General features: G+C 46.8%; 2 protein-coding genes, 1 long non-coding RNA gene and 1 pseudogene across 9 annotated transcripts; 2 read left to right on the top strand and 2 right to left on the bottom strand.

The window, feature by feature from the left end:
• Positions 1-72,597: 72,597 nt before the first annotated feature.
• On the top strand, positions 72,598-82,906 carry LOC144101847 (uncharacterized). The gene is made up of 3 exons (XR_013308072.1): positions 72,598-72,914; positions 78,107-78,327; positions 81,072-82,906. It is a non-coding gene; the product is annotated as an uncharacterized LOC144101847 (long non-coding RNA).
• An 11,323-nt stretch (positions 82,907-94,229) lies between these two features.
• On the top strand, positions 94,230-129,715 carry LOC144101846 (BTB/POZ domain-containing protein 6-like). 7 transcript variants are annotated; one of them, XM_077635070.1, is made up of 4 exons: positions 94,230-94,468; positions 94,533-94,662; positions 99,151-99,371; positions 128,915-129,715. In XM_077635070.1, the coding sequence occupies exons 2-4, from the start codon at positions 94,660-94,662 to the stop codon at positions 129,525-129,527; spliced, it is 837 nt and encodes a 278-aa protein (XP_077491196.1). In that variant the 5' UTR covers positions 94,230-94,468; positions 94,533-94,659; the 3' UTR covers positions 129,528-129,715. The 7 variants fall into 7 exon arrangements, with proteins under 7 accessions (XP_077491196.1, XP_077491198.1, XP_077491197.1 ...); XM_077635072.1 differs by lacking the exon at positions 128,915-129,715 and adding an exon at positions 103,029-104,040 and having other exon boundaries at positions 94,253-94,468; positions 94,582-94,662; positions 99,232-99,371; XM_077635071.1 differs by lacking the exon at positions 128,915-129,715 and adding an exon at positions 103,029-104,040 and having other exon boundaries at positions 94,253-94,468; positions 99,232-99,371.
• A 3,437-nt stretch (positions 129,716-133,152) lies between these two features.
• On the bottom strand, positions 133,153-133,674 carry LOC144102459 (uncharacterized). The gene has a single exon (XM_077635725.1). It carries the CDS (start codon positions 133,672-133,674, stop codon positions 133,153-133,155), a length of 522 nt encoding a protein of 173 aa, XP_077491851.1.
• Positions 133,675-137,051: 3,377 nt separating this feature from the next.
• Positions 137,052-137,852, bottom strand: LOC144102458 (uncharacterized; annotated as a pseudogene).
• Between the last annotated feature and the right edge of the window lie 6,327 nt (positions 137,853-144,179).

Below are 144,179 nucleotides of genomic sequence, written 5' to 3'. Positions count from 1 at the left end.
AAAGGAATAGTTTAAAACAAATATGCAGCAAAGAGGTAGTGCACAAAGCAAATGCTTGTATGTACCGCAATACGAATATGATGTCAAACTTCAAAACATCTTGATTTGAGGTAAGTAGGAGTTGTGAAATTTACGTTAAAAGGCTGCAAATAAAATTACAAAGAAAATCATCGGACACCCTTCGAACTGCCTCCTGTTCCAAGATCTGCACGGAGTTCACACCCCAGTCTTCTAGTCCGTGCTAAACACACCTCCCACATGAGCTGCCGATACTTCGAGGGTGACGCTATAGTTGGATGCTTCCACCACATGACGAGCGGATCTGTTTGACTGAACCAACTTCATGGCCGGACGCGAAGCATTCGAGGTCGCAGAAGTGTCAACGTCTTCAGTATGTTCGTTGATCTGTGGGGGCCCACCCTTCTCCAAAGACATTATAACGTACATCACGGTAATAATCAGAGAAAATGCCATAGCGGTGAGGTAGACCAACATGCACAGGACCCAGAAATCGGGGTCCCTGTGCTCCGCGCCACTTTCGCCAGTCTCACTTGTAGGCGTCCCGCGAATTTGGACTGCCACCGGAGCCTCTAACACTGGAAGACCTGGGCGTTGTACATCGGCAGCCCGCGAAGCGCTGTAGGGACCGCGGATGGGTAAACGGACGTCATTGGCGACAGCTCGAACCAATGCCTCGCGGGGCGCACGTCGACCTTCCTGACCGGCTAGATTGGGGTAGGCTCGTGCGACGGCAGGCAGCGAGGCACTGCGGGGAGGCTGTGTGGTTGGAGGAGCGTCGTCGGTGACAGCGGTTACAAATGCTTCGCGGGACACTCGCCGTTGTTCCTTGAGGGCAGGGCTCTGGTAGGCTTTTGAGACGACGACTCGGGAGGCTGTGGGAGGGCGCTTGGGGTCAGCAGGAGCGTCGTCGGTGACTGCGGTTACAAATGGATCATGGGACGTCCACCGTAGGTCTTTGCGCGAAGGGCTGTGGTACTCTTTCGTGACGGCGGCCGGAGAGGCTGTGCGTGGACGCTGAGTGGCAGGAGGAGCGTCGGCAATGAACAATGCTTTGCGGGACAACCGTCGTTGTTCTTTACGGGCAGGGCTAGAGTGTGCATCCGGAACGGCGGTGCTGGAAGCGGTGCGGGCACGCTGGGTGACGCTCGCTGCGGTGGCGGTTGTTGAAGGTAGAGCGCTGAGAGGCGCCCCGGCTGGAGAGCTTGGGGGGGTGCTCGCCAAAGACGTAACATAGACGCTGCCTTGCGTGGTAGCCTCCGAACGTCTACGGGCCATCTTCTTCTTCTTCTCCAATTGTGCGTGCCCATACCAAGAGATACCTTTGGATTTCAAAACTAATTATAAAGTACTATAGGCCCTTTCACTACCGTTACACAATGAAAAGGCACCTCTTGTGATGCAATTAAGCTAAAAATGCGCACTCTATTATTAATACGGGCAAAGCGATGTGCGAATTGTGCGAGTACTCATAACGACACCCAAACATGAAGACCACAATGACAAGCACCATTCCAGCTGCCGGATTTGGATGAACCCTTCTTATAGTTTTGTTCCTTCAGGAATTACATTTTGATTAAGGGAACTGCACCGCGAAAGAATATAAACTGAACATAAGACAGTGGTAGATGGCCCATTCCTTATTATAACAGTTTCATAAAGGAAAAAACTAAAGAAAATGAAGTCGCATTACCAGTGATTGTAGTCGCGCGAAGCTACACAGGTAGTTATTTATAAAACATCAAATTAATAATTAGAGTTTAAAGAAAAAGGTACACAAGAATAAGAGCTGCACATCCCACATTCTTCGTCTTGCCTTCTCCAGCTATGCGCCCAATGATGCCAGGTGACTTTTATAGCTTCGCTAGCACAAGGGCACTGTGACAAACGAGGAGTCCTGAGTTGATTTGACGTAGCCGTGGCAAATGAGTAATTACTACCTTATTATAAACTTGAATTAACCTCTTGTCGACGTTGCGCGCGAAAGCCGCGACTTCACAAACATTTGCACAGTGTCACTTTTCACGTTTAAAAAAACAAAGTTAGCATCGTGCAGTATTGTGTTCACTAGAACACCTCTATCTTTCTCTGTAATGTTGACCTCCAGCTGACTTTTGAGCCCAAATTCTGCCAGGTTCAATGAAAAACAGTCACTGCTATCATTTAACAATGTTAGCAAAGCTTCTCTCAGAAATTAATGCCGTAACTCTGGAGTTGCCACACCAAAAACCACGACGATGTCCAGGAGGAAATTTGCAGATTCGGCTGGAGAGGTCACGTAACCGGTGACTACATCACAACGTCCCAGCGGGTTGTAAGGTAAGTAGTTTCTACAGTTGCATACAACTTAAGTTTGCAGTGAAACTCCGCCCACATTTAGGACCACCGCACAGAATTCCTCCGCGACAAAAAAGTAGTCCGTTGTTAAAACTTCTCACGTCATCTAAACAAGACGCTAATCACGAGAAAATAAAATTATAAGGTCTAGAAGTTTGATGTCTCAATTGCTTAATGAAGTCAAACGTAAAAAGTTGATTTCGTTTATCTTTGCGACTGGCTAGAGGACTATTACAGTACGCCGCGGACCGTAGCCCAGTGTTAACAACTGCTGTTTTCTTAAGTTGTATCCTAATATAGACTGCAGCCTAGATAGAGAACCGAGACAAAAAAATAAGAACAAAAATGTGCTTTTATGAATTTGGCGGCACCGTCACAGCACAGCAGATACCTGGTAATGCAGCTAGCAGCCTGAATATGCCGGTTGTTCGACAGCGGTTTAGTCGTTTATACTGCGCATCTCTGGCGGTATGTACAGTCGCCCACACACCTGTACAGAGCACATGAACAGGCCTTCGAGGAGTACACTTTCGTCACTTATGAGTGGCCTAGGACTCGAGGCAAGACTTTAGAGAACATGCACATTCACTTGGATTGTGTTAAATTCTCATGTTTTTAAAAGCTATATGGCGCCGGCAAGGCAGCGGCGACTGTTATAAATGCTCAACAGAGCACGCCTCCCGAGCGCTCCAGAAAGGTATGTGGTCGGCTGTACAATATAAAAACACATAGAGGGGCGCAACCGCCCATCAGCAGGCTCGAACAAATCGCAGCATCAGAGTGGTCGGCCGGAAATCGGAGTACACACAGAAGGTAGGAGAAAGCAAGGGAGGGCAAATAATAGGTGCAGATGCAAGTCTAGGGAGTGTAATAGAGGCGTTTCGCGGACGCATGCGCCTGTGCTACCAAATTGTGCGCTCGAATTAGGCAGCTACCCAGACTGTTGCGCGTATGCTGTGAAAAGGAAAAGCAGGGATCGACCATAACAACCAAGGAGTAAAATCGAAGTATCTCTCTCCTTGTTCCCTACTTTGAAGGTCACGTCACGTGCTAGAAGCTGTAGCAACAGAATATTTCATCCCGACGCTAATGAGTGTATGCCACTCTTTAACGCGGCAGCTTTAAAGGCCCCGTTACGCACAAAATCCACTGTTGTCGTTGTTAGCGAAAAATCACGGGCATCGCTCCGGCAGGTGGTTCCCAGAGAGCAACCTAGGAGGCACCTAGGTCACCTGACCTTGAAGCGCAATCACAACCTGCCCACTGAATAGTCAGAAAAATTCCCACCGTGGCAGGCGGCAGTTAAATTAATGATTGGTCACTCGGGAACAGAAACCTGGGCCGAACAAGGCCCACAGCTGGCAGCACCTTCCGCCGCAGGGCAGTGGCCCACCGTTTAACCGCTGCACCACCCACTACACCAGGAGGGTTATGAGGACTCCCGCGGATCTATGAAGAGAATTAACTTGTGCTTATATCGAAATTAACCCATTACGCTATCGCGTCATACCCTTAATGCAGAGCTTACGTGCCACTTCCAATTTTTATTAGCGTTGTTAAACAGAAAACGGAATGTACCGCCGGTACATTCCTATCATAGCAACAAACACCGAAAACTACGCTACCACAACTGACTAAGCTCGTAGCTCTCGTAGGCCATTTATATAGACTTTGCGGTTCTTGTATGACGAAGGCTACTCGAAACAGGGCTGAAACAAACGGCACTGCTTTTTTCAAACACATGCGCCTGTTGGCCGTATGTGCAAATCGCTAGCTTTGCGCGTGGTAGGCTGGCCCTAATGGATTGCACGCAAAAATAAAGTTCTCGGTGTGCCTAACGGATGCGGAAAGGCGAAGTGCGTGTGAGGACCATCGGAAACTCAAAGACGCCACCTGGGTTTCTTTAAAGGGACTATGCAATGAATAAAAAGTCACTTGTAAATGTTTTCAATGCTTAGAAATGATGCTAAGAAGCATTCACACGAAGTATGAGTTTTCATAACTGAGCCGGCAATTTATTATGAGCTTTTAAAAACCGTGTTTTTTAAAATTCGCGGGCCGATTGGTGTGCTCGTAGTGACCGATTTTGGAACTAAAATCGTGAAACAAAGACGTCACACAACCCATGACGTCAGCAGGCCACCACACGCTCTCATTCGCTGGAGCCACGGCAGCCACGACGTCACGGGCACACTTCCGGTAGCCGTGAAAATCGTCTGCTCGTGCCGCCGCGCGACCCTCTTGGGCAAGCACGAGCCAGGGCATTGCCTTCGCGCATATGGTTTCAATTTTTCTCTGCGCAATATGAGGCAGTCGGTTGGCGTAGACTGCAAACAGGAAGCTTTCATAACTTACACAAAATTCACAAAATGTTTCCGAACCAGTACGCGGACACATGGAAGTGGTGTGGAGCCACACCCACTTTATACCATATTACATGGGAGTGTAAAAACAATTATTCATTCCATAAACTAAAAGAGCCCAATGCGGAACAGTGGGAGAGCCTGCTCACCAGCAGCGTGCTTTCGGTACGAAAAGGACTGGTCCAGCATGCGTATGAGGTAGCAAGACTCAGTGGGGCCCTGGAAAAAGGGCACCACCCCTGGAAGGCTCGGAACTTCAACATGAAGACACCCGGGTCCCGCTGAATCGACCAATTTTTGGCGCCCATAAAGTTTTTCTCTCCCTCTGCCGCCTCCTTCTGTCGGGAGTTCCGGAGCCACTCACACGGCTCTTCGTGCGCACGCATAGGGCTCGATGCCCATCGCGGCCGTAAAAGCGAGCAGTCGCACCTCGAGGTCCGGGTTTATTACTGCTAATTACCACAGATGACAAGCAAAGAAACCCGACGCTCTCAGCAATCCAGGAAGGCGAAGAGACCGGAGAGATGCCGCCACGCCGCCGACGCTGCTGCTGGGGGGCTAGGAGCGATAACCGGAAGTTGCAAAATAAACGTTAGCAGATGACGTATTCATGGGCGGGGCCCTATCCCAGAGCTGTTTTCTTTATTTTTTTTTCTGGTGCTCCCCGTGTACGAGTTGAGGGGGGAGAGGAGGAGCGTAATTTTTAATCGTCTATATCTTCGCTGTTGTTGATGCTAGCTGAAAAATTCTTGCACTGGGGTGACGAGTGATCGAATGCCTATATCTGGTCTGCTTTACGTAATCTCAATTAATTTATTGCATAGTCCCTTTAAGAGAGATAAATAGCCACCAATATCGCGCAAATGAAGCTACGCCTCTTCCAGGCACTCTTAGTTGTTAATACAGATTTGTTAACTCGGCGGCCACCAAGTTTCATCAGAAAGCGAAATTCTGGAAATATATCATGACACGCGCCGCGTTGCGATTTCGCTTCTCTGTCTTTGATTCTGAAAAAAAATCCTTTCTGCGTATTTTCCGATGATCGTGACAAAAGCTGTTGTCAGTAAAGTCTAGCTGCTTTAAATAAGACACAATGTTTCAGAGGTGGTAAGATTTTGCCGAAATGAGGACATTTTAGGATGTAGGAGACCATTGCAGCAATTATAAACCAATAACACGCAAAAGCAACATTAACGGCATACGTGTGAAAACCGTAATGCACTCGATCCCGGATATTACGAACCCCAATATTAAAAGTACTCGTGTATTGAACAGACAGAATCTCCCCATGAAAATTCCTGGTAAATGCATAGGAAATGCGCGCAATATATTACACTCCCGAAGTTCGGCCGTTGTTCGATATATCGAATAGCGCTTCGCCTAACGAAGTCTTTGACGACTTGCGAACGTGGAGACGGTTTGGTTGCCCGTTTTTGGGGACATGCACGCAGAGCCAGCACTGAGAAGCCGCATGATGCGGTTAATCCGAGGGTTGTATTGGGTCTCCGGTACTCATTTTTCACGCCACATCGTTGTCACATGATGAAATCAAACTAAAACCCATAGCGGTGGTTCACGCCTGGCTGCTTCGCTGTCAGCCGAACGTGTTGCGGTAAACAAACTGTACTTGATCCTTATGAGCGATTATTCTGTTTATAGTGTACCTATAGTGTGCTTATGGTTTATAGTGCATATAGTGCATCTGTAGTGTATAGTGTGTTTATACTTGTGTGTTTGTAGTGTTTATAGCGTACCAGAATTAGACAAATTATGATACAGAGTGGCTAGTACGAAAGCGTAGTGCGTTGTATCTTTTGATGGGAAGAAATTTACGCGTAAGAACATCTTGAGAGCAGTTCGCTGCCAACACGCCGGAGGCGGCACGTGGCTACAGGAAACGCTTCACTATTCCGCGAGTGCGTATTCTTGCTTCTAGGCCAAAGAATAATAATAATAATAATTTGTTTCTGGGGAAAGGAAATGGCGCAGTATCTGTCTCATATATCGTTGTACACCTGAACCGCGCCGTAAGGGAAGGGATAAAGGAGGGAGTGAAAGAAGAAAGGAAGAAGAGGTGCCGTAGTGGAGGGCTCCGGAATGATTTCGACCACCTGGGGATCTTTAACGTGCACTGACGTTGCACAGCACACAGGCGCCTTAGCGGTTTTCCTCCATAAAAACGCAGCCGCCGCGGTCGGGTTCGAACCCGGGAACTCCGGATCAGTAGTCGAGCGCCCTAAACACTGAGCCACCGCGGCGGGTCTAGGCCACAGAAAAATTTATATTTTCAGTTTATATATTTCGAATTAAAGATATATCGAACTATCTGGCGTTCCCCTTTGTGTTCGATATATCCGGGCTGGACTGAATTAGCAATAGGCAGGACAAATTTCATATTTACTTTGTTATATCGGAATAGTAGATATTTGTTTAAAGAGAGGAAGAACAAAGAAGCACGTTATATAACAGGAATAACAAAATGTCCACAAATCTATTCACTGCGTCATTCAGAATCAGGCGAATATTCAGCGTCCGTCAACTCAGTTGTCCTCAGAATTTCCCCCGCATATGTCGGAAGAGCTGTAAAACCGGCATTCCTGCTGGCTGACGTCCTTGTTGTAAGTCCGAGAAAGGTAGACTGCACGGATTCTGCGGCTAGCCTCGAACCATTACTCGGCAAAATGGAGATTTCAGCTTCTGGATATCCGACTGTCTCCGTATGGCTCCGGACATTTGCGGACACGACGACGTACAGGATGGCCGATACCAGCGTCAGCACCATAACAGCAAGATAGGCAACTGTGCCGACAACCCACAAGAAAGAGCCGCCCTGCTCGGCGGCGGCGGCAGTTCCAGACGGAAGTACCACTCTGGCAGAGGGTGGTCCAGGTGGTGCTGGAGTTCGCCTACCCGGAGACTGGAAGGGGACGACATAGAAGCCAGATCGGGCAACCTGGCGAGCGGGAGTAGGGGCTTCCGCAGTCAAGAACACCTCCCGGGAAATCTGTCGTTGCTGCTGAAGGGCTGGGCTGGGCTGTGCTGCAGACGTGGATCGACCGAATACAGCTCTGGGAGTAATAGTGGCCGGTATGCGCGGAGGAATGTTTTCCTGGGAAGTGATGTAGACGCTGCCCTGCACCACGGGCTCAGCAGGTCTACCGGCTATCTTCTTCTTTGCCTCTGCACGAGATCCTCTGCTTTCACGAGTACTTCCTGCAGAATATAGCCTCGGTATGCTGTGAAATAATGGAAAAATGTCGGTGGTAGTATTAACTATTTTTTATTTATAAAAACGACATAATGAATAGCGCACGGTTGATTTCAGTCCCATTAGCATTTTCGAAGCCAAATCTCAATTTTGGTCACGCAACTCTGTACGTACTGAAAAGAAAGCGGCTGGACCTAAACAACGGGAAACAGCGTTTAGGAGCGATAGACATGTCTCAATATCGAAATCGCACAGCATATTGTGCCTGCCTGATCACAAAATATCGCTCGCTTCGTGGCCGTTAGCATTGCATTTTTTTATGGCGATGTTTATTCTTTCAGGGTATAAATGGGCGTTATATTCATAAATGAAAGAAAGGGATTTTTTAAGAATCGAAAAAAGGGCGGCCGCTGTGACGAAGTCGAGGATTCACTAGTGAAGCGGTCTCTGCGTTCAAGGAAGACGCGATGAAGTATGCAAGATTCCCACAGGATTCAGTGTAGGGCGAACCCACAGCAGGTCAGCGGGTGTTGGATGCCAGCGTCGAAATTACTACATCGTATCAGCAGAGATGAGACGAAGGTTTCACGGGCAGAGTTCGTTCCCGGAATGATACAATCACTCAACAGGACATGTTCGCTCACAATGTGCCTGACAGTTAAACTCTTCTTTTTAGGAGCTGCAGTTCCGCCGTGCATTTCCTGGCATGTTTTTTTTTTTGTGTGTGGACGTATCGCAATGAAGATTTTTTTCCACCCTTCCCCTGCCCCCCTCCCAAAAGATAACGGCTGACGTAGATAGCAGTCTTGTCCGGTGAAAAGTATGCTCTGCGCTGTTAGCGTCGACAGCCATCCTCACTGTTATCCAACAGCTTGCAGAAAGTAGGCTACTGGTGGTGGAAAATACTGCTACTACTGGAGATCAAGACTGATGTTTTCATGGGATATATACATTATAAAATTTGTTAAAGGAACATGTATTTAATAAGCATCTAAAAAAAGAACCTTATTTAAAACCGTTAGAGCAGGTTATATTCTGCCAGGAAAAAGGTTTTGTGTCCTGGTTAATCCAGTTTCATTGTTTCGAAACATAAATTTTTCAAGTGGAACATTATACACTTAAATACACAAAGACATGTGCCTGCGCACACTTTGGAATCAATGAAAACATGCAGAGTGGCGAGAATATTGCAATCTTTTCACACCTTTTTAACTGGCCGTTTGTGCTTGCTTAATTTCACCACAAGCGGCGGCCTAGTGATTTCAGCATCCGCCTGTGGTCAGAGCTGTGGTGTTCGATATCCACTCACCGATTTAAAATTGGTACACGCTTTATCATGGCCTGGTGGTCTGTTTCCTTCGCGTTAAATTCTAGGAAAATTAATCGTCGACCGCACCTTGTGCGTGCCAAAATACTCTTTTGGGCATAGTCATCTTTATGGCATTAAAATTGATCAGCATCGTTATCACTGCTCAATTCGAGCAGCCGCCGCGGCAGATAGCAGAACTGAGAGGGACTGCGAAATACTTGGCTGGTTAAAATTTCCATGCTCGTCGAAGGACAAAAGGTGAAGTTTTTCTTGACACTATCAAAACGAAGTATTTTTGTTTGCACTGCTTCCACTCCTTCGTGCAAACTATTCATTAGCTATTACATATTGTAGCCGAAGGAACAGGTAGTTTCTACGAAGCTTTCTAGGCCTTGTATGATCACATGCGCAAGAGTAAACCCCGAACCTGGATCGAGAGCTTAACATGTTTAACGGCGGATGGATGCAATTGACGTAGTAAAAGCTCTTGTAAGCCGCCTTTAAGGGTGTAGAAACAACTGCCACAGCCGTCACTACAAAATGGCTGCTTTGTATCAAGAGAACTAGGAGTATATGATCACGGAGCAGACCACTGCAACATTGTAGCGAAGTTCCCCAAGCCGAGCACGTCAAGTGACCTCCGACTTCTTTGTGTGTCCAGGAAATGTGACGCCCCCGTCCTCATCATCATCATCAACCTGTCTACACCCACTGCAGGGCAAAGGCCTCTCCCATGTCTCTCCAATTAACCCTGTCCTTTGCCAGCTGCGGCCACCGTATGCCCGCAAACGTCTTAATCTAAACCGCCCAACTAACGTTCTGCCGCCCACTGCTACGCTTGTCTTCTCTTGGAATCCATTCCGTTACCCTTAAGGACCAGCGGTTATCTTGCATTCGCGTCACTTGCCCTGCCCAAGCCAGCTTCTTCCTATTGATTTTGACTAGGATGTCGTTAACCCGCGTTTGTTCCCTCAACCCACACTGCCCGCTTCCGGTTCCTTAACGTTACACCTTTCACTTTTTTTTTCCATTCCTCGCTGCGTTGTCCTTAACATAAACTGACGCCCCCGTTCCCACAGCCAATTCGCTGCGCTCACTTCATTGTGACTGAAAGAGGGGCGGAGTCGACCAAGGATACCGCCAAGCATCAAGAAAACACCTTGAAATTACTAAATGCCGTGGCAGCGCACGCACCTTCGCAGTAATAGCCGTTGCACTTGAGGTAAAGCCGCCAACGGCGACGTGGAATAGTAGCCGCGTTGCAGGAGAGCCATGCAGACACCCTATGCAGGGGGTCGGGCTGTGAACACTGCTCGTATGCGCGAGGCTGCAGCGACAAACGTGCGGCTGGCATTACAGAGGAGGCATGCGCTCTGTGGACAACTTCCGGAAAAGCGCTGTTCAACCAGATGCTGAAATGCGTCCCAAAGCACTTCTCACGTCATAAAGCACTTGTTGTAACCTTCTTGAACGAGAAACACAATCGCCTCATGCCTAGCCTGTGCTTGGGAGGCTTCTAAAGCATACGCGACAACTGCAAAAGCGACAGGTTGATAGTTGTCGTTTATCCGCATTGCCACGAGAGAAACCGCATTTAAGTTTGGTAACCCCCATTCTGCTGCTTACATGAAATGTATACCGTTTCAATTGGTCAGCCTATAAAAGCGGGAGTTGCCACTTACGACGTATTCAGCAGGCAAGAGAATGGAAAGAGGTGCTAGCAGACGGTAACATGACGGTAGCTAACGGTCATAGAAACCAAGGAACATACGGAATGTCTTCTTTTGTTTTAAATTTGTGGTTTTTTCATAAATGGGAGATTGTGGATTTTAGAAAAAACAACAAAACCACAAAGCGGACACTTAAGCTCCGTATTAAGGGTATGACGCCATAGCGTTAATGGCTTAATTAATGCTCATATAGGCAGAGTTCCTTATTCTCGACTTCACATTCATATATCCCTCGGAGTTAACATACCACTCATGATGAAGTGGTGCAGCTGTTAAGCGATTCGCCGCTGTCATGCGATGGCAGGTGATGTCACCGGCGGGACTTGTGCGCCCCGGTTTGCTCTTGCTGACAGATCAATCATTAATTTAACTGCCACCTGCCACTGTTGGTAGGGTGCTCAGCACCCAGTGGGCAGGTTCTGATGACGATACAAGGTCAAGTTACCTAGGTTGCGCTCACAACGGCGACTAAGCCAGATTTTCCGCAGAACAGGAGGCTTAACGCTATCCCGTTAAAACAATGTTATATCAGTTGCTTTTCTACAAAACTTTTCTATATTAGCTTGTAGTTTATCAGTGAAAAAATAAGCTTAGCCTTAAGTGAAGCCTAAAAATTTTCACGAAATGCACATAAAAGTGACACTTTGTTGACATAGCATTATATTCAAATAACAAATAAAGCAGGAGCATCTATCATGTCATTGTGTTGTCATGCTTCTTGGTCGCACTAAATCGCAAAGAAATTCTCTTAATGGCTTCAAAATTCCAAGAGGATTGCTGCTCGATGATTATCGGGCGAAGCTTCATGTTGTTTCCGTACTAAGTACTTCAACCTGCGCAACAAATTTAGTACAAAAAAACGTCATCAAGCTTCCTAAGCGCAATTACCGGATGACGATTGCTATTTAAGTGTCATTTGGGGAAGAAAAACAGCTTTGAACGAGGAGCATAAAACCAGGATGACGACATAAACGTAGCTCGAGCAAGAAAAACGGACTTGAAAATGCCATTAAAAAAACACCGTATTGCCGCGAATATTTGCAGTGTTATGTTAGTTTTTCAAATATGCCGCCACACCACTTTTTCGCTTTGTTTGCGACGCAAGGCACGACTAGACTTATCTCGATAGATCGCTGCCAGGTAGAGCTGATTCAACGTTGTTCTGGAATGTTCTAGTACGTTTGCACGCTTTATCTCGAAAGTTCGCTATCAGCTTTAAATTGAGCATGGCCGACAACGGCGGGCATTCTGTTCGACGACCTCCGAGCACGCTTGTCGCTTCGCCGCCGCCGAGTGATTCAGTGTATTTTGGGCGCAAGTCAGCCCAATAAACAGTTTTCTTTAAGAAGACCCTTTTGTCCGTCCATAGCTGCTTCGTCTGCCGTCACCACTACGTGACATCTGGTGGAGGTGCGTGGTGGCCTTCCATGTTCCGGGCGCCCCCTTCAATTCGTGAAGCCAGCCCGCAGCGCTTTGCACCCGAGGACGAGCCAACAGCTCAGCGAAGCAGCCGACGTCTCCAGAGAGAGGAGCCTGAGTTCGGGAAACTGTCGGACCGCACCAGACAGCGAAAAGACGCTGCTACGAGCATCGCAATCTCGCCGAAGATGTCGACACCGATCATACTGCAGCAGCCGCGGGTGCCGCCAACTTTCAATGGATCCCTAGGCGAAGACCCTGAAGAATGGTTGGACCAATTTGAGCGCGTGGCGTCATTCAACAAGTGGGATGATGCGGCAAAAATTGGACACGTGTTCTTCTGATTGGATGGCTCCGCACGCACGTGGTACGAAAACTACGAGTCGACCCTTACGACATGGGAGCTATTCAAGAGAGAACTATTGAAGGTATTCACCAGTGTCGTGAGGAAAGAAAGAGCCGAACGACTCCGCGAGTCCAGGGTGCAGCTTCCTAATGAACCCGTCCGCGGTTACGTCGAGGAGATGAAGCGCCTATTTCGCCGTGCCGACCCCGAGATGACCGAGGAAAATAAAGTTCAGGTTTTAATGCCCGGCGTAAAATAACAACTCTTTGGCAGCCTCGTCCGCCAGCCACCAAAAAGAGCAGAGGAATTCATGCAAGAAGCCTGCACGATTGAGAAGACCTTCGAGGTCCGAGCTCGGCAGTACAATCGCCCTTCCTCTACCTGTGCAATCCGTTCGGACAGAACGGCCACCACCAGCGACAGCTTGCGGGAAGTTATCCGCGAAATCGTCCGAGAGGAGCTACGCCGATTACTGCCATCCTCCCCACAGCCACAAGCACGACTATGATGGATGTGGTACGGGAAGAAGTGCAACAGGCACTTGGCACCCCGACGGCCACATAACCTAAGGCCATGACCTACGCCGCTGCAGTAAGGACTGTTCAGCCGCAACGACAACCCGAACGTCCTCCTCCCCGAGATGAGCCACTTGTTCCACAACGCCGCCTCCCTGCCCCCGCCCGCCCAGGCAATGAGCGACGCTCAAGCCCCCAGGGAATGCGACGCCTGGAGGACTTCCGACAACCGGCCTTTGTGCTGCCATTGCGGTGAGGCCAGCCATATTCTTCGTCACTGCCCGTACTGACGTATCGGTATTCGAGGATTTTCCGTTGACGCCTCACGACAAGGCTTCGGCCAACGTCCGAAGGAAATCGATGAGTACCTGCGTCGAGAGGACTACATGCCGAACTGCCTTTCGCGCTCACCATCGCCGTCAACATCGCGCTTTGCTTTGCCACACCGCAGCTACGCAGCCGCTGTACGAGGAAGGTATCCCAGCCACCGTAGAGGCAACTAAAGACAGCAACTTCTGGAGGTGAGGTTGCTCACAAGCGAAGCGCCGAAGATCCTACACTGACCACGCCCCATGAAGACTCTGCACCCGCTACGCCGCATGAAGACGCTACACTTGCTGCACCGACTCCGCACAAAACGACAACCCCGACTACGACGCGAACTGCATTCAAAACGACGCCGTCACACAGAAAAGCTTCGACGACACGCCCCGCCCTCGGTTCGCATACGCGACGAAGGCGTACCCGACGCCGAGGCCGAATTTCAATGCAAGAGCCAGGACATCCGACTTAGAGGTGACTATCGATGGCCGGAAAGTTACCGCTCTAGTCGACACAGGAGCCGATTTCTCGGTGATGAATGGAACATTCGCTGAGCAGCTGAGAAAAGGCGCAACGGCTTAGGACGGCCCTCAAATTCGCACCGCAGGGGGTCACCTCATTACGCCATCAGGACGATGCACAGCGCGAGTGACTGTCAAAGGACATACCTATCCTGCGACCTTTGTTGTGCTACCGCAATGCTCCCGCGCAGTTATCTTGGGTATGGATTCCCTTAATGAGCATCAGGCGATCATCGACCTGCGATCCAAGCTGATCAGGCTTTCGACGGACGAAGCCATCGCTTCAATGAAAACTCAGGAAAATCACATTGCCCTGAGTGTCCTGGAGGAAGAAGTGAGCGTCAAACCCCGATCAAGCGTTATCTTGACCGTAGGCGCAATGAAAGCCTTTAGCGCTGAAGCAATTATCGAGGGGAACATGCTGTTGCTTCTAGACCGAGGAATCAGCATCGCAAGAGGCATCGCACATTCCCGCAATTGCCAGGCCGAAATACTGCTGACTATCTTCAGCGAAGAATACCGGCACATTAACAGAGGAACGACGATTGCTTTCATCGACGAAATATCCGACGTACGAGGCTCCTTCGCCCTCTCCGACCCCTCCGCAGAAGATCCGCCTGACCGAGAGAACTCGCCCACTTTCGACTTCAACCCAGCCCGGCACCGGAGCAGACAAGACCAGATCCGGAATCTGCTTCAAAGATACAGTGAGTGTTTTTCGACATCGCCGAAGGTGCGACAAACGTAAATTGCCAATCATAGCATTATAACGGACCAACACGTCCGACCTCTCCGTCAAAGCCCCTACCGTGTGTCACCGCGAGAACGACAAGCCACCCGAGACCAAGTCGAAGTAATGCTTCGCGACGACGTCGTCCAGCCTTCGAACAGTCCATGGGCGGCACGGGTTGTTCTAGTGAGAGAAAAGGACGGCGCACTTCGATTCTGGGTGGATTACCGCCGCTTGAACAACATAACAAAAAAGGACGTCTACCCCCTCCTCCGCATCGACGACACACTGGACCGCCTCTGCAATGCCAAATATTTCTCATCGATGGTCCTCAAGAGCGGCTACTGGCAAATTGAGGCCGACGAAAGAGATCGCGAGAAGACAGCATTCACCACTCCGGTTGGGCTGTTTGAGTTCAAGGTGATGCCATTTGGTCTCTGTTCCGCACCAGCGACGTTTCAGCGAGTAATGGATACAGTGCTGGCAGGTCTGAAGTGGAAAATTTGCCTTGTATATTTAGATGACGTCGTTGTCTTCGCCTCGAACTTTGAAGAGCACCTCAAAAGACTTCGAACAGTACTTGACGCAATCATGTCGTCTGGCCTAACCTTGAAAGCAGAGAAATGCCACTTTGCCTACGAAGAGCTCCTGTTTCTAGGCCACATCGTTAGCAAGGAGAAAGTACGCCCAGACCCACAGAAAACAGCTGCTATTGAACAGTTTCCACCGCCGGCCGATAAGAAAGCAGTGCGCAGGTTTCTCGGACTGTGCGCATATTAGCGACGATTTGTGAAAAACTTTTCGCGCGTCATCGAGCCCCTGACCCAACTGACGAAGGCAGACGTGCTGTTTAAATGGGAAGCGCCGCAAGCAGAAGCATTCAAGGAACTTCAGCGTCGTTTACAGTCCCCACCGATCCTTGCGCATTTTGATGAAAACGCCGTTACTGAAGTTCATACCGACGCAAGCAGCGTGGGCCTAGGCGCCGTCCTCGTTCAAAAAAGCGACAGGCTGGAGAAAATCATCGCATACGCTAGCCGTTCCCTTTCCAAGGCCGAGGCTAACTACTCGACAACTGAGAAGGAGTGCCTTGCCATCATCTGGGCTACGTCGAAATTCCGCCCCTACCTCTACGGACGACCGTTCAAGGTGGTCAGCGACCACCACGCGCTCTGCTGGCTTGCCAATTTGAAGGACCCCTCTGGCCGACTCGCTCGATGGAGTCTGCGTCTCCAGGAGTTTGACGTCACCGTCGTTTATAAGCCTCGACGCAAGCACTCTGACGCCGATTGCCTCTCACGAGCCCCTGCAGATACACCGCCGCCGGACGACGATGAGAACGCCTTCCTGGGGCCCATCAGCCCCAGGTCTTTTGCTCAGCAGCAACGCTCGGACCCCGACCTAAAAGGCCTCATCGAGTACCTGGATGGCAAGGTTTCTTCACCCCTCGCTTCGTTCAAGCGTGGACTGACTTCCTTCTGTTTGCAGAATGAGGTCCTTGGGAAGAAGAACTTCACAGCGAGCAAAACAGCCTACCTCCTTGTTGTACCTTCTTGTCTCCGCGAAGAAGTTCTACAGGCTTCACACGACGAGCCGAAAGCTGGACATCTCGGGTTTACTCGCACCCTCCGCCGCATTCAAGACAAGTATTACTGGCTCCGACTGTCAGCCGATGTCGCACACTATGTGAAAACCTGCAGCTACGAAAGACCCCTCCCACACGACCAGCAGGATTCTGAACCCCACTGAACTTCCCTCAAGGCCCTTTCAGCAGATCGGCATGAACTTGCTTGGCACTTTTCCAACGTCAGCATCTGGAAATAAGTGGATAATCATAGCGACCGACTATCTGAACAGTTAAGCGTAGACAGCTGGGCTAGTTGGTTCACAGTCGCATTATGAAACATCGTTCTGGCGCACTAAAAACACGGACGAAGGAAGAACAGACACACAATCGCCGGACATCAACTGAAGTTTATTCACAGAAACCAGTCCTATATGTACACATGTGACCACCAGGTAACTGATATCAAAAGCACAAAATCGGGAAAACCAAAAGGCAATCAACCAGAGCCACAGGTTCCATATCGCACACGTGCCTTCATGCAAATCGCCCACAATTTCTGTGCCTAGCTGACACGATCAACACCGTTAGCCTTCAGATAATCTAGTTCCTTTCTTCTAAGCACAATAGAGGGAGTACTGACGCAGTGATCTTTATCATTGGCAATACAGAGGGCTTCAAAAATTTCCCGGCTTTTCTGAGTCCTGAACTTTCTTAACACACTTGTTTCTTCCAAAAACGCCTTGCATGCTGGCTTATACGAACAACGGCGAATGTGGTCAGCTAAATGACCTCCGCCACTAATCGAAGTTACTGCCCTGCGATGCTCTAGCAAGCGTTCGTTGATACAGCGCCCGGTTTGTCCAATGTAGCGTTTCCCACAGGCGAGAGGGATGTTATACACCACGCCAACCTTGCAGTCGACGAGGGCTTTGGTGTGCCTAATTTTGCAGGCAGACCTCTTTTTGGGTTCGTTTACTAGGCGGCACAGGCGTCCCAGCTTCTCCGGAGCTGAAAACACTACACGGACGCCGCACTTGTCCCCGACCTTCTTGAGGCGGTGCGAGACCTTGTGCCAGTAAGGCACAACGACAGGTCGCTGTTGCGGGCGTGTGTTATCCACCTGCCTGTGCCGTCCACCAGATTTTACTTCGCTAATCTGGCTTTCGACCACTGAGGCCACGATTTCTCTCTGGAAACCTGCCTTCTCCAGACGCCTTAGTTGGGCATGGACACTCTCCAGGACTCGATGCTCACACGACTTGGCTAGAGCAGAGCGGATGCAGTTTTTTGCAATAGCTCTCTTCACGAGCTTAGAATGAGCCGATTTATAGTTAATAATTTGTTTTCTCGACCGTGGCTTGTACTGCCAGCACACGCGCGTTTCCTCAAAAATAAAGCACACATCTAGATACTGGATGTGCCCTTCCTGCGGCAGTTCGTGCGTGAACTTCATGCCAAAGGCGTTGCAAACAAAAAAGTCAATAATGTTGTCCACGACAATACCCCTATCCCGAGCCTCAGTCGCGTTCATTACTACAAGGTAGTCGTCTACGTATCTAAAAACTTTCAGCACGCTGGCATTGTAAAGGGACGCCTGAATGCGCTTGTCAAGGGTGGATAAAAATATATCGCTTAAAAGCGGTGCTAGGCAAGAGCCTATGCACACTCCTTCTTTTTGGATGAGGCAACGATCATTGAAGGTGACAATGGTGGATGAAAGATAAAATCTTAAAAGCTCTAGAAAATTGTCGGTAGATAACCCTGTCATATTCTGAAAAGCCACAGGCCCGGCGTCTTCAATGAAAGTTCTGACCGCGCAAAACAGCTCGGGATGAGGTATTGAGTAGAATAAATCTTCAACATCAATTGAAAAGGCAAATCTTTTTGGGCATGAAGCTTCTACGCCAGAAAAATATGCAATGACTTGAGTGGAATTTTTTACCAGAAAAGGGTCGTCTAAAGAAATGGCACTAAGGTGCTTCTGCAGGAACCTTGACAAGGATCCCTGCCAGGATCCCTTTTCCGTAACGATAGCGCGGAAAGGCGCAGATTCTTTGTGGGTTTTTACCGTGAAGAAAACACTAAGGGAGTTTACATCAGAAGCGGAGATACTCTTTCTTAATCTTTCCAAGTTCATTTCTTCACATAAAGCGATGGCCTTTTTCTTCACCTTGGCTAAAGACACCTTCCTATCAGCAAAGTTTTTTGTCAAGGCCTCGTTTGCCTTCTGACGGAAGGGCACATCCAGTATCTAGATGTGTGCTTTATTTTTGAGGAAACGCGCGTGTGCTGGCAGTACAAGCCACGGTCGAGAAACCAAATTATTAACTATAAATCGGCTCATTCTAAGCTCGTGAAGAGAGCTATTGCAAAAAACTGCATCCGCTCTGCTCTAGCCAAGTCGTGTGAGCATCGAGTCCGGGAGAGTGTCCATGCCCAACTAAGGCGTCTGGAGAAGGCAGGTTTCCAGAGAGAAATCGTGGCCTCAGTGGTCGAAAGCCAGATTAGCGAAGTAAAATCTGGTGGACGGCACAGGCAGGTGGATAACACACGCCCGCAACAGCGACCTGTCGTTGTGCCTTACTGGCACAAGGTCTCGCACCGCCTCAAGAAGGTCGGGGACAAGTGCGGCGTCCGTGTAGTGTTTTCAGCTCCGGAGAAGCTGGTACGCCTGTGCCGCCTAGTAAACGAACCCAAAAAGAGGTCTGCCTGCAAAATTAGGCACACCAAAGCCCTCGTCGACTGCAAGGTTGGCGTGGTGTATAACATCCCTCTCGCCTGTGGCAAACGCTACATTGGACAAACCGGGCGCTGTATCAACGAACGCTTGCTAGAGCATCGCAGGGCAGTAACTTCGATTAGTGGCGGAGGTCATTTAGCTGACCACATTCGCCGTTGTTCGTATAAGCCAGCATGCAAGGCGTTTTTGGAAGAAACAAGTGTGTTAAGAAAGTTCAGGACTCAGAAAAGCCGAGAAATTTTTGAAGCCCTCTGTATTGCCAATGATAAAGATCACTGCGTCAGTACTCCCTCTATTGTGCTTAGAAGAAAGGAACTAGATTATCTGAAGGCTAACGGTGTTGATCGTGTCAGCTAGGCACAGAAATTGTGGGCGATTTGCATGAAGGCACGTGTGCGATATGGAACCTGTGGCTCTGATTGATTGCCTTTTGGTTTTCCCGATTTTGTGCTTTTGATATCAGTTACCTGGTGGTCACATGTGTACATATAGGACTGGTTTCTGTGAATAAACTTCAGTTGATGTCCGGCGATTGTGTGTCTGTTGTTCCTTCGTCCGTGTTTTTAGTGCGCCAGAACGATGTTTCATAATCTGAACAGCTACGCCGAGGCGAAAGCCCTACCGAACGGAACAGCAGCAGAGGTCGCGATGTTTTTCGTGGAGTGCATTCTTCTTCGACACGGCGCCCCCGATGTGCTCATCACGGACAAAAAGTATGGTGGGGCAGCCAGAAAAAGAATGCAAACCAATATGCCCCTGCCTGTGCCACTAAGTATAACAGGCTTCACGGACAGACGAACAGCATTCACGGCGGAACTAACGCAAGCCATCCTGCGTTACAGCCAAACCAGCCACTGGAGGACAACTGCATACCATCCGCAGACCAACGGACTGACCGAGCGCCTGAACAAAACCATCGCCGATATGCTCGCCATGTATGTCGATGCCGAACACAAAACCTGGGATTTCCTCCTGCCTTACGTCGTCTTCACCTACAACACCGCAGTGCAGGAGACCCCCCAGATGACGCCTTTTAAACTCGTACATGGCAGGGAGGCCACGACCACGCTAGACGCCATGCTGCCCAACCTTACAGAATAAGAGAACGTCGACGTTGCCGCCTACCTTCAACGCACCGAAGAAGCTCGAAGGCTTTCCCGATTACGGATCAAAGATCAGCAGTGGTCCGACGACAGACGCTACAACATACGAAGACGCAACGCGGAATACAAGCCAGGAGACCAAGTCTGGGTGTGGACGCCCATTCGCCGGCGTGGATTGAGCGAAAAGCTTTTGCGCCGCTATTTCGGCCCGTACAAGGTTCTTCGTCGGCTAGGTGAACTGGATTATGAAGTCATACCTGACGGAATTACTGCATCCCAGCTACGCCGCGTATGACCAGAAGTTGTCCATGCAGTCCGTCTGAAGCCGTATTATGCGCGCTAAAGGCGGCTGCATTTCTATGGTCTATTTTCGCAAGATGCGTTTTTTTTTCTCTTACTTGTCGCATTATTTGTTTTAGCGTCGGATCGATGCTTCTCTGAGAGGGGAGTAATGCCGCGAATATTTGCAGTATTTGTTCGTTTCTAAAATCTGCCGCCACACCACTTTATCTCTTTGTTTGCGACGCAAGACGCGACTAGATTTATCTCGATTGATCGCAGCCAGGCAGAGCTGATTCTACGTTGTTCCGGAATGTTCTAGTAACTTTGCACGCTTTATCTCGAAAGTTCGCTATCAGCTTTAAATTCAGCACATCCGACAACGGCGGGCATTCTGTTCGACGACCGCCGAGCATGCTTGTCGCTTCGCCCCGCAGATTGATTGTGTCCATTTTGGGTGCAAGTCAGGCCAATAAACAGTTTTCTTTTAGAAGACCCTTTTGTCCGTCTTCATCGCTGCTTCGTCTGCCGTCACCACTACGTGACAATATGGACGTCTGCCGTCTTTCTAGAGAGCTGTGGAAGCTTATCCTGGGCTGATGGATGGATGGATGGATGGATACGGCTGAACCCTTTACATCGGGCGGTGGCTCAAGCCACCTAGCCATGTCTTGTGAAATTTTACTCCTGTCTTGCTTTTAGCCACCAATCAGATAACCTTCGCTTGGTTACTTCTAACCTCTTAAAATCCACTTTCCCTTCACTATCCCTAAACCCCAATGCCTTGGGTAAGTCAGCCCCGCTGCCTTCCACTGTAGGGTGAAGCCCTTTACAGAAAAGTATCAAGTGTTCAGCCGTTTCCTCCTCCTCTCCGCACGCAATGCACAAAGTGTCTATCTCCTGGTACCTGACTCTATACTTCTTAGTCCGCAAAACTCCAGTCCTGGCCTCAAACAACAAAGAACTTCCCCTACAATTATCATAGATATTTTCTTTGACAATTTCCTGTTTAAAGGTCCGGTATGTTTCTAGTGCCGATTTCGTCAGCATCCCTGTTTTCCACAAAGCTCTCTCTGTTCCTTTAACCTTTTTCTTAACCGATAATTGCTGATTTGCCCCCTTACTGCTGTCCAGATATTTGCTTGTCAATTTTCTAGTTCGCTTTCTCCATTTCGTGTCAACATTCTTTATATACAGGTAGCTGAAAAAGTACCTTGCGGCGCCGACTATCGTCAGGTTTGGAAGCTGAGCATTTGTTAGATTTTCTTTTGATGTTAGAATGCCGGACTGTTTACTTCTACCTGAACTGCAGTAACCCTAATAATAGGCTTCTGGCTGGACAATGCTACGGTCGAATCGAGGCTTGACCACAAGAAAACACCTTTAACGTGTTCTTTTTTGTCTAGGTGAAGCCCACGCGCAAACAGGCCTAAGCCAGTGCTTTATATACTGGTACAGCGCTCTTACAGGACGCATCCCTATTGAAAGTTTCCGTATGACGAGTTTCGTAATTCCAAGTCACCTTAAATTTTTTTTTGAGTTAATACGAAGAATATGGAGTCAATAGGGGCTCCACGGCAGCACGTATAGAATTTTACAGACCCCATTAGACGTCATGTACACTGTATGGAAATCGTATAAAAATTATTTGCAATCCTTATGGCCTTCGTACAAACAAAATATGGATTTTTATATATGACCCTGTATCATATGGAATCCGTATTCCCATAATTTTTTTACGAGCAGCTCTCATGGAACGTTTAGTAGAGTGAAGAAATAATTGCGCCGACTTTTTCAACTTTGGGCTGTACAGTCTCGCGCTTTAGAAGGCTGGACGTTGACCAGAAGGCGCTTTGTTGGCACGTTTTAATGTCGTGGTCGCAGCGGTGGATGGCAGGTAGTATCGGTGCCATGATTACGGTTGAAGAGCGACATGTCGGAGAATGGCGCGCATGAAAAGGCAAAGAGAACTGAGGAAACGGTCTGATACCCGGTCGCGGTACCTGGCACTGAGATCTTTGTCACTGGCGGGTAGAAAGGACACAACGGCAGTCGGGGCGACACGTGGAGATGAATGGGAGAGCCGAGTGACGGAGGCAGAACATTTATATCGGTATAGAATTTTTTATAGATATTGATACTTATAGGAGTTCAGCAGGGGTTCAACGCATCAAAACCACTGACTACATTGCAATGTCGTCGGACATAAAAGGCGGTTAATTTTTGCAATGTTTGCAAATTTCAGGGTGCAAATTTCGTCGACTAGCTCACATGATGACAGTTTAGTTCCGTCACTAATGGGGCCACTAATGGTGAAGGTGCCGCCGAGGTGGCTGAGTGGTTACGGCGCTCGGCTGCTGGCCCGAAAGACGCGGGTTCGATCCTGGGCGCGGCGGTCGAATTTCGGTGCATGCGAAAGTCTAGAGGCCCGAGTACTGTGCGATCTCAGTGCACGTTAAAGAACCCCAGGTGGTCGAAATTTCCAGAGCTCTTCACTACGGCGTCTCTCATAGCCTGAGTCGCTTTGGGACGTTAAACCCCCATAAATCGAACTAATGGTCAAGGTGCCTTGTGCAATGATATCGATACGACGTATTGCGGGCCGCATTGCCGGACGTAGTGTAGGTAATGGAACAGTTTCTTGAGGGAGAATCGAAACAAACGCGCGGTTGAATTTGCCCGCACACTCAAATTCGCGGCCCTTTCCGCCCCCTGCATTAAAAAGAGCGATAGAGCATCTCGTTTGAGAGTTGACGACTTCACAGAACCTCCGCGGGTTATAGGTTAGGATTCTTGGTAGATCGTTTAGGGAAACCCTGATGTGGCGAAACGAAATGCAGCGCAACACGTATGCCCAGCCGCACAGTACTGATACCAAGGTTCTGTACGTGCTCTATGTTTGGTTGCACTTTGAACAAGCTTTTTCTTTCTTTTTTTCTTTTATGATTCAGGAGGATCCCCAAAAATCATGGCTTTTTTTGTGCTCGGCATGAAGCTGATGCGTGCAATAAGTTACTTTTTAGTTGGATGCCCATATTTTTCGCTGCATAGACTAGTTATTATTAATAGACCGCTGATGAAGCGTAGATTGAAACGACGGCGAAAAAGTTTATAGGACCTTGCTGATTGGCTCATAATTGTCGTGCATAGAGATAGTTTTTAATGTGATGGCATTAGAACTACCGCCAGGGACAAAATCCGCTATCCGATGCCACAAAATTCGCTTATTGGCCGAGAAAACTCACGTGACATTGTAAAGTTATAACATCCTTGCCCACCGGGTTGTGAGCGACGTAATATCTAGCAAGCAACATAGATAGCAATAGAGTACGCACCAGGAGTAATCCAGGACCATCCATCGTGCCGAAATAAGGAGATTGGTCGAGAGAGAATGACGTCACAAGTTCAAGTGACCCCAAGAAGCAAATGAGAGGCAACTACCCAAAGAAACCAATCCAAAAATCGATTGAAAAGAAACGAATCGAAAAAATTGTAGCAAAAAATCGAAATAAGCAAGCAGGTACAAGTGCGATATACGCAAGTGTCGGCACCGTTAAAATATTATGGATAACTGGTGCTGCAGCTAGCAGTCTTTATACGTCGGTTGAGAGACCGAGAGAGGCTTACGCAAACACGTTCAGGAACTGGAACAGAAGCTCCGACAAATGTGAAATTTAATGCTGTCGCTTTCCACTCTTCAGATGACTTAAGGGCTCCAAGAGTTTATTCAACGCTTCTGGTAATGCAGGACAAACGTTGAACGCCGTATGAATAAGCATACGGTCACTGACTTCAACGCAGGTTAGTGACTGATGACAAGCATTCACGATTAGCATTGCATACAGACAGTTTGAAGATCCGCAAGTCACGAGAGTTGGCTCCAGCACTATTTGCGTCAAGTTCAAGTTTCGATGAGACTGCAGCGAATCCTCTTGCTTCTGAATTGCCGGCCGTTAGTGGCCCTGCGCCTTGTGAGTCGACACTCGAAAAGTTGAAATATGCATGAAAAAGAATTTGCCAGTGATGTTTTTCTTAGTAGTCTGCATTAGTTATTTCAGCAGCTGGAGCAAAATGGCCACTTGTCCTGAGAGCCAACCCAAGAGCCAACACTAAAGGTGTTTCGTTCTGGTAACCGGCATATCATGCTGATAGACGCTTTTTCTGTAGTTTCTGTAGTTTCCGTAGTTCTGTAGTTTACGCTTAACGTGGCCTTGTACACAGCGTGCGTTTGCCAAGACCTGGTTGCTACATACTGTCTACCAGTGAAGCCCTGTCTAGGGCTCTTTTCTGGGCAGCTGCACGGTTCGGACGCGAAATTCGGCCGTCATTGCGAAGTGCCAGCTGTTGTATACATTTCTTGACTAAAACCTACGAGCACCAGATAGGAAAAAGGAAACAAGACGTGGCATAAGTTGCTTTTCTATTAATCGTATGTTATTGTTTTCAAATTTAAACAAGCCACCAAAGTCTAGTCCTGCCTAAAGTGAAAGATATCGCAAAACGAATAAAAAAGTATGTTTTCTTTACAGAGGAGGTTCTGAAAAACAAAGGAATAGGTGGTATCATAACAAATCATGAAGTTTCAAGCTTTTGTACTAAGTGTTTTGCCGAGCTGAAAATAATTATCAGCACAAAGGCACTGGTATTTGTTTCTTTTTACTGGCGGGAGCTTCTTGCTGCATCGATTTTTAGCGCCTCACTTCGTGTATGGCAATCAGTAAAAGCAAAACATGTTTAATGAGCCGGAATAAGGAGAACTTCCGCGGCCAGAATGGTATTTAATTAACATTTATAAGGAAAAGGCCAATTTAGGCGGATGTATAAAAGCGATGAAAAAGAGTGCGATGTAGAACTACCAAAGAAGATGTATTTTAAGCTGACACTCTCAAAACCATTCGTCGCATGGACGGCTGCAGGTTTTCTGCTCAGCCAAGGCACCTCACTGTACGCTGCAGAAGTACCTTGCCATGTGGACTGTCCTAGCGTTTGGAACGTAAGCAGATTTGATGGTTTTCGTGTTGATAACTGACTATTTTTCTAACTGAACCTCTGTACATGTCCTCTGGCACTATACCGTTATTGTTGTAGCCAGCTGTGGTCATCGAAAAGCATCTTTTGCCAACTCCGTAAGGCCTCTATGCTGAAACTCATGCTGAAGGGGCGAGACTGCGTGCCTTTACATTTGTAGCCTTGTTTCACCTAGGGAAACTATAATGGCGACCCCTTCTGCACTTTTTCAGCACATTGTCATCATGGTATCTCGGTTGTCGATGCACAGTTTCTTTAAAATGCTCTGTCGATATTCTTTCCTTTGTTGTAACTTACGCACAATGGCCACTTCCGAAATGGAACAACGAGGTCTGTCCGCCGACATACTCATGTGGCCCTCTTTTCTGCATGCGATGGTCCAATATTTAGCAAGGAAGCTTATGACAATACGAATTTTTTTCTAATATTGAAACCATGCTGCAGTACCCCTTTAAAGTTACTGATACCTTTTTCCTTGTCATATCTTGTTCTGTGGTTCACAATTTAGTTCAAGACTTTTAGTTAATCTCCCTGTTTCTACTGAGCCTATACAGATTGGTACAAGGGAGCTGCTCAAAACGACATAATCACTTTTTTAATGTTGAAATCAGTAAGCAGGTCTTTATAGACAAGTGGTTGCCGCTAAATAAGCGGGATCCGCTTTTCAATGCCTGGCTGCCTCCTGAAAAATATTATTTCTACCTGACTTCTGAGCACTAGTCTCCTTCATTATAGTTTTTAGTCCCATGCGCTTGTTTGAGTGATTTGGTCGAAAATGGCGCGCTGCAAATTCTTTTTGAGCTAATTGACATAGCAAGGCTATCAGGAAATAGAAGTTTATTGATATGTTGTTCATTACCTTTTAGCCGCAGTTCCAGTGAGCATAACCCTCTTAATACCTATTTAAAATACGCCGTAAATGCCACTCCAGAGGCTGTGCGAACTCTCGAAATGTTATTCCTAGCTGGAATTTTGTCACTTCTTGTTTGGAGAACTATGGCCTCTGTGCATTGCCTGTAGATATTTTCTATGTTATTAGTCTATGCGCAGGGCCTTGATAAGTGATGGTGTTTTGTCTAATATAATGCTTTTTATGTAATCTAAGCATAGTGTAAAGATTGATGAAAATTAAGGTTTACAGATTTTCTAAAATTAGTCGCTGAGACGCACGTTCAATGGCAATGTACTTCGGCATATAAGTTATACCCGCCGCGGTGGCTCAGTGGTTAGGGCGCTCGACTACTGATCCGGAGTTCCCGGGTTCGAACCCGACCGCGGCGGCTGCGTTTTTATGGAGGAAAAACGCTAAGGCGCCCGTGTGCTGTGCGATGTCAGTGCACGTTAAAGATCCCCAGGTGGTCGAAATTATTCCGGAGCCCTCCACTACGGCACCTCTCTCTTTCTTTCATCTTTCACTTCCTCCTTTATGCCTTCCCTTACGGCGCGGTTCAGGTGTCCAACGATATATGAGACAGATACTGCGCAATTTACTTTCCCTCCAAAACCAATTATTATTATTATTATTATTATTATTATTATTATTATTATTATTATTATTATTATTATTATTTTTATTGTTATAAGTTATACGGCCAGGGGGACATAAATTTTGGTAATAATTGCCACAACCGCACAGGAATAAACTAAAGCCGAATAATTTTAATTTAGTAACTGCAGCAGGCGGGTATGATTACATTGAAAAAGAAAAGGCAGCCGTATTCTTGCAACATATTTAATTTTTAATTTAGACGACATGGTACAGTTCTCTAAGCGGCTGAGAAAAAAGGCACAGAGATGCTTCAGATGTGTCAGCCCTGTCTCCATATTTTGAATAATCCTTCATATATGAACATAGAGCAAAGCATTAACGGAAAAGAAAAACCTAAGTACACAAGCTAATGCATAACCTGATTGCGAAGCGTGAAAAAAAGGATCAAAATTTATACGACCTCAACAGGCGCAAAGGAATCAGCAAGAATGCAGAGATTAAAGAATACAAGCAGAAATAGTTGACTGTATGGCTCCGAGTATATGACTCGGAGCGTCCATAAATGCTCAGAAACATTCCTTCTGAAAGATTGACATAAACACTTTTCTTGAAAATTGCGAATACAACAGGGTGATTAGAAAGTCACATTTAATACGTCAGTTTCTGTGCGCCATAGTCCGTGTGTACCTTATCTCATTTTCAAGTGTTGTACCGCATATGGTAGTGATGTTTCCTGTAGAAGTATTTTCAGAATATGGAGCTAGTCTGTTTTTGATAACAATCGAAACGGCACTCGCTGCTCGTTGAAAATTGGACCAGAGTGGCATAAATAATCTACCTTCTCAATAAATCGCACGGCTTTATTTTGCAGGATGTATATATTTTATATATAAGTTTTTGTCGCTCCCCACCCAAGAAGGGAATAATGGATTTAAGATTAGACCGGTGTATAACTGAGCTGCTTTCCGACCATGTCGGCAAAGGTTTCAATACCTTAGAAATGAGTCATATAGCCCGCGAGATCTCTGATTTAAAACTCACAAAACTCCAAGGAATATTGAGATGCTCGTTACTAAAGTGTGGCTAGTTATAAATAGATTACAATTTTTCTTTTGACACGCTTATTTAGAGGTCGAAAAACAATGTACTCACTTTCCTTCCTATTTAATTGAAGTTCGTATGTCTGAACCCATTGGTAAAGATCTGCTAGCCTCTCCTCCGATGTGACGAGGCGCTTCGTCTGCCAGCGGCGTACAGCGACCGATGAAGCTGATTCCTGTTGCCATTTGAGTTTTGGCTATCGAAGGGAAAGAGAAACCCGACGCAACAGCTGCATCACAGTAGGGAGGAGTTTCGCGTTGACTGCCACTTGCTTGCATGCGCACACGCGAAACCAATGGACACGCGTGCTATAAAGAATTTCTGCAAAATGGAGTATTCTGAAAATGCGACCGCCTCACCTTTTCTAATATAAACGTTTATGTTAGATGCAGTGGGTCGAAAAGCTTATTATTATAGAGTAGCTAATTAGATGCCAGACGCTGACAAATATCATTTCAAATTGTGTCTCTGTATAACTTAAGTGCAAAGGTGGACTTCACGAAATCTTTAAAACTCAATTTCAATGACCCTGTATATGAGGCAAAATTAAGCGCACTTCTGTCTAACCCCATTGATGGTGCGAATATGGTCTGTTATCCAGTACCCTTTGCGAAAACCAGGTAGTTTCCTGGTTATCTGACACCAAAGGTTTGCCCAGATTTATTAGCGTTTACCTTAGGAAACACGTCCCAAAGAAATGACAGTGGCGTTTTCGGGTAATACTTTCTACGATTCCCGCCAACGAACTTGCTGCAAAATGAGAAAATAGACCTGCAAAGTGGCAAGTGTTTGTTGCACAATGCATCCCTAGTCCTTCAATCAAACGGAGTAAGTTGATCCTCATTTTCTATTTGAATTATTTTAAATGCTTTGTTTTTCTTCGGTTACACCTGAAATAGCCGTTTAAATGACAAATCCACCTCTACCGTTACCATCCTGATCATGCCAGCTAGTCTTTAAATTCCTGTTTAATTATTTTATTATTGCGATTCAAGCTGGGAAAGCCACTCCTCTATGTGCCCCTTATTGTATAAATTTGATCTTCGCTCGTGCCGAATTTTCTCTTTGCTGCTTTCAGTGATCGGGCCTACTTAAGAGCCGGTTGAATCTTGTCCATATTAGAGCTCCGTATGAAGGTCACTGATGCATACTTTTTAGTTTTGACAGCTGTGCTAGTTCTGTCTAATGTTCGGCGTTAGAAGCTTTCATGCTTCGCCGTTTATTAATCAGATCTTTCGTGCCCTGGATGAGATTACAAGCAACCTGGCTATCTGCCTTAGCCCCTGCACCTGCTTCTAGTGTGCACTCGGTGCTTTTGTGGGTAACAGTGTTATTTATCTCCAGAAAGCTAAATTTTTCTTTCTGAAATTTAGCACTATAGCTGCTTTAATACATCTTGGACTCAAGTTTCATCCCTCACATCGCCGCCTCAATTCCAGCTTCTTCACTAAATTCTCGCTTTCTGCGCTTCCTTTTCAAATCTATACGTAATTTTAAACCTGAACATCAAATGGATGCCGCCGTTCATATCGCTTACTGGATGCGTCTCCCGAACGTTGCCCGGGTGGGAGCGCAATACTCAGCTCGGTATTCTTATATGTGGTAATTGCTTTGCAACTTTGGTGTTCCAAATTCTGCTCTTTTATTTTCACCCGCTGTTATCGTGTTTGCGTTGGAAGGTACGCGTGATTCCTGGGTCGTTTTTTCCAGAAATAAATTGGACTTTCGCAAAGAGAGTAAATCGCCTCCTCTACTATCTTTAGCAGCGGTTTATTTTGCCAAAATTGTCTAACGAGTATAATGCTCTCTCCTGAAGAGAGCAGAACTCCCTGTGCACTTCTTACTATGGGAAAACAAGTTGCACAAAGGTTTTGTACTTTATTAGCTGAACAACGCTGCGGAGCTGTATGTTGTCTCTGCCTGCGTGTGCCGAAAAATGCGCCTTTCGCTACGTTCTCTGAACGCACATAATTTCTTTTTCGAGTGATAGAATGAAGGTGATATACTTATGCAAAGGCTGTAAACAAGCACCATCAGCGAAGGCCTGCGCCTGTGTACATAAGCTTGAAAACAGATTGCCCCTTGATTGTCGCCGTTCCTACGGAATATTTGCGGCTGGGCCGTTAAGTGGAAGTTTTTTATTCCCTTCGATGATGTCATTCGCATTTTGTACACCTTTTCATAAACTGTAACCTTCTGAAGAAATACGCTTTGCAAAAACGACCTTTGCTTTGGGTGGAGGAAAACATTTTGTCCAAACTGATGTAAATCTTCATGATTTGCGCGCTATACATCCCTGTAAATATTTCATATTTCAGTGCTAATAAGACTGAATGCTCAACGAATGCACAAGTGTAACTATGCTTAATTTTGGTACATTGGAGCATTTAACAGGACGCCAGACGTTTCCATGCACGAACAGCAGACCTTCACCATACTACACACCATCTAACTGCTTCCGAGTGAAGATTTTTCAACAGTCTGCACACATTGTTTCATATCTTAATGAGCGGCGCTAGGTCTAAAGCTGCTGAAGGGAGCTGCGAACTGATGATCAGTTATATCACTGGCTTTCCCAAATTGTTTGCATGAAAAATGCACAAGGCTGAAAGCGCAACAAATGTTTGCATTTAAAAAGGCGTAGCGTTCGTCGCAGCAGCAATAAAGAGGCATCATTTCCGGCTACCTCCTGTTTACTGCGTTGTTGCGTTGTGTCTGCTCCGTTAGCGGACCCAACGGGTAGCGAAGAGCCGATCGTCAGAAGTCGGGCAGCAGGCACTCGGGCATCGCGTTTGACGACGATGCAGAGACGAGTCGAGCAATAGAGAAAACTAACAGAGATTTATTTACATGGTGATCGAAGCGATTTTTCGGTCCACAATGAGCACTACGGCTCGTTTTAAAGGGTCCCGTGTCCCCAGGTCCCTAGTTGGGGAACTTGGTTTAATCAAAAGCGTCCAATCACTACCCTTTTGGGTCACGTGCACTTTCTTCGGGAACCACCCACCGAGACGTCCCCGACACACCCTCGCCAATCCGGCGCCTGGGCGTTCCTGCAGCAGCGATGACAAACACGAAAGGCGACCCAGGTGGAAGGAGCGAAAACAAGGCACAAGTCGAAGCAGCACTTGCGAACAGAGTTCCGCACAATGGAAGAGAAGGCGTCTTCAGAACGGCTGGCACACAGGTGGTGGCGCTCGCTGTAAACAACAGCAGCCGCGCCCGCCGCCGGGCACGGGCCACCCAACAGGACACCCAGACACTCTCGCCGCCTCCGGCAACTGGTTGTAATGGGCTTTGCCACTTAGCGCACGACCCTCTCGGCGCCGCTCTCCCGATGCACACAATTGAAAACATACGCGCGCCGGGAACCCGAGGAAGCAGCTTGAAGCAGTTTGGCCAGACCAGCGGATGTCCGTCCGAAACCCACTGTCCCGAGGCTCGGGATATTTCGAAACGTAACAGCTTCTCCGGCGGCGTCTGAGATCCCGATGGACAAAGGTCAACAATCACTGTTCAGAGGGATAACTGGGGCGGATGGTGTTCACCATGTGCTTCACTGATGCTGGTACTCTGTTTCTTCAGGAAGTCTCTGCAGCTCCCCCCTTTTTTTTTTCTCTCAAAATGACGGCTTCTTGTTCTCTGCAGGCCAGTTTACTTCCTAGGAAGGCAGCATCAGTTGAACAACACAGAAACCACAAATGCAAAGCAAGCAAGTGCCATGACTCTCTCCCTGAAATTTACCAGGCTTCTTTTCAACCAAAACGGTTTTAATCCTTGCACAATTACGCCAGCAATTGAAGCAACCTTAGCATTCTTCAAACATACAAACAGGAGTTCAAGATGCCCGATAAAAAAAAGTGATAGTACGCATAAGTCAGGAAAAAAAATGCACACAAGCCAGAATCTCCGAGACTATCAGTTACACTAAAAGCAGCGACTTAAGCTATCGGCATTGCCGTTCAATTTACCTCTTTTGTACCGAACGTCAAAAGAGTATTGCTGCAGTGCGAGGCTCCAGCGGAGCAGTCGGCCGTTTTTAGGGGACATACTCTGCAACCACGTGATACCTACGATAGAGTACCCCCGACCTTTCTTGAAATAGCACATTTTTCTTTGCAACACCTTCTTCCTCCCGGCACCTAAGACTCTGCAGTGTGGAGTCTGCCCTTTGTTCAGCTATCAAGGACGATCGGTCAACCCCTAGCAATCTTTGCAGGCTATCAGATGCCGGTGTTATCAGAAGCTCACCAGAGGCCTCTTTAAGCTCCATACAATTCTTGCTACTTTCAGGCCTGCCCAGAATGTTTACTTCTTCAGTCGCCGTTGCGGGGACCTCTCCTGACGCGTCAGGAGGCTCACTTTCCATTGTACCAACGCTACTTGACGCTTCCAGCGGCATGGCCTCAGCGGCAATTTTTCGTTCTTTCGAGCGAGTTAGCGCGTAGACAGTCCCCTCCCCGAACACCAGGTCCTTCTGCCGCAGCAGTTGATCTGATCTGTTTGAAAACAGATAGGGGTACTGCATCGGCAGGCTGGCTGACACGGCAGCCTCCGTATGAAGTACTCCAAAGGGGCCTTCAATGCTTATGTTACCAATAGGAAGGCACACGCTATTGGCTTCCACCGCCTGTTTAATCCAGGTACACTCCCCGGTGAATTGCCCTGGCTCTACATACGATGGGTGGACTACGTCCATTGTAGCTGCCGAATCTCGCAGCACGCGACACGGCTTTCCATTCACTACAAGATCTCGGATGTAGGGCTCTAGAAGCTTCAAATTTTCCTCGTTGCTGTCCACTGACAAGCAAACAACTTTTGGGTTTTTGCACACCGTCGCCATATGTCCCGGCTTTTGGCAGTTATAGCACACCGGCGCCCGTCTCTTTTCAAATGCTTTCTTTTGGCGCTCTTCTGCTTCAGGTGCTTCCTCTTTTATCCCCGCGCCCTTTTCTGAAGATTCTACACTCCGTGCCTGCTCCTTCACTTTGAAAAGTTGCCCCCTCTCTCCAGATGCTTTCCTGTTCTGGTATTCTTTCTTAGGGCTTCCCTTTCTGTCGAGTGCACGGCGTGAGACGAACTCTTCTGCCAGGTCAGCTGCCTTCGAGACAGTCGTAACGTCTTGCCTGTCTTGCACCCAGTGCCTTATGTCTTCAGGCAACCGACGGTAGAACTGCTCGAGGCCGAAGCATTGCATCATTTTCTCGCTTTCGTCATATGCCTTAGCTTCTTTTAGCCATTCTCCCAGGTTAGCCATCAGCTTGTACGCGAAGTCTGGGTATGACTCATCCCTCTGCTTCTCGGCGTTGCGAAATTTTTGACGGAATGCCTCAGCTGACATTCTGTACTTTTCAGCAGACTAGACTTCACTTTGTCGTAGTTGTCTGAATCTTCCTTACACAAGCGGGCAATCACATTGGCAGCCTCACCTGACAATAGAGTCAGCAAGCACTGTGGCCACGTTGCCCTGGTAAACCCTGCCTTCTCGCACGTGCGCTCGAAGTTTACCAGAAACAGACCTATGTCCTCTCCTTTCCTATAAGGTTGCATGAGGTCTTTCATTCTGACCGACTTTTGCTCTCCTACGCTTGGTGCTATGCTCTCACCGCTTTCGTTTCGAGCCTTTAGCACCTCCAGTTCAAGACGCTTAAGCTCAAGCGTTTTCTCTAAGCGTTTATCGTTTCTCTGTTCTGCTTCCCGCTCTGATTTCTCTCTTTCCGCAATTAGCTCCAGACATTCTGAGAGCTCATCGTCGTCTGCCTGAAGTGCCTCGATAGCCGCGATGATGGCTGGCTTTCTTGTTTGGTCCCGGACATCCAAACCCAAATTTTTGGCCAACTCCAGCAAAAGCGGCTTTTTTAATGCTTTCAGATCCATGGCTGCCTCTAGAGCTGCAAGATTTTCACTTTACCAGGAAATATTTCAACTTACTTTGAAACAACATGTCAAAGATAGCCACAATATACAAAACCTTTGTAAGCTAACTAAGTACAAAGCCTGGTGAAACCTCAGTGAAGAAAATCCCAGCACTCACCGAACTGTGCAACCATGATCCCAGCGGAGTCGATCCCACCGCTGCCACCAGTTGTTGCGTTGTGTCTGCTCCGTTAGCGGACCCAACGGGTAGCGAAGAGCCGATCGTCAGAAGTCGGGCAGCAGGCACTCGGGCATCGCGTTTGACGACGATGCAGAGACGAGTCGAGCAATAGAGAAAACTAACAGAGATTTATTTACACGGTGATCGAAGCGATTTTTCGGTCCACAATGAGCACTACGGCTCGTTTTAAAGGGTCCCGTGTCCCCAGGTCCCTAGTTGGGGAACTTGGTTTAATCAAAAGCGTCCAATCACTACCCTTTTGGGCCACGTGCACTTTCTTCGGGAACCACCCACCGAGACGTCCCCGACACACCCTCGCCAATTCCGGCGCCTGGCCGTTCCTGCAGCAGCGATGACAAACACGAAAGGCGACCCAGGTGGAAGGAGCGAAAACAAGGCACAAGTCGAAGCAGCACTTGCGAACAGAGTTCCGCACAATGGAAGAGAAGGCGTCTTCAGAACGGCTGGCACACAGGTGGTGGCGCTCGCTGTAAACAACAGCAGCCGCGCCCGCCGCCGGGCACGGGCCACCCAACAGGACACCCAGACTCTCTCGCCGCCTCCGGCAACTGGTTGTAATGGGCTTTGCCACTTAGCGCACGACCCTCTCGGCGCCGCTCTCCCGATGCACACAATTGAAAACATACGCGCGCCGGGAACCCGAGGAAGCCGCTTGGAGCAGTTTGGCCAGACCAGCGGATGTCCGTCCGAAACCCACTGTCCCGAGGCTCGGGATATTTCGAAACGTAACAGCGTCAAGGTTAACAGTGGCACCCGGCGAAAATGGCGGCGTGTTCTGTCTTTAGCCTCGATGAGTGAAGCCTGCACTGTCAAGAAGCACCACGCGCTTAGCTAGCAGGATGCCAACTCTCCCATCGAAACCCGACCCTTAGCACTGCAGCCCTCATCTGTGCTTCGAAACAAGCTAAGAAAAGTAAAGCGCCATTCCTCCCCCACCCCCCTCTTGCACCAAATCTTCGGAAGCACAGCCATGGCCACTATGGCAATGAAATCATGGAGATAAATCGCTGCATACTGCTAAAGCAATGCTCTGGGCGCTGCCTACGTACGGTGGCAGAGGGGAGGAGGGGAGATGATTGGAGGTAAGCTCATTCGTTTGCTCAGATTTGGCTAGTTTCCAGGCACAGAGAGCAGAACACCGCCTCCATCGTACGCCTATCTTTCTCACTGCAAGCTCTGGTGGGAACATAAACCACATATGCAGAACATTTGAACTCTTTGATTACTCATAAGGATAAAAAATTAGGGTGCAGTGGAGTGGACGGTCCCCACGAATAATTACTATAAAGCTGCAAAAAATATGCAAAAAAACACACACACAATGGTCTTGATTCTACAATGCAACTCATATGGTTTAGCAGCCTGCATTAAAACAGCATCAGAGGAAAGGTGATTTCAATACTGTGACGATTATGTAGAAAGCGAATATATCGTTTATTTTTACGGTCGGTCCTTCTTTCCTTAAAACTACACGCCCGCCCAAGGAAAAATCACGCGAGGAAGCACAGAGGTAAACACAAACGTGGTGTACGCTTCCAAGCTTAGTTACTTAAAAAAGAGAACAAACAGGGCTAAAAGATAACTGATCTGCCTGCCACACCTTGCAATGGGCAACTCTCTCGCTTAAAAAAAAACAAGGATACTAAAACAACGTATGGGTGGGAGCTGCAACAAACCCTGAGCAAGACCGGTTAGGCCATAGCTTCATCAATGGTGTGAATGGCATTTTGTTGACAGCAAGAGAGGTGAAGTCGGGAGCTGAAGTCATATGTGGGTCTACAGAAATATTATCAAAAGATTTGAGTCAGCTTTTTCGTAACATCTGTAAATGCAGTGAATGCGAGGGTGCTGCCTCGATTTTTTAAAGCAGTCCTCAGCGTATAGAAGGGAAATGGCCAGTAGGCTTCTGCAAGTCCAGGTTTTAGCAGCGCACAGGCTTATGTTTCCTACAGTAAGTTTGCCGTTGCGGTGATCTCTGTGACTAATTTTTTTTTCAGGTGATCAGCACCCGCGATACTCTCTATCTTTATAATGCGAGCAAAGCACACAAATTATCGCCAGCAATTATCAATATGAGTTCAAGCTACATTTCAGAATATGAACCAATGCACATATGTAAACGAAGCCTTGACTTCAATAACAAAGGACACAGGTAAGACTTAGGAATGCGGCACCTGTGCTGCCGGTGTGCGGCTTTTCTCTGGCAATATTTTTTATCCATCTACATTATAACATATATTTATTGGCGTTTAAAAGATAGCTTTGTATTCTTTTTAACGTGAAAAGTTGACGAAAGAGTAAAAACTTAGTAAATATGTAATGCTGTTTCTTTGCCACTAAATTACGGCATTCATAAGAAGGAATGAATTAGGTAAATGTTATGGCAATTTTTTCTCAATTAGCGGCACGAATAGCGCAATTGCCTTAAGTACCGATCTAAATTCATTAATGCTAGTATGCCTCTCATTTGTCAAGCACTTCGTTCTTCCGAGGAAAGAAATCGCACCAGAAAAAAAAAGAAAACGTTTTTACCCTTGCTAAGTAAGTTCCGTATTTTTCCGAAGTTTCGTTCATAGCCCTCTCATAAGTTTGTGGACTTTCGTTTTGTTCACTGCGCTACTCTTAAAGGATTATATACACCTAATTTTGGTGGCATATTTTCTTCTCTACAATGATGCGGAAGGCACTACTACGCTTTAATCCCCATGGGGTATTTGCTATGGCCGCTAAATATTTTATAATAGAATTGTTTCTGTCGTGCTGTTTCAGTTTCGGTTTCAACAGCCGAGTGATGGCTGTGACGTCATAGTGTGCTTTTGTGCCTGGCCTGCTCTCCTCAAAATTCAGAGGTTCTAGTGTACGCCAAAGGAATATACGGACCTAAGCCAGACATCAACATCATAGTTGAGGGCCGCAAGGTTCCCAGAGTTGAGGAAATCAGAATCCTTGGTTTCTTCATCAGTTCCAAAGGCAAGAACGCTAGCACAATAAAGAAACTAGAACAGTATACAGATAAGATAGCAGGGTTAATTAGAAGAATAGCTACCAAAGGAAGGGGGTTGAAGGAGCGGAACCTGCTCAGGCTCACGCAGGCTTTCATCACAAGCAGGATCTGTTACGCCACCCCCTTCATAGAACTTAACAAAGGGGAGGTAGACAGACTGAATATAATCATTAGGAAAAGTGTAAAAAGAGCCCTAAGTTTACCTGTAAATACATCCACTGAAGAACTAGAAAAAATGGGGGTTCATAACACATGGGCGGAGCTTAAGGAAGCAGAATTTCACAGCTTGAACGACTTAGCAAAACCCGGACAGGCAGGAAAATTATGGAATGGGTGGGGGTACAGCCTGACAGCAAAATAGAAGACAAGGTAGATATACCTCTTGACATCAGGTCCAAAATAAAAATTCCTCCCATACCGAAAAACATGCACCCTCAGTTCAACAAAGATAGACGAAAACATAGGGCCAAGGCTATGGCAAAAAAGTTCAGAGAGCTGCCTGCTGAGGAGGTAGCATACGTAGACGCTGCTGGGGGTCTGGAGGGGGCTGCGGTTTCGGCCGTTGTAGACGGTCAGGGAAAACCCCTGACCACAGCCTCAGTCAGAACCCAGAACACGGAAACTGCTGAAGAAGTGGCGGTGGCGCTCGCCCTGACAGGATCTAATGCAGGGTACATTCTTTGCGACAGTAAATCCACTGTCAGAAATTTTAGTAAGGGCTTGGTCTCTTGGGAAGCCAAACGCATTCTGGAAAGCTTGCCAAAACATAGGTCTGCTGCACTATTCTGGATACCAGCACATGAAGAAATAGCTGGCAACGAGGCCACTCACCTGCTAGCCCGAGTAACCTACATCCGGGCAGCAGCGGAGCAACCGGTCTGCACAAATCTTAAGGATGCCCCAATCACGTACAAGGAAATTACGGATGGTTACAAATTAGGAAGAAGAATATATCCTCCTCCAGACGTATCCCTTACTCACAAAGAGGCGTATATCTGGAGGAGGATCCAAGCAGGGGTATCATATCGCCAGTCAAAATTGCTAAGAACCCAGGTGACGAAAAATGTATCGACTGTGGGGAAAGGGGTACACAAAACCACATTGCTTGTGAATGTCTTAGCTCACCAGGGGCTAAGGAAGAAATAAATAGTTTTGAAGCCTGGGAGGCGCTGCTGCGGAGCGAGGACCCCAACGCGCAGCGCAAAGCAACCCGCATGGCGGCTGCAGTGTGAACCATCAGCTACAGCGTCCTCAGCCGACGGCCTCTTCTCCTAATCGGGCTTAGGCTTCGGCCGAGCCTGAGAGGGGTAGGGAGACCACCATGTGCCGGAAATAAAGTTTTTCTGAACTGAACTGAACTGCCACGTGAGGCACGGAAAAACGTCCATATTATCTCTGCTTTATTCTTTTAATTTACTGCTGTGCTGATGTCATCCTTGCTCAAGAGCCGGAATCACAACGAACGGGGAAGCGGAGATTATTTTGCAGTTTTTTTCATGTTTCACGTGACCTGTAAGCACAAATAGAAGTCACAGTCCTCATTCGGCTGTTGAAACCGAAATCGAAACAGCACGAGAAAAATGCTACTATAAATTATTTAGTGGTCGTAGCAGAACACCAGGTGGTAATCCATGCCTAATAATGCCTTACGCGTCATTACAGCCTAGAAAACAGGCACCCAAAAGTTAGGTGTCCATACTTCTTTAAGGCGCCACAGCCTCGTTGCGCAAACATAGTTTGAGACTTATGTCCTTAGGATGGTTATAAACAGCAGGAGAAAACACGAAGGCACTTTTTTAATTGCCACTATATTACTGCATTCAGAAACGCATTGGTTGTGCTCTCTGTTGATATGATCTGGTTAAAGACTTAGCTGTTTTGAATATGTCTGCCCTGGCGTACGGTTGGAATATAGATCACACCAGCATCTCTTTGCTTTCCTAAGTACATTGACAATAATATGAACTATTTAAGTGCTGCCTCATTTTAATTTCTCTATATCTTGCCGTGAGCTCATGGCCGTGTAATGTGCTTTTATTCTATGTTTTGTTCTTTCCTATCAAAGAAATTGTCTAAGAAGCTTAGGAGAAGATTCTCAAAACTTCAGCATTGAAAAAAAGAAGGAATAGTACACGAAAACCATTTCTCACGATGATTATTCGGCCAGGCGGGCACGAACTTAGCGGATAATTTTTGCTATCGGTCATGTAATTAACTATCGAAATAATCAAGTTCGTGTTCATTATTCTTTACCTGCGTGTTTATATCGCAAACTACAGGCGAATATATTAGTTTTAAAGAATGCATTTTTACCTTGCGTGCCTACATTTGGAAATATTCCTCTTAAAATTTGTTTAAATCTCAGTAACTACGTATGCAAGGCCCCGACTCCAGACATGAAACTTCTTTCCAGTCTGTTGTAGTTGTTGTGCATGGCATTTTGTGTGACAAGAATTGTGTCCCATATCGTTAAATTCACAAGTGCAGCCTTTTACTTTCCCCGGGCTCCAATGCACACCAGGAAGCTTGGGGCTCAGGTTATACTTGCGAAAGAAGTCGGTCAGTAACACTTTTTCAGAAATCGCAGAGATGCAACTGCTCTGTAGCCACTCCATTCTTCCAGCCAATCGCTGTGGTTAGCATAGAGCAATAGGTTTTTTTCGGCGAGTTGGTAACAGTTCATTGTGGAAAACGGCACCGAGCGTAACAAACAAGACAAAAGAGTAGACGGCAGTGCCGGTCATGTGTACTTCTAACCTTTTATTCTCGGCGCTGATTGCCACTGTGGCTAGAATAAAGGCACAAAATAGACAACCACACTGTTCGGAAGGCGACCAGCATCAACTTCATAACTAGCTGCATCGAGTCTCTCTTGTCGTCCACGTTAGCTTCGCCGACAGAAACGTTGTAATCAGCTTCGCATCACAGCAAAGGTAGTAAAATGAGGAACATACAACCAACTGAGCCGGAGTCATGAACTCAATATTTGTTGTGATACGCACGTACACCGTTTCACTTGTCAACATGATGAGGTTGATCCTTAGAGTGTGTCAGAGTGCCGTATTCCTTGGAATATAGTACACGGAGCTTCTTGTTTCCTGCGCAGCAAAATAAGGTGTGTGCACGTTCTGAATTTAACATGAAATGTCCAGGCGTCACAGCAGTACACTTTATTCTTGAAGAGAAGAATACGCTCCTTAGTCGTAATATAAAATTATATTCTCTTTCATTGCCCTTCCATGTATTGCGAGAATAAATCTGAATTTAATTTCGTTTAACTAAACGCCGTTATTTTGTTGTTAGGGGTACACATTACCCAGGCATAATGCAAGAGCAAAATGCAAACCAAGAAAGCTGTCAGGTATTTTTGTGTGGCATATTAACTAGAGACCTTATGCATCTTGTACTTATGCAGAGCCAATTTATTGTTTTACACATTCTTAGTCCTCGCCTGCACAAGCGATCATATCGAGTATTCCAACCGACATCGATTGGTGAAGGTCGCTCGAACCGAAGACAGTTTCATGCTGTGTGAAGTCCGAAAGCTGCTGTCAAACAAGCCTTTCATGCACATGTTGAACACCGTCGTCTACGTTACTTTAAGGTTGCGGCCTAAAATTTTCCATATTTCTGATCGCGCCAGATATAGCAGGAGCATGGAAATACTTAATTTCCTTTTAATAAGTTTGTTTCAAAACAATGAGGCTATTTCATTGTCGAATAGGACACGTGGTCATAGTGATATTACATGAGTGTTAAGTGATGTCCAAAACTATATGCGTACACAAAAGGATGGCCAATTCTGCCCCAGCGCGAAATAGCAGTAAGATGAAAAGAAGTCGTGGGACCATGTTTCATAAGTTGTCCATTGGCCGTTCTCCATTTCGCCTCATTTGGTACTTTGTCATTTGTCACTCAGATACACCCGCGGGTTCCAAGCGTCCCTGGGATGAAACGCGACCATTTTGTGGCTAGCGACCGGACCTTACCATTGGCTGCCAGTGGCTGCGATATGTAGCCAATGATGAGGTGCATCGCAGCGCTCTGTCAGCAGCAGGCGACCGGACCGTACCACAGGCTATGTTTGGCTGCGATATGCATCCAATTCTGAGGTCCAGTCGCCAGCCACCCTATGTCCGGGTCGGTTTCCATAGAGGCTTGAAAGCTGCAGGTATAGCTTAGTGACCATTGACAGTTGACCAAATGGCATAGAATGGAGCACGGAAATTGGACAGCTTGTAGAATACGGCCTCTGATGTACTTGCTCAGGCATATATTGTATGCCAGGCTGTGCTGTCGCGAGTCCAGTTCGAATTTCCCGCCCAGGCACCGGCTTTTTTTTTTTGAAAGCGAAATTTATTGCCCCAGGGTATCAATGATGGGTGGAGGTGTGATGAATGATCTAAATGAATGGAAAAAGGCTAGCTGATTTGATGAAGTCCAGTAGAGAACGATGGTACGGTCCCTGCGTCCAGGCAATGTATGAAGCAGGGTTGCTTGGTGAAAGACCTGCTACCATCAAATGCCGGATCCTTGTAGGCTTAAGAGCTGGGCAATCCCACAGTAAGTGATGAATGTCGGCCTCAATGTCCTCGTGTTTACATACCGGACACCCTGGCCGAGGAAACAATTCTCGGTACTGAGGCCACTTCCGAGTGAGGCACAGGCTTCATCTGCAAACACTGAACTCCTCTCCTCTCCGCTCTGTTTCTTCCTTCTCCCCGTGCGCCTTCAATCTCGCCTACGTACTTTGTCCCTCTTAAAAGCTACCTCCCTTAGTTTCATGTTACGTGACTCGTGACTCTCGTTTTTTCAAACGCGCTGCACGACTGTGGTGCCAGCAATGCATTTTTACAACTTCTAAACGTCTTACAACGTCTTGATAAAGTTTAATTTTTCCTGTGTTGGCGACCTGCCATCTATCTCAGGAGTGGCTGCAGGCCCGACACGTGCCACGGAATCAGAATAGTAAAAACGCGATGAACGCCTAGTGGGTGCCTCGATTGCGCGCTCTTCGAAAACACTTAGGTTTGAGCGGCTCCGCTGGCTGGCTCCGCTCTTCAGACGTTCTGTTCTCGCATCGCAGCCACGGACGGCATGGCGTCGCAAGACCACAAGTCGCCTGCTGCTTAAGTGAGCGCGGACCAATCTCATTTCGCATGCTCTGAGAAAATGGCAAGCTCTGTGCAGTCACGGCATTCGTCGCGCTCAGCTCGTTCGGAGAGTTCGGCCGTCTCGACAACGCCAAGCATGCTTGCCGCCAGAGCAAGAGCGGAGGCCACTGCGGCGCGAGTACAGGTTTCTCTTACGAGGAAAGAAGCCGCGGTGAAACTGCAAAAGGCCAAACTGGAATAACAAGAGAAAAGTGTGGCTGCGGAAATCGAGCTCAAGAAAGTCGAGCTAGACACTGTGTTACAAGTGATGCAGTTGGAAAGAGAAGCGGCCGCCGCGGAAGCACAAGCAGAGATACTGGAGGCTGCCGTAGATCAGCCCAGCGGGGAGCATCACATCTGTCTTACTGTCTCCGAGGCATCCGAAGACCGCGCTCAACGTACCTTTGACTACGTGCTTGATCAGGATCACGTGCGCATCGGCCCACGCCTGCAATCGCAGCAGAATGGAAACGGAGAGCATCACGTCCTCCAGGACGTCGATGGAGCACCGGTAGATTACGCTCCATGCACACCAAGCCCTCACAATCAAGGAATCGTGCAGAACATTGCTCGTCAGCAGGGAGATGAAGCTAAAGCCCCCGAACTGACCGCCATAGCAAAGTATGTGATTCGACGCGACATTGCGAGTGGCTCGCTTACGAGGTTCGACAACTGCCACGACAACCGGTCGTGGAAAGCTACGTTCAAGGGAATGACGCGGGCTCTTGAAGTCACGGCAAGTGAGGAACTTCTCGTGAAATGGCTCGGGACCGAGTCGTCAAGCAATGCAAAGCAGCTGCGTTCCGTGCACGTCGACAGCCCCGAGGCCGGGTGAAAGGTAGTTTAAGGAAGACTTGAGGAATGCTATGGTCGCCCGGAAATTATAGAAGAGGCCATCTTCAGGAGAATATCAAGTTTCCCCAGAATGTCCGACAAAGACACCCAGAAACTGAGAGCTGGGAAGTTCTTGAAGTTGAGGCTGCAAAATGTGACCCTCACCTGACTGGGCTTTCCTATGGGGACACTGCAAGAGGTTTAAACCACACTGTAGAAAGGCTGCCCGTAGAAAGGCTGCCCCAGCGCTTGCAAGACATGTGGATCGCTAAAGGCTCGAAGTACAAACAAAATCATCAGGTTGCATGTCTCCCTTTCTTGTTCTTTGCCAGCTTTATCAGGGACCAAGCGAAAACGAGAAATGATCCTAGCTTCACACTCAACTCAGCAAGCAGCAGCCCTCCAAGGCTCCCAAGAGCAGACAGATGGGCAACGAATGACAGCACGAGAAGAACGCCCATCTCAGTGCAACTGACGGGCGTGGAGGCAGGCATTGACCATTCGCCCTCAAACGCACCAAACAAGTGACATGATACAACCAAGCATTGTCCTCTGCACAGGAGGGCTCACCCCCTCCGGAAGTGTCGCGCCTCCAGAGAAAAACAGCTGGATGAAGGAAAGTATCTGGTGAAAAATTATGGGATATGCTTCAGGTGTTGCGCTTCCACAGACCACTTTGCAAGAGACTGCAAAACAGTTCTCAAATTTGAAAAAGACGAGCACTTTTCAAAAGTGATGCACCAACAAGCCCAAAGTTCTACCTTATTAAACTTCTTAAATGTGATGATTGTGGTGGCGATAGGCATGCTACAGTACTTCATGCCGGAAATATCAGCCATAACTGCCTTGTAGCTCATAACGACATCAGCCATATGGGTGTCCTGTACTAATAATGACTCTGAAGATGCAACTATAGACCAAGATTCCGCACTATAAGTGTCATCTAAGTTTACGGAGGTCTGCGGTCAAAGCAGCAAAGGCAAATCCTGCTTTAAGATCTGCTCGATGAAAGTCAGTCATCCGACTCAGCCTCACAACACTGAAAAAATGTATGCCATCTTAGATGATCAGAGCAACAGGTCCCTTTCAACAACAGAGTTCTTCGACATTTTCGGGCTCAATGGTGACAGTTCCCGGACACACTAAAGACATTTGCTGGAACTACAGAGGACTACAGAGGCGATAGGAAGGACATATGGCCTTCTGATTGAAGTCATTCGTGGCTCCGTGAAGCTACCCTTGCCGACACTCATCGAGTGCAACGAGATACCGAACAACAGGAACGGGATTCGAACACCGGAAGTGGCATTGCATCACCCTAATCTCAGAGCTGTAGCTAAATTCATTCCTCGTTTGGAAGTGCACACAAGGTTTGACAACAACGCAATGGCCTGCTGATGCTCCATTTGCTCAGAGACTGTATCTGGGATGGGTCATCGTAGGGAATGTCTTCATAAGTGGAAGGCGCCCACCGGACTGTGTCAGCAACCTCAAAAAAAGTCCTTGAAAATGGTCGTCCCTCCCTGTTCGAGCCATACCAGAATCATTTTCTGGTCAAGGAGAAGCTCGCTGGCACGCAAGGGTCGACACACTGCTTCCAATCAGCTCAGCACGCTGCTAGGAAAGGCAGCTATGATGATGGGATCGCTGAAACGCTGTTCCAAACAACGGTGGATGACAAGAGACCGTCCCTTCCTGTCGTGGACAGGAAGTTCTTGAAGCTGATGGACGACGAGTTCTCAAGGGACGAATCCAACTGTTGGCTAGCGCCTCTTCCCTTTCGTTCTCCAAGACCTTGGCTTCCGAATAACAATTGCTTGGCCGAGTCACGACTCACTGCTTTCCAACGGAGCTTGAAGAGAAAGCCAGGGCTGAGCGACAATTCGCGAGCTTCATGGACAAGATATTCATGAACGGCCATGCCGAGGAAGCTCCACCGGTTCGAGAAGAAGAAGAATGTTGGTACTTTCCCATCTTTGGTGTTTGCCACCCACGACAGACCGGGGAGACACGAGTCGTGTTCGACTCCAGTGCACAGTTTAAGGGCGTGTCTCTAAACAGTGTGCTGCTTACCGGCCCAGACTTGATCAACAGCCTGCTTGGAGTGCTCACCAGATTCCGGAAGGAACCTGTGGCCATAACTGTGGACATAAGCACTTGTTCTACTGCTTCCTGGTACGAGACGGCGACCGAAATTATCTAAGATTTCTGTGGTTCCGCAACAAAAACATTTACAGTGACGTGGTGGAGTACCGAATGAAGGTACATGTGTTTGGAAATAGCCCTTCACCAGCAGTTGCAACGTACGGGGTGCGGCAACAGCACGAGAAGAAGAATTTGGCAGCGACGTCAGGCAGTTAATCGGGAGAGATTTGTATGTCGACGATGGGTTGAAATTTCTCTCCAAAGACAAGGACGCCATCAGCCTAATACGCCGCACGCAACAGATGTTGGCTGCATTAAGCCTTAAGCTCCACAAGATAGCGTCTAACGGCCCTACAGTGTTGGAAACATTTCCAGAAGACCGTGCCAATGATTTGAAGGATCTTGACTTGTGCAATGGCTCACAGCCTATCCAACGCAGTCTGGGAGTTTCTTGGAATCTTAAGAAGGATGTTTTGACATTTACGACTCCAATCCGAGAGAAGCCATTTACTCGGCGCGATGTCTTGTCAGTGGTGAATACCCTGTACGACCCATTCGGGTTTGTTGCTCCATTCATCGTTCAAGGGAAGTCCCTCCTCCGAGAGCTAGTCGCTGAGACATGCGACCGGGACTGCCAACTTCCTGACGACAAGAGATCCGCGTGGAAGACGTGGAAAAACTCCTTGCAAGTACTCGAGCAGCAGAACTTACCTCGCACCTATGCCCCTGCCTCACTCACCACCGCAGAGTGCAAGGAGCTACACATATTCTCTGACGCATCAACCGAAGCTGTGGCTGCAGTGGCTTACCTCGGAGTGACATATCCAGATGGTACGTGTCATGTCGGGTTCGCCATAGGAAAGGCTAAGCTACATACGTAATGAGATCCGAAGATTTTTTTGTGTGTGTCAGTAACAGGGCAGAAGGCATCAGGAGTTCTACACGGCCAGAGCAATGGCACTGTGTTCCTTCTGACATAAAACCCTACGGATCTCGGAACCAGGTCTATGTCACCAGCCCTAATGGCAGGATCGACCTTGCTGACATGCCCGGAGTTTTTGCATCATCAAGAACATTGCTCGCAGGTATTGAAGGGCAAGTTCGGCTTGGTCGATGCTGATTTCGATACGGAGGTGCGGCCCCAGGCAAATGTTCTCGCAATCAGTGTAGACGTGAAACAAATTAGCAGCAAGCGGTTCGAGTGCTCCTCAAGTTGGATTAGGCTTACTCGCGCAGTTGCAATGCTCATACGGCTAGTGGACAAATTTCGGGGCATGTCTGCCAACGTGTCAGACTGTCCGCATAATAGCTCATCTCACCAACTGCGACCTTCTGCAGAACACCTAGTCCGAGCAAAGGAACTCATTATTCTGTCTGTCCAGAAGGATGCCTGTTGAGAGGAGTTGAAAAGCTTGCAGCGAGGAAAGCGACTACCGAAGTGAAGCCCTCTGTGGAAACTCGATCCGTAGGTTGATTCCGACGGTCTTTTGAGAATTGGCGGCCGACTAGACAGGGCCAACCATTTCGACCAGCAAGAGCAGAAGCCAATCATCACGCCAGGGTGACACCACGTCCCCACCCTGATTGTGCGGCATTACCACGAACAATTCAAACATCAAGGACGCCACTTCACTGAGGGAGCAGTCAGGGCAGCTCGGTTCCGGATCGTCGGAGCTGAGCGTAGCATCGCCTTATACATACACAGTTGTGTTACATGTTGCAAGCTCCGAGGAAGGCAGCTGCAGCAGAAGGTGGCAGATCTGCCTGCAGAAAGACTAAGCACCGAGTCGCCTTTCACTTATGTCAGACTAGATGTATTTGGCCCGTGGCAAGTCGCGTCTCGTCAAACCAGAGGCGGTGAGGCCAACAGCAAAAGGTGGACCGTGCTCTTCACTTGCATGAACATCCGCGTTGTTCATATCGAAGTAATCAAGAGCATGGATACCTCAAGTTTTATTAATGCGCTCCGCAGATTCTTTTCCATAAGGGGGCCGGAAAAGCAACTGAGAAAAAAGGCATTCCTCTAGGCCAGTTGGTATATCCATCTTCGGGTCAGCATGAGCTTTGGGACGCATCAACGTATGCAGACACATGGAACACGGAACACACAGCAGAGGCTTGATTGCGGTCTGATTGAAAGCAACTCAGGTCTGATTGCGGGACAAATTTTATTGGAGCATGCTCCGAACTAATACTGAACACCAGTGGCCCAGTCCACGAGAAGCTAGGAATTTTCCTGCTAGACTATGGATGAACTTGGGTATTCAATCCCTCTCATGCTTCTCACACGAGAGGAGTGTGGGAAAAAATGATAGGAGTCACACGGCGAATTTTGGACTCCATGCTTCGTGAGAATACCTCTCGTCGTTTTACTCACGAAATCTTGGTAACCCTCTTGGCAGAAGTCCCAGGGATCATAAATTCGCGACCCTTCGTTTCTGTCTCAACGGACCACGAGTGCTGGGAAGTGCTACCTCCTGCAACGCTTCGGAACCAGAAGGTCGACGGACACACTGCCTTAACTGACAAGGATATATATCGCCGACAGTGTCGGCAGGTGCAATGGCTGGCTGATGCCTTTTGGTGCCGCTGGCGACGCGAGTTCCTTACCACACTGCAGGGTCCCCGTAAGTGGCAGGGCCCAACTCGAAATCTCAAGGCAGGTGACCTCGTTCTCCAGAGAGATAGTCATGTTCATCGCAACGAGTGGCCCATGGGACTCATTGTGAACGCTATCGCGAGTGCGGACGGCAAGGTGCGAAAGGTCGAGATCAAGACGGCAACACGGGCAGTGATCAAGACGTTTCTCCGTCCTGTGACTGAGACGGTCCTGCTTATTCCGCGTGAGGACTGAAAACATCATATAGTGGTTTTATGTATACCCAGACGGGGATTGATTGTAAAACATTTTATTCGCCGGGAAGAGCTTGGCAAGAAGTCGCGTTAAGTGGTCGAGAGTACATAGCCCTCGACGACTTTGTCAGCCCACTCCACCGCCAAAACTTGCGTTCTGGGGTCAGAGCTAGCCAGCACGGTCTCCCACCGCTCGAGAGAAGGAGCTGTAACTAGATCACCCGGAGGTGGCTCTATTTTGCAGTCCCACAGGATGTGATCGTAGGTAGCACGTTGGCCACAGTGTTTGCAGTTTGGGTTGTAAAGATCTGGATAAATGTGCGCGAGGAGTGATGGGGTGCGTATCGATCTCGTCTGTAGACGACGCCACGTAACCTCTTGTTCTTTAGTAAGTCTTTTGTCTGGAGGGGGGAAAATTCTCCTCTCTAGTTTAAAATGATTGGTGAGATCATGATATGTGATCATTGAGTCCTTCGTGAAATTCAGGGAGCCAGACTCATCCACTGCCCGGTCGACGAAACCTCGGGCTTTATTGTGGGCTGCCTCGTTCCCCGGATTCCCCGAATGGGCCGGGACCCATATCAATTCGGAATAATTTGGTGAGAATTTGGTTGCGTTAAGGATTCTAAGGGAGGTGTTCGTAATTCGCCCTTTAGCGAAATTATTGATACCCATTTTGGAATCGCTGAGGATGATGCTCCCTTGGGTATGTGCTAGGGCGAGGGCTATAGCCGCCTCTTCTGCCGTTTCAGAGGATTTCGTTTTGATTGTCGCCGAGACGATGTGGTCACCATTCTCGTTCACAACCACAACTGCAAAGGCATTGGTATTTTTGTATTCTGCCGCATCTACATAAAGTGTTGCAGCACACTGTCTGTATTTCTTATATAAGGCTTTGGCTCGTGCTTGTCTTCTACCCTCATGGTGTAAGGGGTGCATGTTTTTGGGGAGTGGTTTGATTAGTAGGGCCGTCCTATAGGCGCGGGGTAAGTCTACTTTAGCATCGTTATTCGTAGGTTGAAAGTTAATTCCGAGCCTGGTAAGAATACTCCTGCCAGTTCTGGAATTGGCTAATCGCGCTGTTTGAGCCACAAAATGGGCTTCTTTCAGTTCATTGTAGGTGTTATGTATTCCTAACCTCATAAGCCTTTCGGTTGAGGCATTTAGTGGGAGTCCTAACGCAGCCTTATAGGCCTGCCGTATCATGCTATCCAATTTGTCCTTTTCTGCTTTCGAAAATTTCAGATAAGGGGTGGCATAGAGTATCCTGCTCAGCGCAAAGGCCTGCACTAGGCGGCATAAATCTCTTTCCCTCACCCCTTGTCTGCGGTTAGCTATGCGGCGGAGTAATCGCGCCGTCGCTTCTACCGTGCGTTTTAGCTTAGTGAATGTGTCAGTATTTTTTCCATTTGTTTGTAAATACAACCCCAGTATTCTCATGGTCTGTACCTCTTTGACAGATCGTCGATTAACATAGACGTTTATTTGCGGGGGGGATGTCGTGGTACGCCTACCTCTTTGTTTACGACGGATCACGAAGAGTTCAGATTTTTGCTCAGAACAAGTGAGGCCGGAATCCCATGCGCATGCCTCGATGATGTCCACTGCTGCTTGGAGTGTGTCTTCTATGTAGCCTTCGCATCCTTTGGTTACCCAAAGTGTGATGTCATCTGCATAGAACGTGTGATGGAGGTCTGGTATTTGTGCCAGTTTGGGGGGAATTTTGATGAGGGAGAGGTTAAAAAGGAAAGGGGACAGGACGGAGCCCTGTGGCGTTCCTTTACTTCCTAGTTTGATTGGGGCAGACTCTATTGTTCCGACCGTTATCACTGCTGTTCTGTTAGTGAGGAAGGATCGGATGTAGTTGTACGTCCTTTCTCCGGGGTTGATTTCTGACAAGTTTGTCAAGATGGCTTTGTGGGTGACGTTGTCGAAAGCTTTAACAAGGTCTAAACCCAATATTGCTTTCGTTCCTGTTCCCTCGTCAGCTTCAATTATGTCCTTGTTAAGCTGCAAGAGAATGTCCTGGGTAGATAGTTGGGCCCTGAATCCTAACATTGCTTCAGGTAGGAGGTTCATGTCCTCCGCATAGTTTTGGAGCCTATTGAGGATGACATGCTCCATGAGTTTGCCTAGGCATGAAGTTAATGAAATTGGCCGTAGATTCTCAGTGCTGAGTTTCTTACCCGCTTTAGGAATGAAAGTGATTTTCGCGTGTTTCCACTCTGGTGGTATGTTGCCTGCATGCCAGTATTTGTTCATAAGGTCTGTAACCGCCGCGATCGACGTTGCGTCTAAGTTCCTGAGAGTCTTATTTGTAACTTTGTCTGGTCCTGCCGCAGATGTTGTCCGCAGTTTTCCAATTGCGTACCAGACCTCTGCGTCTGTGATGTCTGCGTCTAAATTTGGATTAGGAGTCCCCCGGTAGTCTGGTTGTGTGGTACTATCATCCGTGTTTAGATAACGTTCTGCTAGCTCTTTGATTAGGTCTTCAGTTGTACCCTCATAGTTATGTATGAGTCTGTACAGTTGACTTTGTTGCACGGGACGTGTTTGTTCTGGATCGAGCAGGTGTCTTAGAAGATGCCATGTCTTCTTATTTCCGAGCTGTCCATTTACGCTTTCACATATTTGGTTCCATTGTTGGGTTTGGAGAGTAAGTGTATGTTCCTCGATTCGCCTCTCGATTTCAGCAATCTTTTTGCGTAGTCGCTTGTTGTGTTTTTGCTGCTTCCAGCGTTTTTGGAGGCCTTTTTGTGCCTGCCACAGGTGTAACAGTTTTGAGTCTGCAATCTGCTCCTCCTTCTCAACTGGCACCACAACGCTAGTGGAGCTGACATCCTCATTCAGGGAGATAACCCAGTCGCTAAGGTTAGAGATCTCCTTTGGAGCTGTTTTGTCGCGAAGTTGCCTGAACTTGTCCCAATCCGTGGTTCGTATTTCTTTTGCTTTGTTTTTAAGTTTTGTCGTGGGGAACGTGATGCTAAGGATGAAGTGATCACTGCCAAGGTTTTGCCCGGTGTTGACCCACTTTGCGTCCTTGACGTTTTTAGAGAGGGATAAGTCTGGAGATGTGTCTACACATACACTGTTACCCATGCGTGTGTGGTCGCTCGGGTTGTTTAGCGTTGTGAGCCCTAGTGACTGTATGATTTGCCAGAGCAGGTTCCCTTTCGGAGTTGCTTTGGTATATCCCCATGCTGGGTGTTGAGCGTTGAAGTCTCCCACAATTAATAGTTGAGCCCTAGCAGCCAGCTTTACTGTGTTTATCAACAAGTGTGGGAGTCCATTGCCTTTGTTTCTGGGAGGGTTGTATACATTAAGGATGAAGAGATTTGAGCCTCCTTTTTGCCTTGGTACTATTTCAAGTAGGGTGTAATCTTCTTCCGAATCATTTATAAAATGTTGAATTGCGGTGATATTTCTATGCACCAGAGTGGCTGTGAAGGAGCCGGCTGCGTTACTAGTATCATAATGAGGTAGCAGATATGCTTTATAGCCTGGCAGTGTAGCCCTGCCGCTAGCTTCTTGCAATGCAATCACGTCTGGGGTTGGAACAGACGGTGCTTGTTGGATGTGGAGCTGCAAGTGGGCCCGCTTGCGGCGGAAGCCTCTGCAGTTCCATTGCCAAATTTCAAATTTTTGGCGTGGTGCCATGTTGGGTTATAGATGGTTGTGGCGTCGTGGACAGATCCACGGTGGGGGGTAGGCGGGCCTCGATAGTTGTAAGCCTATCCATTATTTGCTGCATGCAGGTGGCTATTTGGGATACCTGTCCCTCTAGTGTTGCAAAGCGAATATCTATCTCTGCAAATTTGGTAGTAACGAGGCCTTGGAAGGTAGCTTGTTCTGTTGATATAGCGCTAGTTCTCTCTGACAGAGTATTGATGTCTGCCCTGAGTTTGGTAGGCGCTTTCGACGGCTGCGGGGTGTCGGCGTCCGAAGCCTCGGCCTTTCTTTTGGATTCCTCGCCTTCTTTTGTAGGATGCGGTCTTTTAGTTGCTATTCTGGCGTCTGTGTCCGTCGCGTTATGGGCTGAAGACTGGGACGCGTTGGAGGGAGTGTGGCAAATAGCGTCTGTTTCCATCGCATTATTGGTCGAATCCTGGGACGCGGTGGGGGGCATTCTAGCCGCAGTGGCATTCTGTACCTGATGCGCTTGTAACAGGCGTTTAATGTCAGCCAACTCTTTTTTAAGGCTGGCAATTTCTCTGTCTCGGGATTGTAGTTGGATCTGAAACTCCTTCTCTCGAGCGTCAATAGATTGGGAGGCCTCTGCTGGCCAGCTCACCTTTTTATTGGAGCGGCTATCGCTGCGTCCGCGGCTTGAGCTCCTCTTGTCTTTCCCTGCGGGGTTCCCCAGGGGCGGGAAGGAGCTGGAGTTGTTCCGGCTGTGGCTTCCTCCTTTTCCGGTAGCACCGTGTTCCTTCTTCCTGGGCCTAGACTGGTGTCCGTGTAGTGATGAGTCGTTGTCCCCTTGCTTGGGTGTCTGGTTGCCATGGGGCGTTCCTTGTTTGTTCTTGTTGATCAGCCGGAATTTGCAGTTCCGGCTGCCTGTGTTGTGGCCCCCGTTGCAGACGATGCATACGGGTTGGCAGGTTGGCTGTTCTCCCTCAGGTGGAGGCGAGTGATTTTCTCCGCAGCGGCGGCAAAGGTTCGTTGTAGGTTTGTAGCAGACATCGGCCCGGTGTCCAACTCTCCTGCAGTTGTAGCATACCTCATGTTGCTCCCTGAAGGGGTGGACCCGAAAGACGCCGCACTGATAGATTACTTGGCTGGGTAGCTTCTTTCCAAAAAAGGTGATTAGTATTGTTCTGGATTTCCCGATCCTTCGGGCATCCACAACTTCTATTCCTTCGTTTCGGTTTCCGAAGCCTTGGCGAACCGCTTCGGGCGAGTCTCCCGCGTAGGCGTTGTAAATGACCCCTTTTACCGAGTCTTCGGGCGCCGCCACGTACGACGTTACGTTGTAGGTTTGATCTTGGAGGTTCAGTTTTTCAATATTGGCGTATGCAGTCGCCCGTTGACGATCGGGCGTGCATAGCGTAAAGGTGTTGTTGGCCGTATTGACTCTGATAATGTCTTCATTCTTCACCGTATCATACGGCAGCCTGGCCACCTCGCAGGCGCAGAAGAGTAGTAGTCCGGGCGCAAAGTCCCTCAGATTCCAACCTTGTGGTCGGCAGACGATTTTGTAGTCGTCGGTCGGTAAGCGCGGGAGAAGGGCTTTCTTGCTGAGTGCAAGTAGCTTCTTCCCGTTCTTTCGCGATGGAAAATTGGAATTAGACTTGCCTTGGCCGTGCCCCTGCGCAGGCTCGTCGTCGGTTGATGCGGGCCCTTTATTCTTCAGGCCTCGTTGTCGGTCGCGGTAACGAAGAATGGTTTCCCATTTTCCGGCCTCGATCTCCGACGGTGATATTTTCTCGCCTTCCACGGCGTACTCCATCTGTGCGGGTCCCTGGGCGCTCAGTTCCCGGCGGAGAGGTGACGAGCTAGGTCGAGCTCGATGGCTAGGCCGGCAGTCAGCCGGCAATATGCCTAGGTGTCCGTAGATTGGCAAAATCCGGCTGCAGCAGGCACTGGACAATGGCCCAGATGTCGTCCAAAATATTCGAGCCCGAAGGCTGACTCTTTCTGCCGAAAAGTGGCTTCGAGGCGGGAGCCCATGCGAGACACGTCAGCACAGCTCCGTGGATTCCCAGACGGGGAGTGTGCTGTCGCGAGTCCAGTTCGAATTTCCCGCCCAGGCGCCGGCTTCATCTGCAAACACTGGACTCCTCTCCTCTCCGCTCTTTTTCTTTCTTCTCCCCGTGCGCCTTCACTCTCGCCTACGTGCTTACTCCCTTTTTAAAGCTCCCTCCCTGAGTCTCATGTTACGTGAATCGTGACTCTTTCGTTCTTTCAACCATGCTGCACGACGGTGCCAGCACCGCGTTTTCACAACTCGTAAATGCCTGGATAAAGTTTAATTTTCCTTGTGTTGGCGACCTGCCATCTATCTGAGGAATGACAGCAGCCTCAACGCGTGCCACGGAATCAAAGTACAGGCCTTCAAGCAGAGAGCGCTAGCGGATTTGGGGCTCTGTATGTAACAATTTATTTCACTTTCCTTTCGTTGGGTCCTGCGTTATTGGTCGCGGCCGCAGGTGACGTAGGCTGTGGGAGAAAATCCTTGCATTCTCTGGGCAGAAACACACTTATAAAGACACTTACTTGCATCAATACGCCCGAGCTCATTGTAGCGCTGGCTGCCAGGCACCGGCGGAGGCGAATGCTTGAGGACGACGAAGTGTTTGACTCGACTAGCGCACCTTAATGGTGGTAATCTCTAGGCAAAGAAGTAAAACGTTCACAAGAGCGAGTTGACGGGCTAGTTGGTTCTGCATGATGAATGTGCAGTGCAAGGGACAGAAACAGTGAAAGTTACACACAGGTTCTATCAACTAACAGCTGTCCACTATGAAGTTGATAGTCAAGGCCCATGTGTGTCATTCACTCTTTCTGTCCCGTGTCTTGTACCTTGCGCTGCATATTCACTAAAAAAGCAATTCCGTGGCTCCGCGAAGAATCTTGAGAGAATGATTCGTATGACTCCGCCGTCCTGGATGCGGAGGTAGTTGGGTGATTAGCGGCGGCGCTGCAATCAAACCATCCGTGCCTGTGGTTGGGCGTCTGGTTCTCCACGTCCTGTCACCTCCGTCACGATTACAATGCGTCTCAGCCAAATGAAATCACAAAGAAATTAATCGTTACAAAGCACAGTCTGCCGTGATTTGAACGTCATCATGTTCGTTCGGGTCACAGACCAAAAAAGCTTACTGTAGTGATGGTCACTTAGTTTCTTGTAAACATGACGGGGTAGGATAGTGGACGCATTCAGCTAGTTAGTCTGATGTATTCGTTCCAGCGTTAATGTTAAAATAAAGAGGTAGGGTTTTAACACTCTTATAAACCGTGTAGATGCGCGAAAAGCATGTGTTCATTCTTCGCCTCGTCTTTCTGACCTCTAAATGCGCGTGCACGCTGCCGCATTTCTCTCTCTCCATCAACACACCCTCTCTCCATTAGGCGGCAGCTAGTGCGAAGGTGGCGCGATGCTCCTCTGAACTTTCCCGAGCTTACCCGAGTTACTTCGACGCTTCACGCAAGACAAGGCAAGAGAAGAAAAGACAAGCGGCCTTGAACCCGGGACAAATATTGCTACAATGAAGGGGTTGTTAGTGTCAGGCTGCGATAGCATAGAGCTTAAATCACCATGGCATTCTTCTGTTGATGAAGGCCCGGCAGCCCTTAGTTCTGGCTTTCAGTTGTAAGCATTTCAGTAGGTTTCACCACGTCACGAAAATGGGAACAGGGTAGTGCAGGCTGAGCTCCAGCGCTACATTTGAACGAAATAATGTTAAATCCTACTTTCGTTAGAAAATACGGTGCCGGCGTTGTGAGCGAAAAGACACGGGCATGACTCTGGCAGGTGGTCCCCAAAGAGCAACCTAGGAGGCAGGTGGGCCACCTAGGTGACGTGACCTTGCGGCGTCATCACAGCCTGTCCACGATGCCAGATGGCCATTAAATTAATTATTTGTCGCTTGGGAAGAGCAACCTGGGCCGTACAAAGACCACTGCTGGTGGCACTCGCCATCGCTTGGCTCCCACCACACCGCTCTGCATCACTGTGCCAGGCGGGGTATGAGGACTCCGGGGGATCTTTGAATGTAAAGTAGAGAATTACCAATTCTGCATTTATTAGAATTAACCCATAACGCTATCCCGTCATACCCTAAAAGCCGAGCTGAAGAGTGCTTGCCAATTTTTTATTTTTATGTGACAGCTCTTATTTCTGGAACACAGTGGTTTCTAAGCTACTGAATTGTATGTGTCACTCGCTTGGTGAAACGTTCACTAGCCAGGCCGAATTAAAAGAATATATGGCGCCAGCCCCTTAAAACCTTGTACAGCAAGCTAAAATGATCGCATTGGCCTGAAGTTATTTTGTCTTCAGAAATATGTGCTCTTCTCACAAACTCCTGCGACATCCGCTCAATGCTGTTTTTGTTTGCAGGTCCCTGAATATTTCTCTTCAAGTTAAACAGACATCAAGCCAGCATACCACTGTAAATGCTACACTGCAAAGTAAGTGTCCGAGCTATTAATCTTAAACCGCGAACCTTAAAGTGCAACTGGCATTGCTAATGATAGTCAGGAGTAATAATAATGACGTCTAATCATTTACGAGAACCGACAATTCGTTTTTTTTTTACAAATTAGTACGGAAAATTCATTAACTGTTGAGTCTAGTGGTAGGAAAAGGTGATATGCATGAACTGCGATGATCAGAACCTCGCCTAATGGAAGAATAAAGATAGCCATTGCCAGCAAAGGGGTACACATTTTTGAGATTGAGAAAGCGAAATGAAGCGCGTGCCGGTGTACATCAGCGCAAACATTTCGAAATGGTTGTCGTAGACATTGCAGCTCGCCCCCAGAGGGTGTCGCGTTTGCGCGTAACTTCCTGAGAGCCTCACGTGCTCAGATTTGGTTTTGTTAAGAAATATGCACTGCATTTCTTCACGCTGCAGGGCATTCAAAAACAACTTTTTATTTGTTGCAAAACCTGATATGGCGTACTCTTTGTTTTATTAAGCAAGCAATCAATTAGTTTACATTTCAAGGTAACTGACGTCGGCCACAGTTCAAAGATTTTCCTGACGCGATTTTTGTTTTATTTCAACTACCCTTCCAAAAAAAAATCCTTCCTGAAACACCCGGTGTTTAAAAGTGAATGTACAGTTAAACACTGCCGTTTATTTATCGATGTTTTAGCAGGAGACTGGATCCCCACACAAATTTTCAATAAACGCCTTTGTCGAGATGCTGTTAGCTCATGAACGGCGCCTGTGTATTCCTACGCCTTTGCGGAACACAAACCAAGTGTGACAGCGCAAAGTGACGACGCTGGAGAGAAAGTCGGAAAGAAGAGAAGACACGGAAGAAACAATAAAACTGAAGGAGTCGTTCTAAAACTCGGTCATGCGTACTGCTTGATTGCTTACAATGATGCAGTAGACTAAAGCTGAGAACCAGGACGATCTCACCGAGTCCATCTTGCTTTGCCAGCGGAAGGGCAGTTCCCAGGTCTGCTTTCTCGTTGAAAACAAACACCTCGCAATACGAGAAAAGCCCCCATGCCTCCTGGGTGGATAATTCCCATTAAATCGCACACTCACTTAAAGGCCGCAGGACTTATTCACCTCATTCACGCCCGCTTTCGACCCAGCCATGCTCAGCGCACATCTAACGAACACCATTTCAGAATTATACCCTTCTGAAGACGACCCCTTCGTGTGGACACAAATCGTACACCTTTCCACTCTACGTCACCCGTGGCCTCCAGAACTAACAGAGGCTTTTGGTTGAATGGTGCCTCAGACGTACAGCTCACGCTTGCAATCCCAATGCAAGGAATCGATATCATAGCTGGAAGTCCCGTAGAATGACCCTCACATCTACATCGCCAACCTGCACATCGACTACGGCGCCCTTTTTATGCGAATGCGGTCACTAAATAATACAGTCTGTAGTTGTCAACAACATGATTGATTCAAAAAGCGCAGCTTTACTTGGCGCAGAAAAAACTGACTACAATCCGCACTCTGGCTCTGCGATGCACTGCGCACCACGACACCGCAAGCTATCTCATATTGGTCACTTCCGCCGGGGCGCCTGCCTCACTGGCACCCAGCACCATTATAGACGCTCTTCGAGAGGGCGATAGAGCCACAGCTACAACGGCTGTCTCCAAATTACTTGTCCGCACATTCTTTACCAAACACACCCCCTTCCTTTCTTACGGGTTCATGTCGAAATATCTGCAAGCTTACCGCGATCGTAGAAGGAGGAGCTTAGCGCACCCAATATCTCCATTATTAAGGGCCTTACCCTCTGCGCCCTTGGACTTCGTAACAGCTGCAAGCCCTAAGCAGGAGCGGCCTATCAGTTGGCGCATTGGACAGCCGTACTCTTCCAAGACACGAAGCAAGTTTCTTGACAGTACTTACTGTTTTCGCTGGTTTGCCTGCTGATATACTGGGCTTCTGTCCTGTGCCTTCGGGGTTTTATGTTTTTTTGTTTGTTTGCTGTTTCTATTTTCCTGCTTTTCTCTTTAAATTAAGTTTTTTCAGTGTTTAGCTTCTTTTCTTTCTCTTCTTTTATTGGCTTGAAGCCCGGTAAAGCGTTGCTGGTCCGGGCTCCATTTCTCTTTCATTTATGTTTTTTTGTATTTTTTTCTGAGAGGACCAATAAAAGGGCTAAGACTACATGCCCTCTGGCGATGTGGCACAGAAGAGAGAATCTCTATCCTCATGAAGGATGGTCCACTGTCCGAAACAGATGCACAATAAACCAAAGTAAACGTACAAGTTGTGACCATTTCAGGCACTATGAACCGGCAGCTACGTAATTATGTCTTCATCAGCGAAGACTGCTGCTCATTCGAAAAGTCAGTAACGCCTCCTTGATATGTTATTATGTGTATGTCACTCTACCATATATACATATACACCGGTTGTTTCAGCAAACAGTTTAAAAAATTTTCAAAAATAGGCTATTTGGGCAAAGATATCGCTTTTTCGGCATGGTATGGCCAGTGTTGGCGGACACCAGAAAACCGGTCAATCGTATTTAGTAAGCTGGTTAACTAATTTTTAGTAATTAACAGATGACCTAATAGTGTTGGGCGCCTAGTTACAATTAGAGATGTGCAGCCGGTCGGTATAATGGCCATATCTGTTTCGAGAATTTCGAAAACGCGAATACCCTTGGTGCTGTGGCGTGATAAAATTTGGCTTTTTCGGCTAGTTACGTACGCTGGAGCGGTTGCTTTGCCTGCGTGCTTTCGAAAGCACATGTATTTTCCAATGATGTAGCCAAATTGAGACGAGAATATAAAACACAAGAATCTGCATCCGCGAGTAACCCTGCATGTGCGAACCTGCTTTCATATCGTCTATTGTCGACTGCGAACCATACTTTGGCGATGAAATATGTGTTTCATTTTCCCTTGCAGATTCCAATATTTCATACCTACTTCAGGCATTATATGTAAACACGGGCTGCCTAGTTATTGCGGACGTAGCAGTTCAAGGTAAATCGCAGCTTTCCGGGCGCAGCCCTGCTGCCCAACCGTTGACGTCTTTTTAGTTCTTAGCTTGTTAAGCTTCAACATTTTTAGAGCCATGAATAAACTACAAGAATCCATAAACCTCTGTAGATGGCTATCATGTAGTCTGTAGCTGATATTCGGTTTTTGCACCACACAATATAAGGCTCAATTCTACCGGATGGTATTATTAGAAACTCTCACTAACATACAATTTTATTTCCTTGATTTCTGACAACTGTTACTTTCGACTGTACATGAATGTATCTGTACCCTTTTTCCTTAACAAAATCCCCAAAGTGTACTTGTGTTGTATTGCTCTATTGTATTGTTTAACTGCTGTACTCGTGTTGTATTTGAATATGTTTGTGCTATTGTAACCGCGCAAGTGTTTTATGTAAAGAAAATGTGATTCTGCTGCTGCATGCTGTACACAATTGGGGGCTGAGGCCTCGTCAGGCGTCCGAGCCTTTAGCCTTACGCCGCCCGCAGGAATTAATTGTATTTCTTCCTGCAAATAAAGTTACTTACTTACTACTTCCACTTCGTTTGGACAGGAAAAAGAAATGAATAGAGATAAAGACTGCGCTATCTTTCAAATGCATTGCATAATGCTCTCGCACCAATTTGATAGGGTGAAACAGCATGCGAGAATAAAGAAAGTTCAGTCCTTTCAAAAATTTCTTTCGTACAACGCAACAGTCTGCGCCCTTGTGGGCACGAAATATTTACCGAAAACTTGGAGCAACACCTCTCAGCGTCATTGACTGCAGAATCCGTGTTTAGTGCCAAGTAGAAATGCATTTCGTCTTTTTAAAAACACTGATACATTAGCAGACAACTGTAACTAAATATGCATGAGGCGGTTCACTCTATTCTTTAATATGAAAACTATGAACGAAAGCGACATTCAAGTTGCAGTGTTATATCAATAGGCAGGGCGAGTATAAATGCAATATTATGAGCAGGTATAAGGTAGCGGTAAGATTGATACTTAATTAGAAATAAAAGACGCGTATACATATCATACGGATGTGGCATCTATTCCTGAAAAAGTAGCCGTTTCTCAAAGGTTTTCTCCTTATTCCATTTCTCATGACATGCTTTATTAAACGTTTATTTTCAACCGTACAATTTCTTATCAAGAAGTGTAGAGCAAAGGCAGCGTTGATTCTCATGAAGGCCGGCGCAAAAAAGGGCTCAAATCTGCTTGCTTCTTGTAGTTTACAGCATTCCACCTAAAGCAAACAGGTGACTCCTACTCACGAGATCACAGGCGACCCCTCGTGAGAGATGGCATAGATTTTCCCCTGACGATTCTGCCACAGCTACATGATTTGGCGATTGGTCGACTCGGAAAGCAGGGCGGGCTATCGTAGTGTTGTACCTCGTCTGTGTCATCCGGAAAATAAAGCTGTCGTGCTGGAGTAGTGCTTAGCAGTGTTTCTTTGGCAATCCGAAATTATAAAAAATTCTAATCATGAAGCCATACTTATATGTACCATAAATGCATGCAACAGTGCGGTGAGAGTATTTTATTTGGGAAACTACAGTAGCCAGTGCTTTCTCGCTGTTGAAGACCTTCTCGTTGTATTCTTCTATCTCTGATCTTGTACGCTTACTGAATTTCTATTGAATTTCGCATAAAATACTTTATTGGATAGAAATGTAGGTTTTAGTACTTACACCGCTATCATAAGCGCAAATCCATTTAACCGCATAGCGAGAATCTCCGGTTACCACATATGAACGTATGCTAGATATCCAGTCTAATGTAAAAGCCGATTTTTGATGATCTGATTCCTTAATTAGGCCCGTAGATTAGGAGTTTTAGAGTTCACGTCTGTGCAGATGACAACTTAGGATTATGGGGCCATAAAAGATAGATGAAATGAAAGCGCTTCGCGATGCAAAGAGCTAGAATAATAATAAATAGTGCTTCACGAGTCCGAAATTCAAGAATATACTTAAGTGCCTGGTATTTTTTTTGTATTTGAAGTGTTTGTTTCAAGGGTTCCAAAGATACGTAGACATTTTGTTTGAATGGTGGAGAAACCGTGCAAGGGAAATAATAGCTAATGTCTACTGCTATAAGTCACAACTATATGTATCTGAAATAAAAAGCAATATGTTATGTTTATTCATGGCCGTTTTATTTGCATCGAAATATCTCTTTGAAAACTACCAAACACAAGCTTCTTGTAGCTACGCAATGTGTAATTCGTTTGCAATTTCCTTTCATCACTAGGAGTTCCACCATTTGACTGCTACCTGTGGGTTGCAAAAAGATTCCTTCAGAACCCACCTTCACAATGTGCGGCCGCTTTCTACAGAGACTGTGAGGCAGCAGGAATCAATGTTTACGACGGAAAATCTTCAGATAATGGGAAATCGCACACGCAAAGAAATTCAGCACCACGCAAGATAACGTAATTTCTATTCACTTGCTCCCCCAATAATGAATGTAGCGTGTGGATGATTTATGTAACTGCCCGCAGTGATTTTGAAAATGCCTTATCATTTCACAGTGAAATCCGGTATACCGCTTGTACCCACGTGCATTGGGAAGCACTTTCCCTCTCCGTTCTTGCCTATAGCTGCGCTTTGTTTCGGGCAATAAACGCTCTTTTGGGTCACAAGCTTGTCTCGAGTGGGTGAGTTGTGAGAGCACACACCACGCCACACCATGCCACTAGGATGCAGCAGTGAGACGAGGCCACAGAAACTCTTGTAGTAAACCAGAAGCCAAGGACCGAATACCTTAGGACGAATGCTGCAAACACACTTCCGGCGGCACATCAGCAAATTCCGGATTGTGACTAAGAGAGGGACAGCTAGAAGTTCGTCATTGATGCAAAAGCTTACGTCGAGGCGACGGGAGTGAGAGATGAGCCGAAAAAACAGGCTTTGCTTATCGCGGCGCTAAACACGCAACACATCCAGGTGCCACCAGAAGCAGGTAGAATGCGCTCACGTACCCAGTCTAGCGCTATTTCACGGTTATCACATTCGTTTCAGCCTAACCGGGTAAACAAATTTACTATGGCTTGACGTTCACCTCGTTCACAAGAAACATGACAATGCAGTATGGAGAAAACCATCAGGAAGCTAGGCTAATTTATTCTAGCAGCCTTCTTGCGAAAATAAACCGCGTTAGAGTGGTTTAATCATAGCAGGTTGACCCTTAAATGATCACCTTCCAATCGCGTTAGACTGTAAAGTCATTGTAAAAAATTACAACTGCCTTACAACTGTCGCCTTTCCTTGACGTTGGTAGACTGTGCAAGCCAAGACTAAATTGCCTAATCAGCTTTGTTAAGTAAAGACAAGTTTCTCCGTACGCAGCCTCCTTTCCACCTAATGAAGTTGAAACTGGTCTGAGGAATGCAAACACTGCGTGCAATAAATTTTGAAGGTGGCGCAGTGCACGGGTAGTACCTTGCAAATCAGTTCTGTGCATAAACACTTTCATTTGCCCCTAGAAATGAGCACTGCTTTTAAACAAGATAAAGTGACTGTCCATACCATTGAATGCCTAGGAAGGACGCTTTGCCTGGTGATAAGGGCAAACAGCAAGCACCGTTTTTGCTTTCCGATGAATGCCTATTCTGTGAGGACACGTACTACAGCTATTCGAAAACTACGAATCTACTGAAGCGCGACCATGCCACGAAAATAATTACAAAACGCCTGGATCCGTTGCCGTAATCAAAGTTTTTAAATTATTGTTAGGGTACACCGCTTGTTTGGAGTGCAAGAAAGCTTTCGGCAATATTGCTGTACCTGCCGCGGTGGCTCAGTGGTTAGGGCGCTCGACTACTGAGCCGGAGTTCCCGGGTTCGAACCCGACCGCGGCGGCTGCGTTTTTATGGAGGAAAAACGCTAAGGCGCCCGTGTGCTGTGCGATGTCAGTGCACGTTAAAGATCCCCAGGTGGTCGAAATTATTCCGGAGCCCTCCTCTACGGCACCTATTTCTTCCTTTCTTCTTTCACTCCCTCCCTTATCCCTTCCCATACGGCGCGGTTCAGGTGTCCAACGATATATGAGACAGATACTGCGCCATTTCCTTTCCCAAAAAACCAATTATTATTATTATTAATATCGCTGTAAAGCAGCTGAGAAGTAAGTGTTTGACTCACTTATATTGCGCCTAATTGTGTCAGCATGCCAATAAATAATATTTTCCCTATGCGAGTGCCTGATCGGCAGCAGTGCAGCTACTTTAAGCTGCAGTGAATTTTATTACGATCAAAGCCAGAAGAAATCATCAGCTGGGACCTAGACGTTCCTAAGCGATAGCGCTTTTGAATTTCATGCACCCGACACGGCGTAGGTAAGCAGACGAGAAGATAGAGCCATGAAACCAGTGTGCTTCCGGACCAAAGTTCCTTTTTTAGCTCACAACACGGTGCGGTAGGGGTCAGTGATAGATGTAAAAAGCTGCGATATAGGTTCCTTTAGAAAAAATGAAATTATCTCCATCATAGTTTATGCTCTCGGGGGTCTTTTAAGGCACTGTTTCAAAAGTCGAATTAAGTGCACTTTACCACTGCAATCTAGTGGAAAGATCGAGATTCAGTTAAAGCCTCGAAAACTAGCGAAAATATGTCCACGAAAAATATAGGCTTCGTCACTGAATCTCATGAAAGTACTAGACAAAATAACTGTAGCCCTGGCCAAAGTATACTGCTCGCAGCACCAATAGAATTCCCAAAAATTTAATCCAAGTGCCACGCTTCTGGACTTCTGCCAAGCGCCGTCAGATTACTGCAAGCAGATAAATCTGATAAGAATAATCTGAACTCTCCAGTGTCAGATTCCGATTATGTCGCGGATAATCCACGTGTAATTCAGTTAACTCATGTTGAAAACGCATGCACACCAGGTGCCATTAGTGAACATAACCACAAATACCGGAAATTAAGCGCGCACGAAGTAATTTTGACTAAAGTTCTTCGTACCGCCTTTGACCCCACAAGACATGTTACACATTGCCCTTTGCACATTGTTCAGAAAATGTTTCCACATAACAATGCAAGTGCCAGCAAAGTGCAAAGCCCTGAATTCCCAAAAGACGAATGCGGCTTGTAGGCACACGCACACACACTAAGAATAAAAGACTGCTGGTTCAATAGCATGTCATCGTTGTTTCCGGCAAACAGTTCGCAGAACCGCACTTCTGTTTACTTGCCAATTAAAGCGCTGAAACAAAATCCTGATAATCTTAATGAAGCCTTCAGGATAAAGAACGTATTCTTTCTTTAATCATGCCTCATTGCAGATTGTGCCATCAATATTAAAAGAACAATGCAATGCGCGCTTTAAAAACAGGTTGTTTTTGCCATTACGCATATATTTCTGAGACCATTTTGTCCAAATGTTTCCTTTGACGCATAATGGCCGCAGATGCTTATACGCCACTTAATATAACAGAAGTTAATGGTAGCGCCCATCGGGGAAGATGTAAAAACTCTGATGAGGAACTTGGAGCGGAAAAACCTTACTCGGTACAACGGCATAACTCGGCATTTCAAATAGGATACTCCTTCGCTTAATGACCGCTATATGTATATTCTTCGCTTCCATCGTGATGACGTTCGAAAATGAAGCATTGAGGTGATGGGTAAGAAATATTTAATGGCCTAGGGTTGTCTTTCCAGGAGTTGCAAAGAATTCTCTGGAATGTGAAAGCCATGTTCAATCATTCTTTTCTTTCACCATCATTATTACCCCCCATCTGCCCTCATGCTGTAAACATGACATAAAAAGAAATGTTTGGAACTCAGAATAAGTAATGTCGCTCAGGAAAACTGCCTCATGCAGAGGTATATTACGCGGTATTTCAGTTCAAATAAGTGGGTAAAAAGCTGTCGCTTTGTCGCTTCATATTGTCATTTAATGACGCCAGCACGGCATCGCCACTTCGTTGATGTTATTACTCTGGAGAACAGCTAGTTGTTTCTAGCTGTTTTCTAGTGTGCGATCAGCAGTCCGTGTGTACTGTAACCTGTTTAATAAGTACCCATCAGTATACACGAGTTCTAAATCGGAACGAATTTATGTCAGTGCTGTCCCTCAAGAAAATGCCTGATTACTCTTCCAAGTCGCATACGTCAAGCGTTTAGAACCTCCTTGTTGTCCATATTGGGTTGAGTGGAGGGAGATCTATTGGTGTACGCAGAACAGCGCATATCTGTTTACCTGCCATAGTCATCAAGCAGTCCTTTGCATTTTCTTTGTAAGCGGAAGAAAGCTGGAAAGGTGTATATAGCGCCAGCTTTCACGAACTGTAAAGACGCGCCCTGCGCGGGCGGTACTCCATAATACGATGACAAACGTGTGGCGTCGGCCAGCCTGATCAAAGGGTTGCCCGTTGATGCGGCGCGATACGTCAGGCCCCGAAGGCGGCTTCTAGCGCTTTTTTGAAGAACAAGGGGTAGTAGAAAGGCCCACTGCCAGCCAATAGAGTTAACTAAGGTATGCGCTGGGGGGGTGTTGTGGACCACAAAAAAGTGCTCAGGGACGGATAATCTCGAGTAGCTAGCGCAATCAAGCCGCACGGGCAACACCTGGCGCGCCTTAAGGAGCTTAAGAGGATAGGAGCAGGCACTGAGTGTTTGAGCGCTTTTGTCGAGTAGGAGCGCAATTATTTCTAAGGTCGTACTACAACCGTTCTGCTGGCGCCAGCCCTGTACAGTGGGGGGAAAATGCCTTCGCTTTTGTATTTATTCCTTCTCCATTAAATCCTTGACACTTTTGAACCGTCACTCTCATTTTGTAAAATTCCTACCTCTAACTAGCCCTCACCCCCTTGTCGGAAAACTTCCTTTTCTTCCTTCACTTCCATACTCACGTCATCGATCCTTTCTCAGCCTCAACCTCACATTCAGCAGCTTTAAGGTTTTCTTTGGCTTATTGCCTGTATGTGCCGATATTCCTGAGTATTAACTGTATTAACTGTATAAGACTGGGCTACAGAGTTAACCTCTGATATTGCGAAGGACACATGTTTAGAAGGGTACATACACACACACGAATTCAGTGTTTAAGGGAAGTCCGGCATTAAATTTTACAAATAGGGCTCTTGAGGAAAAGCGAAGCTTTTTAAGGAACAGTAACACCTAACGCCCTAAATTAGCAAATCATGTTAACTATAACAAAGTGATTACCTAAATTATAATTGTTAGCCTTTTAACTTAAGGAATGAGCTTTCAGTACAGTACTGCTACTTTAACGCTAAATTGCAGAAAAAAATATTCAATCTATAATAACTCAAGAAGGAATCCAAAATAGCGGCGCCATGTTAGGCTGCTTGAAGTTCCCTTTCTAGGCCGTGAAAATCGCCACCACGTCTACGCAAGTACCGCTCCGCTGTGCTAAAACTCTCTAGTGTCTCCTTTGTGCTTGAGGATTCGTGTTACCGTACATGCGGGCTTGAGTCTACTATGTCCGCACTGGAACGTACGGCAATTCTACAGGACCCTCTCAAATGTTTCGAACTTTTCCGAAGAGCTTAGTACTTAGAACAAGAGCTTTTCCAATAAAGCTAATAATAGCTTTGCAGTTGTCCACACGCACCGCACCCGTTCAATAAACCGAAAGGCGAGACGCACGATAACCAGGCGAACACAGCAACGCGAGACCCTGCACTCGCACCGCGATGAGTTGGAACTCGAGACAGCCAAGCCGTACCCGCCGCGGTGGCTCAGTGGTTAGGGCGCTCGACTACTGGTCCGGAGTTCCCGGGTTCGAACCCGACCGCGGCGGCTGCGTTTTTATGGAGGAAAAACGCTGAGGCGCCCGTGTCCTGTGCGATGTCAGTGCACGTTAAAGATCCCCAGGTGGTCGAAATTATTCCGGAGCCCTCCACTACGACACCTCTCTCATCCTTTCTTCATTCACTCCCTCCTTTATCCCTTCCCTTACGGCGCGGTTCAGGTGTCCAACGATATATGAGACAGATACTGCGCCATTTACTTTCCCTAAAAATCAATTATTATTATTATTATTATTATTATTATTATTATTATTATTATTATTATTATTATTATTATTATTATTATTATTATTATTATTATTATTATTATTATTATTATTCAGTTATTATTCAGTAAGCGGGTTGGGTCATGGTAGACAAATTCAAAATAATTAACACAACGTTGTAATCACTCTCCCACATCAGCACCCATTCTCACCAACGCCCTCTTATCGTTTATTCAGTGTTGCTCAGCTCGCCCAGTGTAATTCCTTCTGTCCTTTCCTTACATTTCAAAATACACAGACAAAACACACGTGTGCAACGCTGTTTTGTATGAATGCCAGGACGCGCACCGGGCTTTATCATGCAGTTTCAATATGACTTGAAATCGCACTGCTTGAGACCAAGCCCCAGTGCGTAACTCGCTCTCCACCATGGGCTTCGGATCTTTGCTTTAAAAAAGGAATGAGGAAAAAAACGAAACGAGAGAAAGTTTTCCTTACACTGCAAACGTTGTAGCGCAAGATACGCTATGTAGTGAGTGGGTCAGTCCCGCCTTGCGTTTTCTGTTGAATGGAGTTTTAGTTGAATTAATAATCCGAATTTACCTTATGTGCCTTTAAAAGAGATCCATGCAGGAATTCGACTGTAAAGCTTGCAAAACTACATCTTTATGGATATAAAAAGCACTCTAGCGCGATGCTGCAACTTTTCAGTGTCGCAGTTCTCGGCCAAGATAGTGCGTGTCCGAATTTACAGCGCCCAGTGCGCCAGCGCGCCTGCGATCCCGAAACCATGTCTTGTTTGTTTGGATGCGATGTGTTCCATTACATCATTTGTAGTCCTCCAGTTGGAGACAATTATTCAAGCTTGCTTGAATTTGCGGAGCCGGTTTTAAGGATCAGGAACCGGGAGCTTGTCTATGAAATATAAATTATTTTTCATGCGTGCCGATGCACCCAGAGTTCGCAAGACAGGTAGGACAGGGGCAGTTGGCGGGTATGTTTCAGTGCAAATTGTCAACAGAGCCTTTTAAGCACGTATCAAAAAAGAGAAAACGCGAAGAAGCCAGATAATTCTAGATTTTCCCACCGTGATCGTCGGGAAAAAGAACGTTAAACCGAATGAATAGGAATCTCCGAGACAGATGACGTATTAGAAAACAGTTCATTACTTGCTAAACCAATCTATTCCTAAAGGAATACGCTAAATCGACTTTTAATAACCTTGCTGTTAAATTTAATGCTTTCCCTTTCAGCGATGTTTTACCGAATGGGGCTAACGTGTCGAAAATAAAGCAGATGCTTAAAAAAATGTAAGAAAGAAATAATGGCTCACTTTCGTGAATTGGCTTTAACAAGCACATGTTATCAATTACTGTAACGTGTAATGCAAAGGCATACCACTAACCCCCTAGAAACGAGCTAAATTTGTTCACTGACGCAACACGCCTTCACATGTGGCTTCTGCGCCTTAACTGATCTCGTGCGAACAGCTGAATGATTCTGCAATAGCTATTGCGCTGGCAGCCAAATAGATGCAATTTTCTCAACTTCGCGTAAGCGTCTGTTGAGGTTTTTCACTCTAAACTGATTATTAAATTTGGCGCCACTTTGAAAAACATCTAACTATGCTAGTGGGTAAAATATAACTAACACCCCGCCATAAATACGTTGTTTTCAACGAAAAACCCTCGAGTATATCGCCGGTTCTCTGAGGCATTCCACGGAAATCTGTCTAAGGCGCACTATTATTTTATTTTTTTATAAATGATAGCGTAGATGAGCATAATGTGAAAAGTAAACTTTAGGCTCAAGTTCGCATGTTGCCCTCTGTAGTGACTTCCAAAACGAATCATGTTAATCTCAACATACAACTGGATCACCTGATTTAAACATGCAGCACATGGCAGATAAACGTTAACTACCGAAAAATTGCTTTATCTGTGACAGACAAGAACCACTGCCTCCCCTTGGAGTATAGCGCGAATAGAAATTTGGTGACTCGGGCTCCTGAATACAACTACGTTGATTTACGCAGATGTGAAAATTTTTTTTCGCACAGTCGCGTTTTCACTGAACCCTGCAACTACACGGCGAGGTTACACAATCTCAACAGGGGCATTCGGGAATCCTCAAGAACCATGAAGGCAGTAGCGTTAAATACTTTATCTAGCCGAGCCTTGGTTACGGTGAGGGCCGCCGCGATGGCTGAGTAGCTGTGACGATCGGCTGCTGACCCCAAACACGCGGGCTCGATTTTGGCCGCAGGGGTTGCATTTCGATGGAGGCGAAATGCTAGAGGCCAGTGTACTGCGTGATGTAAGTGCACGTTAATTAACCCAAGGTGGTTGAAATTTCCGGAGGCCTCCACTACGGAGTCCCTCATAGCCTGAGTCGCTTTGGGACGTTAAGCCCCCATAAACTATAAAACATTAATTAACGCAATTCCATCTCGGAACCATATTCATCATCATCAACCTGTCTACACCCAATGCAGGGCAAAGGCCTCTCCCAAGTCTCTCCAATTAACCCTGTCCTTTGCCAGCTGCACCCACCCTATGCCTGCAAACTTCTTAATCTCATCCACCCACTTAGCCTTCTGTCGCCTCTGATACGCTTGCCTTCTCTTAGAACCCACTCCGTTACCCTCAAGGACCAGCGGTTGTCTTGCCTTCACAACACAGGCCCTTCCCAAGCCCATTTCTTCCTGTTGATTACGACTAAGATGTCATTAACCCGCGTTTGTTCCCTCACCCACTCTGCCCGCTTCCGGTCTCTTAACGTTACATTCATCATTTTTCTTTCCAAGGTTCGCAGCGTTGTCCTTAACCTAAGGTGAACCCTTTTCATTAGTTTCCACGTTTCTGCCCCGTAGGTGAGCACAGGTAAGATACAGCAGTTGTACACTTTCCTCTTGAGGGATGCTGGTAAAGTAGCATTCATGATCTATGAGAACCTGCCATATGCGCTCCACCCCAATCTTATCCTTCGAGTTACTTCCCTGTCATGATCCGGATCAGCTGTCACTACCTGCCCAAAGCAGACCAGAGTGGAAGCTTGGGGGAGTTGGTGACGGTTCTCTTGCCACATAGCGCTCACGAGACACGGACGCAGGGAGACAAGCAGGACGGGCGCCCATCCTGATTGTCTCCCTGCGTCCGTGTCTGTTTAGCGCTATGTGGCAAGTGAACCTAAGTAGACGTATTCCTTCTTTAGCACTTCCGGCACACCGCTGCCAATTGTCAACTGCTTCTCACTTGCCAGACTGTTGAACATTACTTTGGTTTCTTGCATGTTAATTTTTTGGACCCACCGGTCTGCCCTGCTTAACTCCTTGATTGTGATTTGCAGTACAACTCCTGAGTGACTCAGCAAGCCAATGTCATCAGCGAATCGCTGATTATTTAGGTATTCTTCATTAACTCTTATCTGTAACTGTTCCCAATCAAGGCCTCGGAATATTTCCTGTAAACAGGCGGTGAATAGCATTGGCGAGATCGTGTTTGCTTGCCTGACGCCCTTCCTTATTGGAATTTTATTGCTGACACTATGGGCGACGGTGGTAGCTGTGCAGTTGCTATAGATATCTTCCACTATTTCTACATAATGCTCCTCTGCACCCTGATACCACAATGCCTGTATGACAGCTGAGGTTGACATTGAGTAAAATGCTTTCTCGTAATCAATGCAGGCTATATATAGGGGCTGGTTATAATCTGAGGTTCTCTTTTTCACCCGAATGATGGTGTGAATATGATCTATTGTTGAAAATACTTTTACAAAAGCCTGCGTGATCATTTCGTTGATTGAGTCCTAGGTTGTCATGAATCTGCTAGCGATTACCTCAGTAAATACCTTCTAGGCAACCATACGCATTCGTTAACCTTAATGAGGTAGAAAGGGCGCAGGAGTAAATCCGTCAGGTTTATATAAATTAAGTACGGAATAACAGCTGTTTTCGTGTTCATTTATAACAAAGTAATAAAGAGAATTTTTGAAGGAGAAAATTGGTCCTTTAGGCTCCATGTTGAAATATTCACGGTAAACTCTATTTTCAATTCTCGCAGTATACCATTTTTTCATGACGACAAATACAGCTCCAACAGACAGGACAAAACGAGGAGGACACCACATGCGGATGTGATGTGCTCTTCATTTTGTCCTGTGTGTTCGAGCACTGCTTGTCGTCAAGATTCACCAACTCACCCAAACCTCAACCCTCATCATTTTTTTCGGCCGGCTATGCTATAGAAGCCACTACGCTCTAGCTCTGTTCTGTTTTGAAGCCACAAACAACGTATTGAATATTATATTTCTTTCCTCCCACGGGAGTGATACGTATCCAGTTGTATATTTTCCGCAGCATGTGCGCAGTATCGTTTAATTTGCTTGGATTGCAATTTTCTGTATTTCTCACTGCAAATTCTTTCTGTACGACTGTTTAAATTATCTTCCATACAGATTTCTCTCTTTTCTATTTCTCTGCATTTTTTCAAACCCCTCTAACAGACAGCATATTTCAGATAATTAAATTAATGAATATTTAAAAATCTCAAAGAGAGCGGGATGACCAGGAAACACGCTTGCAATAGCGTGACTGTGCATATGTGAGCATGCGCGCAGGTGTGTTCGTGTGCGTCTATCTGCGTCAGTGTGTGTGTGTGTGTGTGTGTGTGTGTGTGTGTGTGTGTGTGTGTGTGTGTGTGTGTGTGTGTGTGTGTGTGTGTGTGTGTGTGTGTGTGTGTGTGTGTGTGTGCGTGCGTGCGTGCGTGTGTGTGTGTGTGCGCGCGCGCGCGCGTGTGTGTGTGTGTGTGCATCCCTGCCTAGTACCGTTTTCTCGCATACTTAACTGTTGAGAGACGAAGTGACAACCAACGTGAAGGGTCGAAAACTGGCGGGGGCTCCCCTGTCGCGACAACTGTACGGGCTGCTGCCGCGCCGTCCGGTCTGAGTCGCAGACCGCCAACTTCTCGCCTCCCCGCGCTATCGCGACTGGGGCAAAGGCCTCTCCACGAGGGAGCATCCGGTTCTGGGTGGATGAATCACTCTCTTCTCGTGATACTCACTCTCGCGGGCTTTCGCAGAGAGGCGTAGCGAAAGGCAAATACCAGGCAGGTCGCTCATGCTCGCTAATCAACCCAGAAGGTGGCGAGATAAAGGAAGAAATAAGCGCAAAGCTGCTTGAGAGAGCGAGAGAGAAATCGTAGATAAACGTCCCGCTTCTGATTTCGCAGCGGCGTCGGCTGCCTGCGTGGGATTCCGGTGCCTTTCGGGCCAGAGCCTCCGGCTGCAAGAGAGAGGCTCCCCTGCCGGGTAGTTTGGGAATCGCCCGTTCTCGTCATAAACATGCGCGGTGACTGTCCAGTGGCGGCACTTCGGTGGGCGGAGTTTTGCGACTCGCGTCCTTTCTTTTTGAGTCTTTCCTCTCACGTCTCTTCCGAGTCTCCTCCTGTCTGCACTTACAAGGGATTGTGGCTCAGTTCGAGACAGTGGGCAGGCCCCTGTAATTTCTTTTCCATTTTTCCTTGAGTCACGACAACAACAATGGTGAGTGTCTTGCCTTTAAATTACGTAGTCCTTGAACTTTCCCTGCACTTCGGCAGCCGGTGTTTTAAAAACATGCGTGTTTTTGCTGAACTTGTTAAGTCTGCGTTGGCTTAAGAGCGCGGGCTGCCGCCCTTAATGCGTTTTGAGGGTGGCTGTCCGCGCCATTAAACTCAACACAGTAACAGGAGCTTGGGGGTTCTGGCGGCGTCGGGCTGGGTGGACAAAGCATGCGCGTCGCGTATTCCGGTCCGGTGTCGGGTCTCAGTTTTATCACTTTTTAGACCTGCCGGCTGGCACAATATCCGAGAACGCATTATGAACGTTTGAGATACTATCGTATTAGAGTCGCTCAGGCGAAGGGCATAAAGGCGGACCGCCCGCTGGGAGCATGTGAGAGAGTTAGCGCTGACCTACAAATCTGTTAATTAGCTCTTTATTCTTTCCAGGACCAGCGAAGCTAAGGGTTCATGTGTCTGTTTAGTTGTTTTGTCGCAATATCTTGTTCTACATGGAAAAGAACGGCAAGATGAGTCGTTGATTAGAATCAAGAAATTGGCGGGAAATGGATGGCACGTGTGTACCCCAGGAAGAGCTTAGCGGTCAGGACTCGGAGGTTGACGAAGAATCCCTTGGCGCAGCCTTCTGCCCATTGGAGAGCGCTAGGCAGGGACAAATTGTCCGATGTGGGCTCTGGCCAGATTTCGCGTGGTTACGATTGTCGGACTCTCGGCGAGTGTCTGGCTGACGGAGATTCTGCTTGATATGGACTCCGGCCTGCTTGAAGTGGAAGGCAAGGAGACCTGGCTTGCGGAGGCTCTGGCCTTATTCCGTGGTTGCAGCATTGGAAACTCTTAGTGCGGTTTAATGTGTACCTTTTACCTGACCGGAATAAAGATACCTGTAATATTTAGCTAACTTCATCTTCCTCGTTTAGCTGCCTTAATTTTTGGCTGCACCTTTGCTGTTGAACTTTGGTTTGTTCACCCGATCACTTTTTGTTATTGTTTGTTCTCTTCCTTTCCATTACGCCTTTCATTTCTGACTATGCTTGGTTTGTGTTTTTCTGTATGATCTTAGTTGCATGTTATCGGGCCAATTCTTGAAAATTCTTTTCGTCAAACCGTTGCCCTGTTTCAAGTGTTGGCGGTTTTTAAGAAATGACTTGCTTATAAAATTTTTTTTGTCTCACCATACTCTGGTTTTATCCTTCCATGTTCTTTGCTTTGTTTTTGTTACGAGCTTTTTTTTTTAGCACCACTTGTTTTATCACTTCTTTCTGCTGCGAGTGCATAAGATCGCCGCCTGTTGGCGCCTGTGTTTTCGGTACATATGCACTGTTTCGGCGGTTCCGGATTAAAGTTGATGTTTTGCGCCTTTACCGTCGTCTTTTTTGTTTTCTGTCCTCTGTCCGCATGTCTAACTACTGTCAACCACAATGAATGAGAACGAACTAGCCTGACAGCTTGTCATATTCATCGCAGCTGCACGAATATTCAAGTGGCGGCGCGCCACGTGCACGTCATTTTTGCGCCATTTTTTACATACCTAAGCGTTTTCGCTAAAAAGTACATTTCTTGTCCATTTTGGGTAAACAGTAGAAAAGTACCCAGCTACGGCGCCGGCTGTCCATTCTCTACTTTCTTGGGCAATTCAGTTGCGTGTAGCCTAACATCAAGTGGCTTCACCGGTGTCACACTCACCAGTAGCGGAGTGCATAGACCGTCCTGTATTACCGCAAGTGTCATTAATTAGAACGTGATCGATCTGCGAGGGCGGAAGCTGTGCGAGGACCCTTTTATGCTACCGCTTGCATCAAGTCTGCGAGAACCGAGGGCTAGTTAAGCAACTGAGCAGAATTAAAGGAAGGCAAATGAGGAACTCGTTTAGTACTTACGTTTAAAGGAAGCCAGCATTCAATGAACCCACGTAGCATCATCGTCACCAGCACCCTGACTACACCCACTGCAGGGCAAAGGCCTCTCCGGTGTCTCTCCAATTAACCATGTTCTTTGCCAGATGCACCCACCCTATGACTGCAAGCTTCCTCATCTCATCCGCCCTCCTAACCTTCTGCCGCGCCCTGCTACGCTTTCCTTCTTTTGGAATCCACTCCGTTCCCCTTAAGGACCAGCGGTTATCTTGCCTTCGCATTACATGCCCTGCCCAAGCCCATTTCTTTCTATTGATTCCGACTATGTTGTCATTAACATGCTTTTCTTCCCTCACCCACTCTGCCCGCTTCCGGTCTCCTAACGTTGCACCTATCGTTTTTCTTTCCATAGCTCGCTGCGTTGTCCTTAGCTTAAGCTCAACTCTCTTCGTTAGCCTTTTCGTCTCTGTTGCATAGGTGAGTACCGGGAAAATATACCTGTTGTTTACTTTTCTCTTGAGGAATATTGGTAAACTGTCATGAATTATCTGAGAGAACCTGCCATATGCGCTCCACCACATTCTTATATTCTTCTGGTTATTTCCCTCTCATGATCCGGATCAGCGGCCACTACCTGCCCTAAGAAGACATATTCCCGTACCAGATCCGGCGCTTCGCTAATAATTGTGAACTGCTGTTTCCCTTTGGAGACTGTTGAAGATTATTTGGTTTTCTGCATGTTTATTTTAAGACCTACCGTTCTGATCGGCCTAACTCATTTATCATGCTTTGCAGCTCACCTCATGAGTGACTTAGCAAGGAAATGTCATCAGCGAATCACAGGTTACTTAGCTGTTGCTCATTAGCTCTTATCCTCAACTATTTCCAATACAGGCCTCGGAACACCTATTCTAAGGTGTAAGGTTGACCTGGCTCTGCTAGCGGTTACCTTCATAAATACCTTGTAGGAAACAGACAGTAAACCGATCGGCCTGTACTTTTTCAAGTCCTTGGCGTCTACTTTCTTATGAATTAGGATAACGTTAGCGTTCTTGCAAGCTTCTGGTACACTCTAAGTCATAAGGCATTGCATATACAGAGTGGCTAGTTGTTCTACCACAATCTCCCCTCTATCCTTGAAGAGATCTGCTTTCACTTGATTCTCACCAGCTGCTTTCCCCCTTTGCATTGCTCCTTAAACTTCTTGTTTTTATATCTTTTTGTGCTGATCAATGAGATATAGAGTAAATATTTTATTGCTCAAAGATAACTGATTTGAAGGTACAAGCGAAAACAACCATACGCCGCCTGTCGGTCGTATATCACGACCTCCGAATTTGGCGTGTGTTGCTCTGCCAGTTATTGAGCTGTGGCGACGGCAGTCTTATCTGAGGTGCTTTTGAGGTATTTATGTTTGCGTGTAAGCGAACCTTGAGAGCGTTCACCAGCCCCATCCTCCTCCGTAGCGGCGGATGCAGGATGTTCTGTATTACCGCCAAGAGTCACATTGAACGCGTTCGATCGTTGAGCGCCGAAGCTGAGCGAGAACCCTCTTATGCTACGTGTGCTAGTGCCAGAAACTTCATATTTATTTATTGACTTTTTTTACAATACATTCAGTCCCATGTGATGCTACGCAAAATGTTTAAATATAACGCGCTTAGCTTATTACACAAACATGTACAAAAATAAAAGGAAATGGGTGGGATGAAGGGGAAGAATTGCAGTCACAGAGCAGTGCTAATTTCACTTAAAAATGAACAACCGATAGAAATCAATAAGGCTTCGCAAATAAGGGCCAAACAAGTGCAAACGAAGTAGAGACAATGAACTTGCAGGATACAATGCATGGCAAAACAGCAATAAGGAATGGAAACAATAAAACTTACGTGACAATTTAGAACACATAAAGTGGAAAGCAATGTGACGTCGCTTCCGTGACGTTTGGTCTGGCGATGACTGCTGACTGCTGGCGATGACTGGCCATGCTATCCACTGTCTCCAGGGTATCACGGAGTCAAGTGTCCGCACTAGATGTCGCATTATGCAAGCGCTGATTTCCAAAACCGCAATCATCAAATGTCAACGGTGTTTAAGGCACGTCTATGATATGTATGACATAATGAGCCTCTCTAGAGTTTCCGTTTCCTTAATTCTGCCTAATAGGTTAACTAAACTAGGGCCTCGGTTCTGGCATAGACAGCATAAGAGGGTTCTCGTACAGGTTCAGCCCCCACCGCTCGATCTGTTCTACGTGACACTCGCGGTGATGCATGTAACCTACGTACCACGTCAGCCGCCATGGAGGAGGGTAACGCTGGTGAACGCTCTCATTGTTAGGTTTAAGGCAACATAAATACCTGCGAAAGTATAACATTGGAAAGCCACCGCCGTAGCTCAGTTGATAGAAACCATGACGCGAAGTTTGGAAGTGGTTGGTTGATTCCGAAGGTGGCATTTGGTAGTTTTTCCCCTATTTTTTAATCCGTTATATTTCAGCGATAAAATAACTGAACTTTTCATTTTGAATTAGATCTGTAAGGAATTTAAAAGCTTGAGTTACGTGCTGAAAGCCTTGTGTATTATCCTTTGTATACGTGTTTTATGCTTGCGGTCCTTTTCATAATTTCCTCCTTAATTAGGATACTTAAAATCAGAGTAAGGAATTACATATTTATTACAATTGTTCATGTAATCATGTAAGCGTGTTCTATACCACAGAAACATATTGGAGGTACCAAATAAATTTTTGCGTGGGATTTCACTCGTTATGAACGTTTTTCTGCTGCAGTCTAACTTCCTAACTAGGATCGATTCTTTACTCATTATGCTTTTGAAAGGTTATTTTGTGAAAGAAGGGCTATATGAACTAAGTGGAGAGCTCTCAATGGAAGAAGTTATTAAGCAACGAATTTCGCACACGGCTGACAGAAATATCCTTTGTATACGTGTTTTATGCTTGCGGTCCTTTTCATAGTTTCCTCCTTAATTAGGGTACTTAAAATCAGAGTAAGGAATTACATATTTATTACATTTGTTTATGTAATCATGTAAGCGTGTTCTATACCACAGAAACATATTGGAGGTACCAAATAAATTTTTGCGTGGGATTTCACTCGTTATGAACGTTTTTCTGCTGCAGTCTAACTTCCTAACTAGGATCGATTCTTTACTCATTATGCTTTTGAAAGGTTATTTTGTGAAAGAAGGGCTATATGAACTAAGTGGAGAGCTCTCAGTGGAAGAAGTTATTAAGCAACGAATTTCGCACCCGGCTGACGGCAATGTCACGTGGCCTGATGTATCTCTCTTATTCGTGCAGTTATCGTTTGAGAAACATCTCGGAGATGGCGAACTTGCTGATGTGGAAATTGAGGCCGACTTTCACCAATTTCCTGGCCACCGGGGATCTTTCAAGGCACACCGCATGATCTTGGCTCTACAGAACGATATCTTCAAGACCATGTTCTATGGTCCCTTCCCTAAAGAAGATCGTGTTGTCATCACCGACGTCCACCCGGATGGCGTGCTTGGCTTGCTTCGGTGATTTTTTTTTATAAACTACAACACTTCTTAAAACCATTAAGCGTTCTCAATGGACATTTTGTCAAATTATGATTCAGTTTTATATTGTATCCTTGCGCGGAAAGGCAACTTAATCGTGATCTCGAGCTGGGTAATTGGTAGAGAAAGTGGTATTTCATATAGAGTGAAGAAAGAATTGTGAGCACGAAGCTCGGGATATGCTTGCGGAGTTGTTGAGACATCTTACGTAGTCCAAGGGATGGGGTTTAGCGAACACTTGGTTACTGAAACCGAAAGTGCGTTTTCACGCCTGAAGCAGCATTACACATGAAACTAATTGCTGTAGGTAGATTAAGTAAGTTTCGTTCACAAATGCAATTTATACTTGATTTTGACTTGTTATATGGGTTGTTTCCCCCGTCGGCGTGATCGCAGCGTTATGGTCGTCTGTGATTTGGACATGAATTAACCTGACTAAAAAGAAGCTCTTGGACAGCTTCACCTTGACTGGGAGAGATACGTGAACACAACAGCTGCAGCTCATTGTTAAATTATCTGAACAGTACACAAGCAGTGTGTCGCAACTCTGCTGAAATTTTTGTGGGGCCGATGTGCCCCTTTCCTGAGCGGTCGCTTCGAGGTTTTCAACGACCGCACGCCGACAGATTAACCATTCAACAGTGTAGCGATTTTTCAGCCCACCTGAATCAGATGACACGCCCAATATGATCAATTAACACAAATTACACAGTGTTGACAGCATCGAATTCCCTTCCGCGTGGAATTGTCGCTGTCACTTGGACTCACCGGAATCCCAGAGGACTTCTGTGGAGTGCACATTTTTTTCTTTTATGGCGCCCTTGTACTGGCCTCTGATGACGTTTTTGTTCCCTTCTCCTCGTGCTCATGCTCACGACATTCTTGTTGCACTTGAGGAGTACCTCTGTCCGTAAAGTTCCGAGACTGTGTCCATAAAAAAGTGCGTTTTACATTGAAGTCATTTGTGCAGCACCTCTCCGAAATAGTCCCTATTGCAGTCAATGCACAGCTTCCAATGCTTCTTGAGTTCTTTGAAACATTTGTAAAACGCTTCTTTCGGCATGCCTGTCAGCTCCTTTGTCGTGGAATCTTGAATGGCCTCCCCGCTTCCCACCCAGTGCCCTTTTAGGGCTTTCTTCGCACGAGGAAACCGGAAAAAATCACATGAAGAGAGGTCAGGCGAGTATGGCGGATAGGGAAGTACAGTAATGCTGTGCTTAGCGGGAAATTTTGTCACGCTGAGAGCAGTGTGCGGCGTTGCGTTATCGTTGAGAAGGCTCCATTGTCCAGACGCCCATAAGTTAGGGTGACGGCATCGCAGTGTATCACGCATGTGTTGAAGCTCGCGGGTATAAAACTCCTGATACACCGCCTGCCTTTAGGGACAAACTCGTGGTTTATTACACCTCTGGCATCGAAAAAAAACTACCAGCATCATCTTTGTTTAGGTCTTCTGTCACCACACCTTTCTCGACGCCGGAGTGCTTGTGGACCGCCATTCGGTGCTCTGCCTCCTTGTTTGAGGATCGTATTGATAACATCACGTTTCGTCATCAGGAATGATGGTGTCGAGGAATGCAGCATCCTTCTCTGCCTCGGAGAGAAAATCAGCGCTCACGGATGCCCGAGTGTCCTTCTTGTTGTCTGTGAGGGAGTGCGGCACAAGTGTGGCATTCAGCTTTCGTTTCCCCAAGTTCTCACGCAAAATTTGGTGTCATGTTGTCTTATAATGTTGAGAGCATCTGATAGCATGCAGACTGTAATGGTGCGGTCTTTCTGTACGATTTCCCTGATCCGAGCCACGTTGTTTTCATTCCGTGAGGTTTAAGGGCGCTTCTGCCTTGTGTAGTCTTCCACCGACGTTCTCCCCGAAACGAACCTCTTCTGCCACTCGAAAACTCGCGCCCGTGATAATGTCTCGTTGCCGTAAGCGTCACGAAGGAGCTCATACGTCTGTGTGGCTGTCTCGCCAAGCTTCACACACAATTTTATGTTTACTCTTTTCGAGGTGGACGTCCATCTGTCCACATTCACTCACAGTAGAATGCCCAGACGACTAGTGAAAACGTATTTTTCTACATGTAATGCCATTTAGCGGCTGTCATAGCAATTAACATAAATAGACCAGGTTAGCCCGAAAAGATGGTGCTACACATTCCCGCCAACATTTCTTTTGGGCATCCATTGCAAGAGAGGAAAATAACTCAGTCTCGAAACTTTATGGACAAAGGTTGTATATTCAGTGGCTAGGAGGTGCGAAGGTGGGTTACCCTAAATAGCCATTAAAGGTTGGCGAAGGAATTAAGTCCGCCGCCAATTCTGACACTGCAGTCTTTGCACAATCAGTAAATCATATAGATATTCTTACCTAAACGACCTTTCGTAGGAATAAACTTCAAAACCATGTAAAAGATTACACAAGACCAATGATTTCAGATTCGTGCAGACCCTCAAGACGATCAGCACGAATATTTAGCCTTTTCTAACGGAAAGGGTTCAGCTTAGGTTAGGGACAACACAGCGAGCTATGGAAAGAAGATTGATAGGTGTAACGTTAAGGGACTAGAAGCGGGCAGAGTGGGTGAGGGAACAAACGCGGGTTAGTGACATCCCAGTGTGGTTTAGTCAGACAAAGAAAAATAAAGAACACTTTAAATATAATTAGAGTGGTTGCCTATTCATCGCCACCGTTTCCAAGGAACACGCGTTTCTCTACAATGCAGGTACTTCTACAGTGGTCGACTGATGGTGGAAACCGTGGAGCAGGCCGCCTATACCCGCACCGCTGCAGTCAAGTACTTAGTTCCAGGGCTAGCCGACAATTGCGTCCGTTATGCGAGGAGGAACATGAATCAGGATGACGTATGCCCATTTCTAGACTACGTTCTCACGATGGGCGAAGAGTATGAGGATTGTCCTGCCAAAACTCTCATCCGTGCCAACAGCCAAGGCGTGCTGTCCTCTAAATCATTCCAGTCCTGCCTGGTGCACACTGTTAGCTACATTCTCGACCACGTCACAAACGTTTCCGAGGCATCTGTGGTTGAGGCCGTGCACGCATGGGGCGAGCAGCAAGTTAGTGAGCGCTCGGCGGGCGTCGAGGAATCTGCTGCTCTCCGGGAAGCCATGATGCCCCTTTTCCCAAAGCTACGGTTTCTCGCACTCACGGCAACACAGTTTATTGAAGGGCCGAATTCATGGGGTGTCTTAAACGCCGAGGACGCACTACCGATCCTTAGTAACATTATAAAGGAAGGATCCATGCCCATACCATCCGGATTCTGCAACATTCGGATATCCCGAATGGAAGGAAGAAGAACTGATGCAACTTTATCAGGCTATCTAGAAATCGACGCCCAACATTATGCCTCTTGTTTTTAAGCTTATTAATAATGTTACGTGACGACAAGCAGGTGAAAGCACTACATGACAGATGGCGATGGAATGATTTAATGGCGGTGGGGCTAGCGTGAGCGCTCCGTGCCGCGCCACTGCCCACTTTGTTGTCTTCCAGTCCGTGACACTACCCGGGGCCACCGAGCGATCGTCTTGTTCGCGCAAACTAGAAGAACGGCCGTGAAGACGAAACGTAGGACGTGACTATGGGCGTGACAGGAGGGATGAACACAGAAGAGAAGATGCAGGGCTTGCCGTCACCATGAAAGAGATGAGTAGATCATGATCAGATCAGCGCTGGTCCAGGAAGCTTCCGGGCCGTGCGTAGGTCACATTGAGCCGACGGCCGAGGCCCATGAACACACCGAACGGCATGGGCAGGGGCTGTGTTCGAATATGTTGGTGGCTTCTGGGGTCGGTGGGGTCATAGGTTCCAGTTGCGGCGGCGTCGTCATGCCGTCGTGTCTTCTGCTCGGGGCGCGGGACGGGGCTGAGGTGAATGGGGTGGTCGATTCTGGTCTGGTGGGCTGGGGCACTGCCGGGCGGTGCGGACACGAACACACGAGTGACGACCTCGGCACACGCAGGACGCCGCAGCTCCAGGGCCAGGATGGAGATGAACTGCGCACCTCACACCAAATGTTACGTGACGGCAAGCAGGTGAAGACAGTACTACATGACAGATGGCGATGGAATGAATTAATGGCGGTGGGCCTATCGCGAGCACTCCGTGCCGCGCCACTGCCCACTTTGTCGTCTTCTAGTCCGTGACATGTTGCATAATGGTTGAGGGCCTCTTTTGTCGAGCAGAAAAGGAGATGAGACATTGGCTTCTGGTTGAGAGCTGACAATGACTGTTGGCAGTTTGCCAAATAAGTAGGTGAGACGTGTTGTGGGTAGTAAATGTCTGTCCTTTTTTCGCCATGTCGGAACACAACGTTCAACCGACATCTTTACAATGTATTTGAACCAGGTGAAGCTGGAATGAGAGCAAATACAGAACCTACATGCAGTTTCCCATACTTAGCACAATTTTAGAGTGGCTGTATGTTGTAAAAACTGAAAGATGAACTTCTTGCCGCTCGGATCTAATAAAAACGTATCTGTCCCGAATAAATTTATTTGTATGAATAAATGTCTTTCAAGGAAACCAACAGAAACTGGCAGCAGCTGAGTACACGTGTGGCCTTCTTGCCGTGCTTTTTGCACGTCTGCAAACGTTCTTTCACGGCTTGTGCTTCTGTCACCCAAGACAAGTAAGTAGGTTTCTTTTGCGATATGAGTTTGGTCAGAGAGAAGAGAGAGATTGATGAGAACTCAGAGCAGGACACGGCTGCGCTTATCCAGTTTTGTATGGCAGTTACGCAGTATTTAAATGTGAGCATAAAGCATCTCTCGGTAACGTTGAAATTTGGGCTTCTTGGTTCATGACCTTGAGGTGTAACGCATCAAAAGTCAAGGGGCGATGAACGAGATGCGCAACCACAAGCGCAAATAGGCAGGGTACTGTGGACAAGATGGACGCACAAAGCGCTTTGTGTCCATCTCGCCAACTTCCCCCTGCCTTTTGATGCGCTAAAACTTGGAATTCTCGCAGTGCTTCACATGCAATCATATTTTATCTCGCTCGTAGGATTTATTGTTCTCGTACACCGTTTGTGGCACACTGCCGCTCGATAAAGTACCCCTGGTCAAGCACAGCAGGTGTATCTACGCGCAGGCTGACGCGCGCAGCTCTCCACCCCTAAAAAATTTTTTAGACAGTCTATAGAATGTCTATCGACTTTCCTCTATAACGTCTACAGCATTCCTATAGACAAATCCTAATGAATGGTCAATATTCAATGCAAATCCAATGGACTTTCTATAGAAATCTATGGATTTACGGCCATACACTTTTAATAGCCTTTTAACTATAGAGAGTCTATAAGCTATTAATAGACAAAAATAAATATCTGTAGAAAGGTAAGAGTCTATAAAAAGTCTATGGACTGTCTATGGGCCATTGTTATAAGAGAAGTGCGACAAGCATTCAGTTATCTCTGAATTTTGCATCTCTGCGTTAAGTAGCCGCACACATTGATATACTTTCGCTGGCCTCCTCATGGTCTGGCACGACACAGTATGTTTTAAACCTCTCCGTTCCTTTTTTTTTTGTCATGTGGCTTGTTGACTACTCTTGGTACCTCGTACTCCATGAGCCGCAAGCCCACTTATACCCCATATGCGGCGTTCGGCGGACTTTGGAACTTAGCGGAATGTAAGCACTACCAGGTAAACAAGAAATATGCGCACAGAGCTGGACAACACAGAGGTTAACTTTGGGTTGCACACAAAATTTTCGTAGCTCTCTAAAGCGCATTGGGTAACAAATCGTGTGTACATTGCGGTCACCGCTTCTGATTATCGAGCTGCATAATTCCTTTTCATTTGTTTACGGTGTCGAGCTACGGTGTAGTAGTCAGTGCAGAACGTCAGCAAGGTATAACGCCAGCTGATTACAGATGAGATTACACCTGGTTTCATCGCTTAACTTTTTTTGGCAAGAAGATCATGTTTCCCTTTAAACATGGCTCCGCAGTGTGATTCATCAGCTGGTTATCTTGGTATGGATGTCCGGAATAAACCTCATCCGGCTAGCAAATCAAATTATGGTCTTTTCCATTGAAGTCTGAAACAATGTTTGGGACCGCACAAATCGCACCCAAAGTTGATTCTATTTTCACATTTATGGTTTTACATTGATACTACTTTTAACAGGGGACGTATATATTAAGCAGTGACACCTAAGCAAATCTTTCAATACTGAATGCGGTGATTGACTATGCAGAATCTAGTTCGTGTTTCAGATGTACGTATGCTTATATAGTAAGGGTTCCGGTCTTCTGTCGAATGTAAAAGGCCAGAATTTGGACAATACATTTAGGGGTATCAGTGAGAAAATTGTGAAAGTAAGGTGTGATCTGAAGCTTAGACCGGTAAGAGGAGCATGTGTATAGTTTTTATAGGAAGTTTCGGTGATGTTGAACTGTCTGCTAGCGCTCCAAACAATGCAATCATTCTGCCAGTTTGAAAGCCTGTTTCCCTTAGTGCTCCAGAAGCATTTGCAGAAGATGAGATTTTTCACGTACAATCGATGTCGAGATCACGATAAAGATTCGAAGTGGGGCCTCGCGGAGCTCACTGAATCTGACCAAGGACAATTGCTTCCTGCAGCATTAGGATGCGAAGGTAGCATTAGGAGACTGTTGAAAGTTTGAGAGGTAAAACATTGCGTTTCAGGAGCACCCGACGACCCAGGCGTATTTCTCCAGATTTCAAGAAGCTACATAAGTGTGCTGCCTATGTCCTCCATTGTGTCAGTCGTACGTGGAGAGAGAGTGGATATATCGGGCTTCATCGAGGTCTTTCGCTGACTATGGATGCTTCATGGCTGCCGTTGAAACATACAACGAAATCTACCGGAAGAGGGAGGGAGCCTCGGTCAGTTAGCGATAGTTTCGGCAAGGGGACCTGTATTCGCCTCGGCTCAGACTAAGTCAGGCCTCATGTCGAACCGGTGGCTAGAAAACTGAGGCTTCCTTCCAGACTTTTGCTCATTTTGTGTAGTCAAGAATCTGCCCTCTCTCTTCTCCTTTGAAAGGGGACATTAAAGTGAACTTATTTTCTCTGAAAATTCATTTCGTGCTTCTATTCAAACGAGGTCATCAGCAAATGTGACACGTTCTTCTCCACTTACATCACTGTTCTTCTCCAGCTACATTCTAACGCAAACCTCGATCTTGTGTACGGAGTTGTTGTATTCTGTCCTTTATGTCAGCGTTTGCCATTCACCTCCCCAATGTTTGACTAAAAGTGCCATTATTGTAGTAAAGTTTTATAATTACGTCGACATCCCACTGCTCAACTTCACTGCACTTTCCTAAGGCATACTCACAGCCATGCAAACCACAACGGCCATAAAAGAAGACACGAACATGAAACGCCGACATCAATACAATCTTATTGCCATGGACACCTACTGCGCCACCACTGCTCACAGGCTACTCATTGCATTAGCATTCCATTCAAAGGTACAAATCACCCCATCAGGTGCTGCAGTGCCTTCGACGACACGTACTCCAGAGGCATCATCCGCGGAATATAACCTGACATCACGCAAGAGATTTTTAGGAACTAGCTGTACATTCCAGGACGACCACAGCAAACGTACGCAGGCTGAGAAATACCAACTCCAAACTCGGTATAGTCGAAGGTGCACAACTCCCCAAGCACGCCAGACCCTTTTCAGGAATTTGCAGTATAAATCCCGAAACCCGAAAAATATGAGCCAGAATACCCGGGTTCGATGGAGGCGAAACGCAAAAGGCGCCTGTGTGCTTTGCGATGCCAGTGCATGTTAAAGATCCCCCGGTGGTCTAAACTATTTCGGAGCACTCCACACGGCACCTCTTTCTTCCTTTCTTCTTTCACTCCCTCCTTTACCCCCTTCCTTCCGGCACGGCTCGGGTATCTACAGCAGTATCTGAGAGAGTTAATGCGCCATTTCCGTTCCTCAGAAGCCAATTTTCAATTTCACGTTATGCGCTAACTCTCAAGAGTTTGGACACTGGGCGGAATCTCTGTCGAGACGTGCAAATCTTCATCCGCTGCCCTCACTGTTGCAAGGAACCACTGCTTCGCGAAATCTGTGAACCAGGCTTATGACTGTCAGCCATACTCTTTACATCGCCAACAGCACGACCATTCATTTACTTCACGCAGTTGTACGCGCAAAACCAAAAACAACAACCAACCTTTCCGCGAGCAGGAGCAGTTTACAGACGCAGGCATACCTCCACATCGCTATAGTCTGGATAATGCTCACCGCCCTGATGGGGCATACAAAACCGCGGACCTCTGGAAGAAATTCAGCTTGCTTTACAGTTGAGTGACAAACAAGTTGAAAAAGCGTTGTACGATACGTTCTCTCCACAGACGAAGGTAGACACACTTCCGCTGTACACGACTCAGAACTACTATGACATGAACTCACTCTTCACCGCAGCTGCGTTTTCCTCCTCACTAGCAACCCTGAGAAAGAGAACTGCAACAGGAGCGAATGGAATCACATATTCCATGCTACGAAATCTCTCAAGGTACCAAGAAATCGTCAGTGTCGACTTGCTTAACAAAATCTCGAAAGACGGCACTTTACCGAAAGATTGAAAAACAGCCTCCGTATGCGTTATAGCCAAACCAGGCAATAGACCGGACTGCCTCAGCAACCTGAGACCGATCTCATTTACGTCGTGAGTCGGAAAGGTTATAGAAAACTGGCAATGAGAAGGTACGAATGGCAATTAGAGCAACACTAACCACCCCCGGCTACTCTTGCTGGGTTCTGTCGACACTTTGCATGAAATAGTGCCTTTGCAGTATCGCGCTTTTACATATTACAGGATGAAAATAACCCCTGCAAGGCATGCTCTGGAATGAATTTTTTAACCTGAAACTCTTCACCGGTGTACTGTAAAAAGTGCGTAAAATTACAGGCGTTTTTGCGGAAATTTATTGTTGCCGCGCGAAAAAAATTTGTTACTGAAAGTAACAGAAACGTTATCAGCCAAAAAACGGGCATTTCCTGTTTCCGACAGCCGTGGCCTAGTCACATGAGTTTCTAGTAAGAAATAAGCAACGAATAATGCACCTGAAAACCTTAAAAACTTCCGTTTAATTTTTAAAGCCTGGAGTGCAGTAAACTAAATCGTAGCGCTCAATTTTCCGCACAACTAGTACTATGTGGTCCTGCTTTTGATGCGGTTGGGGGGGGGGCGCTTGGAGTCGGGATCACTTATATAGATATAGGGCCTATAGATATACAGCGGGGCCTTAGGCAAGGATGTACTCTGTCTCCTTTGTTGTTCATGTTGTACCTGCAAGGGTTAGAGACCAAACTAGAGAGGAGCGGACTATGCTTCAACCTTTCTTTTTTCAAGCAAGGAGAATGAATTAAATAGTCATTACCGGGACTAATATACGCGGATGATATAGTGCTAATGGCTGACGACAAGGAAGAGTCGCAGAAGTTGATAGACATTTGTGTTGGAGAGGGAGATAGATAAGGTTTCAAGTTTAGTAAGAAGAAATCTGCAGTCATGATATTTAATGATTAGTGCGGTGAGCATAGAATACAGGAATTCACGCTAGAAGTAGTGAATGAGTACAACTATTCTGGGGTGTGGATAAATAACGGTGCAGAGTATCGGACAGCATGAAAATTATACAATGAATTAAGCTAGTAGGAATGCAGCTGTCGTGAAAAATAGGGCACTGTGGAATTACAATAGGTATGAAGTGGTAATAGGCATCTGGAAAAGTTGTGATGGTTCCTAGTCTTACTTTCGGTAATGCGGTCCAGTGGATGAGACCATGCAGATGTTCAAGCAAGGTTAGAAATCAAACAACGTGGCGTAGGGAGGCTAGCTTTAGGAGCACATGGCAATGCACCAAATCAGGGGGTACAGGGTGATTTGGGATGGGCGTCGCTAGAGAGCAGAGAAGCTAGGAGTAATATAGCATTCGAGGAGCGATTGAGAAAAATGGGCGAAAAGCAGTGGGCTAGGAAAGTTTTCAGATACCTGTAAATCAGGAATGTTGACTCGAAACGTAGAAAGTGAACTAGAAAATTTACAAGCAAATATCTGGGCAGCAGTAAGGGGGGGGGGGGGGGCAAATCAGCAATCATTGGTTAAGAAAAGGGTTAAAGAAGCAAATAAAGCTCTCTGGAAAACATGGATGCTTACGAAATCTGTACTAATAATATACAGGATCTTATACAGGAAATTACCAAAGAAAATATCTATAATATTTGTAGGGGAAGCTCTTTGTTATTTGAAGCCAGGACGGGAGTTTTGCAGACTAAGACATATTCAGTTAGGTATCACGAGGTAGACACGTTGTGCGTTGCATTCGGAGAGCAGAAAGAAACGGCTGAACACTTCATACTTTTCTGTAAAGAGCTTCGCCATACAGTGGAAAGCAGCGGGGCTGATTTATCCAAAGCATTGGGGTTTAAGGACAGTTCTGCAACTTTGGCGGCGGCCAGGTAGGTCTCGAAACTTTCCCGAGTCGCACTAATTTTCCAAGCTAATTTTTAATCAATTGTATCATGACTTATCTTAAATCATTGATTGCTCGAAGCTTTGATGTGTGGAAGAGCTTTTAAGTTTGGCATGTCGATATTCAAAACATGTTCCCCTTTTAGTAAGCTTTATCAGGTAGAAAGCAATATTAGAAAAAAACGAGTGGCAGTAAAGATACCGGCGCAGTAAGGCTACCGCGTTTCCATTTTTTCACGTCAGCAGAGAATTATCTCGCCGCTATTATTCTCCAAGAAATTTCTGAATCCAAATCAGGAATTCAAAAGCTTTGGATAAAGTCCACGCAGTTATTTCTGCATTTTGCACAGGACTGCTGGGCAGTGGTGCTGCCACTGTAAAACCCAGCACAGATGCGCTAATCTATCCATGGAAAAAAAAAATGGCCAGGCTTAGCTTGGTTAAGCCAAGAATGCGTTGCATATCTCAATGGAGTTCCGTGCTGCTCCGTTGAATCGATAGGCTATTGACTCGATCGCCATTGAAACTGCCCGTGTAGCAGCGCTCGATCGCCTTTGAGTCGATAGACTATCGGTTCGAGGGCCCTCGAAATCCCCGTGTGACAGGGGTATAAGACTGTCCCGGCGAAGGAGCGCAGCTCTTTTAAACATATGCCGTGACGTCAATCACAGCGCAGCGCCCCTAGCGGGAGGAGCGGGAGTCAGGTGGTGGCTGCGGCCGCGCGCGACCGCGCCAGTTGGGGCCCAGCTTTTCCTCCGTGATGTCACGCGCCGGCGCAGCGCCCCTAGCGGGAGGAGCGGGAGTCAGGTGGTGGCTGCGGCCGCGCGCGCCCGCGAGTTGGGGCCCAGCTTTTCCTCCGTGACGTCACGCGCCGGCGCAGCGCCCCTGGCGGGAGGAGTGGGAGTCAGGTGGTGGCTGCGGCCGCGCGCGACAGCGCGAGTTGGGGCCCAGCTTTTCCTCCGGCTGTCGTGACATCACGTCACGTGGTTGCGCTAAAGGTCAATGGTGGCAGGCCGGCCGCGCCCAAGGGCTGAACTGAGTGATTGCAATATGCAACGCATAAAAATCTTGCATCCTTTATGCTCAAACGACGCCAACAACATCGAATAATAAGGTTATAGAAGCCGAATGCCCCGAAATTTCCTCCATGTTCACATCATCAGATCTAATCTTTATTTTTCCATATATGGGAAGGCACATGAAAGGGCTGCGAAAAAAAGCTGCCCTTTACCAGCTTGACTGGTCCGCTAACCCAGTATTTTTAACAGCAGGGGGTATATAATATTGGTCATACTGCTCCGGAGTTGCCGCTCTTCTTTACAGAGGTACATATAGTGTCCAGTGCAGTCCGCTTTAAATGTTTTAAAAAATTGAGAGAAACAAATAATTGCTAACTATTTTTTCGGAAAAGAATACATTTACAGTTGTGCACACAAGTGAAGGAACAGCTACGAGCGGCACTCAGAACAGAGCCAGAACTTCGTTGTCGTCTTCGTCTCCATTCACTCGTTCACTCGCTCAATGTCGTCGTCGTCTACCCGCTTCACTATCATGAAATGGCTTTAACAAGCACAGGTTTTAAATTGCTTTAACACGTAATGAAGGAGCATACCACAGACTTCCTAGAAACGAGCTAAATTCGTTCACCGACGCAACACGCCTCCAGATGTGGCCTGTCCGCCTATAACTCAGCTTGTCGGAAAAGTTAATGATTCTGCAACAGCTATTGCGCTGGCACCGAAAAGATGCAATTTTCTTAACTTCGCTTAAGCATCTGATGAGGTGTTTTCCTCTCAACTGATTATTAAACTTTGGGGCCACTTTTAGAAACGGTTAACTATGCCAGTGGGTAAAATTATAACTAACACCACGCCATAAATACGCTGTTTTCAACGACACCCTCTCGAGAATGTCGCCGGTTCCCTCAGGCGTTCCACAGGAATCTGTACAAGGCGCACTACTTTTTAATTTTTATAAATGATAGCGTAGATGAGCATAATGAGCAAAGTAAACTTTATGCTCATGTTCGCATATTGCACTCTGTGGTGAGTTCGAAAAGGAATCAGGTTAATCTCAACATACAACTGGATAGCCTGGTGCAAACATTCAACACACGGCACATAAACGTTAAATTCCGGAAAATTGCCTTATCTGTGACAAACAAGAACCGCTGCCTCCTCTTAGAGTATAGCGCGAATAGAAATTTGGTGACTCGGGCTTCTGATTGCAACTACGTTGGTTTACTCAGATGTGAAAATTTTTGTTCGCACAGCCACGTTTTCACTGAACCCATCCACTACACGGCGAAGTTACACCAACTTAACATAAATTATGGTGACGCATAAAAAAAAGAAAAAAAAAACTCAACTTAACAGGAGCATTTCGGGAATCTTCAAGTACCATGGAAGTAGTAGAGTTTAAATATTTTGTCTAACCAAACCTTGATTACGGTAAGGGCCGCCGCGATGGCTAAGTAGCTATTACGCTCGGCTGCTGACCCCAAACACGCGGGCTCGATCTTGGTCGCAGGGGCTGCATTTCGATGGAGGCGAAATGCTAGAGGCCAGTGTACTGCGCGATGTCAGCGCACATTAAAGAACCCCAGGTGGTGCAAATTTTTGGAGGCCTCCACTACGGAGTCCTTAATAGCCTGACTCACTTTGGGATGTTAACCCCCATAAACTATAAAACCTTAATTAATTCAATTCCATCTCGGAACCATATTCATCATCATCAACCTGTCTACACCCACTGCAGGGCAAAGGCCTCACCCAAGTCTCTCCATTTAACCCTGTCCTTTGCCAGCTGCACCCACCCTATGTGTACAAACTTCTTAATCTCTCCGCCCAATTAGCCTTCTGTCATCTCTGATACGCTTGCCTTCTCTTAGAACCCACTGCGTTACCCTCAAGGGCCAGCGGTTGTCTTGCCTTCGCATCACATACCCTGCCCAAGCCCATTTCTTTCTCTTAATTTCGACTAGGATGTCACTAACCCGCGTCTGTTCCCTCACCCACTCTGCCCGCTTCCGGTTTCTTAACGTTACACCTATCATTTTTCTTTCCATGGTTCACAGAGTTGTCCTTAACTTAAGCTGAACCCTTTTTATTAGCTTTCACGTTTCTGCCCCGTGTATGAGCACAGGTGAGATACAGCTGTTATACACTTTCCCATTGGATATTGGTACACAGCCATTCATGATCTGAGAGAACCTGCCATATGCGCTCCACCCCATTCTTATCCTTCGAGGTACTTCCCTGTCATGATCCGGATCAGCTGTCACTACCTGCCTTAAGTTGACCAGAGTGGAAGCTTGGGGGAGTTGGTGACGGTTCGCTTGCCACATAGCGCTTAACAGACACGGACGCAGGGAGGCAAACAGGACGGGCGCCCATCCTGATTGTCTCCCTGCGTCCGTGTCTGTTTAGCGCTATGTGGCAAGTGAACCTAAGTAGACGTATTCCTTCTTTAGCACTTCTGGCACACCGCTGCCAATTGTCATCTGCTTCTCACTTGCCAGACTGTTGAACATTACTTTGGTTTCCTGCATGTTAATTTTTTGGACCCACCGGTCTGCCCTGCCTAACTCCTTGATTGTGATTTGCAGTACAACTCCTGAGTGACTCAGCAAGCCAATGTCATCAGCGAATTGCAGATTATTCAGGTATTCTCCATTAGCTCTTATCCGTAACTGTTCCCAATCAAGGCCTCGGAATATTTCCTGTAAACAGGCGGTGAATAGCACTGGCGAGATCGTGTTTCCTTGCCTGACGCCCTTCCTTATTGGAATTTTATTGCTGACACTATGGGGACTGTGGTAGCTGTGCAGTTGCTATAGATATCTTCCACTATTTCTACATAATGCTCCTCTACACCCTGATTCCACAATGCCTGTATGACAGCTGAGGTTGACATTGAGTCAAATGCTTTCTCGTAATCAATGCAGGCTATATATAGGGGCTGGTTATAATCTGAGGATCTCTTTTTCACCCGAATGATAGTGTGAATATGATCTATTGTTGAAAATACTTTTGCTAAAGCCTGCGTGATCATTTCTTGGATTGAAGTCTGAGGTTGGCCTGACTCTGCTAGCGATTACCTTAGTAAATACCTTGTAGGCAGCCATACACATTTGTTAACCTTAATGAAGTAGAAAGGGCGGAAGAGTAAATTCGTCAGGTTAATATAAATTAAGCACAGAATAACAGCTGTTCTCGTGTTCATTTATAACGAAGTAATAAAGAGAATTATTGAAGGGAAAAAAATGGTCCTTTAGACTCCATGTTGAAAAATTCACTGTGAATTCTGTTTTCAATTCTCGCAGTATACCATTTTTTCATGACGACAAATACAGCTCCAACCGACAGGACCAAATGAAGAGGACACCACATGCGGATGTGATGTGCTCTTCATTTTGTCCCGTGTGTTCGAGCGCTGCTTGTCGTCAAGATACACCAACTCACCCAAACCTCAACCCTTATCATTTTTTCGGCCGGCTGTCCTATAGAAGCCACTACGCCCCAGCTCTGTTCTGTTTTGAAGCCACAAACAATGTATTGAATATTATATTTCTTTCCTCGCACGGGAGTGATATGAAGCCAGTCGTATATTCTCCGCAACTTGTGCGTTGTACCTGTAATTTGCTTGGATTGCAAATTTCAGTATTTGTCACTGCAAATTCTTCCTGTAAGACCGTTTAAATTATCTTCCATACAGATTGCTTTCTTTTCTATTTCTCTGCATTTTGTCAAACCCCTCTAACAGACAGCATATTTCAGATAATTAAATTAATGAATATTCAAAAATCTCAAAGAGAGCGGGATGACCAGGAAACGCGCTTGCAATAGCGTGACTGTGCATATGTGAGCATGCGCGCAGGTGCGTTCGTGTGCGTGTCTGTCTGTGTGTGTGTATGTGTGTGTGTGTGCGCGCGCGCGCGCGCGCGCGCGCGCGTGTGTGTGTGTGTGTGTGTGTGTGTGTGTGTGTGTGTGTGTGTGTGTGTGTGTGTGTGTGTGTGTGTGTGTGTGTGTGTGTGTGTGTGTGTGTGTGTGTGTGTGTGTGTGTGTGTGTGTGTGTGTTTGGGTGCATCCCTGCCTAGTACCGCTTTCTCGCATACTTAACTGTTGAGAGACGAAGTGACAACCAACGTGAAGGGTAGAAAACTGGCGGGGGCTCCCCTGTCGCGACAACTGTACGGGCTGCTGCCGCGCCGTCCCGTCTGAGCCGCAGACCGCCAACTTCTCGCCTCCCCACGCTATCGCGACTGGGGCAAAGGCCTCTCCACGAGGGAGCATCCGGTTCTGGCTGGATGAATCACTCTCTTCTCGTGTTACTCACTCTCGCGGGCTTTCGCAGAGAGGCGTAGCGAAAGGCAAATGCCAGGCAGGTCGCTCATGCTCGCTAATCAACCCAGAAGGTGGCGAGATAAAGGAAGAAATAAGCGCAAAGCTGCTTGAGAGAGCGAGAGAGAAATCGTAGATAAACGTCCCGCTTCTGATTTCGCAGCGGCGTCGGCTGCCTGCGTGGGATTCCGGTGCCTTTCGGGCCAGAGCCTCCGGCTGCAACAAAAAAGCTCCCCTGCCGGGTAGTTTCGGAATCGGCCGTTCTCTTCATGAACATGCGCGGTGAGTGTCGAGTGGCGCCACTTCGGCGGGCGGAGTTTTGCGACGCGCGTCTCTTCTTTTTTAGCCTTTCCTCTCACGTCTCTTCCGACTCTCCGCATGTCTGCACTTACCAGGGATTGTGGCTCCGCTCGAGACAGTGGGCAGGCCCCTGCAATTTCCTTTCCGTTTTTCCTTCAGTCAAAACGACAACAATGGTGAGTGCTGAGCATTTACATTGCGTAGTCATTGAAATTTACTTGAAGTTCGGCAGCCGGTGTTTTAAAAACATGCGTATTTATGCTGAGCTTGTTAAGCTTGAGTTGGCTGAAGAGTGCGGGCTTCCGCGCTTAATGTGTTTTGAGAATGGCTGTCCACGCCATTAAACTGAACACAGTAACAGGAGCTCGAGGGGGGGGGGGGGGGGGGGGTCTGGCGTCATCGGGCTCGGTGGAGAAAGCATGTCAGTCGCGTATTCCTGTCCGGTGTTTGATGTTAGTTTTATAGCTGTTTAGACCTGCCGGCTGGCACAATTTCCGAGAACAGCATTGTGAACGTTTGAGGAGCGAAGCTCTTGGCAATCGTATTAGAGTCTCTCAGGGGAAGGGTATAAAGGCGCCGCTGCGAGCATGTGCGAGAGTTAGCGCTGACCTATAAATCTGTTAATTAGCTCCTTATTCTTTCCAGGACCAGCGAAGCTAAGGGTTCATGTATCTGTTTTTTTTTGTCGCAATATCTTGTTCTTGAGCTCTCTGGAAAAGAACGGCAAGACGAGTCGTTGGTTACAATCGAGAAATTGGCGGGAAATGGACGGTACGTGTGTACCCCAGGGAGAGCTTGGGGAGAGATGGTTAGCGGTCAGGACTCGTAGGTTGACGGAGAATCCCTTGGCGCAGCCTTCTGCCCATTGGAGAGCGGTAGGCAGGGACAACTTGTTCGATGTGGGCTCTGGTCATATTTCGCGCGGTTAGTATTGTTGGACTATCTTCACGTCTCTGGCTGACCTAGATCCTCCTTGATATACCTCCGGCCTATTTGAAGTGGAAGGCAAGGAGACCTGGCTTGGCGGAAGCTCTTGCCTTAATCCGTGGCCGCAGCAGCGGAAACTCTGAGTACGGTTTAATGTGTACCTTTCACCTGATCGGAATAAAGATACCTGTAATATTTAGCTCCCTTCATCTTCCTCGTTCAGCTGTCTTAATTGTTGGCTTCATCTTTGTTGCTGAACTTTGGTTTGCTCACCCAATCACCTTTTTTTTAGTTTGTTTTTCCTTGTCATTACGCCTTTCATTTTTCTCTACGGTTGGTTTGTGCTTGTATGGTTTTAGTTCAATGTTATCGGACGAGTTCTTGAAATTTTTTTGGTCAAACCGTTCCCCTGTTTCACGTGTTGGCGGTTTTTCAAGAAATTACTTGCTTATAAAATTTTCCCTCTCATCTAGTTCTGGTTTTATCGTTCCCTGTTATTTCCTTTGTTTTTGATTTTAGTTTTTGTTGTCTTAGCACTACTTGTTTTATCACTTCTTGCTGCCGCCGGTGCATAAGATCGCCGCCTAGTGGCGCCTGTGTTTTGGTTATATATACAGTATTTCAGGCGGTTCCGGATTAAAGTTGATGTTCTGCGCCTGTGCCGTCGTCTTTTTTGTTTCCTGTCTGTATGTCTAACCACTGTCAACCTCAATGAATCACAACGAACTAGCCCGAGAGCTTGTCATATTCATCGCCGCGGCACGAATATTCAAATTGCGGCCCGCAACGTGCACGTCATTTTTACACTTTTTTTTACTTACAAAAGTGTTTTCGCTGAAAAGTACAATTCTTTTCCATTTTGGGTAAAAATTAGAAAAGTACCCAGCTACGGCACCGGCTGTCGATTTTCTACTTGGGCAATTGAGTTGCATGCAGCCTAACATCAATTGGTTTCACACGTGCCACACTCATCAGTACTGGAGTGCATAGACCGTCCTTTATTACCGCGACTGTCAACTGGAACATGACCGAACGGCGAGGGCAGAAACTATGTGAGGATATTTTTATGCTACCTCTTGCGTCAAGAGGGAAATGAGGGACTCGTTATGACTTACGTACGAAGGAAGCCAACAGTCACTGAACCCACATATCATGACCACCACCACCACCACCATCATCATCATCATCAGCCTGACTACGCCCACTGCAGGGCAAATGCCTCTCCAATTAACCTGGCCCCTTGCCCCCTTCGGCCACCGTATCTCGGCAAACTTCTTAATCTCATCTACGCACCTAACATTCTACCTCAACCTGCTACGCTTGCCTTCACATAGAATCCACTCCGTTACTCTTAAGGGCCAGCGGTTATCTTGAATTCGCATTACATGCCCTGCCTATTTCTTGCTGTTGATTCCGTCTACGGTGTTATTAACACGCATTTCTTCTTTTACCCACTCTGCCCACTTCCGGTCTCTTAACGTTACACATAACAATTTTCTTTTCATAGCTCGCTGCGTTGTCCTTAATTTAACTCAACTCCTTTCGTTAGCCTCCATATCTTTGTTTCATGGGTGAGTATCAGTAAGATACAGCTTTTCTGTACCTTTCTTTTCAGGAATATTGGTATAGTGCCGTTAACAATCGGAGAGAACCTGCCATATGCGCTCCTCCCCATTCTTATCCTTCTAGTTACATCCCTCTCATGATCCGGATCAGCTGTCCCTACCTTCCCTAAGTACTACTTTACCACTTCGAGCTCCTCGCTGCCAATTGTGAACTGCTGTTTCCTTGCTAGACTGCTGAACATTACTTTGGTTTTCTGCATGTTAATTTTTAGAGCCACCGTTTTGTTCTGCCCGTCTCTTTCATCATGATTTGCAATTAACCTCCTGAGTGACTCAGCAAGGCAATGTCATCAACTAATCACAGATTATTTAGGTGTTTTTCATTAACTCCTATCCCCAGCTATTCCCAATTCAGGCCTCGGAATACCTCCTGTAAGCAGGCGGTGAACAGCATTGGCGAGATTGTGTCTTCTTGCCCGACGCCCTTCCTTATTGGAATTTTATTGCTGACTTTATGGAGAACTATGGTAGCTGTCCCGTTCCTATATATATATATATATATATATATATATATATATATATATATATATATATATATATATATATATATATATATATAATCCAGCATTTTGACATAATGTTCTCCTATAACCTGATTCTGCAACGCCTATATGACTGCTGGGGTTTCCACTGAGTAGAATGCTTTCTCGTAATCAATGAAGGTCACATACAGTGGTTGGCTTATTCTGCCAATTTCTCTATCACCTGATTGACAGTGTGAGTATGATGTATTGTGTACTATTCTTTACTAAAGCCTGCCTGATAATTCGTTGATTGAAGTCCAAGTTTGCCCTGACTCTGCTAGCGGTTGCCTTAGTAAATACCTTGTAGGCAAAGGACAATAAGCCGATCGGTCTTTAAATTTTCAAGTCCTTGGCTGGCGTCTCCTTTCTTATGAATTAAGACAATGTTAGCGTCCTTCCAAGGTTCTGGTACGCTCGAGGTGATAAGGCATTGCGTATACAGAGTGGCTAGTGGTTCTAGCGCAATCTCCCTTCCGTCCTTCAAGAGATCTGCTGTCACCTGATCCTAACTTACTGCTTTGCCCCTTTGCACTGCTTCTTAGGCTTTCTAAGTGTTTGTATCTTGGGCTGACCAATGAGAAATAAATACAGTAAATATGTTATGACAAAACATAAGTGCCGACTCAGAACAAAGGAAGTGGAAAGCAATCTGACGTTTCTTCCGTGGCCTTTGGCCGGACCATGACTGCTGACCGGTTCTACTGGCCAGGCTACCCGCTCTGTCTCCAGGGTTCCACGGAGTCAAGCGTTCGCAGTAGATGTCACATTATCCAGGCGCTGATTTGCGAAGCTGTAATCATCATGTGTCAGCGGTGTTGAAGGCACGTCTAATATATGTGTGGTATAATGGTTTCTCCCACAGGTTCAACCCTCTCCATTCGATCATGTTGCACGTGGCACTCGCGGTAAAGGACCTACGTAGTACGTCGGCCGCTATTGAGGAGGGTCGCGCTTGTGAACAATTGCATATTTAGGTTTACGGCAACAAAAAAACCTGCGAAAGTAAAACATTGGACAGCCGCCGCCGCACCTCAGTTGGTAGAAACCCTGAAGTGATATTCGGAGGTAGTTGGTATGGATTCCACCGGCGGAATATGGTGATCCTTTGTATTCCAGGGATAAAATATCTGAACTTTTTCAATTTGAATTACATCTGTAACGTATTCAAAAGGTTGAGTTACGTGCCGAAGTCCTTGCTTTACGCTTTGTATACGAGCATTATTGATGTCTTTTTCACAACTTCCTCCTTAATAAGGGTGATTCAAAATAAGAATAAAGAATGCCATATATTTATTATAATGGCTCACGTAATCATGTAAGCATGTTCTATAGTAAAGAAGCGTACTGGAGGAACAAAATAAATATTTGCGTGGGATGTCACTCACTATCAACGTTTTTCTGCTGCAGTATAACTTCCTAACTAGGACCTATTCATTACTCATTATGCTATTCAAAAGGTTATTTTGTGAAAGAAGGGACATATGAAGTAAGAGGAGAGTTCTCAATGAGCGAAGTTATTAAGCACCGAATTTCCCACCCGGCTGACGGAAATCTCACGTGGCCTGATAATTCTCTCTTATTCGTGCAGTTATCGTTTGAGAAGCATCTTGGAGATGGCGAACTTGCTGATTTGGATATTGAGGTCGACTTTCACCAATTTCCTGGCCAGAGAGGATCTTTCAAGGCACACCGCATGATCTTGGCGCTACAAAACGATGTCTTCAAGACCATGTTCTATGGTTCCTTCCCTAAAGAAGATCGTGTTGTCATCACCGACCTCCACCCGGACGGCGTTCTTGGCTTGCTTAGGTAAAATTTTCTTTTATAAACTCACACACAGCTTAAAACCATTAAGCGTTCCTAATGGACATTGTGTAAAATTATGAATGAGTTTTATATCTTGTCCTTGCGCGGAAATGCAACTTAATCGTGGTCTTGAGCTGGGTAATTGCTATAGAAAGTGGTATCTCTTATGCAGAGTGGAGAAAGAATTGCGAGCACGAAGCTCGGGAAATGCTCACGGAATTGTTGAAACATCTCATGTAGCCTTTGGGATGGGGTGCACCGAACGCTTAGTTACTGAAACCGAAGATGGCTTTTCACGCGTTAAGCAGGATTACACATGAAGTTAATGGCTGTAGGCAGTTTAAGTAAGTTTCGTTCGCGGATATCATTTGTACTTGTCTTTGACATGTCAGCTTGGTCAGGTCGCCGGTGATTTGCATGAATTAATCTGATTAAAAGGAAAATCTTGAACATCACCGTGATTGGGACAGAAATGTGAAAGCAACAGCTGCGGCTCATTGTAAAATTTTTTGGACATTCCACAAGGAATGTGTCGCAACTCTGCTGAAATTTTTGTGGGGCCGATGTACCCCTTTCCTGAGCGGTCGCTTCCAAGTTTTCAACGACCGCACGCCGACAGATTCACCATTCAGCACTGAAGCTATTGTTCAGCCCACCTGAATCACATGAAGCACGCCCAATATGATCAATTAACCACAAATGGTATAGTGTTGACAGGATGGAATTTCATTTCGCGTGGAATTGTCGATGTCACTTGGACTCAACGGAATCCGAGAGAACTTTTGCAGAGTGCACATTTTTTTCTTTTATGGGGCCCCGTGCAGGTTTCTGATATTCTCGGCCTGCTTGATGCACCTGGGGAGTATATCCACTGGCTAGGAGGTGTGAATGCGGGTTACTATAAATAGCCATTACAGGTTGGCGAAGGAGTTCAGTCCATAGCCAATTATTACACTTCAGTCGTTGCAGAATCAAATAAATCACATATTCTTACCTAAATGACCTTTTGTAGGAATAAACTTTAAAAAGCATATAGTAATATTACACAGGACTAACGATTTCAGGTCCGTGCAGACCCTCAAGATGATCAGAACGAATATTTACACTTTTATAAAGCTCACTTTACACTCTGTATATGTCGAACTCTCTTGGACAAAATTTTTTGAGGGTCCTAAAATTTTAAGAGCATGATAAGAAAATATTCTAGGTAATAGTCCATTCTTCTGATATAACAGCAAGAACTTTCCTTTATAATGTTTCCAGCGATCGCATCGAGCAGTTTAAACTGGCGCAGAAAACCAATGGTAAACGCTTTTCACGATAGCAAAAACGTTAATGGAAAGAAAATACAAGAGTGCTGTCGGGGTGATCTGCGGAGATATGATTGTTATAGTGAAATCTTACATTATATGAAACAATTGCGTTCATAAATGGTTTGCCGCTTAAAATGTTTTTGTCCAGAATTATTTGGTATGAATATGCAGAATGCTTGCGAATAAATAAAGTGTACGGTGACATATCTCGCTAAAAAAGATTGTTAAGAGGAAACAGATTGTTTTTTTCCGCAATGCGTGCCAGTGCTGAAACGCAGCTGTTTGCACATAGAAGACTGCATAAAACTGCTGCAGCTTCAGGATGTCTGCGATATCAAAGTTTGCAAGAACAGCACAGGGGCTGACAAACAAACAATTCTGCCGCACTTACTGAAGTTTGTTGGAATTCACATTTTACATTTAGGGGGTAGAGTAGAATAAGTAGTCTTTAATTCGCGTCTTCATGAGGCTCGAAGAACACTGCGATTTCTCCTATAGATCGGGTGCAAAGAGCAAACAAATGCATGGTTCTAACCTCCTCGGAAAAATATTTGTAGTCGTCAATCTTATTCAAACATACAGTTTCATGTGAACTGAGCCCTCACGCCCGAAAAACCACTCAGCTGTACGCAACACACTCACTGCCTGCGATCAGAAACTTCATAATTACGAAGAGAGCTGCATTCCTGAAAAGTAATGTGGCTTTCAGAATGATTAAGCTGCCCTCTTTCTAGGAGTTTTCAGAACGAATGTGTTATTGAGGATTCTGTGAATGTCAGTCTCCATGCCGTTCAACTAGGCTTCACAAAGTAGAGATGAACGGTGTTAATTCTTATGGGTGAAATTTTTCCATAATCAGCAGGCTTTACGCTTCCACCCACACCTAGAAAATCTGTATGTTTCCTAAGGCCAAGAGCGTTACAGAAGCGCAGCCGTAATGAGAAAATGCAACTCGTCCATCAATGATTTTCAATCAGTGGTGTTTTCAGCGCGTTTGCATGAAGCTGGAAAGGTTTCCCCCTTTATACTGCACACAGTAAGCTAATGTGCTCACAGACCTCAGTATGGTAAAAGGGCCAATGTTTCAAAACTGCATGAACGGCGAAAAGAACACGTGGTTAAGAAGGGACCTCTGTTGAAGCAAATAATGCAGACAACAAACTGACTGGATGCAAGGAAGAGAATAAAGGCTTGGGACGCAAACACGCGTCCACGGAGCATGAAACGCTTGCATCATGCTCATATAGGTTCGAATAGAATAAGCAGCAAAATGCCTTCACTACAGGAAACCTCTCTCAGTACCCAAGTTACAAAAAAAAAACAGCAGTAAAGAACTGTCATTAAAAGAAGAGAAAGATGTTCTCGATGGAGTAGAAAATGAAATATAGCTGCAATCCACATTTACCATTATCAATACACGATAATTCATGGTAGTAAGAGGCAAAAAGCCGGAATAAATCTTCAGGAAACCGACACGTTTTCTTTAAAATTGCCTAAATGCTGCATCCTTCGCTCGGCAAGGAGAATGTGATAGACAAATTCGCAGCCATTTTTCGGGGAGTAAGCCGTTTAAGGCAATGTAAGGGTTAATGTTGAAAGAGTTAGGAGTTAATGAAGAATACCTAAATATTCTGTGATTTGTTGATGACATTGCCTTGCTGAGTCACTCAGGAGGTAAACTGCAAATCTTTACAAATGAGTTACACATTTGTTAGCTTGGGGACACCTAAATAAATGAAAAATAGGACACCCTTGCCTGCACCACTAGCGTACAACAGGCTAATGTGTTAGACAGGCAGAGAAGAATGGTGGGTCAAAAAATTAACGTGCAGAAAACCAAGGTAATGTTCAAAAGTCCAGCAAGGGAACTGCAGCTCGGAATTGGCAGCGAAGTGCTGGAAGTGGTAAAGGATTACGTCTACTTAAGACAGGCAGTGACAGCTGATCCGGATCATGAGAGGAAAACAACTAGAAGGATAAGAATGGGGTGGTGCGCATATGGCAGGCTATTTCATACCATGCATGGCAGTTTGCCAATATCCCTCATGAGAAAAGTGTACAACAGCTGCATCTTACCGGTACTCACCTACGGGGCAGAAACGTGGAGGCTAACGAAAAGGGTTGAGTTTAGATTAAGGACAACACAGGGAGCTATGGAAAGAAGAGAGATAGGTGTAACGTTAAGGGACCGGAATCGGGCAGAGTAGTTGTGGGTACAACGCGGGTTAGTGACTTCCCAGTGCGTTTAATCAGACAAACAAGTATAAGCAACACTTCAAATATAATTATAGTGGCTGCCCGCTCATCGCCACAGTTTCCTAGGAACACGCGTTTCTCTACAATGCAGGTACTTCTACAGTGGTCGACTGATGGTGGAAACCGTGCAGCAGGCCGCCTATACCCGCACCGCTGCAGTCAAGTACTTAGTTCCAGGGCTAGCCGACAATTGCGTCGGTTATGTGAGGAGGAACATGAATCAGGATGACGTATGCCCATTTCTAGACTACGTTCTCACGATGGGCGAAGAGTATGAGGATTGTCCTGCCAAAACTCTCATCCGTGCCAACAGCCAAGGCGTGCTGTCCTCTAAATCATTCCAGTCCTGCCTGGCGCACACTGTTAGCTACATTCTCGACCACGTCACAAACGTTTCCGAGGCATCTGTGGTTGAGGCCGTGCACGCATGGGGCGAGCAGCAAGTTAGTGAGCGCTCGGCGGGCGTCGAGGAATCTGCTGCTCTCCGGGAAGCCATGATGCCCCTTTTCCCAAAGCTACGGTTTCTCGCACTCACGGCAACACAGTTTATTGAAGGGCCGAATTCATGGGGTGTCTTAAACGACGAGGAAGCACTATCGATCCTTAGTAATATTATAAAGGAAGGATCGATGCCCATACCATCCGGATTCTGCAACATTCGGACATCCCGAATCGAAATAAGACAAACTAATGCACGTTCATCAAACTACGTAGGACGTCCATTGAGAGAGGATCCTCGCTACCAATCCTTGCCGCCCGCACCTTGGTAATAGGCTGCGGAATGGTCGACGGCCTTTTTTATGGACCAGAAAAGAAGGTCAGACATTGGCTTCTGGTTGACTGCTGACAATGACTGCTGGCACTTTGCGAAATAAGTTGGCTAGACGTGTTGTGGGTAGCAAATGTCTGTCCTTTTTTTCGCCACGTTGGAACACAACTTTCAACCGACATCTTTATAATGTATTTGAACCGGGTGAAGATGGAATGAGTTAAAACACCGAACATGCCTGCAGTTTCGCGTGCTTAGCGCAATCTTTGATTGCCTGTATGTTGAAAAAACTGATAGATGACCTTCTTGCCGTTCAGCTCAAATAAAATGTATATTTATCGAATGAAAGTATTTGTATGAATGAATATCATTCAAGGAAACCAACAGAAACTGGCAGCAGTTGGGTACACGTGTGGCCTTCTAACCGTGCTTTTTGCATGTCTGCAAGCGTTCCTTCAGGGCTTGTGCTTCTGTCACCCAAAACAAGTAAGTAGGTTTCCTTTGAGATATGAGTTTTGTCAGAGGGAAGAGATGGACCGATGAGAACTCAGAGCATGAAACAGGTGCGCTTGACGAGTTTTGTACAGCAGTTACGCGGTATTTAAATGCGAGCATAGAGCATCTCTCAGTAGCGTTGAAATTTGGGCTTCTTGGTTCATAACCTTGAGGTGTAACGGATCAAAAGACAAGGGGCGATGAACGAGATGGGCAAACACAAGCGCAAAAAGCCAGAGTGCTGTGGACAAGATGGACGCACAAAGCGCTTTGTGTCTACCTCGTCAACTTCAACTTCCTTCCGCCTTTTGATGCGCTACAACATGGAAATCTCTCAGTGCTTCACAAGCAATCATATTTTAACGCGCTCGTAGGTTTTATTGTTCTCGTAAACCATTTGTAGTACACTGCCGCTTGCTAAAGGACCCCTGGTCCAGCACAGCAGGTGTATCTACGCGCAGGCTGACGCGCGCAGCTTTACACCCCAAGAAATTTTTTTTATACAATCTATACAATGACTATCGACTTTCGTCTATAAAGTCTATAGCATTCCTATAGACAAATCCTAATGAATGGTCTGTATTCAATTCAAATACAAGAGACAGTCTTTAGAAATCTAGATTTATGGCCATACACATTTAGTAGCCTTTTAACTATAGTCTATAGACTATGAATAGACAAAAATAAATATCTGTAGAAAGGTAAGAGTCTCTAAAAGTCGATAGACTGTCTATAGGCCATTTTTATAAGAGAAGTGACACAAGCATTCAGTTATCTCTGAATTTTTGTCTGTGCTTTACGCAGCCGCCCACCTTGATACACTTTCGCGGGCCTCCACATGGTCTGGCACGACACACTATGTTTTAAAACTCTTTATTCCTATTTTTTTCGTGATGTGTGTTGGCTAGGCTTGGTTCCTCGACCTGCATGCCGCCGCAAGCCCACGAATACCCCACATGTGGCGTACGGCGGATTTCGGAACTTAGCGGAATGTAAGCACTGCCAGTTAAACATGAAATATGCGCACGGAGCTGGACAACACAGAAGGTAACTTTGGATGCACAGCATTTGTTACCTGGCTCTCTACGGCGCCTTGGGTTACAAATGCAGTGTACATAGCGGACACCGCTTCTGATTATCGAGCTGCTTAATTCCTTTTCATTTGTTTACAGTGTCGAGCTACGGTGTAGTAGTCAGTGCAGAACGTCGGCAAGGTATAACGTCTGCTGCTTACAGCTGAGATTAGACCTGGTTCATCATTTGAGTTTTTTTTTGGCAAAATGATCATGTCTCCCTTTAAACATAGCTCCGCAGTGTTATTCATCAGCTGGTTATCTTGGTATGGGTTTTCGTGAACAAACGCCATCCTGATAGCAATTAAAATTATGCAGATTTTCTGTAGAGTCTGGAACAACGTTTGGGACCGGACAAACTGCGCCCAAAGTTGATTCCATTTTCTCATTCTACATTTATGGTTTTACATTGATACTATTTTTAACAGGGGACGTATATATTAAGCAGTGACCCCTAAGTAAATCATTCAAAACTGAATGCGGTGATTGACTATGTAGAATCAAGTTCGTGTTTCTGATATATGCATGCTTATACAGTAAGGGTTCTGGTCTTTTGCCGAATGTAAAAGGCCAGAAATGGGACAATATATTTAGTGGTATTACTGAGAAAATTGTGAAAGTAAGGTGTGGTCTGAAGCTTAGACTGGTAACAGGGACATGTGTAGAGTTTTTATAGGAAGTTAGGGTGATGTTGAACTGTCTGCTAGCGCTCCAAACATTGCAATAATTCTGCCAGTTTGAAAGCCTGTTTCCTACAGTGCTCCAAAAGCACTGGCTGAAGATGACGTTTTTTTTGTACAGTGGATGTCCAGATCATGATAAAGATTCGAAGTGGAATCTCGCAGAGCTCACTGAATCTGACCAAGGCCAATTGCTCCCTGCAACAGTAAGATGTTAAGGTAGCATTAGAAGACTGTTGAAAGTATGAGAGGTGAAACACTGAGCTTAAGGAGCACCCGCCGACTCAGGCGTATTTCTCCAGATTTCAAGAAGTTACACAGGTGTGGTGCCTATACCCTCCATTGTTTCAGTCGTATTAACGCATGTGGAGAGAGAGAGTGTGCGTATTTCTGGCTTCATGGAGGACTTTCGCAGACCATATGGATGCGTCATGGCTGCCGTTGAAACATACAGCGAAATCCACCGGAATAGGGAGGGAGCCTCGGTCAGCTAGCGATAGTTTCGGCAAGGGGACCTGTATTCGCCTCGGCTCAGACAAAGTCAGGCCTCTTGTCGAACCGGTGGCTAGAGAACTGAGGCTTCCTTCCAGACCTTTGCTCATTATGTGTAGTCAAGATTCTGCCCTCTCTCTTCAACTTTGAAAGGGGATTTTACAGTCGTTATTTTCTCTGAAACTTCATTGCCTGATTCTATTCGAACGAGGTCATTTGGAAGTGTGACAGGTTCTTCTCCAACTACATAACCTTTCTGACGCAAACCCCGATCTTGCGTTCGCAGTTGTATTCTTTCCTTTATGTCGGCATTTTCCATTCACCTCCACTACATTTGACTGAGAAGGTCATTATTGTTGTGAAATTTTATAATTACGTCCACATCCCACTGTTAAACTTCAATGGACTTTCCCAAGGCATACTCACGGTCATACAAACCACACCGGCCATAAAAGAAGACACGAACATGAAACACCGACATGAATACAATATTATTGCCATGGACACCTACTGTGATACCATTGCTTACAGGCTACTCACTGCATTAATATTCCATTACACCGTACAAATCACCCCATTCAGTGCTGCAGTGCCTTCGACAACACGTACTCCAGAGGCGTCATCCGTGGATTATAACATGACATCACGCAAGGATTTTCAGGAACGAGCTGAACATTCCAAAACGACCCATAGCAAACGTATGCAGGCTGAGAAAGACCAACTCGAAACTCGGGATAGTCGAAAGTGCAGAACTCCCCAAGCACGCCAATCAATCTCTTTTCAGCAATTTGCAGCATATATACCGAAATACGAAAAAACTTGCTGATGGCCTAGCTCTGTTAGGCCAGGATATACGTAGCGAAAGCGCGGAGACTTCTGTACCAGAAGAGTGCATTCACTGGATTCGCCTTTATTAATGGTTAAGCATTGAGCCGTCGTGGTGGAGTTGTAGCGTCTTCTCCTCAAAACACAGAAGAACCTGGTTCGATTCCGAACCTGCTCACAGGTTTTTAAAATTTTTTATTCAGTGAAGGCGCGGGGGGTCTCAGCGGCTCCCATAGAAGTCGCCACCGAACACGTTTGTTAGCGGCTAAGCGCAGGCTCTGTTAAGGTGCGTTTATACTCCGGCGTAACGCGTGCGCGATGCACTGCGACGTCACGTCGGTCAAAGCGAGACCCTCTATACTCCAACTGCGCTAGACGGCCGACGCGTTTGGCGGCTTCGGCCCACTCTGACCGCACATGCGGAGACTTCGACCACGTCTCAATTTCGCGCCGAGTGCGCCAGCCACCGCTTCCCCGGCCAGACTGGTTCGGCTCCGCGGCGAGGCGCGTGTTGTGATGTCATGTGCCTCGTCGGAGCACCGCCATGGCGAAGTCGCAAGTTCGCGGCCAGTAAAGCTTTAGCTTTAAAATCTGAGTCTGAGAACCCTGGTTGGAACCCGACCGCGGCGGCCGCGTTTCGATGGTGGCGAAGCGCAAAAGGCGCCCGTGTGCTGTGCTGTCATTGCACGTTAAAGATTCCCGGAGTCGAAACTATTCCGGAGCCCTCCACACGGCACCTCTTTCTTCCTTTATTCTTTCTCTCCCTCTTTTACCCATTCTCTTCCGAAACGGCTCGGGTATCTACTGCAGTATCTGAGAGAGTTACTGCGCCATTTCCTTTCCTCAGAAACCAATTTTCAAGTTCACGAAATGCGCTAACACTCAAAAGTTTGGACACCCGGCGGAATCTCGGCCGAGACCGTGCAAATCTTCGTCCGCTGCCCTCACTGCTGCATGGAACCACCGCTTGGCAAAATCTGTGAACTAAGCTCATGACTGTGAGCAATACTCTTTACAATGCCAACAGCACGACCATTCATTTACTTCACCCAGTTGTACGAGCAAAGCCAAAAAACCAACCAACCTTGCCGCGAGCAGCAGCAGTTCACAGACGCAGGCAAACCTCCTCATCGAGACAGTCTGGATAATGCTCACCGCCAGGATGGGGCATACAAAACCGCACACCCTTGGCAGAAATCCAGCTGAGTGACGAACAACTTGAAAAAGCGTTGCGCGATACGTTCTCTCCAGAGACGAAGGTAGAAACGCTTCCGCATTACACGACGCATAACTAGTCTGGCATGGACCCACACTCCACCGCAGCTGCATTTTCCTCACCTCATGGAATCACATATTCCATGCTCCAAAATCTCTCACGGTACCGAGAAAACGTCCGTGTAGATTTGCTTAACAAAATCTCGAAAGACGGCACTTTACCGAAAGATTGGAAAACCGCCTCCGTCTGCGTCACAGCAAAACCAGGCAATACACCGAACTGTCTCAGCAACCTGAGACCGATCTCATTTACCTCGTGTGTCGGAAAGGTTATGAAAAACTGGCAATGAGAAGGTAGGAATGGCAATTAGAGCAGCACGAACTACCACAGCCACTCTCATTGGGGTCTGTCGACACTTCGCATGAAACAATAACTTTGCATTATCGAGCTTTTGGTGATTACCGGATGAAAATGACCCGGCAAAGCATGCTGTGGAACCAATTTTTCAACCTGAAACTCTTTCCCCTGGTGCACTGTAAAAAAAGCGTGCAATATTACAGGCGTTATTGCGGAAATTTAGTGTTCCCGCACGGAAAAAAAATATATTGCTGGAAATAACAGCAACGTGATCAAGCAAAAGAAAACACATTTTCTGTATTTGACCGCCGTGGTCTAGTAACGTGCGTTTCTTGTAATAAGCAACGAATAACGCGCCTGGAAACCTTAAAGACTTCCGTTTATTTTTTAAAGCGTAGAGTGTAGTAAACAAAAATGTAGGGCTAAATTTTCCGCACAACTAGTAGTCTGTGGTGCTGCTTTGATGCGTTGGGGGGGGGGGGGGGGGAGGGGGGGGGAGGCGCTTGGTTTCGGGATCTCTTGTCGCACAAAAGGGGGTTTGAAGACGGTTTTCTAGCGAGTGTGCGAAATTTGCCTATATCGAATGAACTGGAGCATTCTTCAATATACTTATAGATAGAAATCGTGGCGAAGAACAGCAGTTTTACAAACAATTATTCGACGCCAGAGCTTCTGCAACTTTGGCAGCGGTCAGGCGGGTCTGGAAACTTTTTTGAGTCGCACTAATTTTCCAGGCTAATTTTTAATCAATTGTATCATTACTTATCTTAAATAATTGAATGCTTGAAGCTTTGATATGTGGAAGAGCTTTTAAATTTGGCATGTCGATATTCAAAACAACGTGTTCCCCTTTAAGTAAGCTTTAAAAACAAGTGGCAGTAAAGAATACAAGCGTAGTAAAGGTACCGTGTTCCCTTTTTTGCACGTCAGCAGGGAATTATCCCGGCGCTCTTATTCTGAAAGAAATTTCTGAGTCCAAATCAGGAATTCAAATTCTTTGGATAAAGTCCACGCAGTTATTTCTGTGTGTTGCGCTGGGACTGCTGCGCAGTGGCGCTTCCACTGTAAAAGCCAGCACAGATGCGCTAATCTACCCGTGTAACAAAAAGAAATGCTTGCATCCTTTCTGCACCCGCCGCGGTGGCTCAGTGGTTAGAGCGCTCGGCTACTGATCCGGAGTTCCGGGGTTCGAACCCGACCGCGGCGGCTGCGTTTTTATAGAGGCAAAGCGCTAAGGCGCCCGTGTGCTGTGCGATGTCAGTGCACGTTAATGATCCCCAGGTGGTCGAAATTATTCCTCAGCTCTCCGCTACGGTACCTCTTTCTTCCTTTCTTCTTTCACTGCCTCCTTTATCCCTTCCCTTAAGGCGCGGTGTTGTTGTCCGCCGATATGTGAGACAGAGACTGCGCCATTTCTTTTCGCCAAAAAAGCGACCAACCAACCAAATCTTTCTGCTCAAATGACGCCAACAACATCGAATATTAAGGTTTTAGAAGCCGAATGCCCCAAAGTTTCTTCCATGGTCACATCATCAGATCTAATCTTTATTTTTTAATATATGGAAAGGCACATCAAAAGGCTGCAAAGAAAAAGCTGCCCTTTAGCAGCTTGACTGGACCGCTAACCCAGTATTTTTAACAGCAGCGGGTATATAATATTGTCATACTACTCCGGTGTTGCCGCTCTTCTTTACAGAGGAACATAATGAGTGTCCAGTGCAGTACGCCACATAATATAGCAGTAGGTGGGAAAGACGCTCACTAAATACCTTCGAACCATCGTCGAACGCTTGGGCGCCACCCGTCGTTGTGGTTAAAAAGGCGGAAGGGAGCTGGCGCTTCTTCGTCGATTACAGGCACCTCAACCGCATCACGAAGACGGACGTCTACCCTCTGCTTAGAACTGACGATGCATTGGATTGCCTTCACGGAGCCAAGCACTCTCCATCAATCCATCTTAGGTGTGTGTCCTGACAAATCGCTGTCGACATGGACCGCGAAAAGACCGCATTGATGGCTCCACGTAGCTTACATCAGTTTAAAGTTATGATGTTCGGCTCGTGCAATGCGCCGGCTACCTTCGAACGCATGACGGGCTCCCTTCTTCGCGGCTTTAAGTGGCCTCCGTGTCTGTAATTTGATGATTTTCTAGTTTTCTCGACTACCTTTCCTTGTTTCTCGACCACATAACTAGTGTTCTAGCTGCTCCTAGCAGCCGGACTCCAGCTCAAATCCTCGAAATGTAAATTCGGTCGCCAAATGACCACTCTCGGACACATGGTTGACGCCTGAGGTGTACCCCCAGATCCCGCTAATATTCAAGCCGTCAAACATTTTGCTCCAACACGTTCATGCAAGGATGTGCGCATCCTTGTCGGCCTGTGCTCGTACTCCCGCCGCTTTATCACAGATTGCGCCGGCATTCCTCGTCTCCTCGCAGATAATCTTAAAACCGGTACCCCCTTTAACTGGGGCACTGCCCAGGAGAACGCATTTTCCTCGCTCATCCGCCTGGTCACACCTCCGCCAATTTGGGCGCATTTCGAACTGTTTGCACCCACTGAAGTTTTGCACGTACGCCTGCCGCTACGGCAACGGCGCCGTTCTTGCTCAATGTGACCACAAATCACGACCGCGTCATTATTTATGCCGACACCCTTCTTTGCGATGCCGAGCGAAATTTCTCACATACTGAGCGCGAGTGTCTAGCCCTTGTGCAGTCACGAGATATAGGCACTTGTTCTTCGGCCGTTCTGGCTCAATTGGTACGGAGCACCACGCTCTTTGTCGGCTCTGTTCACTAGAAGAGCCCACCGGCTGCCTTGGTCACTTTGCGCTGTGCTTCCAAGAATATTCGTGCACAATCGTTTACAAGTCAGGGCGTCTTCACCAAGACGCTGATTGCTTGTCTCGCTACCTTGTGAAGCCATCAGACCTTGGCGAAACTGATACCATGCTTTCCTTCTTTTAAGCTTTGATCTCCTCAACATCGCCAACGATCAGCGCCAAGATTCATCCGTAAGACCCTGCAATGAAGTGAAGTAGCAGTCACTGACCATAGTCGAAAAAAGAAAGACGTTTCGAAACCCGTACGGGTTTCTTGTTCACAGTGAGCAGGACAAGAGCGGTGGCGAATTTATATCCGGAGAATGTGACGTAAAGATCGGGCGTAGATGCCTGGCATGGGGCCAGTGTTCTTGTTTAATGTTGCTTATGATGTTTGGATGAATAGCGATTCCAGCAGAAGGCGCGTCGTCAGGTTTCTTTCCTTAGATAAGATGGAGGCATTGCCCCATTCAATCTGGTGGCCAGTGTCGTGTGCATGACCCGCCAGCGCATTTGTGGCATGCTTTTTGTTTTTCACATCACGTTGGTGGTCCTTTATGCGTCTTGAGAACTTCCCTGTCTCACCGATGTAGGCATGATTGCAGTTCAGGCATGGTATTTTGTAGACGACTCCTGGAAACTGCTCATTTGGTAGTCGGTCTTTCACATTCATTAGCTGATTCCGCAGCTTGCTGACAGGCATGTGGGCCACGCGTAAGTCGTATTTTGAGAACACACGAGACAACGCTTCGCTGATACCAGGCATGTATGGAATGCCTGCTCGTGTTCGATACGTCCTACAATCAGTGGTAGCTGGATGTGCAGCTCGTTCTTGTAGCTTTGATATGAAGCGGCTCGGATAACCGTTGGCTGACAGTTCTTCGTGCACTCTTTTTAACTCCTTTTCTTGATCTTCTCGGCTTTTGCAGACACGTGTCGCACGTTTGGTCAGTGATGTGACGACGGAGGCTTTGTGCGCAACTGGATGATTTGAATGAAAATTTAAGTACTGGGCTGTGTGCGTAGGCTTTCTGTACACAGAGAACGAAAGGCGATTGTCCCTCCGCTCGACCAGGACATCCAAGAAGGGTAGGCGGTTTTCTTGCTCAAACTCGGCCATGAACTTCAAGCTTGGTTCGACACTGTTTAGTTCATGTAGAAACCGCGACGCGTCCTCTTTCCTTAATATGCAAAAACAGTCGTCGACATACCGGTAGAAGACCTTGGGTGCTGGAGTGAAAGCATTCAATACCTTGTCCTCTAGTGCTTCCATGACGAGGTTTGCTGTGGTGACCGATATGGAAGCGCCCATCGCAGTGCCTTGGGTCTGTCTGTAGAACTTTGAATTAAAGGAAAAATACGTATTGCTTAGGCAGAACCGTAGCAGTGCGCTCAGCTCTGGAACGTCGAAGGGCGTACAACTTGCCAGATTGCGGTCCTTCTCCAACGCTTCCTCGCACGTGGAAACGGCTAGGTCAACCGGGACACTGGTGAAGAGTGCCGTGACGTCGAAGGAGACCATTACGTCCTCTGCGTCCAATTCCAAGTCATGCAGTTTCTGAACAAAATTTGAAGAGTTCCCGATGTACGTCCTAGTCTTTCCGGATAAAGGGCTGAACAGTTCATGGAGGTACCCCGAAAGTCGATACAGTGGCGACCTTGTGAAGTCCACTATCGGGCGTAGGGGGACTCCATGCTTGTGGATCTTCGGTAGACCGTATATAGCAGGAGCCGAACCATTTGTGCATAGGAGGCGGTAGTAAAGTTTCTTGTTATCCGGGGGCACGAGCTTAAATAGGCCCGCCAGCAGTTCTTGCAATTTTGTTTGCAATCTGGCCGTAGGATCGCGTGGTACAGACAAGTAGGTGCCGTCGTTCAGTAAACCGATCATCTTGTCACTGTACTCACTGCGGTTGAGCAGGACGGTAGCATTCCCTTTGTCTGCCGGTAAGATGGCAATCTCCGGGTTCCTTCTGAGGTCGCGTATGGCTCGTTTCTCAGCCACAGAGAAGAGGGGCTTATGCCGCCACTTCGAGAGAACGCCAATGGCGCGAGTGCGGGCTTCATCTTGGACGTTCATAGGTAGCAGGCTTACCGCACGCTCAACCGCACAGATTACCTTTTTCTTTTCTGGTGGGCGATCTGTATTAAAGCTCAAACCGCGGCAGAGGACAGAGGTTTCAGCTGCGCTTGGCTTGTAGGAGGAGAGGTTCACCACAACCTGTCTTTTGTTCTCTTTCCTTGGAATCCGAAGAGCATCAATCTTCTTCTCATGCGATGCCTTACAATGCCGTTCTCTTACTGCTGCCGTGTAGTTGGCGTGCAGTTGTACGTTCGGAAAGCGCTCTTGGACAATGTATTCGAGCTGTCTCCGCTCGAAAAACGAGTCGGTCTCGAGGCGCTTTATCTTCTGCCGGCATTCCTGAACACGTGCAAGTACCAGTTTTCTTTCGGCGTGTTGAATGATCTGGTGGCCCCAGACGGAGTGGACGGGAGTTTTGAGACGGAGAGACTTGGGTACCAGGTTCTCCCACCTGCATGTCAGGTTGAAGTCTAGATGGGTCTTGAAGGCTGCGACTCTTGAAGTTAGTGAAACAAAGCGACGAATCTTGGTGACCACGTCTTGTCCGTAAATGCTCCGAAAGTTCATGTAGTCAAGAGTTCGACGGAAATCCGTCTGGTCAGGCATGGTGATGCAATGAAGTGAAGTAGCAGTCACTGACCATAGTCGAAAAAAGAAAGACGTTTCGACCCTCATTGATGGCCTCAGCTCAAAAAACCTGAATCCGTACCTGAAACTATATACGTTCTTCAGAATGGGATTCTGTACCACCGCACCCTGTGCCTCGATGGGCCTCCGCTACTGCTCGTCATTGCTGAGCAGCTAGGCTCCTTTGTCATTGAAGAACTCCACGATCTGTCGACAGCTGGCCACCTTGGAGTGTCCCGCACTTATGCTCGGCTCCGATGCCGCTTCTATTTGCCTGCCTTATATCGTACCGTCAAACGCTACGTCACCGCTTGTGACCTGTCTTCTTGTGCCGGTCTTCTGAAAGCCATAGGTGTCCTGCTGGAACCTTTTTACCGTGTTAGCATCGACGTTTTCGGCACTTTTCCAACATCCCTATCCGGCAACAAGTGGATCGCTGGCGCAACGGACTATGCGACTCCACACGCCATCACACATGCCTTGCTCTCAAGCTGCGCTACAGATGTCGCGGATTTTCTCTCGCAAATTGTCGTGCTTCAGCATGGCGCTTCTCGCCCACTACTCACCAACCGCCGCCGTACTTTCTTGTACAGAGTCGTTCACAACATCCTCCGTTCGTGTTCCACGCAGCACAAACTCGAAACAGCGTGTCACCCACAAAACTATTGCACTCACCGAGCGGCTGAACCTAACTTTGACAGACGTGCTATCTTTGAGTGTCTCCCCAGACCACAGAGACTCGGACAGCGCATTGCCTTATGTGACCTTCGTTTATAACTATTCACGGTATGACACCACGGTATATTAGGTTTTCTGCCTTTCGTTCGGTAGGCATGGTACCTTGCCCTTGGACATTCTCATGTCGCCTTCTCCAGTCTCCCCCATCGCTTGCGTCCGTTACGCCATGGTTTAAGGGACTCAGGAACGCCAAATAGCCTGCCGTCAGCTCGAAGTCTTTCAAGCGTCCCTTAAGCCTGTCTACGATCTCCGCCACTGTGAAGTCGACCACGAAACCGTGTCACTTGTCCTTCTGTGGTCGGCTTCGCGTCGGTCGCTCCGAGAAAATTATTTCTCACTACAGTGGCCCTTACCGCGAGGTTTGCACAGGGACTAACCATAAAACCATAAACCATAAAACCTATATTAAGGCAATTCTACCTCAAAACCATCATCAACATCATCATCCTCACTACACCCACTGCAGGGCAAAGGCCTCTCCCATGGCTCTCCAATTAACCCTGCCCTTTGCCAGCTGCACCCACCCTATGCCTGCAAACTTCGTAATCTCATCCGCCCACCTAACCTTCTGTCGCCACTGCTACGCTTGCTTTCTCTTGGAAGCCACTGCGTTACCCTTAAGGACCAGCGGTTATCTTGCCTTCACACCACATGTTCTGCCCAAGCCCATTTCTTCCTTTTGATTTCGAGTAGGATGTCATTAACCCGCTTTTGTTCCCTCACAGACTCTGCCCGCTTCCGGTTTCTTTACGTTACACCTATAATTCTTCTTTCCATGGCTCGGTGCGTTTTCCTTAACTGAAGCTGATCGAACCCTTTTCGTGAGCATTCACGTTTCTGCCACGGTTCTGCTCCGGCAATATACAGCTGTTGTACACGTTTTTCTTGAAGAATATTGGTGAACCGTTATTCATGACCTGAGAAAACCGCCGATATGTGCTCCACCCCATTCTTATCCATCTAGTTACTTCCCTGTCACGATCCGTATCAGCTGCTACTACCCATCCTAAGTAGACGTATTCTTTTACCACTTCCAGCACACCGCTGCCAATTGTGAACTGATGTTCACTTGGTAGACTTGAACAATACTTTCGTTTTCTGCATGTTAATATTCCGACCCACCATTCAGCTCTGCCTGTCTAAATTCCTGCTCATGATTTGTAGTTCACGTCCTGAATGACTCAACAAGCCAATGTCATCAGCGAATCGCAGATTATTTAGCTATTCTTCATTAACTCTTATCCTTAACTGTTCCTAATCCAGGCCTCAGAAAACCTCGTGTAAAGAGGCGGTGAATAGCATTGGCGAGAATGTGTTTCCTTGCCTGACGCCCTTCCTTATGGGAATTTTATTTCTGACTTTATGGAGGACTATGGTAGCTGTGCAGTTACTATATATATCTTCTAGTATTTTGACATAATGCTCTTCTACAACCTGATTCCGCAATGCCAGTATGACTGCTGAGGTTTCCACTGAGTCAAATGCTTTCTCTAATCAATGAAGGCTATATATGAGGGCTGGTTATACATTGCACATTTCTTTATCCCCCGATTGATAGTGTGAATATGATCTGTTGTGGAATGTCTTTTGCGAAAGCCTGCCTGGTCATTTCATTGATTGAAGTCCAAGGTTGCCCTGAATCTTTTAGCGATTTCCTTAGGGAATGCCTTGTAGGCAACCATACACATTCGTTATCCTTAATGAAGTAGAAAGAGCGCAGGAGTAAATTCGTCAGGTTTATGTTAATTCAGTACGGAATAACATCTGTTTTCGTGCTCATTTATAAAGTAGTAATATAGAGAATTTTGGAAAGAAAAAAATCGGTCATTTAGGCTTCATGTTTAAAACATTCACGGTAAATTCCGTTCTCAAATCTTGCAGTATATCATTTTTTTTCATTACGACATGTAGAGCTCGAAAAGACGGGACGGAACGTGGAGGACACCACATCCGCATGCGATATCCTTTTCGTTTGCTCCTGTTTCATCCGGCGCTACTTGTCGTCGAGATACACCAGGGCGCCCAAACAGCTACTCTCATCATTTTTTCGGCCGGCTGTGCTATAGAAGCCACTACGCCCTCGCACTATTTTCTTTCGGAGCCACAAAATGTATTCAATTTTTTAATTATTTCCTCGCACGGAAGTGGTGTGAAACCAGTTGTAAATTTTGCACAACATGTCTATTGTAGATTTAAATTTTGCTTGGATTTTAAATTTCTGTATTTCTCTATTTACGACTGTTTAAATTATCTTCCATACAGATTCCTTTCTTTTCTATTTCTCTGCATTTTGTCAAACCCTTCTAACCGACAACGTGTTCCAGATAACGAAACTAATGAATATTTAAAAACTAAAAATGGCAGGACGAGCTGGAAATGCTCTCGCAATTGCGTGACTCTGCATATGTGAGCGTGCACGCAGATGCGTACGTGTGCGTCTATCTGCGTTAGTGTGTGTGTGTGTGTGTGTGTGTGTGTGTGTGTGTGTGTGTGTGTGTGTGTGTGTGTGTGTGTGTGTGTGTGTGTGTGTGTGTGTGTGTGTGTGTGTGTGTGTGTGTGTGTGTGTGTGTGTGTGTGTGTGTGTGTGTGTGTGCGTGCGTGTTTGGGTGCATGCCTGCCTAGTACCGTTTTCTCGCATATTTAACTGTTGAGAGACGAAGTGACAACCAATGTGAAGGGTCGAAAAGTGGCGGGGGCTCCCCTGTCGTGACAACTGTATGGGCTGCTTCCGCGCCGTCCCGTCTGAGTCGCAGACCGCCAACTTCTCGCTTCTGTGCGTTATCGCGAGTGGGGCAAAGACCGCTCCACGAGGGAGCATCCGGTTCGGGGTGGATGAATCATTCTCGCGGCCTTTTGCAGAGAGGCGTAGCGAAAGGGAAATACCAGGCAGGTCGCTCATGCTCACTAGTCAACCCAGAAGGTGGCGAGAGAAAGGAGGAAAGGAGGGCAAAATTGCTTGAGCGAGCAAGAGAAAAAGCGCAAATAAACGTCCCGCTTCTGACTTCGCAGCGGCGTCGGCTGCCTGCGAGGGATTCCGGCGCCTCTCGGGCGAGAGCCTCCGGCTGCAACAGAAAGGCTCCCCTGCAGGGTAGTTTCGGAATCGGTCGTTCTCGTCGTGAACATGCGCGGTGAGTGTCGAGTGGCGTCACTTCGGCGGTCGGAGTTTTGCGACGCGCGTCTCTTCTTTTTTAGTCTTTGTTCTCACGTCTCTTCCCAGTCTCCTCCTGTCTGCACTTACCAGCGATTGTGGCTCAGCTCGAGACAGTAGGCAGGCCCCTGAAATTTCCTTTCCATTCTTCCTTCAGTCAAAACAACCGCAATGGTGAGTGTCGAGCCTTTATATTGCGTAGTCCTTGAACTTTCCCTGCACTTCGGCAGCCGGTGTTTTAAAAAAAATGCGTGTTTTTGATGAGGTTGTTAAGTTTGAGTTGGCTGTGGAGCGCGCGCTGCCGCGCTTAATGCTTCTTGAAGATGGCTGTCGACGCCATTAAACTAATCAAAGTAACAGGAGCTTGGGAGGTCTGGAGGTGTTGGGCTCGGTGGACAAAGCATGTCCGTCGCGTATTCCGGCCCTGTGTCGGGTATCAGTATTATCACTTTTTAGATCTGTCGGCTGGCACAATTTCCGAGACCGTATTGTGAACGTTTGAGGAGCGAAGCTCTCGGCTGTCATTTTAGAGTCTCTCAGGGGAACGGTATAAAGGCGGGCCGCCCGCTGGGGGCACGTGCGAGAGTTAGCGCTGACCTACAAATCTGTTAATTAGCTCTTTATTCTGTCCAGGACCAGCGGAGCTAAGGGTTCATTTGTCTGCTTGGTTGTCTTGTCGCAATATCTTGTTCTTGAGCTTCATGGAAAAGAACGGCAAGACGAGTCGTTGGTTAGAATCGAGAAATTGGCGGGAAATGGACGGTACGTGTGTACCCAAGGGAGAGCTTGGGGAGAGATGGTTAGCGGTCAGGACTCGTAGGTTGACGGAGAATCCCGTGGCGCAGCCTTCTTCCCATTGGCGAGCGGTAGGCAGGGACAACTTGTTCGATGTGGGCTCTGGCCAGATTTCGCGCGGTTACGATTGTTGGACTCTCGGCGCGTCCCTGGCTGACCGCGATCCTGCTTTATATGGACTCTGGCCTGCTTGAAGTGGAAGGCAAGGAGACCTGGCTTGCTGGAGGCTCTGTCCTTAATCCGTGGCTGCAGCATCAGAAACTCTGAGTGCGAGTTGATGTGTATCTTTTACCTGACCGGAATAAAGATACCTGTAATATTTAGCTCCCTTCATCTTCCTCGTTTAGCTGTCTTAATTGTTGGATTCAGCTTTGTTGCTGAACTTTGGTTTGCTCACCTAATCACCTTTATTGGTTTGTTTGTTTTTTCCTTGTAATTACGCCATTCATTTTTCACTAGGCTTGGTTTGTGTTTGTGTGGTTTTAGTTCAATGTATTTGGACCAGTTCTTGAAAATTCTTTCGGTCAAACCGTTCCCCTGTGGCACGTGTTGGCGGTGTTTTAAGAAATTACTTGCTTATAAAATTTTTTCTCTCACATTGTTCTGATTTTATTCTCTCTCTGTTATTTCTCTGTTCTATGTTATTTGCTTTGTTTTTTCTAGTTTTTGTTGTTTTAGTGCTACTTGTTTTATCACTTCCTGCTGCCGTCAGTGCATAAGATCGCCGCCTGTTGACGCCTGTGTTTTGGGTATATATGCACTGTTTCAGGTGGTTCAGGATCAAAGTTGAAGTTCAGCGGCTGTGCCGTCGTCTTTTTGTTTTCTGTCTGTGTGTCTAAACACTGTCACAAACAATGATTCAGAACGAACTAGCCGGACAGCATGTCATACTCATCGCAACTTCACGACTATTGAAATGGCGGCGCCACGTGAACGTCGTGTTCACGCCATTTTTTGGCTTACAAAACAGTTTTCGCTAAAAGTACATTTATTTTTCGATTTCGTGTAAAAAGTACAAGGGTATCCAGCTAGGGCGGCGGCTGTCCGATTTTCTACTTTCTTGAGCAATTGAATGGCGTGTAGCCTAACATCGAGTGTGTTCACCAGCGCCAGCCTCATCAGTAGCGGCGGCGGGCGTAGTCCGCCGTGTATTACCGCGAGGGCCAATTAGAACGTGCCAGATCGAACTGCGAGGGCGGAAGCTGTGCGAGGGCCCTTTTATGCTACCTCTAGCGTCAAGACTGCGAGAACCGAGATGCTAGTTTATCGATTCAGCTGAATTAAGGGAAGGAAAATGAGGAATTCGTTTATACTTACGTTTAAAACGAAGTCAACAGTCAGTGAACCCACGTAGCATCACCATCATCATCATCATCCTCATCATAGCCGGACTACCTACGCTGCAGGGCAAAGGCCTCTCCTATGTCTCTCCAATTAGCTCTGCCCATTGCCATCTGCGGCCATCGTACTCTCGCATGTTTCTTACTCTGATCTGCCCACCTCTTTCTGCCGCCTCCTGCTACGCTTGCCGTCTCTGGACACCCACTTCGTTACCCTCAAAGACCAGCGGTTAGCTTGCCTTTGCATTACATGCCCCGCCCAAGCCCATTTCTTCCTCTTGATTGCGACTACGGTGTCATTAACATGCTTTTCTTCCCTCACAACGCCCTTAACTTAAGCTCAACTCTTTTCGTTAACCTCCACGTCTCGGTTGCATAGGTTACTACCGGGAAGATACGCCTGTTGCATACTTATCTCTTGAGTAATATTTGTAAACTGTCATGAATGATCTGAGAGAACCTCCCATATGCGCTCCACTACATTCTTATATTCTCCTGGTTATTTTCCTCTCATGATCCAGATCAGCGGCCACTCCCTGCCCTAAGACATTCCCTTGCCACTTTCAGCACTTCGCTACCAATTGTGAACTGCCGTTCGCTTGGGAGACTGTTGAACATTATTTGGATTTCTGCATGTTTATTTTAGGCCTACCGTTCTGATCTGCCTGTATAACTCATATATCATGCTTTGCAACTCATCCCATGAGGGATTTAGCAAGGCAATGTCATCAGCGAATCGCAGATTACATAGGTATTGTTCATTAGCTCTTATCCTCAACTAATTCCAATCCAGGCCTCGGAACACTTATTGGAACAGGCGGAGCATAGCTTTGGCGAGATTGTGTCTCCCTGCCTGACACCCTTCCATATTGAAATTTTATGAACGGCTGTGGTAGCTGTGCAGTCGTTATAGATACCTTCCAGGATTTTCACATAAGACTTTCTGCACCGTGATTTCGCAATGCCTGCAGAACTGCTGAGTTTTGCACTTAGTCGAATGCTTTCTCGTAATCAATGAAGACTATATATAGGTGTTGGTTGTATTCTGCGCATTTCTCTATCGCCTGATTGACAGCGCGAATATGATTTATTGTGGAATATTCTTTACGAAAGCCTGCTTGATCATTTTGCTGATTGAAGTCTAAGGTTGACCTGACTCTGCTAGCGGTTATCTTAATAAAAACCTTGTAGGCAACGGGCAATAAGCCACTCGGCCTGTAACTGTTCAAGTCCTTGGCGTCTCCTTCCTAATGAATTAAGATAACGTTAGTGCTCTTGCAAGCTTCTGATACGCTCGAGGTCATAAGGTATTGCATATACAGAGCGGCTAGTGGTTCTAGCACAATCTCCCATCCGTCCTTCAAGAGATCTGCTGTCACCTGATCCTCACCAGCTGTTTTTCCCCTTTGCATTGCTCCTTAGGCTTTTCGTTTGTATCTCTTTTTCGTGCTGATCAATGAGATATAAATAGAGTAAATATATTATCGCTCAAAGATAACTGATTTGAACGTACAAGGGAAAACAACCATACGCCGCCTGTCGGTGCTAAATCACTACCTCCGAATTTGGCGTGTGTTGCTCTGCCAGTTATTGAGCTGTGGCGACGGCAGTCCCATCTGAGGTGCTTTTGAGGTATTTATGTTTGCGTCTAAGCGAACCTTGAGAGCGTTTACCAGCCCCACCCTCCTCCGTAGCGGCGGATGCAGGATGTTCTGTATTAACGCCAAGTGTCACATGGAACGCGTTCGATCGTTGAGAGCGGAAGCTGAGCGAGAACTATCTTATGCTACGTATGGAATCAACAGAGCCATAAATTTGATATTCATTTATTCACCTATTTATTTCACAATACATTCAATCTCAGGTGATACTGCGCAAGGTGTTTAAATATAACGCGCTTAGCTTATTACACAAAGATGTACAAAAATAAAAGCAAAGGGGTAGTTTGAAGGGGAATGAAGTTATAGAGAAGGGCTAGCTTAACTTAAAAATGAAAACCGATAGAAATCAATAAGGCTTCGCAAATAAGTGCCAAACAAGGGCAAAACAAATATAGTGAAGGAGCTTGCAGTATACAATGCATGGAAAAACAGCAATAAGGAATGAAAAGAAACAAACTTACATGACAATTCAGCACACATAAAGTGGAAAGCAATCTGACGTTGCTTCCGTGACCTTTCGTCTGGCGATGACTGCTGACTGCTGGCGATGACTGGCCAGACTATCCACTGTCTCGGAGAGTTCCACGGAGTCAAGCGTCCGCACTAGATGTCACATTATCCAGGCGATGATTTCCGTTGGCGCAGTCATCAAGTGTCAGCGGTGTTGACGGCACGTCAACACCGCTGACACTGCTTTTTTATGTATGCCATAATGAGCCTCCCTTTTCCGTTTCCTGAACTCTGCCGAATAGGTTAACCAAGGTCTCGGTTCTGGCATAGATAGCATTGGAGGGTTCTCGCCCAGGCTCAACCCTCACCGCTCGATCATGTTCTACGTGACACTGGCGGTGATACATGTGACCTACGTACTACGTCAGCCACTATGGAGGAGGGTCGCGCTGTGAACGCTTTCATTGTTAGGTTTAAGGCAACATAAACACCAGGGAAAGTAGAACGTTGTACAGCCGCCACTGTAGCTAAGTTGGTAGAAATCCTGACGTGATATTCTGAGGTAGTGGGTTCGGAGCCAACCGGGGCATATGGTTGTTTTTTCTTCTACTTTGTAATCCTTTAAATTCCAGGAATAAAAATATCGGCACTTTTCAATTTGAATTACATCTGTAACGTATTCAAAATCATGAGTTACGTGCCGAAGTCCTTGTTTTATGCTTTGTATACGTGTTTTATTCTTGCGGTCTTTTTCACAATTTCCTTCTTAATTAGGGTGATTCAGAATAATAGTAAGGAATGCAATATATTTTTTGTAATGGCTGATGTAATCATGTAAGCGTGTTTTATAGTACAGAAGCGTATTGGAGGTACCAAATAAATAATTGCGTGGGATATCACTCGTTATGAACTTTTTTTCTGCTCCAATCTAACTTCCCAACTAGTATCAATTCTTTACTCATTATGGTATTGAAAGGTTATTTTGTGAAAGAAGGGGTATATGAAGTAAGAGGAGAGTCCTCAATGGACGCAGTTATTAAGCAACGAATTTCGCAGCCAGCCGACGCAAACGCCACGTAGCCTGATACTTATCTCTTATTCGTGCAGTTATCGTTTGAGAAACATCTCGGAGATGGCGAACTTGCTGATGTGGATATTGAGGCCGACTTTCACCAATTTCCTGGCCAGAGAGGATCTTTCAAGGCACACCGCATGATCTTGGCTCTACAGAACGATATCTTCAAGACCATGTTCTATGGTCCCTTCCCTAAAGAAGATCGTGTTGTCATCACCGACCTCCACCCGGACGGCGTGCTTGCCTTGCTACGGTAAAATTTTCTTTTATAAACTCACACACAGCTTAAAACCATTAAGAGTTCCTAATGGACATTGTGTAAAATTATGAATGAGTTTTATATCGCGTCCTTGCGCGGAAATGCAACTTAATCGTGGTCTTGAGCTGGGTAATTGCTATAGAAAGTGGTATCTCTTATGCAGAGTGAAGAAAGAATTGTGAGCACGAAGCTCGGGAAATGCTTACGGATTGTTGAGACATCTCATCGAGCCTGGGGGATGGGGTGTACCGAACGCTTAGTTACTGAAACTGAAGATGGGTTTTCACGCGTCAAGCAGGATTACACATGAAGTTTATGACTGTATGTAGTTTAAGTAAGTTTCGTTCGCGGATATCATTTGTACTTGTCTTTGACATGTCAGCTTGGTCAGGTCGCCGGTGATTTGGGCATGAATTAATCTGATTAAAAGGAAAATCTTGAACATCACCGTGATTGGGACAGAAATGTGAAAACAACAGCTGCGGCTCATTGTAAAATTATTTGGACATTCCACAAGGAATGTGTCGCAACTCTGCTGAAATTTTTGTGGGGCCGATGTACCCCTTTCCTGAGCGGTCGCTTCGAAGTATTAAACGACCGCACGCAGACAGATTCACCATTCAACACTAGAGCTATTGTTGAGCCCACCTGAATCACATTACGCACGCCCAATATGATCAATTAACCACAAATGGTATAGTGTTGACAGGATAGAATTTCATTCCGCGTGGAATTGTCGGCGTCACTTGGACTCACCGGAATCCGAGAGAACTTTAACAGAGTGAACATTTTTTTCTTTTATGGGGCCCCGTGCAGGCCTCTGATATTCTGGACCTGCTTGATGCACTTGGGGAGTATATCCACTGGCCAGGAGGTGTGAATGCGGCATACGCTAAATAGCCATAACACGTTGGCGAAGGAGTTCATCATCATCATCATCATCATCATCATCATCATCATCATCATCATCATCATCATCATCATCAGCCTTACTACACCCACTGCATGGCAAAGGCCTCTCCCATGTCTCTCCAATTAACCCTATTCTTTGCCAGCTGCATCCACCCTTTGCCTGCAAACTTCTTAATCTCATCCGTCCACCTAACCTTCCGCCGCCCCCTGCTACGCTTACTTTCTCTTGGAATCCACTCCGTTACCCTTAAGGACCAGCGGTTATCTTGCCTTCGCATTACATGCCCTGCCCAAGCCCATTTCTTTCTCTTGATTTCGACTAGGATGTCATTAACCCGTGTTTGTTCCCTCACCCACTCTGCGCGCTTCCGATCTCTTAACGTTACACCTATCATTTTTCTTTCCATGGCTCGCTGCGTTGTCCTTAACTTAAGCTGAACTCTTTTCGTTAGCCTTTACGTTTCTGCCCCGTAGGTGAGTACCGGTAAGATTATGCTGTTGTACACTTTCCTCTTGAGGGAAATTGGTAAACTGCCACTCATGATCTGCGAGAATTTGCCATATGCGCTCCACCCCATTCTTATCCTTCTAGTTATCTCCCTCTCATGATCCGGATCAGCTGTCACTACCTGCCCTAAGTAGACGTATTCCGTCACAATTTCTAGGCTCTCGCTGCCAATTGTGAACTGTTGTTCCCTTGCTAGGCTGTTGAACATTACCTTGGTTTTCTGAATGTTAATTTTTAGACCCATCGATATGCTCTGCCTGTCTAACTCATTGATCATGATTTGCAGTTCACCTCCTGAGTGACTCAGCAAGGCAATGTCATCAGCAAATCGCAGATTATTTAGGTATTCTTCATTTACTCTTGTTCCCGACTGTTCCCAATTCATGTCCCGGAATACCTCCTGTAAACATGCGGTGAACAGCGTTGACGAGATCGTGTCTCCTTGCCTGACGCCCTTCCTGATTGGAATTTTATTGCTGACTTTATGGAGGACTATAGTAGCTGTGCAGTTGCTATATATATCTTCCAGTATTTTTACATAAGGCTCTTCTGCCCCCTGATTACGCAATGCCTGTATGACTGCTGAGGTTTCCACTGAGTCGAATGCTTTCTCGTAATCAATGAAAGCTATATATAGAGGTTGGTTATATTCTGCGCATTTCTCTATCACCTGATTGAATAGTGTGAATATGATCTATTGTGGAATATTATTTACGAAAGCCTGACTGATCATTTGGTTGATTAAAGTCTAACGTAGCCCTCACTCTATTAGCGATTACCTTAGTAAATACTTTGTAGGCAACGGATAATAGGCTGATCGGCCTGTAATTTTTCAAGTCCTTGGCGTCTCCCTTCTTATGAATTAAGATAATGTTTGCATTCTTCCAAGCTTCTGGTACAGTCGAGGAGTTCAGTCCACAGCCAATTCTTACACTTCAGTCGTTGCAGAATCAAATAAATCACATATTCTTACCTAAACGACCTTTTGTAGGAATAAACTTTGAAAAAATGTAGTAATATTAAACAGGACTGACGATTTCAGGTCTGTGCAGACCCTGAAGAGGATCAGAACAAATATTTGCACTTTTATAAAGCTCACTGAACACGCTGTATATGTCCAACTTTCTTGGACAAAAATTTTGAGTCCTAAAATTTTAAGAGCATGCTAAGAAAATATTTTAGGTTATAGTCCATTCTTCTGATATAACAGAAAAACCTTTCTTTTACAGCGTTTCCAGTGATCGCATCAAACAGTTAAAACTGTCGCAGAAAACCAATGGGGAACGCTTTTCACGATAGCAGGAACGTTAATGGAAAGAAAATACAAGACTGCTGTCGTGGTGATCTGCGGAGATATTGATTGTTATAGTGAAATCTTACATTATATGAAACAATTGCGTTCATAAATGGTTTTCCGCCTAAAATGCTTTTGTCCAGAATTATTTGGTATGAATACGCAGGATGCTTGCGAATAAATAAAGTGGGCGGTGATATATCTCGCTAAAAAAGATTGTTCAGAGGAAACAATGTTTTTTTCCTCAACCTCGCCAGTGCAGCAACGCAGCTGACAGCCCATAGAAAACTGCCCAAAACTGGTGTAGCTTTTGGACGTCCGCGATATCAAAGTTTGCAAGACCAGCACAGGCGCTGACAAAGAAACAATTCTGCCGCACGTAATGAACTCCAATTTGATGGAATTTACATTTTATGTTTGGGGGTAGTGTAGAATAACTATTCTTTTATTCGCGTCTGCATGAGGATTGAAGAACAGTGCGATTGCTCCTATAGATCGGGTGCAAAGAGCCGACAAATGCATGATTGTAACCCCCTGTGAAAAATATTTGTAGTCGTCTATCTTATCCAAACATACAGTTTCATGTCAACTGAGCCCTCATGCACGAAAAACCACTTAATTGTAAGCAACACACTCAGCGTTACTAGTGCCTAAGATCACGAAATTCATAATCACGAAGAGAGCTGCATTCATAAAAAGTAATGCGGCTTTCATAATGATGGAGCTTTCCTCTTTCTAAGAGTTTTCAGGACGAAAGTGTTATTGAACATTCGATCTGTGAATGCCAGCCTCCATGCCGTTCAACTAGACTTCACAATGTAGAGTGGAACGGCGTTTATTCTTATGGGTGAAATTCTTCCATAATCTGCAGGTTTTATGCTTCCGCCCGCACCTTGAAAGTCGATATGTTTCCTAAGACCAAGAGCGTTACAGAAGCGGAGCCGTAATGAGACAATGCAACTCGTCCATCAATGCATTTCGATCAGTGGTGTTTTCAGCGCATTTCCATGGAGCAAGAAAAGTTTCCCTTTTTATACGGCACACAGGAAGCTAATCTGCGCACAGACCTCAGTGCGGTAAAAAGGCGAACGTTTCAAAAGTTTATGAACGGCGAAAAGAGCACGTGGTTGAGAAGGGACGTCTGTTGAAACAAATAATGCTGACAACAAACTGACTGGATGCACGGAAGGCCCCTAAAGGCTTGTGACTCAAAGACGCGTCCACGGAGCAGAAAACGCTGGCATCATGCACATATATGCCCGAGGAGAAAAAGCAGCAAAATACCTTCACTGCTGGAAGCCTCCCTGAGTATAAAAGTTACAAAAAACAGCAGTAAAGAACTGTCAATAAAAGAAGAGAAAGAAGTTCTCGTCGGAGTAGGAAACTAAATCTAGCTGCAGTCATTATTGACCATAATCAATACCCGATAATTATTTGCAGTGAGAGGCAAAAAAGCCGCAATACAACTTCAGGAAACCGGCATTTTTTCTTCGAAACTGCCTAAATACTGCATCCTTCGCTCAGCAAGGACAGTGTAAGAGACAAAGCCGCAGCCATTTTTCAGTGAGTAAGCCATCTACGGTAATACAAATGTTAATGTTGCAAGAGTTAAGAGTTAATAAAGAATACCGAAATAATATACGATTTATTGATAACATTACCTTGCTGAGTCACTCAGAAGGTCAACTGCAAATCATGATCAATGTGTTGCACGTTTGTTAGGTTGAGGAAACCTAAAAAGAATAAAAAATAAAACGCCCCTGCCTGCACCACTAACGTACAACATGCTAATGTTTAGACAGGCAGAGAAGAACGGTGGGTCTAAAAATTACCACGCAGAAAACCAAAGTAATGTTCAACAGTCTACCAAGGGAACATCAGCTCGCAATTGGCAGCGGGGTGCTGGAAATGGTAAAGGTATACGTCTACTTAGGACAGGTAGTGACAGCTGATCCGGATAGTCAAAAGAAAACAACTCGAAGGATAAGAAAGGGGTGGAGCGCATATGGCAGGCTCTTTCGTACCATGAATGGCAGTTTGCCAATATTCCTCATGACAACAGTGTACAGCAGCTGCATCTTACCGGCACTCACCTACGGGGCAGAAATGGGGAGGCTAACGAAAAGGGTTCAGCTTAGGTTATGGACAACGCAGCGAGCTATGGAAAGACGAGAGATAGGTGTAACGTTAAGGGACCGGAAGCGGGCAGAGTGGGTGAGAGAACAAACGCGGGTTAGTGACATCCCAGTGTGTTTTAAAAAGACTAACAAGAATAAGGAACAATTTAAATATATTTAGAGTGGTTGCCGGCTCATCCTCAGTTTCCAAGGAACACGCGTTTCTCTACACTGCAGGTACTTCTACAGTGGTCGACTGATGGTGGAAACCGTGGTGCAGGCCGCCTATACCCGCACCGCTGCCGTCAAGTACTTAGTTCCAGAGCTCGCCGACAAATGCGTCGATTATGTGAGGAGCAACATGAATACGGATGACGTATGCCCGTTTCTGGATTACGTTCTCACGATGGGCGAAGAGTATGAGTATTGCCCTGCCAAAACTCTCATCCGTGCCAACAGCCAAGGCGTGCTGTCCTCTAAATCATTCCAGTCCTGCCTTGTGCACACTGTTAGCTACATTCTCGACCACGTCACAAACGTCCACGAGGTTTCCGTGGTTGAGGCCGTGCACGCATGGGGCGAGCAGCAGGTTAGTGAGCGCTCGGCGGGCGTCGAGGAATCTGCTGCTCTCCGGGAAGCCATGATGCCCCTTTTCCCAAAGCTACGGTTTCTCGCACTCACGGCAACAGAGTTTATTGAAGGTCCGAATTCATGGGGTGTCTTAAAAGCCGAGGAAGCACTATCGATCCTTAGTAATATTATAAAGGAAGGATCGATGCCCATACCATTTGGATTCAGCAACATTCGGGTATCCCGAATGAAAGTAAGACGACCTGATACATTTTGGTAACACTGTGAAGGACGTCAATTCAGACCATTTTAACCGAGCGGGTGCCGCGTCTTATTATTCGGTAGCGGAATGGCCGATGGCCTTTTTTGTTGAAAAAACTGAAAGATGACCTTCTTGCCGTTCAGCAATAATAAAAACATGTATTCCTGGAATAAAGTATTTGTACGAATAAATGTCGGTCAGGCGAAACTAAGCGAAACTGGCAGCGGTTGAGTACATGTGTGGCCTTCTTGCCTCGCTTTTTGCATGTCTCCAAGCGTTCGTTAAGGCCTTGTGCTTCTGTCCCCCAAGACAAGTAAGTAGGGTTCCTTTGAGATACGAGTTTTATCAGAGAGTGGAGAGGGACCGATGAGAACTCAGAGCATGACACGGGTGTACTTATTGAGTTTTATATAGCAGTTGCGCAGTACTCAAATGTGAGCATAGAGCATCTCTCGGTAACGTTGAAATTTGGTGTTCTTGGTTCATAATCGTGAGTTGTAGCGCATCAAAAGAAAAGGGGCGGTGAACGAAATGGGCACACACAAGCGCAAAAAGGCAGAGTACTGTTGACGAGATGGACGCACAAAGCGCTTTGTGTCTACCTTGTGATCTTTTTCACGCATTTTGATGCGCTGCAACTTGGAAATCTTTCAGTGCTTCACATGCAATCATATTTTAACGCGTTCGTAGGTTTTATTGTTCTTGTAAACCATTTGTGGTACACTGCCGCTCGCTAAAGTACCACTGGTCAAGCACAGCAGGTGTTTCTACGCGCAGGCTGACGCGCGCAGCTCTCAACCCCTAGAAATGTTTTTAGACTGTCTATAGAATGTCTATTGACGTTAGTCTATCACGTCTATAGCATTTTTATAGACAAATCCTAATAAATGGTCTATATTCAATACAAATCCCATAGACAGTCTATAGAAATCTATAGATGTATGGCCATACACGTTTAGTAGACTTTTATCTATAGAGAGTCTATAGACTATGATTAGACATAAATATCTGCAGAAAGGTAAGAGTCTCTAAAAAGTCTATAGACTTGTCTATAGGCCGTTTTTATAAGAGACGTGCGACAATGATTGAGTTATCTCTGAATTGTGCATCTGTGCGTTACGTAGCCGCACACCTTGATATACTTTCGCTGGCCCCACCATAGTCTGGCACGACACACTATGTTTTAAACATCTCCGTTCTATTTTTTTCGTCACGTGCGTTGTTGGCTATGCTTGGCTCCTCGACCTCCATGCCGCCACAAGCCCACGAATACCCCATAGGCGGCGTTCGGCGGATTTTGGAACTTAACGGAATGTAAGCACTGTCAGTTAAACACGAAATATATGCGTGCTGAGCTGGACAACACAAAGGGTAACATTGGGTTGCGCAAAAAGTTTTACCTAGCTCCCTACGGCCTCTTGGTTCACAATTGGAGCGTACATTGCGGTCACCGCTTCTGATTATCGAGGCGCCTAATCCCTTTGCATTTGTTTACAGCGTCGAGCTACGGTGTAGTAGTCAGTGCAGAACGTCAGCAAGGTATAACGTCAGCTGATTACAGCTGAGATTACACCTGGTTTCATCGCTGAAGTTTTTTTGGCAAAATGATCATGTCTCTTTTTAAATGTGGCTCCGAAGTGTGCTGAATCAGCTGGTTATCTTGGTATGGATTTTAAATGAATAAACCTCATCCTGCTAGCAATTAAAATTATGCAGTTCTCCTGTAGAGTCTGAAACAATGTTTGGGACCGGACAAAGCTAGACCAAAGTTGATTCCATTGTCTCATTCTACATTTATGGTTTTACATTGATACTACGTTTAACAGGGGACACATATTTTAAGCAGTGACCCCTAAGTAAATCTTTCAATTCTGAATGCGGTGGTTGACTATGTAGAACGTAGTTCGTGTTTCAGATATATATATATATATATATATATATATATATATATATATATATATATATATATATATATATATATATATATATATATCCATACTGCCGCACTATCATCGATCGTCTCCGAGGCCAATCAGCGGCACCCAACAGTCGCTCGCGCCTCCAGCTTCGCCAGTTCAGATTTCAGCACGGCACACTCTACCGCTACACCTACCACCCTACGGGTCACCGGTGGGTTCCCGTTGTGCCTCGCTCCCTTCGTCTTCAAGTTTTGCAGGCTTACCACGACGACGCCTCTGCCGGTCATTTTGGTCACCTGAAGACGTATGACCGTATCATACGTATCATGGTGTCCCACTCGTTTTCTCGGCTCCCTGCATGCTGAGTCGCCTTTGCGCCCGCATTGGGAGACTTCACGCCAGAACGAAGCAAGGTGGCTGCGGCGTGGAACACAAGAATCGCTATTTAGATAGCCAATTTGGCGTTGTTTATCAGATTCCCCTGACATGCGGCAAAACCTACATAGGCCAGACGGGCCGATGTTTGAACGTGCGAATCCGAGAACACGAAAGATCAATTAAAAACCAGGAGCAACGTCATTTATCCATGCACTGCTTAGAACATAAATGCAGGCCCCTGCTCCACCAAGTTAAGATCCTGCGCAAGTGCAGTAATGAAAAAGCACGTGAACTTCTTGAGTCCTATTTTATAAAAAACAAAGGACAAGCATCATCAGTGACACATCAGTCATACTTTACAATAGTTAGGCACGTTTTCTTGATAGTATGTTTAGGTGAGCCACGCCTTTGGTTTTTTCTGATTTTAGGTTGTTCCTTTGTTACGCTGCTGATACCCTGATGCGCCTGCGCTGGTATGGCATGATATGAAAGTGTTTTTTTCTGGAATAAACCTCAGTTGTTTGCGCCTGTCCTGTCTTCTTACATGTGATTGTCTAGAAAGCGCAACCAATGTTTCCTATTGCAAAGGACCTTATCTTGTCGTCCAGCAAACATCTCCGGTCAACTACGCCGTTGTTCCCTCGCACCCCGTCATCGACAGCCGTCGCCGCTCTCAAGAAGTGGTTCATGTATCGCGGATGAAACTACACCCGTCGCCCCTCTTCTATTTAATCCGCGGCCAGGACGGCCGCTTTCCTGCCGGGGAACTATTTGTGTGAGCGCTTTGAGTGCGCGCTGTGTGCCCGGCTGTTCCCGAATAAAAGACGCCTGTGCGAGCGATGGCTCACGATATATATATATATATATATATATATATATTATGGGGGGTTTAACGTCCCAAAGCGACTCAGGCTATGAGGGACGCCGTAGTGAAGGGCTCCGGAAATTTCGACCACCTGGGGTTCTTTTACGTGCACTGACATCGCACAGCACACGGGCCTCTAGAATTTCGCCTCCATCGAAATTTGACCGCCGCGGCCGGGATCGAACCCGCGTCTTTCGGGCCGGCAGCCGAGCGCCATAACCACTCAGCCACCGAGGCGGCTATATATATATATATATATATATATATATATATATATATATATATATATATTGTTACGTACTCAGCAGGCACTGAGTGAGTCTGGGGTGTTTATTTAGGAGATTTAGCGACGGGGCGCAGAGCTCAAACCTATCAGACCGACCAGCTTCCTCTTTCTCTACGCTTCTGATATCCTCTCCTTCGTCGTCTACGCAAAGCACGTTACACATCCCCCTCCGCAGACGAAGCCTCCCACGGCGAGCTAAGCAGTGTCCCGAGGGCTGAAGCGTTTGAGCCGAGCAATATGCACCACATGAATCTTTCGTGAGCATCGGCCGCTGTCAGTAAGGCGTGAGACGGCGTAGTTCAAATCACTGATGCGCTCGAGCACAACAAAAGGGCCAGTGTAGTGGGACAGGAGCTTCTGACACAAACCGCGCTTCCGGAGCGGCGTCCACAACCACACTCGATCGCCAGGGTCATAGGAGATGGGCTGGTGGCGAATGTCGTAGCGGTGTTTAGAGCGCTGCTGAGAGTCCAAAATGCGGAGGCGGGCAATTCGACGCGCTTCTACAGCTCGGCAGAGTGTAGTGGCGATGGAAGGCTCATCGTAGATGGAGAAAGGAAGGATGGTGTCGATGCAGTGGCGGGGAACGCGAGCATGCAGGAGGTAAAAGGGGCTGTAGCCAGTTGTTTCATGCCGTGCAGTGTTGTAGGCATACGTAATAAAAGGTAGGACATCGTCCCAGTTCTTATGGTCAGAACCGACGTACATGGCTAGCATAGTGGTGAGCGTGCGGTTTGTGCGTTCGACGGGGCCGTTCGTTTGTGGGTGATACGGTGTCGAGTGACGAAAATTGTATTCGCAGCGACGAAGAAGTGCTTCGACAACATCCGCAGTAAACTGGCGTCCACGATCACTGATGAGAACGCGAGGAGGTCCTTGACGGAGAAAGAGAAAGTGCAGGAGAAAATTAGACACATCGGAAGCAGTGGCAGACGGTATAGCTGCTGTTTCACAGTATCGGGTTAGGTGATCAACACACACGATCGCCCAGCGGATGCCATTCGCAGACCGGGGAAAAGGGCCTAACATGCCGATGCCCACTTGCTCAAATGGGGTGGTCGGAGGTGTGACAGGGTGCAGCTGGCCTGGCGAACACGATGCAGGGATATTGAAACGCTAGCACTGGACACAGCTGGCTACGTATTGTTGAATCGTTTGACGCATTTTGGGCCGGTAAAAACGTTCTTGTGTGCGGTGAACGGTCCGGACAACTCCCAAGTTGCCTGACGTGGCATCGTCGTGCATCATTTGAAGAACAGGGATGCGAAGGCTTTCCGGCACGACGAGAAGGAACCGTGCACCGCCGGGCGTGAAATTCTTCTTGTAAAGTAAACCAGCGAGAATACAGAAACGGGCAGCAGGGAAATGGCCGGCGGCGTCGAAAAGTGCTTTTAACGTCGTGTCCTTGCGCTGTTCAGTCTTGAATTGGTTAGCATCTGGGTGAGACAGAAGCGAGGTAGTCGTCGAAGTTGTCGCCATCGCAAGCAGTCGTCGGAAGCGGCAAGCGCGACAGACAGTCAGCGTCGGCGTGTTGACGAGCGCTTTTGTACACGACAGTGAAGTTAAACTCTTGTAGCCGCAAAGCCCAGCGGGCAAGTCGGCCACATGGGCCACGGAGATTCATGAGCCAACAGAGCGAATGATGGTCGGTGACGATGGCAAAAGCATTGCCGTACAGGTAGGAACGAAAGCGTTGCACAGCAAAAACTACCGCGAGACTCTCTTGTTCGGTAACTTAGTTTCGTTCCGACTTGCTCAACGACCTATTGGCATAAGCTATCACATGCTGATCTCCGCCGTGGCGCTGGATGAGCACACCGCCAACTCCGACACCACTGGCGTCGGTGTGAACTTCGATGGGAGCAGACGGGCAAAAATGGCGCACAATGGGTCCCGACGTCAGGAGAAATTTCAGATGGCGGAATGCAGACTCACAGCCAGGGGTCCACTGGAAAGGCATGTCTTTTTGTAGGAGGCACGTGAGTGGGAAGGCGACGTCGGCAAACCGCGGAACAAAACGGCGAAAATACGAGCACAGCCCTACAAAACTGCGAAGTTCCTTGACTGATTGCGGCGCTGTGAAGTTGGTGACAGCCTCAACTTTCTGGGGATCCGGCCGGACACCGTCTTTATCAACCAAGTGACCGAGGACAATTATTTGACGTTCACCAAAGTGACACTTCTTAGAGTTAAGAACCAGGCCCGCTCTTTCAATGCAGTCGAGGACGATAGCGAGGCGGCTGTTATGTTCGCTATATGTCTTCCCAAAGATCACGACATCACCCAAATAACACAAACAAATCTGCCACTTCAGACCACGCAAAATAATGTCCATAAATCTCAAATGTGGCAGGTGCATTGCATAGTCCAAAATGCATGACATTAAATTCATACAGTCCGTCAGGTGTGATAAATGCAGTCTTTTCTTTGTTGTTCGGGTGCATTGGTATTTGCCGGTACCCTGACCTTAAATCAACCGAGGAAAACTATGAAGCGGAGTGTAGACAATCGATGGCATCGTCTATGCGTGGGAGCGGATACGCATCTTTTTTTGTGATGGCATTTAGGCGACGATAGTCTACGCAGAACCGCCACGTATTATCTTTCTTTCTCACGAAGATCTCTGGGGCCGCCCAAGGGCTTGAAGATTCCTGGACAACTCCTCGGTTTATCATGTCAGGAACTTGTTGGTCTATTATCTCACGTTCGGCTGGTGATACGCGGTAAGGCCTTTGTCGTATTGAAGGTGCGGATCCAGTATCCATCACATGATGAACGCGAGAACGGGGAATGGGTACTGGAGGGTCTCTGGAAAAATCGAACACTGTGACATGCTTCGAAAGCAGTCCCACCAAAATGCGGCGCTCGGTCGTGCAAAAGGGACTTATTAATCATGGCCTGAAATTTGGACTCTTCACAGGGGTGTCCCGGTTCTTCAAAAGCGTGATCACTGAGCGCCGCAACGGAAACCGACAAGCCTTCCTCGAAATGGGCAAGCTTCATGCCACGAGGTAAAACGGCGGGCTCTTCCGAATAGTTCACTGTCCACAGCGTGGTGTGGCCGCCACTAGTTACGCGGACTACGCAACGGGGCACGAGGACACTCTTCTTAGCACACGTCAGTGCAGTGGGTTCCACCACGGCATCGAAGGCATCACACAAAATTTTCGATGAAACAACCGGCACAAATCCGGCAGACATCGCCGGTACAACTGTGTCCTTTGACACAGAGAACGCTCCGAAATGAAGAGAGGAGCTTTCCACAAGAGCCGACATCAGAGTTGCGTCCAATGAAATCCCTCCAATACGACAGCCTAATGTGGCACCGCACTGCTGCAAAAAGTAAATTCCAAGTATAACGTCATGTGTGGAACGTGACAGCACAGCAAATTCAGTCCTGAACACTTGACCACCGATAATAACGTTCGCAGAACAGACACCAAGGGGAACTAATGTTTCACCCCCAACACCCCGAAGCACCACAGCCCGATCCCAACCAAACATTACTTTTCGACCCAAACTATTCTTGAAGTTCAAACTCATTATAGATACTGTCGCACCGGTATCTACTAACGCCATAGTTCGAATTCCGTCGATAAGCACTTCAAGTTTGTTCTTTAACATAAACACGGGAAGAGGGATTGATGATATCGACTCGCCGGCGGCCTCACCTCCATCTGCCGCGCCGTCTAGTTTCCCGGAGGAGGCGAGCGGCGTCGAGGAGATGGTGAGCGTCGTTGACGTGAAGGTGGTGGTGTCAGGCTGCGGTCGGAGGCAGGCGAGGTGTTTCGCAGCTACGCCGCACGGTAGCTACCCCAAGAGGATGTTGGCGTTGGGTGCTGAACTGTTGCATCGGGGTTGAGGGAAGTGTTCGGCCACAGGCGATGGTCAGGTTGCGTCGGGCCTCGTCGGCGGCAGTATCGGGATATATGTCCGGTCATGCCACAGCGGTAACACACAGGTGGCGGGCGCCAGCGATCAACGTATGATGCTTGCCAAGCGTGGTCAGAACGTTGGTTGTAATCATCTCGAGGCTGTTGTCGCGCCAAGTCGCCTGTGTAGGCACGCCGTCTTCCCACAGACTGGTAGGCAGACTATACCTCGCGGGGTTTCCGATCGCCGAAGTTCTGCGAAACGCCAGCTGGAGCCCAAGAAGTAGATGGTGTTGCGGGCTCTGCCTGCAATGCACAACCATCTTGCTGGGCGTCATCCCGGTGCACGGGGTCTTGATACCGGGGGAGTTCCTCGCGCACAATTTGGCGAATCATGTCAGCTATTGACACTGGAGCAGCGACGTCAACGCTGGCGATGGAGGTGACATTCGCCAGGCGCCCAAATTTCGGCCCAATACGACGAAGCTTCAAAGCCTCGAACGCTCTGCAATGCTTGATGACGTCGGCCGTCGACTTCAAGCTGTCTTTGCTAATAAGGAAGTTGTATACATCTTCAGCAATCCCTTTAAGTAAATGTCCGACCTTATCTTCTTCAGACATCCGCGGGTTCACTTGCCTGCACAACTTTACGATTTCTTCAATGTACATGGTGCAAGTCTCACCAGGTAATTGGGCCCGTTGAAGCAACGTCGGTTCGGCGCGTTTCTTTTTGGCAGAGCCGTCACCAAAACATTTCTTTCTCTCTTCTATAAAACGTTCCCACGTGGTAAGAGACTCCTCATGGTTATCAAACCAAATCAGCGTTGTCGCTTCCAAAAAGAATACGACGTTGGCTAGCCTCACTGTGGCATTTCAGCCGTTATAGTGACTCACCCGCTCGTAATTAGTCAACCACTTGTCGACGTCTTCATCGGACCTTCCAGCAAAGGGGCGCGGTTCGCGGTGATGCTGCCAGTGGCCCGCCGCGGGTGCTGCTTGCTCGGCGCCGCCGTCCTGAGGCATATCCAGTGGAAGTGGTGTCAATCCGACAACTCTGCGGCTGCGTCTAGGAACAGGGGAATCCGTGGTGATACCCAGCAACGTCCACCACAACTGTTACGTACTCAGCAGGCACTGAGTGAGTCTGGGGTGTTTATTTAAGAGATTTAGCGACGGGGCGCAGAGCTCAAACCGATCAGACCGACCAGCTTCCTCTTTCTCTACGCTTCTGATCTCCTCTCCCTCGTCGTCTACGCAAAGCAAGTTACAATATATATGCCCTTATATTAAGGGTTCTGGCATTTTGCCGAACGTAAAACGCCATAAATGGGACGATACATTTAGTCGTATCAGTGAGAAAATTGTGAAAGTAAGGTGTGACCTGAAGCTTAGACAGGTAACCGGAGCATGTATACAGTTTTTATAGGAAGTTTGGGTGATGTTGAACTGTCTGCTAGCGCTCCAAACAATGCAATCATTCTACCGGTTGGAAATCCTGTTTCCCCCAGTGCTCCAGAAGCACTTGCTGAAGAGCATTTCCATGTGCAGTCGATGTCAAGATCACGAATAAGACTCGAATTGGGGCCACGCGGAGCTCAATGAATCTGACCAAGGCCAATTGCTTCCTGCAGCATTAGGATGTGAAGGTAGCATTAGGAGACTGTTGAAAGTGTGAGAGGTGAAACACTGAGCTTAAGGAGCACCCGCCGACCCAGGCGTATTTCTCCAGATTTCAAGAAGTTACACAAGTGTGGTGCCTATACCCTCTATTGTGTAAGTCGTATTAACGTACGTGGAGAAAGAGAGTGGGTATTTCGGGCTTCATAGAGGACTTTGGCAGACCGTATGGATGCATCATTACTACCGTTGAAACATACAGCAAAATCTACCTGAAGAGGGAGGGAGCCTTAGTCGGCTAGCAATAATTTCGACAAGAGGACTTGTATTCGCCTCGGCTCCTAAAAACTCAGGCCTCTTGTCGAAACGGTGGCTATAGAACTGAGGATTCCTTCCAGACTTTTACTCATTTTGTGTTGTCAAGAATCTGCCCCCTCTCTCCTCCTTTGAAAGGGGAGCGCCGCCACGGAGCGCCGCCACGGCGGAGTACCTCGGAGTACCCCGGAGTACCCCGGTCCGAACCCGACCGCGGCGGCCGCGTTTCAGTGGAGGCGAAGCGCAAAAGGCGCCCGTGTGCTGTGCTATGCCAGTGCACGTTAAAGATCCCCGGAGGTGGAAACTGTTCCGAAGCCCTCCACACGGCACTTTTTTCTTCCTTTCTTCTTTCACTTCCTGTTTTACCCCCTTCGCTTCCGGCACGGCTCGGGTGTCTACCGCAGTATCTGAGAGAGTTACTGCGCCATTGCCTGTTTTCAGAAACCAATTTTCATGTTCACGTAATGCGCTACCTCTCAAGAGTTTAGACACCCGGCGGAATCTCTGCTGAGACCGTGCATATCTTCGTCCGCTGCCCTCACTACTGCAAGGAACCACCACTTGGCGAAATCTGTGAACTGAGCCCATGAGTGTCAGCAACACTCTTTCCAATGCCAACAGCACGACCATTCATTTACTTCACCCAATTGTACGAGCAAACCCTAAAAACCAACCAACCTTGTCGCGAGCAGCAGCAGTTCACAGACGCAGGCATACCTCCACATCGCGATAGTCCGGATAATGCTCACCACCCTGATGGGACATACAAAACCGCAGACCCTTGGCAGAAACCCAGCCTACTTTACAGCTGAATGGCGAACAACTTGAAAAAGCGTTCCGCGATGCGTTCTCTCCACAAACGAAGGTAGACACGCTTCGGCATTACACGACGCAGTTCTACTATGGCATAGACTTACACTTCACCACAGCTGTATTTTTCCCACACTAGCAACCATGAGTAAGAGAGCTGCCACAGGAGCGGATGGAATCAAATATTCCATGCTGCGAAATCTCTCACGGTACCAAGAAAACGTCCGTGTAGACTTGCTTAACAAAATCTCGAAAGACGGAACTTTACCGAACTATTCGAAAACAGCCTCCGTCTGCGTCATAGCCAAACCAGGCAATAGACCGGACTGCCCTAGCAACCTGAGACCGATCTGATTTACGTCGTGAGTCGGAAAGGTTATGGAAAACTGGCAATGAGAACTTACGAATGGCAATTAGGGCGACCCTAACTACCCCCAGCTACTCTCACGAGGTCCGTCGACACTTCGCATGAAAGAGTAACTTTGCAGTATCGTGATTTTGCTGATTACAGGTTGAAAATGACCCCGGCAAGGCACGATGTGGAACCAATTTTTGAACCTGAAACTCTTTTCAACGAATGGGGGCATGGTGTCGAGAAGTCTTGGCGCGCAAAAGTTTTCAAGACGCATTTCTAAAGAGAGTGCGAAATTTGCCTGCAGCGAATGAACTGGGTAATTATTAAATATACCTTTTCTTCAGAAACCATGGTGCAGAACAACACTTTTACAAAGAGCTATTCGACTCCAGAGCTTCTGCAACTTTGGCAATGGCCAGGTAGGTTTCGAAGCCTACCTAAGTCGCACTATGTTCTAAGGCTAATTTGTAATTCAACTGTATCATAACTGTCCTTCAATCGTTAATTGCTCGAAGCTTTGATGTGTGGGACAGTTTTTAAATTTGGCATGTCGCTATTCGAAAACACATGTTCCCTTTTTAATAAACTACATCAGGTAGAAAGGATTAGTAGATAAAATGAGTGGTAGTAAAAAGTGCCGGCACAGTATGGCAACCGTCTTTCCTTTTTCCGACACCCGCAGGGAGTTATCTCCGCGCTTTTATTCTCCAAAAAAGTTTTGAATCCAAATCAGGAATTCAAATTCTTTGGATAAAGCAGAGAAGCTCTAATTTCCCAGTGAAAAACAAAGAAAGCTCCTTGATTTTCTGCTTAAATGATGCCAAGAACATCAAATAATGGGTTATAGAAACCGAATGGCCCAAAATTTCAAATGATCAAATGGAATCTTCATTTTTCCTGTATGTGTAGGTACATGAAAGGGCTGCGTAAAAAAAAATCCTGTTTCCAATATAGGCTGTGAAAGTGGTTAGACAGCGAAGCTGTAAACTGACACCCAATTACAGATTGCGGCGTCACTTGAAAAATCACACACGTGGCTCTAGAGACTACAAACTAGAGACACGTGAAATGCACTTATATTACCCTCCATTACATTACAACGACATTCACGACTGCTTTATGATAAGTATGATATACACTGTGATTTTAGATTCAACTAAAGAGATACTGTTTGCTAAGGTTAAATCAATGCATGAACCATGGATGGTGGTTGGTTGGGTTGCATTGGTGAAACGGTGTTCCCATTCTTCACACGCGCCTTATGATTCATTATCTAGTTTTGATGCTTGTTTTGTGCTTTTTCTTAATGAAAACGAGTACTGAGCTGTATGCTGTACGGCTGTTTTGAAAGGAGATTCACAATTTATACTTTTATATATTGTTATTTTTAATTCCATTTATATTTTATTTCTAATGTTGTTTAATTGTTTGTTGTTTTCCTGTTTACTTCTTAATTTTTTATATTACGACTGCTTTATGATCAGTACGATATACGCTTGCTGTGCTGTTGGGTACTTTTCCACTCGGTGAAGCATTCAATTTTCAGCCCGCCGTTTTTTGCTGACGACGCCGACGTCACTAAAATTTCCTTGGATGGTAGATGTATACAGCTTCGCTGTAAAAGCTGCCCTTTGGCAGTTTGACTGGCCAGCTAACCCAGTTGTTTTACAGCAGCGGGTGTACACAATATTTCCATACCGCCCCGATGATGCCACTCCTCTTCATACGCGTTCATGTAGTGTCCAGTGCAGAATGAAACATAACATAGCAGGAGGTGGGCAAGACGCTCACTAAAGACATCATCGAACCATAGTGAAATCCTTGGGCCTCACCTGTAGTCCTGGTTAAAAAGGACGGTAGCTGGCGCTTCTGTGTCAATTACCGTCAACTCAACCGCATCACGTGGAAGGACGTCTACCCTCTGCCTTGAATTGATGATGTTTTTCATTGAATACACGGAGCCAAGTATTTTCTCCCATCAATCTTCGGTTTGCGTACTCGCAAATTGCTGTCGGTGACATAGACCGCGAAAAGACCGCTTTCATGACTCCTGACCCCTTAAATTAGTTTAAAGTCGTGCCATTTGGCTTGTGCAATGCGCCGGCAACCTTCAAACACATGATGGACTCCTTTCTCCGGGGCTTTAATTTGTCTACCTGTCTTTGTAATTAGACTGCGCTCTGCTTTTCTTGCCTACTTTGCCACGCACCTCGACCGCATCACGAGTGTTCTGGCAGTGTTCCTTACAGCCGGACTCCAGCTTAACTCCTCGAAGTGCAAATTCCGGTCACCGGCAACTAACCATTTTCGGATACAAGGTTGACGCCGCAGGTGTAAGCCCAGATCCCGCTAAAATTCAAGCCGTCAAAGATTTTCCTCTACCACGTTCATCCAAGGATGCGCGAAGCTTTGTCGACTTGTGCTTGTACTTCGCCGGCAGAGTGACTCCCTTTTCATGGGATTGTCGATCCGTCGGCTTCAACTGAAGTTCGCACCGACACCCCCGGATGAGGGATCGGTGCCGTGCTCGCCCAACATGACTACGGAGCTACCACCGCGTCATTGCTTATGCCAGCCTCCTTATTTCCAAATCTGAATTACTGGGCGCAAGTCTCACGCCCTTGTCTGGGCAGGCGCCAGATATAGACTCTACTCTTCGACTGCACTTTCCCAATTGTCACAGACCACCACGCTCTTTGTTGGCTTTCTTCACTAAAAGACCCCACCGGCCGCCTCGGTCACTGGGTTCTGCGTTTCCACCAAGGCGCTGACTGCTTGTCTCGCTACCTTGTGGAACCAGCCGACCTTAGTTAAGCTGATGCCGTACCTTGCCTCTTTTAACCTCTGATCTTCTCAACATCGCCAACGAGAAGCGCCAAAATTTTTCCTTACGACCCCTCGTTGATGGCCCTAGCTCACACAGCCCGAATCCGTCCCCGAAACTATATATACTTCAGGCTCTGCCACTGCAGCCTGGGCCGGTGGGCCTTCACTACTGCTCGTCAGTACTCAGCAGCTAGGCTCTTCTGTCCTTGAGCAACTCCATGATCTGCCAAAGGCAGGCCACTTAGGTGTGCCCCGAACTTATCCTTGGTCCGATGCAGCATCTTTTGGACTGGATTATATCGTACCGTCAAACGCTACATCGTCGCTTCTGATGTGTGTCAACCTATAGTAATAGGTCCTCTACATTCTCTGGCGGTCTTCTGAAGCCCATAGATGTGCTGGAAACTTTTTACTGTGTGAGCATCGATGTTCCCGGCCCTTTTCCAACATTCCTATCCGGCAACAAGTGGATCGCTGGCGCAACGAACTATGCGACTCCGTACGCCATCACTCATTCCTTGCTGGCAAGTTGCGCTACAGAGGTCGCGGATTTTCTCTTGCAAAATGTCCAGCTTCAGCATGGCGCTTCTCGCCGACTACTCACCAACCGCGGCCGTACTTTTTTGTACAGAGTCGTTGACGACATCCTCTGTCCGTGTTCCACGCAGCACAAGATTGCAACAGCGTATCACTCACAAACCAATGGGCTCACCGAGCGGCTAAACCTAAGTCTATGTACAACTATGTCTCCCCAGACTACCGAGAATGAGACAGCGCCTTGCCTTGTGACCCTCGCATATAATTCTTCACGGTATGGCACCACGGGATATTCCTTTTTTCTACCTCTCGTTTGTTAGGCACGCCACCTTGCCCTTGGATATTCTCATGCCGTCTTCTCCAGTCCCCACCATCTCTTGCGCCCTTGACGCCATCGCTTTGGGACCCAGGCGCGTCAAATAGCCTGCTGTCGGCTCCAAATCTTTCAAGCGTCCCACAAGTCTGCCTACGATCGCCGCCACAGTCCTTCTGTGGTCGGCTTCTCGACGCGTCGGTCACTACAAGAAATTTCGTTCCAAGTATGGTGGCCCTTACCCTGTGGTGTGCACAGTGAGTGCCGTCAAATATGAAATCGCACCCATGCGCCCTCGCCATCGTTCGCCTGGCCCTGTCACCGACATCGTCCACGTCCGCCACATGAAACTCTAACGCGTCAATAACAGGTCGGCACCCCAACGCCAGGACGGCGCTCCTGCAGTCCGTGATCATGTAGCCGGCTGCCGACGCCGAAGAAGAGATGCACTATGCCACGAGTACAAGACAGGCGAAAACGATGACAAAGTTTTCTCTTTGTCCGCTCGGCGCTGCTCGCAGCTGTCGTCAACTTTGTACCTGTAAAAACGTGTAAATATTTTGCCCCGTTACAATAT

The sequence above is a fragment of the Amblyomma americanum genome, chromosome 8 (assembly GCF_052857255.1).
Source record: "Amblyomma americanum isolate KBUSLIRL-KWMA chromosome 8, ASM5285725v1, whole genome shotgun sequence".
Classification (NCBI taxonomy): Eukaryota; Metazoa; Arthropoda; class Arachnida; order Ixodida; family Ixodidae; genus Amblyomma; species Amblyomma americanum.
Note: the sequence above shows the minus strand (reverse complement) of the source record. Positions and strands in the feature narration are given on the sequence as shown.

What these genes read in the sequence shown, in the direction of transcription:
- LOC144101846 (XM_077635069.1), top strand. An exon ending in GGCGTTCTTGGCTTGCTTAG is followed by an intron (nt 99,372 to 103,028) that starts GTAAAATTTTCT and finishes TCTACAATGCAG; the next exon opens with GTACTTCTACAGTGGTCGAC.
- LOC144102459 (XM_077635725.1), bottom strand. Translation starts at nt 133,674, where the DNA reads ATGCTAGCCATGTACGTCGGTTCTGACCATAAGAACTGGGACGATGTC.